Source organism: Oncorhynchus kisutch, linkage group LG23, assembly GCF_002021735.2.
Source record: "Oncorhynchus kisutch isolate 150728-3 linkage group LG23, Okis_V2, whole genome shotgun sequence".
Classification (NCBI taxonomy): Eukaryota; Metazoa; Chordata; class Actinopteri; order Salmoniformes; family Salmonidae; genus Oncorhynchus; species Oncorhynchus kisutch.
This window is the reverse complement of record NC_034196.2, coordinates 47,814,848-47,959,026: the sequence shown is the minus strand read 5'-3', so window position 1 is coordinate 47,959,026 and position 144,179 is coordinate 47,814,848. Positions and strand designations below refer to the sequence as shown.

General features: G+C 46.0%; 1 protein-coding gene across 1 annotated transcript; it reads left to right on the top strand.

Annotated features, from left to right (window-relative positions):
- Positions 1 to 41,708: 41,708 nt before the first annotated feature.
- On the top strand, positions 41,709 to 116,447 carry LOC109882309 (paralemmin-2-like). Its single transcript, XM_031802299.1, has 7 exons — positions 41,709 to 41,919; positions 59,902 to 59,982; positions 66,217 to 66,347; positions 94,824 to 94,938; positions 96,955 to 96,973; positions 99,790 to 99,930; positions 114,450 to 116,447. The coding sequence occupies exons 1-7, from the start codon at positions 41,875 to 41,877 to the stop codon at positions 115,292 to 115,294; spliced, it is 1,377 nt and encodes a 458-aa protein (XP_031658159.1). The 5' UTR covers positions 41,709 to 41,874; the 3' UTR covers positions 115,295 to 116,447.
- Positions 116,448 to 144,179: the final 27,732 nt, after the last annotated feature.

Genomic DNA, 144,179 nt, shown 5'->3' with positions numbered 1-144,179 from the left:
AATCCAGGGACATGGAGAGAAAAATTGGTCCGGTATGTTCCGTTCCGAGCCGCGCTGCGCCGTACAGAACTGGCGATAGATTTTCGAGCTAAAGGATAGCTGATGACCACAAACCGTGGTTAGCTGAATACTAACGATTTGCCAGTAAAGGAGCTAACTAGCTTCTGAACTAGCTTCTGGATTAGCTTCTGGCTAGTTTCAGGCTAGCTTCTTGGAGTTTCTGGCTAGCTTCTTGGAGGATTACAGATCTGAGGTAAATAATACTTTTTTATAAATATACATTGGTGAGGCGGGTTGCAGGAGAGTGTTTTGAAGATGAGTTGATGGAAAATAAAAATAAAATGTATGTGAAAAAGTTGTAAATATATATATATACAGGACACGACAAGACGAGGACAAAAGACGTCTGAACTGCTATGCCACCTTGGTTTTTTAGTGTATAAGAGGTCAGGCTGGGCCTAATATAGTGTATAAGAGGTCAGGCTGGGCCTAATATAGTGTATAAGAGGTCAGGCTGGGCCTAATATAGTGTATAAGAGGTCAGACTGGGCCTAATATAGTGTATAAGAGGTCAGACTGGGCCTAATATAGTGTATACGAGGTCAGACTGGGCCTAATACAGTGTATACGAGGTCAGACCGGGCCTAATACAGTGTATACGAGGTCAGACCGGGCCTAATACAGTGTATACGAGGTCAGACTGGGCCTAATACAGTGTATACGAGGTCAGACCGGGCCTAATACAGTGTATACGAGGTGAGGCTGGGCCTAATACAGTGTATACGAGGTGAGGCTGGGCCTAATACAGTGTATACGAGGTGAGGCTGGGCCTAATACAGTGTATACGAGGTCAGACCGGGCCTAATACAGTGTATACGAGGTCAGACCGGCCTAATACAGTGTATACGAGGTCAGACTGGGCCTAATACAGTGTATACGAGGTCAGACTGGGCCTAATACAGTGTATACGAGGTCAGACTGGGCCTAATACAGTGTATACGAGGTCAGACTGGGCCTAATACAGTGTATACGAGGTCAGACTGGGCCTAATACAGTGTATACGAGGTCAGACTGGGCCTAATACAGTGTATACGAGGTCAGACTGGGCCTAATACAGTGTATACGAGGTCAGACTGGGCCTAATACAGTGTATACGAGGTCAGACTGGGCCTAATACAGTGTATACGAGGTCAGACTGGGCCTAATACAGTGTATACGAGGTCAGACTGGGCCTAATACAGTGTATACGAGGTCAGACTGGGCCTAATACAGTGTATACGAGGTCAGACTGGGCCTAATACAGTGTATACGAGGTCAGACTGGGCCTAATACAGTGTATACGAGGTCAGACTGGGCCTAATACAGTGATTTTTTTATATATTTTTTTACCTTTATTTAACTAGGCAAGTCAGTTAAGAACAAATTCTTATTTTCAATGACAGCCTAGGAACAATGGGTTAACTGCCTGTTCAGGGGCAGAACGACAGATTTTGTACCTTGTTACCAAGGTAACTAACTAACCAAAAATACAGTGGGTGGTCCGCCCCGCCCAGTTCTAACTAGTGTATTTAACAAAGTTTACCTATGGGTAGTGTATGCCCATGGGCAACTTGTTTGCTGGTGGGAAAAGGGGGAACCAAGACAAACAAACACCATAACCAAAAACAATACTCACAGGTGAGGACAAAGTGATATGGAGGTGCTCAAACAAAAGAGAAGTCAATACACAAAGAGAGAGTGAAACAGAGAGACCTACAGACATGGCATTTACAGAGAGATTGAACTCTAGAGCAAACAACTGACAGGGTTTTTAAACCAAGGGAAGGGAACTGTGTGGGTAGGAAACAGGAGGAGGTGTGTCTTCTGATTGATGATTGATTGGTGACTGATTGGGGAGTGATGATTTTCACCTGTGAGGGGAGAAGGAGAGAAAAGAACACAGGATACACACACACACAGGATACCTGTATCCGTAACAGTGAGTATAACAGAAATGATGTTGCAGGCGAAAGCCTGAGAAAAATCCAATCCGGAAGTGCCTCATCTTTTGAAAGCGCTGCGTTCCAATGCGTCCCTATTGAGCAGTGAATGGGCTATCAACCAGATTACTTTTTCTCCGTATTCTCCAAGGTGTCTACGCATTTCTGTTGAAGAATAGCAGTAGGCGGCTACATTGCGCAAGTGGTCACCTGATGCTGCCAGAGAGATTCTCGCGCAAAATACAGAGATAGCCATTACTCCAATCGGACCTACTGAAAAACTAATTGTCCCGATGGATATATTATCAAATAGATATTTGAAAAACACCTTGAGGTTTGATTATAAACAACGTTTGCCAAGTTTCTGTCGATATTATGGAGCTAATTTGGAATATTTTTCGCCGTTTTCGTGACTGCAATTTCCGGGCGATTTCTCAGCCAAACGTGAAGAACAAACAGAGCTATTTCGCCTACAAAAATTACATTTTTGGAAAAAAGGAACATTTGCTAGCTAACTGGGAGTCTCGTGAGTGAAAACATCCGAAGCTCATCAAAGGTAAAATATTTAATTTGATTTCTTTTCTGATTACCGTGACCAGGTTACCTGTTGCTAGCTGGACAAAATGCCATGCTAGGCTATCGATAAACGTACACAAATGCTTGTCTAGCTTTGGCTGTAAATCATATTTTGAAAACCTGAGATGACAGGGTGATTAACAAAAGGCTAAGCTGTGTCTCAATATATTTCATTTGTGATTTTCATGAATAGGAATATTTTCTAGGGATATTTATGTCTGTTGCGTTATGCTAATTAGTGTCAGGCGATGATTACGCTCCCGCATGCGGGATGGGGTGTCACTAGAGGTTAAGCAATTCAGTATTGCACAGCCATGTTAACGTCCTGCTGACGTGAGATGGGGAGAGGTGTTACAGGTTGTCGGTCAACCTACCAGGGTATTTTGAAGAACAAATATTTACTGGTCTGTTATGTGTAATGAGAAGCTTAATGATGGTAAAAAGTGAGTGTGGAAGAGGTGAAGAATGTATTGTTGTCTATCAACAATGACAAGCCACCGGGGTCTGACAACTTGAATAGAAAGATACTGAGGAGAGCCAAGATGGAGGCTCGGTGGCTTCAATACAGTGGTGGGGAGAGCCAAGATGGATGCTCGATGGCTTCAACATAATGGTGGGGGAGAGCCAAGATGGAGGCTCGGTGGCTTCAACACAATGGTGGGGGAGAGCCAAGATTGAGGCTCAGTGGCTTCAACACAATGGTGGGGGAGAGCCAAGATGGAGGCTCGGTGGCTTCAATACAGTGGTGGGGGAGAGTCAAGATGGAGGCTCGGTGGCTTCAACACAATGGTGGGGGAGAGCCAAGATGGAGGCTCGGTGGCTTCAACACAATGGTGGGGGAGAGCCAAGATGGAGGCTCGGTGGTTTCAACACAATGGTGGGGGAGAGCCAAGATGGAGGCTCGGTGGCTTCAATACAGTGGCAGGGGAGAGTCAAGATGGAGGCTAGGTGGCTTCAATACATTGGTGGGGGAGAGCCAAGATGGAGGCTCGGCGGCTTCAATACAGTGGCAGGGGAGAGTCAAGATGGAGGCTAGGTGGCTTCAATACATTGGTGGGGGAGAGCCAAGATGGAGGCTCGGTGGTTTCAACACAATGGTGGGGGAGAGCCAAGATGGAGGCTCGGTGGCTTCAATACAGTGGCAGGGGAGAGTCAAGATGGAGGCTAGGTGGCTTCAATACATTGGTGGGGGAGAGCCAAGATGGAGGCTCAGTGGCTTCAACACAATGGTGGGGGAGAGCCAAGATGGAGGCTCGGTGGTTTCAACACAATGGTGGGGGAGAGCCAAGATCGAGGCTCGGTGGTTTCAACACAATGGTGGGGGAGAGTCAAGATGGAGGCTAGGTGGCTTCAATATATTGGTGGGGGAGAGCCAAGATGAAGGCTCGGCGGCTTCAATACATTGGTGGGGGAGAGCCTAAATTGAGGCTCGGTGGCTTCAATACAGTGGCAGGGGAGAGCCAAGATGGAGGCTCGGCGGCTTCAATACATTGGTGGGGGAGAGCCAACATTGAGGCTCGGTGGCTTCAATACAGTGGCAGGGGAGAGTCAAGATGGAGGCTAGGTGGCTTCAATACATTGGTGGGGGAGAGCCAAGATGGAGGCTCGGCGGCTTCTACACCTGCATTGCTTGCTGTTTGGGGTTTTAGGCTGGGTTTCTGTACAGCACTTTGAGATATCAGCTGATGTACGAAGGGCTATATAAATAAATTTGATTTGATTTGATTCAATACATTGGTGGGGGAGAGCCAAAATTGAGGCTGGGCGGCTTCAATACATTGGTGGGGGAGAGCCAAGATGGAGGCTCGGTGGCTTCAACACAATGGTGGGGGAGAGCCAAGATGGAGGCTCGGTGGCTTCAATACATTGGTGGGGGAGAGCCAAGATGGAGGCTCAGTGGCTTCAATACATTGGTGGGGGAGAGCCAAGATGGAGGCTCGGTGGCTTCAATACATTGGTGGGGGAGAGCCAAGATGGAGGCTCGGTGGCTTCACCGTCGTCTAGTGGAAATATAAATTGGTGGCAAAAAATAAAAATCTACATTCTTGTGTCTAAATCAACACCTAATATATATTAACCATGTTTCAAAATGGCAGGTAGACTACACCTCAATAGCTGCAGAATGTATTCTCAACTACAACTAAATGATCCAACTTTTACATGAAAAACGCCACATTAGCATTGATATGAAATCATTCAAAATACCTCAAAACAATACATGGTATTAAAAACAAGATGAAATGAGCTGAAACTAGACATTTACAATTCCCACCATTACAGTTTCTTATCATTCTTGCCATCTAGAATCATAACAACAACATGCTGAAACCTGCCTGGTGGAAACCTACACATCATTTTCATGACGTTGTCAGCTAACACATTTATTTAAACCCTCGTCATTCTGCCCTGTCCATTTCGCCAAACATGTGAGCAGCTGTGCTGCGTTCACGTGCTAGTCAGAATTTGGAAACTCAGAAATGTTTGACTTGCTAACTGCTTCAACTATAACCAGTTAGCAAGTTGGAAATGTCAGTGTTTCCTAGTTCCGACTTGTACATGAACTTGGCATTGGGCCACAGACCTGGGTGCTGGCCCATGTCAGGAATGATTGAGCCGAGCCGGATCCTGGGTAAAGTCTTAAACGATAGATGTTGTAATTCATTGTTCTGTTTTGTTTACATATTGGTCATTTATTTACAACTGCGACCTGGCCAAGATAAAGCACAGCAGTTCGACACTCAAATAAATCTAATGTATTCATAAAGCCCTTCTTACATCAGCTGATATCTCAAAGTGCTGTACAGAAACCCAGCCCCAAACCCCAAACAGCAAGCAATGCAGGTGTAGAAGCACGGTGGCTAGGAAAAACTCCCTAGAAAGGCAAAAACCTAGGAAGAGACCTAGAGAGGAACCAGGCTGTGAGGGGTGGCTAGTCCTCCTCTGGCTGTGCCGGGTGGAGATTATAAACCTAGAGAGGAACCAGGCTCTGAGGGGTGGCCAGTCCTCTTCTGGCTGTGCCGGGTGGAGATTAAAAACCTAGAGAGGAACCAGGCTATGAGGGGTGGCCAGTCCTCTTCTGGCTGTACTGGGTGGAGAGGAACCAGGCTATGAGGGGTGGCCAGTCCTCTTCTGGCTGTACCAGGTGGAGATTATAAACCTAGAGAGGAACCAGGCTATGAGGGGTGGCCAGTCCTTTTCTGGCTGTACCAGGTGGAGATTATAAACCTAGAGAGGCACCAGGCTCTGAGGGGTGGCCAGTCCTCTTCTGGCTGTACCAGGTAGAGAGGAACCAGGCTATGAGGGGTGGCCAGTCCTCTTCTGGCAGTACCAGGTAGAGAGGAACCAGGCTCTGAGGGGGGGCCAGTCCTCTTCTGTACCAGGTGGAGATTATAACAGAACATGGCCAAGATGTTAAATACATTTGATTTGATTTTGATTTGATTAGAGTGTCTAGTTTGAGAAACAGACGCCTCACAAATATTTAACTGGCTGTACCCGTTAAACTCCAGTCTCTTAGTCAACAGTGAAGAGGCTCCGGGATGCTGGCCTTCTAGGCAGAACCTCAGACTTCCTTATTATTTGAGATTGTGCACCATCTGTTGATAACAAAGAGACACACCTCCACCCTTGAGATGGCCCTGCTGATGCATGAAAAAACCCTGATAGAAATATTATCCTTGTTCATCCATGACTCCTAGAAACACACAGTGCATTCGGAAAGTATTCAGACCCCTTGACATTTTCCACATTTTGTTTCGTTAATGGATTAAATAATTTTTTCCCCTCATCAATCTACACACAAAACCCCATAATGACAAAGCATAACAGGTTTGTAGATTTGCAAATCACACATTTTTACATCTGAAATATCACATTTATATCAGCATTCAGACCCTTTACTCCGTACTTTGTTGAAGCCCCTTTGGCAGCGATTACAGCCTCAAATCTTCTTGGGAATGACGCTGAAAGCTTGGCACACCTGTAATTTGGGGAGTTTCTCCCATTCTTCTCTGCAGATCCTCTCAAGCTCTGTCAGGTTGGATGGGGAGCGTTGCTGCACAGATATTGTCAGGTCTCTCCAGAGATGTTAGATCGGGTTCAAGTTTGGGCTCTGGCTGGGCCACTCAAGGACTTGTCCTGAAGCCAATTCTGCGTTGTCTTGGCTGTGTGCTTAGAGTCGTTGTCCTGTTGGAAGGTAAAACCTTTACCCCAGGCTGTGGTCCTGAACGCAGCATCACTTCTGTGTCATCGCCTGTCTCCGGAGCAGGTTTTAATCAAGGATCTCTTTGTACATTGCTCAATTCATATTTCCCTCGATCCTGACTAGTCTCCAAGTAGCTGCCTCTGAAAAACATCCCCCACAGCACAATGCTGCCACCACCATGCTTCAGCGTAGGGATGGTGCCAGGTTTCCTCCAGACATGATGATTGGCTTTCATGCCAAAAATATAAATATTTTCATCAGTCCAGAGAATCTTGTTTCTTATGGTCTGAGAGTGCTTTAGGTGACGTTTGGCAAATTTGTGCATTTTACTGAGAAGTGGCTTCCATCTAGCCACTCTATCATAAAGGCCTAATTGGTGGAGAGCTGCAGAGATGGTTGCCCTTCTGGAAGGTTCTCCCATATCCACAGAAGACCTCTCTGGAGCTCTGTCAGAGTGACCATCTGGTTCTTGGTCACCTCCCTGACCAAGGCCCTTCTCCCCAAATTGCTCAGTTTGTCTGGGCAGCCAGCCCTTGAAAGAGTCTTGGTGGTTCCAAACCTCTTCCATTTAAGAATGATGGAGGCCACTGTGTTCTTGGGGACCTTCAAGGCTGCAGAAACGTTTTGGTACCCTTCCCCAGATCTGTGCCCCGACACAATCCCGTCTCGGTGCTCTGTGGACAATTCCTTCTACCTCATGGCTTGGTTTTTACTCTGACATGAACTGTCAACTGTGGGACCTTATATAGACAGATGTGTGCCTTTCCAAATCATGTCCAATCAATTGAATTTTCCACAGGTAGACTCCAATCAAGATGTAGAATCATCTGAAGGATGATCAGTGGAAACAGGATGCACCTGAGCTCAATTTCGAGTCTCACAGCAAAGAGTCTGAATACTTATGTAAATAAGGTATTTCTGTATTTATTTCATACATTTGTAAAAATTCTAAAAACCTGTTTTTCTTTGTCATTATTGTGTATTGTGTGTAGATTGACGTAACAAAAGATGTAAAAAGGGAAGGGGTCTGAATACTTTCCAAAGGAACTGTAGGATATTACAGTTCTTCAGGTCCCATTGATAGGATAGACTTGAACGGAGTTTGTCCAGTTTATTCTCCAGCGATTACATGTTCGCCCATAGAACAGAGTAGAGCAGATTTATTTACGACGTAGATTCATGAGGGTGCCCATATCTCTTAAGGCGTCTCTTCCTTTTCGGAGTCTTGAGGATTAGTGCTTCATCCGGGGTGAGCAGTATGTCCTGCTCCGCCCACTCGTTGAAGTAGAAATCCAACACATAGGAGTGATCGCTGTTCTGATGTTCAGAAGCTCTTTTTCGATCATAGGAAACAACGACGTAAACATAATGTACAAGAACAGTTAAATTCAGTACAGAAAAAAACCTGAGAAAATAACAGACTTGGTCAGAATCCCGTAAAACGGCAGCTAGTTGCAAAGGCCAACGGTTCTAGTGTTAAATCCTTGACGGACCTAAAAGAAAGCTCACATAGTTGGCAGATCATTTAATTTAGATATTGTATAATAATATATCTTTAATGTATAATCATGTCCATATTTGGTTATCACATGACCTGGCCATCTGCTAAGATAAAGAGAAGATAGGGTAAGGACCCAGATAGCAGTAGACATTCCATGGCCCCGCCCAGAGGCCCCAGAAGCCCCACCCAGAGGCCCCAGAGTCCCCAGAGGACCCAGTAGCCCCAGGAAACAGAAGTGTTCAACATATCTCACTGACACACATTTCTACAGTGCTGCTGAAGGCAGGTGATGAGACAGAGACATGATGCTGCTGGCTGAAGACACGTGATGAGTGAGAAGTGATGCTGCTGGCTGCAGACAGGTGTGATGAGACAGAGACATGATGCTGCCAGCTGAAGACAGGTGATGAGACAGAAGTGATCCTGCCGGCTGCAGACAGGTGATGAGACAGAAGTGATGCTGCTGGCTGAAGACAGCTGATGAGACAGAAGTGATGCTGCTGGCTGAAGACAGCTGATGAGACAGAAGTGATGCTGCTGGCTGAAGACAGGCGATGACACAGAAGTGATGCTGCTGGCTGAAGACAGGCGATGACACAGAAGTGATGCTGCTGGCTGAAGACAGGTGATGAGACAGAAGTGATGCTGCTGGCTGAAGACAGGTGATGAGACAGAAATGATGCTGCTGGCTGAAGACAGGCGATGACACAGAAGTGATGCTGCTGGCTGAAGACAGGCGATGACACAGAAGTGATGCTGCTGGCTGAAGACAGGTGATGAGACAGAAATGATGCTGCTGACTGAAGACCGGTGATGAGACAGAAGTGATGCTGCTGGCTGAAGACAGGTGATGAGACAGAAGGGATGCTGCTGGCTGAAGACAGGTGATGAGACAGAAGTGATGCTGCTGGCTGAAGACAGGTGATGAGACAGAAATGATGCTGCTGGCTGAAGACAGGCGATGACACAGAAGTGATGTTGCTGGCTGACGACAGGCGATGACACAGAAGTGATGCTGCTGGCTGAAGACAGGCGATGACACAGAAGTGATGCTGCTAGCTGAAGACAGGTGATGAGACAGAAGTGATGCTGCTGGCTGAAGACAGGTGATGAGACAGAAGTGATTCTGGCTGAGGTCCGGTGCTGTGTGTTTCTGTGGAGACGTGATGCTGCTGACACACAGCCATGCTGCTGACACACAGCCATGCTGCTGACACACAGCCATGCTGCTGGTGGAGTGACTCACAGGGTGGAGGACAGAGGGAGGACCGCAAGTCATTTCAGAGTTGAAGAAGCTCCTCGGAAGAGAGGAGCGAAAGTGTTGGAGGAGAGAAAGAGCCGAGCCGAGGCTGCCGGCTACATCCAAGCTGCCATGATAGTCACACCTCTGTGCAGGATAGCATCATCACAGTGAGTAGCTATATCATTTCTATATTCCTCCCTCCTCCCTCCGTCGCTCCATCCTCATCCTCCTCAGACGGACGGACATCACCCCGGGGTTGCTGTGGCAACGGCACATCTGGAAGTGTAGGACACTAACTCATACTGTCAGATATACAGGGAAACGCTGCTCCTGAATGTGTCATAATTTTCTCTCTTTCTCGTGCTCTCCTCTTCTCTCTTATCTCTCTTCTCCATCGCTCTCTATCTATCTCTCTCCTCTCCCTCTCTTCTCTCTCTCTCCTCTCCCTCTCATCTCTCTCTTCTCCATCGTTCTCTATCTCTCTCTCTCCTCTCCCTCTCTTCTCCATCGCTCTCTATCTCTCTCTCTCCTCTCCCTCTCTTCTCTCTCTCTCCTCTCCCTCTCATCTCTCTCTTCTCCATCGTTCTCTATCTCTCTCTCTCCTCTCCCTCCCTTCTCCATCGCTCTCTCATCTCTCTCTTCTCCATTGCTCTCTCTCTCTCCTCTCCCTGTCATCTCTCTCTTCTCCATCGCTCTCTATCTCTCTATCCTCTCCCTCTCTTCGCTCTCTCTCCTCTCCCTCTCATCTCTTTCTCCATCGCTCTCTATCTCTCTCTCTCTCCTCTCCCTCCCTTCTCCATCGCTCTCTCATCTCTCTCTTCTCCATCGCTCTCTCTCTCTCCTCTCCCTGTCATCTCTCTCTTCTCCATCGCTCTCTATCTCTCTCTCCTCTCCCTCTCTTCTCTCTCTCTCCTCTCCCTCTCTTCTCTCTCTCTCCATCCCTTCTGTATTTCCCTTTCTCTGTGTGTGTGGACGGTTCATCAGGAGAATTAATCATAGGGTTGGGTCAGTAATATTGTCATAGAGATCCTACTCCATTCCTTCCCAAGCTCCCTCTCTTTCCCTCCTTCCCTGTCAATTACATTACATTACATTACAGTACATTACATTACATTTTAGGGATTTATTGGAATTGGTATTAGAGACATATGTTAACATTGCTCTTTATTGGCATGGGAAACATATGTTAACATTGATCTTTACTGGCATGGGAAACATATGTTAACATTGATCTTTACTGGTATGGGAGACATATGTTAACATTGATCTTTACTGGTATGGGAGACATATGTTAACATTGATCTTTATTGGTATGGGAGACATACAGGCAGGGGTCAGTAAACCAGAGGTGGGGCAACGGTACCGGACGACAGGCAGGGGTCAGTAAACCAGAGGTGAGGCAACGGTACCGGACGACAGGCAGGCGGACTCAGAACCTGGAGGGGGTGGAGACAATCACAAAGACAGATGAATCAGAACAGGCTGTGACAGTACCGCCCCATCCCCTGGCGTCCTATCTGGGTGCATACCTGGTTGACCGGGGTGCCGGCGGTGGAAGTTTGCGATGAGGGCTGGGTCCAGGTTGTCTCTAGCGGGGACCCAGCACCTCTCCTTCAGGCCGTAACCCTCCCAGTCAACCAGGTACTGGTACCTGCCCCGTGGTCCAACACTCAGGAGGCGTCTCACCGTGTACGCCTGATGGCCATCGATGACACAGGGGAGGAGGGATGGACCTGGAAACAAAAGACAAAGGAGCCGTGAGACAACGGCTTAATCCTAGACACATGGAAAGTAGGGTGAATACGGAGGGTACGGGGTAACAGAAGACAAAGGGCTGTGGAAGTAGGGTGAAAACGGAGGGTACGGGGTAACAGAAGACAAAGGGCTGTGGAAGTAGGGTGAATACGGAGGGTACGGGGTAACAGAAGATAAAGGGCTGTGGAGTAGGGTGAATACGGAGGGTACGCGGTAACAGAAGACAGCAGTGGTGCTAATGACTCTAGAGATGGGGGACGGGTCGATGAAATGGGGGGAAAGGTTACGGGACTCTACCCGGAGGGGCAGGTCCTGGGTGGAGAGCCATACTCTCTGCCCGAGCCGATAGCGTGGCGCAGGGGTCCAGTGGCGACCCACTTGACGCCTATACCTGGAAGTGGTCTTCAACAGAGCGGCCCGGGCTCTCTTCCAGGTACGGCGACAGAGGCGGATGAACATCTTGGCAGACGTATTGCTGACTTCCTCCTCTTGCTCAGGGAAGAGCGGAGGCTGATAGCCCAAGGAACACTAGAAGTGCGAGAAACCCGTGGCAGAGCAAGGAAAGGTGTTGTGAGCGTTCTCAACCCATACCAGTTGCTGACTCCAGGTGGTAGGGTTGGCGGAGACCAGGCTGTGAAGAGTCATCTCTAAGTCCTGATTGGCTCGCTCCGACTGGCTGTTGGACTAACAGGCTAACAGTATGTGACTACTGCAGTGTCTCAGGGCTGGCCAGGCTAACAGTATGTGACTACTGCAGAATGTATCAGGGCTGGCCAGGCTAACAGTATGTGACTACTGCAGAATGTATCAGGGCTGGCCAGGCTACCAGTATGTGACTACTGCAGTGTATCAGGGCTGGCCAGGCTAACAGTATGTGACTACTGCAGAATGTATCAGGGCTGGCCAGGCTAACAGTATGTGACTACTGCAGAATGTATCAGGGCTGGTCAGGCTAACATTATGTGACTACTGCAGTGTATCAGGGCTGGCCAGGCTAACAGTATGTGACTACTGCAGAATGTCTCAGGGCTGGCCAGGCTAACAGTATGTGACTACTGCAGTGTATCAGGGCTGGCCAGGCTAACAGTATGTGACTACTGCAGAATGTATCAGGGCTGGCCAGGCTAACAGTATGTGACTACTGCAGTGTCTCAGGTCTGGCCTGGCTAACAGTATGTGACTACTGCAGAATGTATCAGGGCTGGCCAGGCTAACAGTATGTGACTACTTCAGTGTCTCAGGTCTGGCCTGGCTAACAGTATGTGACTACTGCAGAATGTATCAGGGCTGGCCAGGCTAACAGTATGTGACTACTGCAGTGTATCTCTTTCTTTCTCTCTCTCTCTCTCTCTCTCTCTCTCTCTCTCTCTCTCTCTCTCTCTCTCTCTCTCTCTCTCTCTCTCTCTCTCTCTCTCTCTCTCTCTCTTTCTCCTCCCCTCTCTGTCTCTCTCTCTTTCTCCTCCCCTCTCTGTCTCTCGGTCTCTCCCTTTCTCCTCTCTCCTTCTCTCTCTCTAGGTAGTACTCTACTGATTCAGCAGATTCATTGACGTTTGTGGTCAGGCTGCTGTGTAATGTGTGGAAACATTACACTTGAGACATTATGCACACACACAGACATGTACACACAGAGACACACAGACAGACACACACAGACACGCACACACAGAGACACACAGACAGACACACACAGACACGCACACACAGAGACACAGACACGCACACACAGAGACACACACACACAGACACGCACACACAGAGACACGCACACACAGAGACACACACACAGGCACACACAGACACGCACACACAGAGACACACACAGAGACACACACACACAGACACACACAGACACACACACAGACACACACAGACACAAACACACACACACACACACACAAAACACAGACACACACACAGACAAACACATATACACAGACACACACACACACTCAGACACACACACACACTCAGACACATACACACAGACACACACACACAGACACACACACACACACAGACACAAACACAGACACACACACACACTCAGACACACACACACAGACACACACACACAGACACACACACACACACACACACACACACAAAGACACACACACACAAAGACACACACACACATAACAAGACACACACACATAAAACTCACACACACACACACACACACACACACATACAGACACAGACACACACAACCAGACACACACACACACACACAGACGGACACACACACACACACACACACACACACACAGACACACACACTCAGACATACACACAGACACACACACACACTCAGACACACCGACAGACAGACAGACAGACACACACACACATACAGACACAGACACAAAGACACACACACACACACACAAACACAGACAGACTCTCGGCTCTAAAAGATTGTAGGCCGTGCTAGTTCAATATGTGTTCTGTCTGCTGCTGTCCAGACAGAGAGATTGATGGTCTGACGTGTTCTCTCTCCCTCTCCCTCTCCCTCTCTCTCTCCCTCTCTCCCTCTCTTTCTCTTCTCCTCTCCCCATCTCACGTCAGCAGGACGTTAACATGGCTATGCAATACTGAATTGCTTAACCTCTAGTGACACCCCATCCCGTGAACGGGACCGTTGTCATCATCTGACACTAATTAGCATAACGCAACGGACATAAATATTCCTAGAAAATATTCCTATTCATGAAAATCACAAATGAAATATCTTGAAACACAGCTTAGCCTTTTGTTAATCACCCTGTCATCTCAGATTTTCAAAATATGCTTTACAGCCAAAGCTAGACAAGCATTTGTGTAAGTTTATCGATAGCCTAGCATAGCATTTTGTCCATCTAGCAGCAGGTAACTTGGTCACGGAAATCAGAAAAGCAATCAAATTAAATAGTTTACCTTTGATGAACTTCGGATGTATTCACTCACGAGACTCCCAGTTATCTTGTTCACGCTAGCACGTTCCCCTAGGGCACCCCCCCCACGCTCAACTCAAAAGATGGCGCACAGAATGCAAAAATATTCTTTGAAATATTTAACCTCCACACATTAACAAGTCCAATAGCTTAAATGAAAGATAAACACCTTGTTCATCTACCCAGCAAGTCAGATTTCTAAAATGTTTTACGCCGAAAACATAGCACATATTTATGTCAAACCACCACCAAAGACACAGCTAATTTAAATAGCCATTTTGTCGAACAAAAGATGCAATCACAAACGCAGGATTAAAATAAAAATAATTCACTAACCTTTTGAAAATCTTCATCAGATGACAGTAATAGGACATGTTACACAGTACATTTATGTTTTTTTCAATAATATGCAATTTATATACATAAATCTCTGTTTACATTGACGCCATGTTCAAAAAATGCTACAAAAATGTCCTGAGAAATTATGATAACTCCGCCAGATAACGCCAGATAACAGCAATACACATCATAAACTTTGACTAAATATACATGTTCTGCATATAGTTAGAAAGATACACTGCTTCTTAATGCAATCGCTTTGTCACAATTCTTTTTAACGTTACAGAAATCGTTCATTTTTCAATAATCTGAGACGGCGCTCAGACATAAGCAATACTTCTCCGCTATGTTGGAGTCAACAGAAACACAAAATTACAACATAAATATTCCCTTACCTTTGATGGTCTTCGATCAGAATGTAGTGGAAGAAGTCATACTTACCCAAAACATTGTTTGATTTCAATTCGTGTGTCTTTATGTTATCAAACGCGACAAATTCCGGCTGAAATGCAGCCAAAATTCGAGGGGTTGCGCATCAAAACTTCAAAATTACATATTATATGTCGACTAAACTGATCAAACTAAGTGCAGAATCAAGCTTTAGGATGTTCTAAACGTGCAAAACAACAACAACAAACAATCTCAACTTGAACAGACAAACTGACATCGTCTCGTGATTCCTGGAACAAAGGGCACTCGAGGCGCAGAGCGCGCAGGAGAGTGCATGTATTTTCTCGTGACACCAAGGTTTTTCCCCGCCAAAGGGTGAAAGATCGCGGGATTTTCACAATGAAACGCCCTATTGAAAGAAGACATCTCGTCGAAGACAGAAACTGATCTCAGATCCATAGCTGGTTGGGAAGGGTGGGGGCGATGACGTCAAAGTTGGCCCAACTTTCCTGATGAGAGAAATAGTTTGGGAGATTGGCTGCCCTGTGAGTTCTGCTATACTTACAGACATAATTCAAACGGTTTTAGAAGCTTTAGAGTGTTTTCTATCCAATAATAATTATTATATGCATATATTAGCAATTTTGGACAGATTTTTTTTCAGTTTACTATGGGCACGCAATTCCTCCAAAGGGGGCAGTATTCTGCCTATCCTTAACTTATATAGCAAATGTTCCTTTTTTCCAAAAATATTATTTTTGTAGGCGAAATAGCTCTGTTTGTTCTTCACGTTTAGCTGAGAAATCACCCGGAAATTGCAGTCACGAAAACAGCGAAAAATATTCCAAATTAGCTCCATAATATTGACAGAAACATGGCAAACGTTGTTTATAATCAATCGTCAAGGTGTTTTTCAAATATCTATTCGATAATATATCCATCGGGACAATTCGTTTTTCAGTAGGACCGATTGGAGTAATGGCTACCTCTGTATTTTACGCGAGAGTCAACATAAATGCGTAAAACTACGTCACAATGCTGTAGACACCTTGGGGAATACGGAGAAAGAGTAATCTGGTTGATAGCCCATTCACTGCTCAATAGCAACGCATTGGAATGCAGCGCTTTCAAAACATGAGGCACTTCCGGATTGGATTTTTCTCAGGCTTTTGCCTGCAACATCAGTTCTGTTATACTCACAGACCAAATTTTTACAGTTTTTGGAAACTTTAGAGTGTTTTATATCCTAAGCTGTCAATTATATGCATATTCTTGCATCTTGTTCTGACAAAATATCCCATTTACTACGGGAACGTTTTTTTCTCCAAAAATGAAAATACTGCCCCCTAGTCACAACAGGTTTTAAAGAAACTTGAGTTCTGTAATCATTTTTGTCAAACAGTAATTATCCATTAACGAGAATTTTGAATAGATGTGTGACATGTAGTAGCTCATGCTGTGGAGGAGGGGTGAGTTCTCCCTCTCTCGCCCTCTCTCCCTCTCCCTCTCCCTCGCCGTCTCCCTCTCCCTCTGTACCGAGAGACAAAGAAAAAAATCAAATCCATTCCTAAAGTTATAAAAATAATAAAAATGGGATTTGAAGTAAACCCCAGAATAAGTGGTGTAGTGTGGGTCCAGCTCCTTCCTATCTCACTGACTTTACTCTCCTTAGCGAAACATATGGACTGAGGGAGAAAACATACAGGAGAAGTTTGGCCAAGCATCATCAACATTTGACCTTTATTTAACTAGGCAAGTCAGTTAAGAGCAGTTAAGAGCAATGACAGTGACAGCCTACCGAGGAACAAAAGGCTAACAAAAGGCTAACTGACTGATTTTTACCTTGTCAGCTCGGGATTCGATCCATTAACCTTTCGGGTTATTGGTCAAACGCTCTTACCACGAGGCTACCTGTCGTCCCAACATACATGACAAGTTAGGCCAAGCATCAGTAACATACAGGAGAAGCCAGGGAACATGAGCATACAGGAGGGGCCAGGGAACATGAATACAGGAGAAGCCAGGGAACACAAATACAGGAGAGGCCAGAGAACATTAATACAGGAGAGGCCAGGGAACATGAATACAGGAGAAGCCAGGGAACATTAACATACAGGAGAAGCCAGGGAACATTAATACAGGAGAAGCCAGGGAACATGAATACAGGAGAAGCCAGGGAACATGAACATACAGGAGAAGCCAGGGATCATTAAAACAGGAGAAGCCAGGGAACATGAATACAGGAGAAGTCAGGGAACATTAATACAGGAGAAGCCAGGGAACATGAATACAGGAGAAGCCAGGGAACATTAATACAGGAGAAGCCAGGGATCATTAATACAGGAGAAGCCAGGGAACATGAATACAGGAGAAGCCAGGGAACATGAATACAGGAGAAGCCAGGGATCATTAATACAGGAGAAGCCAGGGAACATGAATACAGGAGAAGCCAGGGAACATTAACATGCAGGAGAAGCCAGGGATCATTAATACAGGATAAGCCAGGGAACATTAATACAGGAGAAGCCAGGGAACATTAACACAGGAGAAGACAGGGAACATTAACATACAGGAGAAGCCAGGGAACATGAACACAGGAGAAGCCAGGGAACATTAATACAGAAGAGGCCAGGGAACATGAATATACAGGAGAAGTCAGGGAACATTAATACAGGAGAAGCCAGGGAACATGAATACAGGACAAGCCAGGGAACATTAATACAGGAGAAGCCAGGGAACATTAATACAGGAGAGGCCAGGGAACATTAATACAGGAGAAGCCAGGGGTCATTAATTCAGGCGAGGCCAGGGAACATGAATACAGGAGAGCCAGGGAACATGAATTCAGGAGAAGCCAGGGAACATGAACATACAGGAGAAGCCAGGTAACATTTACATACAGGAGAAGCCAGGTAACATTTAATACAGGAGAGGCCAGGGAACATTAATACAGGAGAAGCCAGGGAACATTAATACAGGAGAAGCCAGGGAACATTAATACAGGAGAAGCCAGGGATCATTAACATACAGGACAAGCCAGGGAACATTAATACAGGAGAAGCCAGGGAACATTAATACAGGAGAAGCCAGGGATCATTAACATACAGGACAAGCCAGAGAACATTAATACAGGAGAGGCCAGGGAACATTAACATACAGGAGAAGCCAGGGAACATGAATACAGGAGAGACAGGGAACATGAATGCAGGAGAAGCCAGGGAACATTAACATACAGGATAAGCCAGGGAACATTAATACAGGAGAAGCCAGGGATCATTAATACAGGAGAGCCAGGGAACATGAATACAGGAGAAGCCAGGGATCATTAATACAGGAGAAGCCAGGGATCATTAATACAGGAGAAGCCAGGGAACATGAATACAGGAGAAGCCAGGGAACATGAATACAGGAGAAGTCAGGGAACATGAATACAGGACAAGCCAGGGAACATGAATACAGGACAAGCCAGGGAACATTAATACAGGAGAAGCCAGGGATCATTAATACAGGAGAGGCCAGGGAACATTAACATACAGGAGAAGCCAGGGAACATGAATACAGGAGAAGCCAGGGAACATTAACATACAGGAGATGCCAGGGAACATTAATACATTAATACATTAACACTACCACTGTGTTATCATATCTACCACTGTGTTATCATATCTACCACTGTGTTATCACACCTACCACTGTGTTATCACACCTACCACTGTGTTATCGTATCTACCACTATGTTATAATATCTACCACTGTGTTATAATATCTACCACTGTGTTATCAAATCTACCACGGTGTTATTGTATCTGCCACTGTGTTATCACACCTACCACTGTGTTATCATATATACCACTGTGTTATTGTATCTACCACTGTGTTATCATATCTACCACTGTGTTGTCATATCTACCACTGTGTTATTGTATCTGCCACTGTGTTATTGTATCTACCACTGTGTTATTGTATCTACCACTGTGTTATTGTATCTACCACTGTGTTATTGTATCTACCACTGTGTTATCGTATATACCACTGTGTTATCGTATATACCACTGTGGTATCGTATCTACCACTGTGTTATCATATCTACCACCTTGTTATCAAATCTTAGTCAGTCTACAGCCAATCAGAGAAAGCATGCAGACTCTAGTATTAGAGCCTTCATCGGTCTATAGCTCTCTAGTCTATTGCTCTGCTCTGTATTACGCCACAGAGAGAGAGAGAGAGAGAGAGAGAGAGAGAGAGAGAGAGAGAGAGAGAGAGAGAGAGAGAGAGAGAGAGAGAGAGAGAGAGAGAGAGAGAGAGAGAGAGAGAGAGAGAGAGAGGAGAGAGAGAGAGAGAGAGAGAGAGAGAGAGAGAGAGAGAGAGAGAGAGAGAGAGAGAGAGAGAGAGAGAGAGAGAGAGAGAGAGAGAGAGAGAGAGAGAGATCTCAACCAGGTGTCTCTCTCTCCTCTCAATTCAATTCAAGGGCTTTATTGACATGGAAAACATGTGTTAACATTGCCAAAGCAAGTGAGGTAGATAATATATAAAGTGAAAAACAATAAAACTACCTCTCTGCCTCTCTCTCACTCAAACTAAGCCCTACGTCACCAGACAGTTAATCTGTCTCAGCACAGTAATGCCTTCCAGATGTGCTGCTGTCGATATCACACACACACACACACACAATAAACAGAGGGAGTGAAAGAAAGCTTATTCCTCATGTGAAGAAAAACAAGTTATTATGAAAACATGTCATTGTGAGGCTTAGGGTTGTTGAATCTACCAGTAGAGATTCCTCCCATCCTCCTCACGTCGACTGTTACCATTCATGTCATTGTGAGGCTTAGGGTTGTTGAATCTACCAGTAGAGATTCCTCCCATCCCCCTCACGTCGACTGTTACCATTCATGTCATTGTGAGGCTTAGGGTTGTTGAATCTACCAGTAGAGATTCCTCCCATCCTCCTCACGTCGACTGTTACCATTCATGTCATTGTGAGGCTTAGGGTTGTTGAATCTACCAGTAGAGATTCCTCCCATCCTCCTCACGTCGACTGTTACCATTCATGTCATTGTGAGGCTTAGGGTTGTTGAATCTACCAGTAGAGATTCCTCCCATCCTCCTCACGTCGACTGTTACCATTCATGTCATTGTGAGGCTTAGGGTTGTTGAATCTACCAGTAGAGATTCCTCCCATCCCCCTCACGTCGACTGTTACCATTCATGTCATTGTGAGGCTTAGGGTTGTTGAATCTACCAGTAGAGATTCCTCCCATCCTCCTCACGTCGACTGTTACCATTCATGTCATTGTGAGGCTTAGGGTTGTTGAATCTACCAGTAGAGATTCCTCCCATCCTCCTCACGTCGACTGTTACCATTCATGTCATTGTGAGGCTTAGGGTTGTTGAATCTACCAGTAGAGATTCCTCCCATCCTCCTCACGTCGACTGTTACCATTCATGTCATTGTGAGGCTTAGGGTTGTTGAATCTACCAGTAGAGATTCCTCCCATCCTCCTCACGTCGACTGTTACCATTCATGTCATTGTGAGGCTTAGGGTTGTTGAATCTACCAGTAGAGATTCCTCCCATCCCCCTCACGTCGACTGTTACCATTCATGTCATTGTGAGGCTTAGGGTTGTTGAATCTACCAGTAGAGATTCCTCCCATCCTCCTCACGTCGACTGTTACCATTCATGTCATTGTGAGGCTTAGGGTTGTTGAATCTACCAGTAGAGATTCCTCCCATCCTCCTCACGTCGACTGTTACCATTCATGTCATTGTGAGGCTTAGGGTTGTTGAATCTACCAGTAGAGATTCCTCCCATCCTCCTCACGTCGACTGTTACCATTCATGTCATTGTGAGGCTTAGGGTTGTTGAATCTACCAGTAGAGATTCCTCCCATCCTCCTCACGTCGACTGTTACCATTCATGTCATTGTGAGGCTTAGGGTTGTTGAATCTACCAGTAGAGATTCCTCCCATCCTCCTCACGTCGACTGTTACCATTCATGTCATTGTGAGGCTTAGGGTTGTTGAATCTACCAGTAGAGATTCCTCCCATCCCCCTCACGTCGACTGTTACCATTCATGTCATTGTGAGGCTTAGGGTTGTTGAATCTACCAGTAGAGATTCCTCCCATCCTCCTCACGTCGACTGTTACCATTCATGTCATTGTGAGGCTTAGGGTTGTTGAATCTACCAGTAGAGATTCCTCCCATCCTCCTCACGTCGACTGTTACCATTCATGTCATTGTGAGGCTTAGGGTTGTTGAATCTACCAGTAGAGATTCCTCCCATCCCCCTCACGTCGACTGTTACCATTCATGTCATTGTGAGGCTTAGGGTTGTTGAATCTACCAGTAGAGATTCCTCCCATCCCCCTCACGTCGACTGTTACCATTCATGTCATTGTGAGGCTTAGGGTTGTTGAATCTACCAGTAGAGATTCCTCCCATCCCCCTCACGTCGACTGTTACCATTCATGTCATTGTGAGGCTTAGGGTTGTTGAATCTACCAGTAGAGATTCCTCCCATCCTCCTCACGTCGACTGTTACCATTCATGTCATTGTGAGGCTTAGGGTTGTTGAATCTACCAGTAGAGATTCCTCCCATCCCCCTCACGTCGACTGTTACCATTCATGCAGCCAAAGGAGAGTTTCCCCTCCAACACAGAGTAAACAACATCACTGTGTAAACAATAAGTCATATTCTGGCTAGCTATTGGTTGAGGCCTACTTCAATATGTTAAACATTATTATCAATATGTTATACATTTGTGTGTGTGTGTGTGTGTGTGTGACAGCGGTTGGTGCTCTGTCTGTAGAATGAACATCCTACTACATGAATTATAATACTGAACAATCACAGTAAAGTCAGGTTGAGAGCTTCGAGTTCCTTGGTGTCACCAACAAACTATCACTGTCCAAGCACACCAAGACAGTGGGGAAGAGGGCATAGCAAAGCCTATTCCCCCTCAGGAGACTAAAAACATTTGGCATGGGTTCTCAGATCCTCATAAAGTACATCACTGGGTCCAAGGCACTACAGAGGGTAGTGAGTGCGGTCCAGTACATCACTGGGTCCAAGCTTCCTGCCATCCAGGACCTCTACACCAGGCGGTGTCAGAGGAAATTAGTCCAAGACTTCAGTCACCACAATCAAAGACTGTTCTCTCTGCTAGCGCAAGGAAAGCGGTGCCGGAGCGCCAAGTCTAGGTCCAAAAGGCTCCTTAACAGCTTCTACCCCCCAGCCTTATGACTGATGAACAGTTCATCAATAGGCTATAAACTTTTGCAACTCTCTGTTTATAATCTATACATAGTCACTTAACTCCTTCCTACATGTACATATTACCTCAATTACCTCAACTAACCTGTACCCCCGTACATTGACTCTGTACCGGTACCCCCTGTATATAGCCTCCACATTGACTCTGTACCGGTACCCCCTGTATATATCCTCCACATTGACTCTGTACCGGTACCCCCTGTATATAGCCTCCACATTGACTCTGTACCAGTACCCCCTGTATATAGCCTCCACATTGACTCTGTACCGGTACCCCCTGTATAAAGCCTCCACATTGACTCTGTACTGGTACCCCCTGTATATAGCCTCCACATTGACTCTGTACAGGTACCCCCTGTATATAGCCTCCACATTGACTCTGTACCGTAACACCCTGTATATAGTCTCCACATTGACTCTGTACCGTAACACCCTGTATATAGCCTCCACATTGACTCTGTACCGTAACACCCTGTATATAGCCTCCACATTGACTCTGTACCGTAACACCCTGTATATAGCCTCCACATTGACTCTGTACCGGTACCCCCTGTATATAGCCTCAGACTGCTCTGCTGTGTTCAAACTGCCCTGCTGTGTTCTAACTGTGGTCTGCTGTGTTCTAACTGTGGTCTGCTGTGTTCTATCTGCTCTACTGTGTTCTGCTGTGTTCTAACTGCCCTCCTGTGTTCTAACTGTGGTCTGCTGTGTTGTAACTGCCCTGCTGTGTTCTATCTGCTCTACTGTGTTCTGCTGTGTTCTAACTTTGTTCTGCTGTGTTCTAACTGTGGTCTGCTGTGTTCTAACGGCTCTGCTGTGTTCTATCTGCTCTGCTGTGTTCTAATTGTGTTCTGCTGTGTTCTAACTGTGTTCTGCTGTGTTCTAACTGTGGTCTGCTGTGTTCTATCTGCTCTGCTGTGTTCTAACTGTGTTCTGCTGTGTTCTAACTGCTCTGCTGTGTTCTAATTGTGTTCTGCTGTGTTCTAACTGTGTTCTGCTGTGTTCTATCTGTGTTCTGCTGTGTTCTAACTGTGTTCTGCTGTGTTCTAACTGCTCTGCTGTGTTCTAACTGCTCTGCGGTGTTCTAACTGTGTTCTGCTGTGTTCTAACTGCTCTGCTGTGATCTAACTGTGTTCTGCTGTGTTCTAACTTTGTTCTGCTGTGTTCTAACTGTGGTCTGCTGTGTTCTAACTGTGGTCTGCTGTGTTCTAACTGTGTTCTGCTGTGTTCTAACTGTGTTCTGCTGTGTTCTAACTGTGGTCTGCTGTGTTCTATCTGCTCTGCTGTGTTCTAACTGTGTTCTGCTGTGTTCTAACTGCTCTGCTGTGTTCTAATTGTGTTCTGCTGTGTTCTAACTGTGTTCTGCTGTGTTCTAACTGCTCTGCTGTGTTCTAACTGTGTTCTGCTGTGTTCTAACTGCTCTGCTGTGTTCTAACTGTGTTCTGCTGTGTTCTAACTGCTCTGCTGTGTTCTAACTGTTCTGCTGTGTTTTAACTGCTCTGCTGTGTTCTGCTGTGTTCTAACTGCCCTGCTGTGTTCTAACTGTGTTCTGCTGTGTTCTAACTGTTCAGCTGTGTTCTATCTGCTCTGCTGTGTTCTAACTGCTCTGCTGTGTTCTAACTGCTCTGCTGTGTTCTAACTGTTCAGCTGTGTTCTATCGGCTCTGCTGTGTTCTATCTGCTCTGCCGTGTTATAACTGTGGTCTGCTGTGTTCTAACTGTGCTCAGCTGTGTTCTAACTGTGGTCTGCTGTTGTCTAACTGTTTTCTGCTGTGTTCTAACTGTGGTCTGCTGTGTTCTAACTGTGGTCTGCTGTGTTCTAACTGTGGTCTGCTGTGTTCTATCTGCTCTACTGTGTTCTGCTGTGTTCTAACTGCCCTGCTGTGGTCTAACTGCTCTGCTGTGTTCTAACTGTGTTCTGCTGTGTTCTAACTGCTCTGCTGTGTTCTAACTACCCTGCGGTGTTCTAACTGTGGTCTGCTGTGTTCTAACTGTGTTCTGCTGTGTTTTAACTGCTCTGCTGTGTTCTAACTGTGTTCTGCTGTGTTCTAACTGCTCTGCTGTGTTCTAACTACCCTGCGGTGTTCTAACTGTGGTCTGCTGTGTTCTAACTGTGTTCTGCTGTGTTTTAACTGCTCTGCTGTGTTCTAACTGTGTTCTGCTGTGTTCTAACTGCTCTGCTGTGTTCTAACTACCCTGCGGTGTTCTAACTGTGGTCTGCTGTGTTCTAACTGTGTTCTGCTGTGTTTTAACTGCTCTGCTGTGTTCTAACTGTGTTCTGCTGTGTTCTAACTGTTCTGCTGTGTTCTATCTGCTCTGCTGTGTTCTAACTGCCCTGCTGTGTTCTAACTGTTCTGCTGTGTTCTATCTGCTCTGCCGTGTTATAACTGTGTTCTGCTGTGTTCTAACTGTGTTCTGCTGTGTTCTAACTGTGTTCTGCTGTGTTCTAACTGTGTTTTGCTGTGTTCTATCTGCTCTGCTGTGTTCTAACTGTTCTGCTGTGTTATACCTGTGGTCTGCTGTGTTCTAACTGCTCTGTGTTCTAACTGTGGTCTGCTGTGTTCTAACTGTGGCCTGCTGTGTTCTAACTGTGGTCTGCTGTGTTCTAACTGTGGTCTGCTGTGTTCTAACTGTGGTCTGCTGTGTTCTATCTGCTCTACTGTGGTCTGCTGTGTTCTAACTGCCCTGCTGTGTTCTAACTGTGGTCTACTGTGTTCTAACTGCCCTGCTGTGTTCTAACTGCCCTGCTGTGTTCTAACTGCTCTGCTGTGTTCTAACTCCTCTGATGTGTTCTAACTGCCCTGCTGTGTTCTAACTGTGGTCTGCTGTGTTCTAACTGTGTTCTGCTGTGTTCTATCTGCTCTACTGTGTTCTGCTGTGTTCTAACTGCCCTGCTTTGTTCAAATTGTGTTATGCTGTGTTTTAACTGCTCTGCTGTGTTCTAACTGTTCAGCTGTGTTCTATCTGCTCTGCTGTGTTCTATCTGCTCTGCCATGTTATAACTGTGGTCTGCTGTGTTCTAACTGCTCTGTGTTCTAACTGTGCTCAGCTGTGTTCTAACTGTGGTCTGCTGTGTTCTAACTGTGTTCTGCTGTGTTCTAACTGTGGTCTGCTGTGTTCTAACTGTGTTCTGCTGTGTTCTAACTGTGGTCTGCTGTGTTCTATCTGCTCTGCTGTGTTCTATCTGCTCTGCCATGTTATAACTGTGGTCTGCTGTGTTCTAACTGTGCTCAGCTGTGTTCTAACTGTGGTCTGCTGTGTTCTAACTGTGGTCTGCTGTGTTCTAACTGTGGTCTGCTGTGTTCTAACTGTGGTCTGCTGTGTTCTATCTGCTCTACTGTGTTCTGCTGTGTTCTAACTGCCCTGCTGTGTTCTAACTGTGGTCTGCTGTGTTCTAACTGTGGTCTGCTGTGTTCTATCTGCTCTACTGTGTTCTGCTGTGTTCTAACTGCCCTGCTGTGTTCTATCTGCTCTGTGTACTACCTTTGGTCTGAAGGACACACAGCAGTGGGTTTGTAGTATACACACTAATGTTTGTACCACACACACACACACACACACACACACACACAAACACACACACACACACACACACACACACAGACAGACACAAGGCAGTCACATTACAGTCATACCCACATTGGCATTCACAGGCACTCACATTGGTCACAGGGCAGCAGGACACTCACAGAACTCATTGCCTCTGACAAAGAATAAATATTCACACACAGAATTTGTTGGTGGAATTCTGCATGCAGTCTCAATTTGGTGTTGGTCCAATTGAGTGAATTCTTGGTTGGTGAGCGGACCTCAGACCTCACAACCATGAAGGGCAATGGGTTCTATAACTTATTCAAGTATTTTTTTGCCAGATCCTAATTGGTATGTTCATTTTGATGTTCCTTTTGATGGCATAGAAGGCCCTTCTTGCCTCGTCTCTCATATCGTTCACAGACTCTTTTTTTTAACACCATTATTTTTGTCCTACTGAGATTTACTGTCAGGACCCTGGTCTGACAGGTTCCAGGTCTGACAGAATCTGTGCAGAAGATCTAGGTGCTGCTGTAGGCCCTCCTTGGTAGGGGACAGAAGCACCAGATCATCAGCAAACTGTAGACATTTGACTTCAGATTCTAGTAGGATGAGGCCGGGTGCTGCAGACTGTTCTAGTGCCCTCGCCAATTCATTAATAATATATATGTTGAAGAGGGTGGGGCTTAAGCTGCATCCCTGTCTCACCCCACGGCCCTGTGGGAAGAAATGTGTTTTTTGCCTATTTTAACCTCACACTTGTTGTTTGTGTACATGGAGTTTATAATGTTGTATGTTTTACCCCCAACACCACTTTCCATCAATTTGTATAGCAGACCCTCATGCCAAATTGAGTCAAGCTTTTTTTGAAATCAACAAAGAATTTTTTATTTATTTTATTTCACCTTTATTTAACCAGGTAGGCAAGTTGAGAACAAGTTCTCATTTACAATTGCGACCTGGCCAAGATAAAGCAAAGCAGTTCGACACATACAACGACACAGAGTTACACATGGAGTAAAACAAACATACAGTCAATAATACAGTATAAACAAGTCTAAATACGATGTGAGCAAATGAGGTGAGATAAGGGAGGTAAAGGCAAAAAAAGGCCATGGTGGCAAAGTAAATAGAATATAGCAAGTAAAACACTGGAATGGTAGATTTGCAATGGAAGAATGTGAAAAGTAGAAATAAAAAATAATGGGGTGCAAAGGAGCAAAATAAATTAATTAATTAAATACAGTAGGGAAAGAGGTAGTTGTTTGGGCTAAATTATAGGTGGGCTATGTACAGGTGCAGTAATCTGTGAGCTGCTCTGACAGTTAGTACTTAAAGCTAGTGAGGGAGATAAGTGTTTCCAGTTTCAGAGATTTTTGTAGTTCGTTCCAGTCAGTGGCAGCAGAGAACTGGAAGGAGAGGGGGCCAAAGAAATAATTGGTTTTGGGGGTGACTAGAGAGATATACCTGCTGGGGCGTGTGCTACAGGTGGGAGATGCTATGGTGACCAGCGAGATGAGATAAGGGGGGACTTTACCTAGCAGGGTCTTGTAGATGACATGGAGCCAGTGGGTTTGGCGACGAGTATGAAGCGAGGGCCAGCCAACGAGAGCGTACAGGTCGCAATGGTGGGTAGTATATCAAATCAAATCAAATTTATTTATATAGCCCTTCGTACATCAGCTGATATCTCAAAGTGCTGTACAGAAACCCAGCCTAAAACCCCAAACAGCAAGCAATGCAGGTGTAGAAGCACGGTGGCTAGGAAAAACTCCCTAGAAAGGCCAATACCTAGGAAGAAACCTAGAGAGGAACCAGGCTATGTGGGGTGGCCAGTCCTCTTCTGGCTGTGCCGGGTGGAGATTATAACAGAACATGGCCAAGATGTTCAAATGTTCATAAATGACCAGCATGGTCGAATAATAATAAGGCAGAACAGTTGAAACTGGAGCAGCAGCACAGTCAGGTGGAAGTTGAAACTGGAGCAGCAGCATGGCCAGGTGGACTGGGGACAGCAAGGAGTCATCATGTCAGGTAGTCCTGGGGCATGGTCCTAGTGCTCAGGTCAGTTGAAACTGGAACAGCAGCATGGCCAGGTGGACTGGGGACAGCAAGGAGTCATCATGTCAGGTAGTCCTGGGGCATGGTCCTAGGGCTCAGGTCCTCCGAGAGAGAGAAAGAAAGAGAGAAGGAGAGAATTAGAGAACGCACACTTAGATTCACACAGGACACCGAATAGGACAGGAGAAGTACTCCAGATATAACAAACTGACCCCAGCCCCCCGACACATAAACTACTGCAGCATAAATACTGGAGGCTGAGACAGGAGGGGTCAGGAGACACTGTGGCCCCATCCGAGGACACCCCCGGACAGGGCCAAACAGGAAGGATATAACCCCACCCACTTTGCCAAAGCACAGCCCCCACACCACTAGAGGGATATCTTCAACCACCAACTTACCATCCTGAGACAAGGCTGAGTATAGCCCACAAAGATCTCCGCCACGGCACAACCCAAGGGGGGTGCGCCAACCCAGACAGGATGACCACAACAGTGAATCAACCCACTCAGGTGACGCACCCCCCCCAGGGACGGCATGAGAGAGCCCCAGCAAGCCAGTGACTCAGCCCCTGTAATAGGGTTAGAGGCAGAGAATCCCGGTGGAAAGAGGGGAACAGGCCAGGCAGAGACAGCAAGGGCGGTTCGTTGCTCCAGAGCCTTTCCGTTCACCTTCCCACTCCTGGGCCAGACTACACTCAATCATATGACCCACCCCATATGACCCACAGTCTTCAGTAAAGACTTAAAGGTTGAGACCGAGTTTGCGTCTCTGACATGGGTAGGCAGACCGTTCCATAAAAATGGAGCTCTATAGGAGAAAGCCCTGCCTCCAGCTGTTTGCTTAGAAATTCTAGGGACAATTAGGAGGCCTGCGTCTTGTGACCGTAGCGTACGTGTAGGTATGTACGGCAGGACCAAATCAGAGAGATAGGTAGGAGCAAGCCCATGTAATGCTTTGTAGGTTAGCAGTAAAACCTTGAAATCAGCCCTTGCTTTGACAGGAAGCCAGTGTAGAGAGGCTAGCACTGGAGTAATATGATCACATTTTTTGGTTCTAGTCAGGATTCTAGCAGCCGTATTTAGCACTAACTGAAGTTTATTTAGTGCTTTATCCGGGTAGCCGGAAAATAGAGCATTGCAGTAGTCTAACCTAGAAGTGACAAAAGCATGGATTAATTTTTCTGCATCATTTTTGGACAGAAAGTTTCTGATTTTTGCAATGTTACGTAGATGGAAAAAAGCTGTCCTCGAAATGGTCTTGATATGTTCTTCAAAAGAGAGATCAGGGTCCAGAGTAACGCCGAGGTCCTTCACAGTTTTATTTGAGACGACTGTACAACCATTAAGATTAATTGTCAGATTCAACAGAAGATCTCTTTGTTTCTTGGGACCTAGAACAAGCATCTCTGTTTTGTCCGAGTTTAATAGTAGAAAGTTTGCAGCCATCCACTTCCTTATGTCTGAAACACATGCTTCTAGCGAGGGCAATTTTGGGGCTTCACCATGTTTCATTGAAATGTACAGCTGTGTGTCATCCGCATAGCAGTGAAAGTTTACATTATGTTTTCGAATAACATCCCCAAGAGGTAAAATATATAGTGAAAACAATAGTGGTCCTAAAACGGAACCTTGAGGAACACCGAAATTTACAGTTGATTTGTCAGAGGACAAACCATTCACAGAGACAAACTGATATCTTTCCGACAGATAAGATCTAAACCAGGCCAGAACATGTCCGTGTAGACCAATTTGGGTTTCCAATCTCTCCAAAAGAATGTGGTGATCGATGGTATCAAAAGCAGCACTAAGGTCTAGGAGCACGAGGACAGATGCAGAGCCTCGGTCCGATGCCATTAAAATGTCATTTACCACCTTCACAAGTGCCGTCTCAGTGCTATGATGGGGTCTAAAACCAGACTGAAGCATTTCGTATACATTGTTTGTCTTCAGGAAGGCAGTGAGTTGCTGCGCAACAGCCTTCTCTAAAATTTTTGAGAGGAATGGAAGATTCGATATAGGCCGATAGTTTTTTTATATTTTCTGGGTCAAGGTTTGGCTTTTTCAAGAGAGGCTTTATTACTGCCACTTTTAGTGAGTTTGGTACACATCCAGTGGATAGAGAGCCGTTTATTATGTTCAACATAGGAGGGCCAAGCACAGGAAGCAGCTCTTTCAGTAGTTTAGTTGGAATAGGGTCCAGTATGCAGCTTGAAGGTTTAGAGGCCATGATTATTTTCATCATTGTGTCAAGAGATATAGTACTAAAACACTTGAGCGTCTCTCTTGATCCTAGGTCCTGGCAGAGTTGTGCAGACTCAGGACAACTGAGGTTTGGAGGAATACGCAGGTTTAAAGAGGAGTCCGTAATTTGCTTTCTAATAATCATAATCTTTTCCTCAAAGAAGTTCATGAATTTATCACTGCTAAAGTGAAAGTCATCCTCTCTTGGGGAATGCTGCTTTTTAGTTAGCTTTGCGACAGTATTAAAAAGGAATTTCGGATTGTTCTTATTTTTCTCAATTAAGTTAGAAAAATAGGATGATCGAGCAGCAGTAAGGGCTCTACGGTACTGCACGGTATCGTCCTTCCAAGCTAGTCGGAAGACTTCCAGTTTGGTGTGGCGCCATTTCCGTTCCAATTTTCTGGAAGCTTGCTTCAGAGCTCGGGTATTTTCTGTGTACCAGGGAGCTAGTTTCTTATGAGACATTTTTTTAGTTTTTAGGGGTGCAACTGCATCTAGGGTATTGTGCAAGGTTAAATTGAGATCCCCAGTTAGGTGGTTAACTGATTTTTGTCCTCTGGCGTCCTTGGGTAGGCAGAGGGAGTCTGGAAGGGCATCAAGGAATCTTTGTGTTGTCTGTGAATTTATAGCACGACTTTTGATGTTCCTTGGTTGGGGTCTAAGCAGATTATTTGTTGCAATTGCAAACGTAATAAAATGGTGGTCCGATAGTCCAGGATTATGAGGAAAAACATTAAGATCCACCACATTTATTCCATGGGACAAAACTAGGTCCAGCGTATGACTGTGACAGTGAGTGGGTCCAGAGACATGTTGGACAAAACCCACTGAGTCGATGATGGCTCCGAAAGCCTTTTGGAGTGGGTCTGTGGACTTTTCCATGTGAATATTAAAGTCACCAAAGATTAGAATATTATCTGCTATGACTACAAGGTCCGATAGGAATTCAGGGAACTCAGTGAGAAACGCTGTATATGGCCCAGGAGGCCTGTAAACAGTAGCTATAAAAAGTGATTGAGTAGGCTGCATAGATTTCATGACTAGAAGCTCAAAAGACGAAAATGTCATTTTTTTTTTTGTAAATTGAAATTTGCTATCGTAAATGTTAGCAACACCTCCGCCTTTGCGGGATGCACGGGGGATATGGTCACTAGTGTAGCCAGGAGGTGAGGCCTCATTTAAAACAGTAAATTCATCAGGCTTAAGCCATGTTTCAGTCAGGCCAATCACATCAAGATTATGATCAGTGATTAGTTCATTGACTATAATTGCCTTTGAAGTAAGGGATCTAACATTAAGTAGCCCTATTTTGAGATGTGAGGTATCATGATCTCTTTCAGTAATGACAGGAATGGAGGTGGTCTTTATCCTAGTGAGATTGCTAAGGCGAACACCGCCATGTTTAGTTTTGCCCAACCTAGGTCGAGGCACAGACACGGTCTCAATGGTGATAGCTGAGCTGACTACACTGACTGTGCTAATGGCAGACTCCACTATGCTGGCAGGCTGGCTAACAGCCTGCTGCCTGGCCTGCACCCTATTTCATTGTGGAGCTAGAGGAGTTAGAGCCCTGTCTATGTTGGTAGATAAGATGAGAGCACCCCTCCAGCTAGGATGGAGTCCGTCACTCCTCAGCAGGTCAGGCTTGGTCCTGTTTGTGGGTGAGTCCCAGAAAGAGGGCCAATTATCTACAAATTCTAACTTTTGGGAGGGGCAGAAAACAGTTTTCAACCAGCGATTGAGTTGTGAGACTCTGCTGTAGAGCTCATCACTCCCCCTAACTGGGAGGGGGCCAGAGACAATTACTCGATGCCGACACATCTTTCTAGCTGATATGCACGCAGAAGCTATGTTGCGCTTGGTGATTTCTGACTGTTTCATCCTAACATCGTTGGTGCCGACGTGGATAACAATATCTCTATACTCTCTACACTCGCCAGTTTTAGCTTTAGCCAGCACCATCTTCAGATTAGCCTTAACGTCAGTAGCCCTGCCCCCGGGTAAACAGTGTATGATCGCTGGATGATTCGCTTTAAGTCTAATACTGCGGGTAATGGAGTCGCCAATGACTAGAGTTTTCAATTTGTCAGAGCTAATGGTGGGAAGCTTCGTGAGAAAGTTGTCCGGCTGCGGGGACTGTGCCAGGGGATTTACACTACTATCTGTACTTACTGGTGCCACAGACGCTGTTTCATCCTTTCCTACACTGAAATTACCCTTGCCTAACGATTGCGTCTGAAGCTGGGCTTGCAGCACAGCTACCCTCGCCGTAAGGCGAGTACAGCGGCTGCAATTAGAAGGCATCATGTTAATGTTACTACTTAGCTTCGGCTGTTGGAGGTCCTGACGAATCGTGTCCAGATAAAGCGTCCGGATGACAACGTAGTGCTAAACAGACAACTGAAAAAAAGGATTGCACTATGATAGACTGCATCCAATTAGTTGAGTAGGGTATTGGAGGCTATTTTGTAAATGACATCGCCAAAGTCGAGGATTGGTAGGATGGTCAGTTTTACAAGGGTATGTTTGGCAGCATGAGTGAAGGATGCTTTGTTGCGAAATAGGAAGCCAATTCTAGATTTAACTTTGGATTTAATTAACTTCTTTGAATGAGAAGACTTTGTCTTTGTTTTGTTTTGTTTGTCAATTAGGGTGTGCAGGGTGAATATAGGGTGAATACGTGGTCTATCGTACGGTCATTTGGTAAACAATCAATTTCACATTTGCTCAGTACATTGTTTTCACTGAGGAAATGAACTAGTCTGCTGTTAATGACAATGCAGAGGACTGTTGATGCATATCCCAGTTACTGGGGTCACATTTGTCTCCACTTTTGTGGATTGGGGTGATCAGTCCTTGGTTCCAAATATTGGGGAAGATGCCAGAGCTAAGGATGATGTTAAAGAGTTTTAGTATAGCCAATTTGGAGTTTGTGGTCTGTATATTTTATCATTTCATTAAGTATACCATCAACACCTCAGGCCTTTTGGGGTTGAGGGTTTTTATTTTGTCCTGTAGTTCATCCAATGTAATTGGAGAAGCCAGTGGGTTCTGGTCTTTAATAGTTGATTCTAAGATTTGTATTTGATCATATTTTTGCTGTTTGTTCTTTGTTATAGAGCCCCCCCAAAAATTATAATTGTTTGATCAATACATCTCCGCTTTGGATAGATAACTCTTCGTGTTGTTGTTTGTTTAGTGTTTTCCAATTTTCCCAGAAGTGGTTAGTCTATGGATTCTTCAATTACATTGAGCTGATTTCTGACGTGCTGTTCCTTCTTTTCCGTAGTGTGTTTCTGTATTGTTTGAGTGATTCACCATAGTGAAGGAGTAGACTCAGGTTCTCTGGGTCTTAGGTGGATGGGTTTCTCAATTTCTGTCTTAGGTTTTTACATTCTTCATCAAACCATTTGTCATTGTTTAGAATTTTCTCAGGCTGTCTGCTTGACATTTTTAGATTTGATAGGGCAGCTGAGTGTCAGGACTCCCACCGAAGGTGGCTCCTCTTCCTGTTCGGGCGGCGCTCGGCGGTCATCGTCACTGGTCTACTAGCTGCCACCGATCCCTTTTCACTTTTCTGTTGGTTTTTGTCTTATTGGTTACACCTGTTTCTTGTTTAGGTTTTTAGTTGGGCTATTTAAGCCGGTAAGGCTCGCCTGCTCTTTGTGCGGGCTTATTTTTGCTCTGTGTATGTTTGTGGTATTGCGTTTCCCTTTGTTTTGCCTCCGGACTGGTTGGGTCCTGGTTTTGGGCCGGTCTTGTACAGTATGTGCGCTCGGTATTGGCATGACCATCTTTCTCTATGCCGGAATAAAACATTGTTCTGTACCTTCTGCTTCCTGCGCCTGACTCCGCACCCACTACGCCTCAAGTGCGTTACACGGAGAGGTCAAATGTACTGTTTCTACTGCCAGGTTTATACCTTCACTATTACAGTGACACATGGTTGATCTCCCCCCTAGGATGGAGAAGCTGTCATCGTTAAAGTATGGGGATTATCTTGGGGGGATATAGGTAGCACACAGGTGGACATTTTTCTCTGTTGAGATCATTTCCTTATTAATATCTAGCCAGATGTAAAATGTTCCTGTTTTGACTCATTTAATAGAGTGGGTTAGGTCTGTTCTATACCAAATTAGCATTCCCCCTGAGTCTCTTCCCTGTTTCACACCTGGTAGTTTGGTGGATGGGTGTCACGTCCTGACCTTAGTTCCTTTTTATGGTCAGGGCGTGAGTTGGGGTGGTCAGGGCGTGAGTTGGGGTGGTCAGGGCGTGAGTTGGGGTGGTCAGGGCGTGAGTTGGGGTGGTCAGGGCGTGAGTTGGGGTGGTCAGGGCGTGAGTTGGGGTGGTCAGGGCGTGAGTTGGGGTGGTCAGGGCGTGAGTTGGGGTGGTCAGGGCGTGAGTTGGGGTGGTCAGGGCGTGAGTTGGGGTGGTCAGGGCGTGAGTTGGGGTGGTCAGGGCGTGAGTTGGGGTGGTCAGGGCGTGAGTTGGGGTGGTCAGGGTGTGAGTTGGGGTGGTCAGGGCGTGAGTTGGGGTGGTCAGGGTGTGAGTTGGGGTGGGCATGTTTTTGTTCTATGTTTTGTATTTCTATGTGTTTGGCCTGGTATGGTTCCCAATCAGAGGCAGCTGTCAATCATTGTCTCTGATTGAGAACCATACTTAGGTAGCCTGTGTTCCCACTATGATTTGTGGGTGGTTGTTTTCTGTCTGACAGAACTGTTTCGTTTCTTCCATTCATTTTGATATGTTGTTTTTGTGTGTTCAGTCGGGGGAGCTGACAGGGGAGCTGACAGGGGAGCTGACAGCGGAGCTATCGGGGGAGCTATCAGGGGAGCTGACGGGGGAACTGATAGGGGAGCTGACAGGTGAGCTATCAGGGGAGCTGACCGGGGAGCTGGCAGGGGAGCTATCAGGGGAGCTGACAGGGGAGCTATCAGGGGAGCTATCAGGGGAGCTGACAGGAGAGCTATCAGGGGAGCTGAAAGGGGAGCTGACAGGGGAGCTATCAGGGGAGCTGACAGGAGAGCTATCAGGGTAGCTGACAGGGAAGCTATCAGGGGAGGTGACCGGGGAGCTGAAAGGGGAGCTATCAGGGGAGCTGACAGGAGAGCTATCAGGGGAGCTGACAGGGGAGCTATCAGGGGAGCTATCAGGGGAGTTGACAGGAGAGCTATCTGGGGGGATGACAGGGAGCTATCAGGGGAGCTATCGGGGAAGCTGACAGGGGAGCTGACAAGGGAGCTATCAGGGGAGCTGACCGGGGAGCTGAAAGGGGAGCTATCAGGGGAGCTATCAGGGGAGCTGACAGGAGAGCTATCAGGGGAGCTGACAGGGGAGCTATCAGGGGAGCTATCAGGGGAGTTGACAGGAGAGCTATCTGGGGAGCCGACAGGGAGCTATCAGGGGAGCTATCGGGGGAGCTGACAGGGGAGCTGACAAGGGAGCTATCAGGGGAGCTGACCGGGGAGCTGACAGGGGAGTTATCAGGGGAGCTGACAGGGGAGCTGACAGGGGAGCAATCGGGGGAGCTGACATGGGAGCTATCAGGGGAGCTGACCGGGGAGCTGACAGGGGAGCTATCAGGGGAGCTGACAGGGGAGCTATCAGAGGAGCTGACAGGGGAGCTGACAGGAGAGCTATCAGGAGAGCTGACAGGGGAGCTGACAGGGGAGCTATCAGGAGAGCTGACAGGGGAGCTGACAGGGGAGCTGACATGGGAGCTGACAGGGGATCTCACAGGGGATCTCACAGGGGATCTATCAGGGGAGCTATCAGGGGAGCTGACAGGGAAGCTATCGGAGGAGCTGACATGGGAGCTGACAGGGGATCTCACAGGGGATCTATCAGGGGAGCTGACAGGGGAGCTGACAGGGAAGCTATCGGAGGAGCTATCGGGGGAGCTGACAGGGGTGCCGACAAGGGAGCTATCAGGGGAGCTGACCGGGGAGCTGACAGGGGAGCTATCAGGAGAGCTGACAGGGGAGCTGACAGGGGAGCTCACAGGGGATCTATCATGGGAGCTGACAGGGGAGCTGACAGGGAAGCTATCGGAGGAGCTATCGGGGGAGCTGACAGGGGTGCCGACAAGGGAGCTATCAGGGGAGCTGACCGGGGAGCTGTCAGGAGAGCTATCAGGAGAGCTGACAGGGGAGCTGACAGGGGAGCTGACAGGGGAGCTGACAGGGGAGCTGACAGGAGGGCTGACAGGAGAGCTATCAGGAGAGCTGACAGGGGAGCTGACAGGGGAGCTGACATGGGAGCTGACAGGAGATCTCACAGGGGATCTATCAGGGGAGCTATCAGGGGAGCTGACAGGGGTGCCGACAAGGGAGCTATCAGGGGAGCTGACCGGGGAGCTGACAGGGGAGCTATCAGGAGAGCTGACAGGGGAGCTGACAGGGGAGCTCACAAGGGGATCTATCAGGGGAGCTGACAGGGGAGCTGACAGGGAAGCTATCAAAGGAGCTATCGGGGGAGCTGACAGGGGTGCTGACAAGGGAGCTATCAGGGGAGCTGACCGGGGAGCTATCAGGAGAGCTGACAGGGGAGCTGACATGGGAGCTGACAGGGGATCTATCAGGGGAGCTGACAGGGGAGCTGACATGGGAGCTGACACGGGATCTGACAGGGGATCTATCAGGGGAGCTATCAGGGGAGCTGGCAGGGGAGCTGACATGGGAGCTGACAGGGGATCTGACAGGGGAGCTATCAGGGGAGCTGACAGGGGAGCTATCAGGGGAGCTATCAGGGGAGCTGGCAGGGGAGCTGACATGGGAGCTGACATGGGAGCTGACAGGGGATCTGACAGGGGAGCTATCAGGGGAGCTATCAGGGGAGCTGGCAGGGGAGCTGACATGGGAGCTGACATGGGAGCTGACAGGGGATCTGACAGGGGATCTATCAGGGGAGCTATCAGGGGAGCTGACAGGGGAGCTGACAGGGGAGCTGACAGGGGAGCTGACATGGGAGCTGACAGGGGATCTGACAGGGGATCTATCAGGGGAGCTATCAGGGGAGCTGACAGGGGAGCTGACAGGGGAGCTGACAGGGGAGCTGACAGGGGATCTATCAGGGGAGCTATCAGGGGAGCTGGCAGGGGAGCTGACATGGGAGCTGACAGGGGATCTGACAGGGGATCTATCAGGGGAGCTATCAGGGGAGCTGACAGGGGAGCTGAAGGGGAGCTATCAGGGAAGCTGACAAGGGAGCTGACAGGGGAGCAGTTGCCATACCAGCAGTGATGCAACCAGTCACCATTCCCCCGTCATGCTCTCCATGTTGCAGCTGTAGAACCTTTTAAGGATCTCAGGACCCATACAAATCTTTTTAGTTTCCGGAGGGGCTTTGTTGTGCCCTCTTCACGACTGTCTTGGTGTGTTTGGACCATTCTTGTTTGTTGTTGATGTGGACACCAAGGAACTTGGAGCTCTCTACCTGCTCCACTACAGCCCTGTCGATGAGAGGGCGTGACAGCGTGATCGGTCCTCCTTTTCCTCTAGTCCACAATCAGCTCCTTAGTCTTTGTTACGTTGAGGGATAGGTTGTTATTCTGGCACCACACGGCCAGGTCTCTGACATCCTCCCTATAGGCTGTCTCATCGTTGTCTGCGATCAGGCCTACCACTTTTGTGTCGTCTGCAAACTTAATTATGGTGTTGGAGTCGTGCCTGGCCATGCAGTCGTGGGTGAACAGGGAGTACAGCAGGGGACTGAGCATGCACCCCTGTGGAGCTCCAGTGTTGAGGATCAGCGTGGTAGATGTGTTGCTACCTACCCTCACCACCTGGGGGCGGCCCGTCAGGAAGTCCACGATCCAGTTGCAGAGGGAGGTGTTTAGTCCCAGGATCCTTAGCTTAGTGGTGTTGAACGCTGAGCTGTAGTCAATGAATATCATTCTCACATAGGTGTTCCTTTTGTCCAGGTGGGAGCGGGCAGTGTGGAGTGCAATAGAGATTGCATCATCTGTGGATCTGTTTGGGCGGTATGCAAATTGGTGCGGGTCTAGGGTTTCTGGGATAATGGTGTTGATGTGAGCCATTACCAGCCTTTCAAAGCACTTCATGGCTACAGACGTGAGTGCTATGGGTCAGTAGTCAGTTAGTCAGGTTAACTTAGTGTCCTTGGGCACAGTGACTATGCTGTTCTGCTTGAAACATGTTGGTATTACAGACTCAATCAGGGACATGTTGAAAATGTCTGTGAAGACACCTGCCAGTTGGTCAGCACATGCCCGGAGCACACGTCCTGGTAATCCGTCTGGCCCCGCAGCCTTGTGAATGTTGACCTGTTTAAAGGTCTTACTCACATCGGCTGTGGCGAGCGTGATCACACAGTCGTCCGAAACAGCTGATGCTCTCATGCATGCCTCAGTGTTGCTTGCCTCGAGCATAGAAGTGATTTAGCTCGTCTGTTAGGCTCGTGCCACTGGGCTGCTCTCAGCTGTGCTTCCCTTTGTAGTCTGTAATAGTTTGCAAGCCCTGCCACATCTGACGAGCGTCGGAGCCGGTGTAGTATGATTCAATCTTAGCCCTGTATTGACGCTTTGCCTCTTTGATGGTCCGTTGCAGGGCATAGCAGGATTTATTTTAAGCTTCTTGTAAGCTTCCGGATTAGAGTCCCGCACCTTGAAAGCAGCAGCTCTACCATTTAGCTCAGTGCGAATGTTGCCTGTAATCCATGGCTTTGGTTGGGGTATGTATTTAAAATCATTGGGGGACGACGTCCTCGATGCACTTATTGATCAAGCCAGTGACTGATGTGGTTTATTCCTCAATGCCATGTTGGGTTGGTGGGTTCTGTGTGCTCTGTCCCAATGTTGTGTTGGGGTTCGGGTCTGGGGTGGGCTGTTCTACTAGCTTCTCTGTAACAGCTCAGCTTTCTCACCCCCTCCTTCAGTGCCATGTGTGCCTCTTTAAGTTCTCTCCTCTCAGTAGAGAAACCAGTTATCTTCTCTCAGTAGAGCAGCCAGTTCTCTTCTCTCAGTAGAGCTGCCAGTTCTCTCCTCTCAGAAGTGTAACCAGTTCTCTTCTCTCAGTAGAGCTGCCAGTTCTCTCCTCTCAGTCTGTAGAGCCGCCAGTTCTCTCCTCTCAGTCTGTGGAGCAGCCAGTTCTCTCCTCTCAGTCTGTAGAGCAACCAGTTCTCTCCTCTCAGTCTGTAGAGCAACCAGTTCTCTCCTCTCAGTCTGTAGAGCAGCCAGTTCGCTCCTCTCAGTCTGTAGAGCAGCCAGTTCTCTCCTCTCAGTAGAGCAGACAGTTCTCTCCTCTCAGGCTGTAGAGCAGCCAGTTCTCTCCTCTCAGTAGAGCAGCAAGCTCTCTCCTCGCAGTCTGTAAATATAAAATAGCACTGTGCCAGGGGATGGTCTGGTTAATATAGCACTGTGCCAGGGGATGGTCTGGTTAATATAGCACTGTGCCAGGGGATGGTCTGGTTAATATAGCACTGTGCCAGGGGATGGTCTGGTTAATATAGCACTGTACCAGGGGATGGTCTGGTTAATATAGCACTGTGTCAGGGGATGGTCTGGTTAATATAGCACTGTGCCATGCCAGGGGATGGTCTGGTTAATATAGCACTGTGCCATGCCAGGGGATGGTCTGTGTTAATATACCACTGTGCCAGGGGATGGTCTGTGTTAATATAGCACTGTGCCAGGGGATGGTCTGGTTAATATAGCACTGTGCCAGGGGATGGTCTGGTTAATATAGCACTGTGCCATGCCAGGGGTTGGTCTGTGTTAATATAGCACTGTGCCAGGGGATGGTCTGGTTAATATAGCACTGTGCCAGGGGATGGTCTGGTTAATATAGCACTGTGTCATGCCAGGGGATGGTCTGGTTAATATAGCACTGTGTCAGGGGATGGTCTGTGTTAATATAGCACTGTGCCAGGGGATGGTCTGGTTAATATAGCACTGTGCCAGGGGATGGTCTGGTTAATATAGCACTGTGTCATGCCAGGGGATGGTCTGGTTAATATAGCACTGTGTCAGGGGATGGTCTGGTTAATATAGCACTGTGCCAGGGGATGGTCTGGTTAATATAGCACTGTGCCAGGGGATGGTCTGGTTAATATAGCACTGTACCAGGGGATGGTCTGGTTAATATAGCACTGTGTCAGGGGATGGTCTGGTTAATATAGCACTGTGCCATGCCAGGGGATGGTCTGGTTAATATAGCACTGTGCCATGCCAGGGGATGGTCTGTGTTAATATAGCACTGTGCCAGGGGATGGTCTGTGTTAATATAGCACTGTGCCAGGGGATGGTCTGGTTAATATAGCACTGTGCCAGGGGATGGTCTGGTTAATATAGCACTGTGCCATGCCAGGGGATGGTCTGTGTTAATATAGCACTGTGCCAGGGGATGGTCTGGTTAATATAGCACTGTGCCAGGGGATGGTCTGGTTAATATAGCACTGTGTCATGCCAGGGGATGGTCTGGTTAATATAGCACTGTGTCAGGGGATGGTCTGTGTTAATATAGCACTGTGCCAGGGGATGGTCTGGTTAATATAGCACTGTGCCAGGGGATGGTCTGGTTAATATAGCACTGTGTCATGCCAGGGGATGGTCTGGTTAATATAGCACTGTGTCAGGGGATGGTCTGGTAAATATAGCACTGTACCAGGGGATGGTCTGGTTAATATAGCACTGTACCAGGGGATGGTCTGGTTAATATAGCACTGTGTCAGGGGATGGTCTGGTTAATATAGCACTGTGTCAGGGGATGGTCTGGTTAATATAGCACTGTACCAGGGGATGGTCTGGTTAATATAACACTGTACCAGGGGATGGTCTGGTTAATATAGCACTGTGTCAGGGGATGGTCTGGTTAATATAGCACTGTGTCAGGGGATGGTCTGGTTAATATAGCACTGTACCAGGGGATGGTCTGGTTAATATAACACTGTACCAGGGGATGGTCTGGTTAATATAGCACTGTGTCAGGGGATGGTCTGGTTAATATAGCACTGTGCCAGGGGATGGTCTGGTTAATATAGCACTGTGCCAGGGGATGGTCTGGTTAATATAGCACTCTGCCATTCCAGGTTTCCCCTGTGTTTCTTCTGCAGGGTTTGGTTTGATAGAAGTTGTGTCTTGGTAGTAATAGTCCATTCAGGTCACTTTGTCCAAAATCAGGGTTTTAGGTCTGAATTGTGATTTGGACGTTTTGATGTTGAGGTTATTATCTTGTATAAGTCCTTGCGAAAATATTCTAGTTTTTCTACATTTATCCAACTCTAATTCTACTTTATTTCAGGAGACCTCAGGAGCCCAAGCTCTTGGTGTCTCTCTCTCTCTGCCCTTTCTCTCTCTTTCTCCTCCCCCCTCTCTCTCCGTCTTGGTTCTCAGGTGTAGGCTGTCACTCTGAACTGATAAATGGTCCTCCGGTATCCCCACTTCCTGCATGTCTGTCTCCCTGCTGTGGATCCCAGGTATCCTCTCTCCTGTCCCTGCACAGAGCCAGAGACTATAGCAGCCAAGCTGAACCTTCAGACGTCAGGCTGAAAAATGTCCATCTCTCCATTACTCAGCTGGTTCTGCTGCTGCACTACATACATGACCAGGGAGGGAGGGAGGGAGGGAGGGAGGGAGGGAGGGAGGGAGGGGGAGGGAGGGAGGGAAGGAGAATGCGAGCGCCAGGCAGCAGGATCAGTACAGGCACATGGCCAGTGAATGAGAAAGCTCTCACTTTGACTGGATAACATCAACTACAGGACCCATACAGGACCAGCTTGGCACTCTGTCCCTCAACCTGGACACAGACCCAGACGCAGGCAGGCAGCCAACCTCTCTCCCCCTGCTAGGCTGTCACTGACCTCTCTCTCCTGTGCCTTACAGGATGGCTGAGGCTGAACTTCACAAGGAGAGGCTCCAAGCCCTTGCAGTAAGTCCCAAAACCAATTCCTCTAAATCTCTCTCTCTCTGTCTAACTCTGTTTCTCTCTCTCTCTCCCTCTCTGTCTCCCTCTGTCTCTCTCTCTCTCTCTCTCTCTGTCTACCTCTGTTTCTCTCTCTCTGTCTCTCTCTCTCTCTCCCTCTCTCTCAATTCAATAGGCTTTATTGGCATGAGAAACATATTATCATTGCTAAAGCAAGTGAAATAGACAAGACATAAACAATGTAAAATCTTTATCTTTCTCTCTGCTGATGTGGTTCGTATTGTTCATTGTTAATCTCATGTATCGTTGTGTTGTTGAGGGAGGAAAATGTGTGGTGGAAAGTTGGTGTTAAAGGAAAATGTCAACAACAACAAAAAAGTCTGATTTTGGTGGATAGTGATTGGCTGTTGGTTTTTATAGCTTCCTCTACAGCGACGTTCTGTTTGTTGACCGGTTCACAGTTTAGCGGGAGGGATGAAAAGCTCTCTGCTCTGAGCTGTTGTTGGAGTGCAGAGAAACAGTACGAGAGACTCTGAGATGGACAAAACACACACACACACACACACACACACACACACAGAAACACACACACACACACACACACACACACACACACACACAGAAACACACACACACACACAGAAACACACACACACAGAAACACACACACACACACAGAAACACACACAGAAACACACACACAGAAACACACAGAAACACACACAGAAACACACACAGAAACACACACAGAAACTCACACACACACAGAAACACACAGAAACACACAGAAACACACACACACACACACACACACACACACACACACACAGAAACACACACAGAAACACACACAGAAACACACACACACACAGAAACACACAGAAACACACACACACAGAAACACACACAGAAACACACACAGAAACACACACAGAAACACACACAGAAACACACACACACACACACACACAGAAACAGGGAGGAGCAGCAAGCGACAGATGGAAATACTATTTTGGCCGTGTTGTTACGTCCCTGTCATTCCGATATATATACTTGACTCCGACAAACACTGTACAGCCCAAGATACGTTGACATGGAGCGCAGTGCTAAGAGGGTTGTTTATTATAAAGGAAACTCCCATTCAACATTTTACATGTAATGCTGTTAGCACATCTCCGAGCCTGTTGTAATAGTGTAACACCTGAAGTACTATTTTAAATACTTTGAGATTTTGTCCAACCTGCCTGCAGTGGGTTGGCAGTTTATTCTATGGGTCCAACAAGCTCAATCAAGCAGAGATGAAATATTAGAATTGATTTCAAATCGTATTTGAACCCAGGTTTGAAGTGAATGTCAAATGACTGAGAGAGGAGGGTTTCTGTAAAAGGGTAAGTATAGAGTCTTTAATGGTAATCATGCTACAGGGATGATGTTGCAAATGGCACACTATTACCTATAAAGAGTCAAGCCGTTTCTCATCTGGCTCTATGGGTTAGCTCCCCTGGCATAGATAGAGAGATAGTTAACTTCCAGCGCCACAGGTCCACAAAGCTGTGAACCATCTGAGAGACAAGGCAAAAAGGGTATTCTATGCCACCTGGGGCGGCAGGGTAGCCTAGTGGTTACAGTGTTGGACTAGTAACCGAAAGGTTGCAAGTTCAAACCCCCGAGCTGACAAGGTACAAATCTGTCGTTCTGCCCCTGAACAAGGCAGTTAACCCACTGTTCCTAGGCCGTCATTGTAAATAAGAATTTGTTCTTAACTGACTTGCCTAGTTAAATAAAGGTAAAATAAAATTTAAAAAAGGAACATAAAATTTGACAAATAGGTTTTGGTGAAAAAATACTTGAATCAGTCATAGAGCCCATTGAATCCATTGCCCTTTATGGTTGTGAGGTCTGGGGTCCGCTCACCAACCAAGACTTCACAAAATGGGACCAACACCAAATTGAGACTCTGCATGCAGAATTCTGCTAAAATATTCTCCGTGTACAACGTAGAACACCAAATAATGCATGCAGAGCAGAATTAGGCCGAAACCCACTAATGATCAAAATCCAGAAAATAACCGTTCAATTCTACAACCACCTAAAAGGAAGCGATTCCGAAACCTTCCATAACAAAGCCATCACCTACAGAGAGATGAACCTGGAGAAGAGTCCCCTAAGCAAGCTGGTCCTGGGGCTCTGTTCACAAACACAAACATACCCCACAGAGCCCCAGGACCCAGCTGGTCCTGGAGCTCACAAACAAAAAAACAGAGCAAACTAGAATGCTATTTGTCCCTAAACAGAGAGTACACAGCGGCAGAATACCTGACCACTCTGACTGACCCAAACTTAAGGAAAGCTTAAACTTAAGGAAAGTGTAAACTCCCATATCTACTGGGTGAAATTCCACAGTGTGCCATCACAGCAGCAAGATTTGTGACCTGTTGCCACAAGAAAAGGGCAACCAGTGGAGAACAAACACCATTGTAAATACAACCCATATTTATGCTTATTTATTTTCCCTTGTGTACTTTAAACATTTGTACATTGTTACAACACTATAAATATATATAATATGACATTTATAACGTCTTTATTGTTTTGAAACTTCTGTATGTGTAATGTTTACTGTTAATTTTTATTGTTAATTTCACTTTTGTATATTATCTACCTCACTTGCTTTGGCAATGTTAACACGTTTCCCATGCCAATAAAGCCCCTTGAATTGAAGTAGATAGATAGATAGATAGATAGATAGATAGATAGATAGATAGATAGATAGATAGATAGATAGATAGATAGATAGATAGATAGATAGATAGATAGATAGATAGATAGATAGATAGATAGATAGATAGATAGATAGATAGATAGATAGATAGATAGATAGATAGATAGATAGATATGGCATAGACAGAGAGTATGTGTGCCAAATGGCACCCTATTCCCTATATAGTGCACTACTTTTCACCCCACACCTCCTCCTACATGCTTCACCGTGGGAACCACACATGCGGAGATCATCCATTCACCTATTCTACGTCTCACAAAGACACTGCGGTTGGAACCAAAAATGTCACATTTGGACTCATCAGACCAAATGACAGATGTCCATCGGTCTAATGTCCATTGCGCATGTTTGTTGGCCCAAACAAGTCTCTGCTTCTTATTGGTGTCCTTTAGTAGTGGTTTCTTTTCAACAATTCGACCATGAAGGCCTGATTCACGCAGTCTCCTCTGAACAGTTCATGTTGAGATGTGTCTGTTACTTGAACTCTGTGAAGCATTTATTTGGGCTGCAATCTGAGGTGCAGTTAAACTCTAATGAACTTATCCTCTGCAGCAGAGGTAACTCTGGTTCATCCTTTCCTGTGATGGTTCTCACGAGAGCCAGTTTCATCATAGTGCTTGATGGTTTTTGTGACTGCTCTTGAAGAAACTTTTCAACTTTCTTTTGAAGAATGAAAGTTCTTGAAATGTTCCTGATTGATTGACCTTCATTTCTGTCATTTCTCTTTGCTTATTTGAGTTGTTCTTGCCATACAATGGCAATACCACTTTACCAAATAGGGCTATATATATTTAACTAGTAAGTTAAGAACAAATTCTTACTTTCAATGATGGCCTAGGAACAATGGGTTAGCTGCCTTTTTCAGGGGCAGAATGACAGATTTTGACATTGTCAGCTCAGGGATTCGATCTTGCAACCTTCCGGTTACTAGTCCAATGCTCTAACTGCTAGGATACCTGCCGGCTATCTTCTGTATACCACCCTTACTGTACCTTGTCACAACACAATTGATTTGCTCAAAAGCATTAAACAGGTAAGAAATGCCACAAATGAACTTTTAAGGCACACCTGTTACTTGAAATGCATTCCAGGTGACTACCTCATGAAGCTGATTTGAGAGTTTGCCAAGAGTGTGCAAAGCTTTCATCAACGCAAAGGGTGGCTTATTTGAAGAATCTCAACTATAAAATATGTTTTGATTTAACACATTCTTTTTGGTTACTACATGATTCCATATGTGTTATTTCATAGTTTTCATGTCTTCACTATTATTCTACAATGTAGAAAATAGTACAAATAAAGAAAAGCCCTGGAATAGGTAGATGTGTCCAAACTTTTGACTGGTACTGTAGATAAAGATATCCCCTGATATTGACCCTTTACGCCTAACAGGCGAGCCATAAATATAAAAATGATCTTAATCCAAATTGTGGATTTCAAAGAAAACATGAATCGTCAGCATACAATCAGCAGCATACAATGACACCTTTGTTTTAAAATTTAATTTCTAACCGCTTGATATTATTGTTGTATCTGATTGTAATAGTGATCATTTCGATGACCACAATAAATAGATATGCCGATAGTGGACAACCTTGTTCTATTCCTCTTGACAGTTGAATACTTTTTGAGATGTAGGCATTCTTTATTATTTTATACCTAGGGTTACTCTACACATTTTTACCCATTGTATAAGAGATTCTCCAAAAATGTAATATTTCAGGCACTGAAGTGTAAGGGGTCTACAGTACTTAGATAGATTGGATCTTTAAACTTACCACCTTGGTCCTGTTTCAGTGATAGTGAAATCAGACCTTCTTGCTGATTACCTGATAGTCTACCATTTTTATAGGATGAAACATGCTAATAACGCTGGGTAAACCCAGGGAGTTATTTGAGAACTTGAGAGAATTTTTAATAATAATAATAATAATGTTATATAATAATAATAATAATTAAGCATAATGCTTCAGGAAACAGATAGTGGAAGAGTAAGTCAGCTAGCAAGGAATCGTTGTCATTTTATAACAGGTGACGATAAGCAGAAATAAGGGAGCACCATCTCTCATAGTAATCGATGTCGATGCGAGTTTCTCTTCCAAGCAATCCCCTTGTTCACAGCCAAAGCAAGCTAGCTAGCTACTAATAGTGCAACCGCCAAGTAACAGCACAGATGAAAAATTATTATTTCTACTTACTGTAGAAATTATTGTTGAAAACATGTCTAGGTTGGAACGGTTGCTGTTGAAATACGAATCAATTTTTATTCTGAACTGGAATAAATTGATTGAAGCAAGATGCTTTTTGAGGCAAACACTCTGGGTTGTTCATCTGCAGCAGGAAGCAGACTCCTGCCTGACTGAGAAAGCAGTAGATGTTCTGATCCAGTTTGGCACCACATACCCATGTGAGTCAGGGTTCTCAACTCTGGCATACGTAAAAAAAAACAAGTACAGAAACAGACTCCATGCTGAGCATGACCTCAGGGTTGCACTGGTTAAAACGGAGCCCAGAATAGACCTGCTCATTCCAGTTCAGAATGAAAATAATTTATTGTCTTTTAACAGCAACAGTTCCAACCTAGACAGATATGTAAGAGTGATTTTAATGGAGGAAGATGAACACGAATAGCAATTTATATGAATCAAATCAAATCAAATCAAATTTATTTATATAGCCCTTCGTACATCAGCTGATATCTCAAAGTGATGTACAGAAACCCAGCCTAAAACCCCAAACAGCAAGCAATGCAGGTGTAGAAGCACGAAATGATATGAGTATTTCATTTAATTGTAAATGTATTGTTATTTGTTTCTGTCTATATTGCATTTGTTTTAGGCATAAGGGTAATAAAATGTACCAATATTTACATATAGTTGCATGTTTTCATAAGCTTGGGTCCCAGGAAAACACAGAATTTCTCATTTGGGTCCCAGGCTGAAAAAGTTTAAGAAACACTGTTCTAGACGATTCTGTGCATCCAACTTTGTGGCAACAGTTTGGCCATTTCCTGTTTCAGCATGACAAAGCCCCTATGCACAAAGTGAGGTCCATACAGAAATGGTTTATCCATACAGAAATGGCCTTCACAGAGCCCTGACTTCAACTCCATCGAACACCTTTAGGATGAATTGGAACACCACCTGAGAGCCAGGCCTAATCGCCCAACATCAGTGGCCGACGTCACTACTGCTCTTGTGGCTGAATGGAAGCAAATCCCAGCAACAATGTTTTAGCACATCTAGTGGAAAGAATTCCCAGAGGAATGGAGTCTGTTATAGCAGCAAAGGAGGGACCAACTCGAGATGAATGCCCATGATTTTAGAATTAGGTGTTTGACAAGCAGATGTCCACATACTTTGGATAATGTTGTGTATGAACTCGTGCACAGATGCCTCAGGCCAAAAGGTTGCTGGATCAAATCCCCTAGCTGACAAGGTAAAAATGTATCGTTCTGCCCCTTGAGCAAGGCAGTTAACCCACTGTTCACCGGGGCCCAAAGACGTGGATCTCGATTAAGGCTGTCCCCCTGCACGTCTCTGATTCAGATGGGATGGTTTGAATGCAGAAGGCACATTTCAGTTGAAGGCATTCAGTTGTACAACTGACCTTTCCCCTTTTCCCCTTTCCCCCTTTCCCCCTTTTCCCCCTTTCCCCTTTCCCCTTTCCCTCATTCTAGATTCAACCTCTTCTATTACGTTATCCTGCATACTGCGTGTCTGTTTATCTCTTTAGGTGCTCTGTTGTCATGGATACATAGTCTACTTTGTTTTCCGGTTTGCCAACAGTGCCCTCTAGCCTGCCTTGTATTCTCTTTGCCCATATCCTAAAGTTGTTTGTTATTGAAGTGCGAGGGTGATAATTCAGATCATCTTGGTTCTTTCTCATTTCATCTAAAATAACCAGCTTTTGATTTATGGAGATCAGATCACTTACTTTGGAAGCATTGTTGAAGTCATTGTCGGTGGAGTTATTTAAATTAATGTCACTGGATGAGTTCCTAAATCTTTTGGCAGAGACCAAGTGTCTTGCCGGGTTTTTATGGCCAGCCTGAGTTAAGGCATCCCCGCAATCCATGTTGCTGTTGGAATAGTAGTGTTGGTCAATAGAAGATTCCAGATCCCTGTCATGGGATGGATCCACCATCTCCAGTTCGGGTAACCTCACAGTTGTTTACATTTCTGGAATGTTTTGCTCACCTCACTACAAAGGTATTGGTAAACGTTCATTAGCAGGGCGTTGTGGGGACGAGGTGTCCCAGTAGGCTACACGTAGCTATGTGTGTGGAAAACATTTAATCACAGGTAAGACATTTAATTTATTTAGTACAGTCCATTTGTAACTACACTAACTACTTGTAGCTGTTTGTTTGTGTTGTGGTCTTGCCTAGCTTAGGCGGTAGCTGGCTATCTCTCACTTACTCAAGTGGCTGCTGGTATCGTCATGAAAAGGGGCAGAGTGAATTTACGTATCCTTGGCTTGTTGTTTTCTTCTAAAGGCTAGCGCCCCATCTTGACAACTTCCGGTGAAATTATAGAGCGCGAAATTCAAAATACAAAAATAGTAATATTAACCATTCATGAAAATACAAGTGTCATGCATAATTTAAAAGCTTAACTTCTTGTTAATCCAACCGCTTTGTCAGTTTCAAAAAGGCTTTACGGCGAATGCAATAATCTGAGGACAGCATACAAAAGCATAAAAAACATTTTCCAAACCAGCAGAGGCGTCACAAAAGTCAGAATTAGCTATAAAATAATTCACTTACCTTTGAAGATCTTCCTCTGTTTGCAATCCCAACGGTCCCAGCAACACAACAAATGGTTGGTTTGTTCGATAAAGTCCTTCTTTAGATCCCCAAAAAAGTTTAGTTGGCGCATTTGATTCAGTAATCCACCCGTTCCAGTCGTTCAACATGCAGATAAAGCAAGTCAAACAACGTTTCTAATCAATCCTCAGGTACCCTAATATGTAAATAAATAATACAATTTAAGGCGGAGAAGAGTATGTTCATTACCGTAAAGATAAATAACGAAGTGCCCACCCTCATCCACGCGCACCACAAGACTACAGTCAAAATGAGCGCCAACTTGAAAAAATACATATTCTAGTTCATTTTTCTTAAAACAAGCCTGAAACCCTTTTTAAAGACTGTTGTCATCTAGAAGAAGCCATAGGAACTGCAATCTGGGAGGAGTTATTTTGAAAATCCCATAGACAAGTGTTAACCTCAACAACAACAAAAATCCAGGTGGATTCTCCTCGGGTTTTCACCATATCAGTTCTGTTAGACTCACAGACATTATTGTAACAGTTTTAGAAACTTCAGAGGGATTTTTTTTATCCAATACTACCAATTATATGCATATCCTGGCTTCTGTGCCTGAATAACAGGCCGTTTACTTTGGGCACGTCAGTCATCCGAACTTCCGAATACTGCCCCCTAGCCTTGAGGTTCTTGATATTTCAGAGATCTTACCTTCTGTTTTTTGCGATGCTCTGGATCGACATGTACAAAAATGTTCCAGTTCCCGCTAATATCCAGCAATTTCGCACAGCAATTGAAGAGGAGTAGAACAACAGGCCACAATCAACAGCCTGATCATGTAAAGGAGATGTGTCACGCTGCATGAGGCAAATGGTGGTCACACTAACTACTGACTGGTTTTCTGATCCACACCCCTACCCTTTTTTAATGTATCTGTGATCAACAGATGCATATCTGTATTCCCAGTCATGTGAAATCCATAGATTAGGGCCTAATGAATTTATTTACATTTTCAGAGTTTTACATGTAACTAAGTAAAATCTTTGAAATTGTTGCTTGTTGAGTTTATATTTTTGTTCAGTATAAGTCAGAGAAGGCTGGTGGGAGGAGCTATAATAGGACAGGTTCATTGTAATGGATGGAATGGAATAAATGGATCGGTATCAAACATATGGAAACCACATGTTTGACTAGCTAGCTGGCTAACGTTTCCTACCTATGGAACCTTATCGTAAAGAGTTACCAAAATGTAATTTTCTGACTCATAGAATTTCCTCAAGATTGTCCTGATATCCAAAATACTTCAAATCAAAATGTTGTGATATTGAACAATGAAGTTACGTATTTGAAAATATCTACATGAGTCAATCCACAAATATATGTATTTCCTGTTAACAAGTCATTTACGGTTTCTATGCCTTTAATATTCCATGTGGGTCAACGTATTAGTGAATTGTGAAAATCAATCCAAGGATCGTTCCATAGGGTTGTGTTTGTAGGGAGCGATATTGGTTCATTTTCCTCCATATTGTAGTTAACTATATAGTTGTTAATGTTCTCAGCTTTATCCTTTCAAAATAGACAACATATTCTGGGTATGAGTATGTGTGTCTTCAATATGTTCCCATTGTTCCTCTTTAGTGGTTTTAACTATGTTGCAAGTAAAAGCCCTGGGTGGTGAGCTGATACAATTCCAGATCTGGAAGGGAAGTCAAAATGTATCCCCCCCCCTCACGCACGCACACACGCACGCACGCACACACACACACACACACACACACACACACACACACACACACACACACACACACACACACACACACACACACACACACACACACACCGCTCCCCCTTATCCCCCTAACAGAGAGATGTCCCGCTGTACCCCACTCCAGCTGATATAACAGACTGGGATCAGCTGGAAGGTCTTAGCGTTAGGATCCAACCAGCTGATGTAACAGACTGGGATCAGCTGGAAGGTCTTAGCGTTAGGATCCAACCAGCTGATATAACAGACTGGGACCAGTTGGAAGGTCTTAGCGTTAGGATCCAACCAGCTGATATAACAGACTGGGACCAGCTGGAAGGTCGTAGGGTTAGGATCCAACCAGCGTATATAACAGACTGGGACCAGCTGGAAGGTCTTAGCGTTAGGAACCAGCCAGCTGATATAACAGACTGGGACCAGCTGGAAGGTCTTAGCGTTAGGATCCAACCAGCTGATATAACAGCAGACTGGGACCAGCTGGAAGGTCTTAGCGTTAGGAACCAGCCAGCTGATATAACAGACTGGGACCAGTTGGAAGGTCTTAGCGTTAGGATCCAACCAGCTGATATAACAGACTGGGACCAGCTGGAAAGTCGTAGGGTTAGGATCCAACCAGCGTATATAACAGACTGGGACCAGCTGGAAGGTCTTAGCGTTAGGAACCAGCCAGCTTATATAACAGACTGGGACCAGCTGGAAGGTCTTAGCGTTAGGATCCAACCAGCTGATATAACAGCAGACTGGGACCAGCTGGAAGGTCTTAGCGTTAGGAACCAACCAGCTGATATAACAGACTGGGACCAGCTGGAAGGTCTTAGCGTTAGGATCCAACCAGCTGATATAACAGCAGACTGGGACCAGCTGGAAGGTCTTAGCGTTAGGATCCAACCAGCTGATATAACAGCAGACTGGGACCAGCTGGAAGGTCTTAGCGTTAGGAACCAACCAGCTGATATAACAGCAGACTGGGACCAGCTGGAGGGACTGCTTTTAGCATTTACAGACCTCTCCGAGTCCGTGTGGGAGTTGCAGCGATGGGACAAGACTGTAACTACCAATTGGTCGGGAAAAAAAAGATGCATTAACGTTTACATCAACAGAGAGTGGGTTGGCTTGAACCATTTAACTAATTAAATAAATCAGTTACAGACACATTTTAAGGCCCCTTTGAAATAGTCATGTGGACTATTAACTGCTAATGCTAACGTTCTCCACATAGGTGAATGTTTGAGATGCCGACAATAGTCATATGACTAGGGCAGGTATCGATTTCTCACGCAGAATGTGTGTGTGTGTGTGTGGGGGGGGGGGGGGCTCTCAGGTCCACACCAACTATCAGTGGCATTTAACCACATGCTTGAGTGGGTCAGGATGTCAGTCCTAGTCTATTCTAGTCTCCTAATCCTAATCTATCCTAGTCCTAGTCTATTCTAGTCCTAGTCTATCCTTGTCCCCTAGTCCTAGTCTATCCTAGTCTCCTAGTCCTGGTCCACTACTGTGTGATTCTAGTTACTCCTAGTCCATTAGGGTTAGGGTTACTAGATACTAGATACTCTGGGATGGCTCAACTTCCTCCAGCTAAATCTTGACAAGGCCAAGGTAATTATTGTTGGAGCAAAAGCACAGAGAGAGAATCTGGCCGCACATTTGAATCCACAGGCAATAAAGACCAAACACCAGGTCAAAAAACCTAGTTGTGATTTTAGATTCTGAACACCATTTCGAGACAAACATTTGTACTCAGACTGATATGGAGAGACTCATCCATGATTTTATTACAAGCAGGCTTGACTACTGTAATGCTCTCCTGTCTGGTCTACCCAAGAAAGCCATGTGTCAACAGCAAAACATACAGAATGCCCTAATACAGACATGCTGTTAAGTTATGTACCCAGTATGTTCCTCAGGTCCTCTGGCACTGGCCTTATAACTATCCCAAAGCCTCAGACCAAGAGGCATGGAGAGACAGCCTTTAGTTACTATGCCCTCAGTCTCTGGAATAGCTGCCAGAGAACCTGAGGGGGACCAAGAGGCATGGAGAGACAGCCTTTAATTACTATGCCCCTAGCCTCTGGAATAGCCTGCCAAAGAACCTAAGTGTGACCAAGAGACAAGGAGAGACGGCTTTTAGTTATTATGCCCCCAGCCTTTAGTTATTTTCAATGTTTTCATTTGTTTTTTTCCTGTGAAGCACATTGTGTTGCATTCCATGTCTGAAATGTGCTGTATGAATACAGTTTGATTAGATTTGACTACTGGAGACCAGTCACTCTGTAATGCCTTGAGAGGTGAATAGGGCCAGGAGTGTTTCCGGATCATATCACCAGAAGAAATTCCCAGCAAGTACATCAAGTAAACAGATGAGGTTGTTTCAAAACCATACATCTACCAACAAGCTTTCCTTGTTGTTGTCACGATCGTCTGAATGAATGGGCCAAGGAGCAGCGTACTTAGAGTTCCACATGTTTAATAAATATGAAACTCACCAAAAACAAAACGAAGAGAACAAACCGTGATGTTCTGCGCTGCTCACAGGCAGCTACACAAAAACAAGATCCCACAAACAACAGGTGGGAAAAGGCTGCCTAAATATGATCTCCAATCAGAGACAACGATAGACCCAGGTTTGCCTCTGATTGGGAACCATACCAGGCCAACAAAGAAATAGAAAACATAGATTGCCCACCCTAGTCACACCCTGACCTAACCAAATAGAGAATTAAAATGATTCCTAAGGTCAGGGCGTGACAGTTGTGACATTATATATTTCTCATCTTTGCTCTAAGATCTTTGAGGTAGTGAAAATTCAAAAGTTTTCAAAGGCGCAAGTTAGAAAGTTTACAGGAGGGTAGGGTTAGGGTAGGGTTAGGGTTAGGGTTAGGTTAGGGTAGGGTTAGGGTTAGGGTAGGGTAGGGTTAGCCAACCTGACCAGAGTTCCAACATGCTCTACAGCCACACCCCTCAAACTAAACTATGTGTGAGTAGAGAAGGCCAAGAGTGACAGCTGCTGCTAAAATTAGCCCCTGTCCCATAACGCTTGTCCCATAGCCATACCGCGTGTATCTCCTACCCCAGTCCACAACACTAACAGGGGCTCTGTTGAAGAAGGAATGGGGATGGGGGGTAGGAGGGGGTGAAGAGGGGGTGAAGAGGGGGTAGGAGGGGTCCGAAGAGGGGGCCTGAAGGGGTCTGGAGAGGAGGTTCTGAAGGGGGGTAGGAGGAGGTCTGAAGAAGGGGTCTGAATGTGGTAGTGGTAGGTCTGAAGAGGTCCGAAGAAAGGTTTGGAGAGGATTCTGAAGAGGGTGTTCTGAGGAGGGGATAGGAAGGGATCAGAAGAGGGGGGAGGAGGGGGTTTTGAAGTCATTAGTGTCAACATGACCGTGTCAGCGTGCATTGCGCCCAGCCCGCCACAGGAGTCGCTAGAGCGCGACGGGACAAGAACAACCCTTCCCTATGCCAGACGACGATGGGCCAAATGTGCGCCGCCCCATAGGTCTCCCGGTCGTGGACGGCTGCGACTGAGCCTGGACTCGAACCAGGTTCTCTAGTGGCACAGCTGGCACTGCATCCACTGAGCCACATATTCTAAATTCCATTCCTTTACTTTAGATTTTTGCGTATTGTGTCTAGATGTTAGTTGTTAGATACTGCACTGTTGGTACCAGAAACACAAGCATTTCACTACACCAGCAATAACATCTGCTGAACACGTGTATGTGACCAATAAGATTTGAGAGGAGAGGAGAGGAGCGAGGCCTGACTGCATGGCTGCCCTGGTCTCAACACACACGCATATGCACACACACACATCCACCCTCCTCCCCCTCAGGCCAGTTAATTAGAGGTATAGAGGGAAAGGAGCTCTCTGCTGATTGGACCATGTGATAAAGCCGCAGAGTGCAGCTGGCCGATCATCCAGCCTGTAACAGCTCTAGAGACTTCCATAGCACTGCAATGCAAACCTGGGTTCACATACTATTGGACATCATTGGTAATACTTTACATTAGCTTCATTGAGGTTGTATGTTGCAATGAAACAAATAGGAATCTTCCAAAACGTGTGAGCCCCGTCCACCTGGCACTTCAGGCAGGCTAAAGTACATGCTGAAACTCTTTGAAATATTTGAAGTAGTGTTTGAACCCAGGTTTGCTTCTGACTGAGGTTTAGAGCTGAGCACTAAAACACAGGGTACTGAAGCGCCAAGCTCCAACCGACTTAACCCAAACCAATTCAATAGCGACTCTAGGAAAATACCTCTTCCCTTCTCATGACTCAGATAGCAGCAGTACAGTCATACAGGAAACCATTAACTTCTTATAGCTGGGGTATTGAGTAGCTTGGATGAAATAGGTGCCCAGAGTAAACTGCCTGCTCCTCAGTCCCAGTTGCTAATAGACATAAGAATTCTCCGGTTGGAACGTTATTGAAGATTTATGATAAAAACATCCTAAAGATTGATTCTATACTCCTTTTCTACGAACTGTAATATAACTTTTTGAACTTTTTCGTCCGACGTTCGGCTGGACCTGCACGCGCGTTTGGATTTGTGTACTAAACGCCCTAACAAAAGAAGCTATTTGGACATAAAATTATGAACTTTATCGAACAAATCAAACATTTATTGTGGAACTTGGATTCCTGGGAGTGCATTCTGATGAAGATCATCAAAGGTAAGGGAATATTTATAATGTTATTTCTGATTTATGTTGACTCCAACATGGCGGATATATTTATTTGTTTTTTGAGTGCCGTTCTCAGATTATTGCACTTGTATTTGCATCAACATTTATTATGAGTATTTCTGTAAATTGATGTGTACTTGTATGTTTGAGGAATTTTAATTATGAGATTTCTGTTGTTTTAACTAATGCATCCAATTAGTGACTAGCCAATATGAAAAAAATACAAAAGTATACAATGGAATAAATACTGTGCTATTACTTTTATTTACAGCATTGTGCTGTTTGTTTAATTCAATATCTATAGTACCTAACATCCGACTTGGACAACATTTAGTCTAACAATGAGTTATACATGAGGAAGGAATCCAGAGAAATGGTCAACAGTCACCCAAGGACACCCCACACCCCAAGGACCCCTCACACTCCACAACCCCCCTCCCCCCCACACCCCAAGGACCCCCCACACCCCCCACACTCCACACACCCCCCCACACCCCAAGGACCCCCACACCCCCCACACTCCACATACCCCCCCACACTCCACACACCCCCCCACACCCCAAGGACCCCCACACCCCCCACACTCCACACTCCGCATACCCCCCCACACCCCCCACACACTCCACAGACCCCCCAGACCCCAAAGACCCCCACACGACCCACACCCCCCAGACCCCCCATTCTTAGTGAAGTTGGTGATGTTTTCCCCCCCCCCCCATAGTTCAGAGAAATTAGTCGTTGAAGTTGTCCCATTCTACATCCTCGTACTAGTAGGTTCTGACATGTTTTACTGTTGCCTTTTGTAGGACCGCAGATTTAACAAATGATTTTTAAAATGATGGGGGGGGGGGGGGGGGGGGGGGGGCGGACGCAGTCGGGGTCTCTACTTACGGTTCAGAGTTAGAATAGTAGAACAAATAAGGTGCAATTTAGAAATGTGGTTCTGCATCAGCAGTTTTCCTCTTGTTGTGTCAGACGCTGATAGACGCTCAATTAGCCATGTCAGCTAAGATGTTTTAGATTGGTGAGATGGCCAGCTATCTAAACCTGTAGTAATCACGGTCCAATTACTAGGGGCCCCCCATTGGTTTTATTTATCACTCTCACTCAGATATTATATTTAAAAAACTGCATTTTTCTCCACCCTGTGGCAACATGTGTAGAATTGCATGAGTTCCTCATGAGTTCAGATATTTTGTAGCCCCCACCCCCATCAGAGTGGCCCTCCCTGGGCTAGATCATGTGATCATGTGTCCCAGGGCAGCAGGGCAGAGTGGTGTGGTTAGCAGACATTGATGAGAAGTAGTGTAGTGGACCCACTGGGGCAGCACTGGGGAAGCAGTTAAATGCAATGAGTTAATTAGAGTGAGAGATCAGGGCTGTGATCTGTGTTGAGACCAAGAAACAGAGACCCAAACAATGAAGCCCTGTTGTAAAGAGGTCCTTTTGTAAAGAGGTCCTGTTGTAAAGAGGTTCTGTTGTAAAGATGTCTGTTGTAAAGAGGTTCTGTTGTAAAGAGGTCTGTTGTAAAGAGGGTCTGTTGTAAAGAGTCCTGTTGTAAAGAGGGTCTGTTGTAAAGAGGTCCTGTTGTAAAGATGTCCTGTTGTAAAGAGGTTCTGTTGTAAAGAGGGTCTGTTGTAAAGAGGGTCTGTTGTAAAAGAGGTCCTGTTGTAAAGAGGTCCTGTTGTAAAGAGGTCTGTTGTAAAAGAGGTCCTGTTGTAAAGAGGTTCTGTTGTAAAGAGGTTCTGTTGTAAAGAGGTTCTGTTGTAAAGAGGGTCTGTTGTAAAGAGTTCTGTTGTAAAGAGGTCCTGTTGTAAAGAGGTCCTGTTGTAAAGAGGTCCTGTTGTAAAGAGGTTCTGTTGTAAAGAGTTCTGTTGTAAAGAGGTCCTGTTGTAAAGAGGTCCTGTTGTAAAGAGGTTCTGTTGTAAAGAGGTCCTGTTGTAAAGAGGTCCTGTTGTAAAGAGGTCCTGTTGTAAAGAGGTCCTGTTGTAAAGAGGTCCTGTTGTAAAGAGTTCTGTTGTAAAGAGTTCTGTTGTAAATAGGTCCTGTTGTAAAGAGGTCTGTTGTAAAGAGGTCCTGTTGTAAAGAGTTCTGTTGTAAAGAGGTCCTGTTGTAAAGAGGGTCTGTTGTAAAGACATCCTTGTTGCAAAGAGGTCCGTAAAGAGGTCCGTGTGGTTAATACCGTGTGGTTAACACCGTGTGGTTAGTACCGTGTGGTTAATACTGTTGGGAGGGGTTAGTCAGGACATTGAACTGTGGGGAGGGGATAGTCAGGACATTGAACTGTGGGGAGGGGATAGTCAGGACATTGAGCTGTGGGGAGGGGTTAGTCAGGACATTGAACTGTGGGGAGGGGTTAGTCAGGGCATTGAACTGTGGGGGGGGGGTTAGTCAGGACATTGAACTGTGGGGAGGGGTTAGTCAGGGCATTGAACTGTGGGGGCGGGGGGGGGGGGGGGGGTAGTCAGGGCATTGAACTGTGGGGGAGGGGTTAGTCAGGACAGGAAGTATAATTCAACACGTTGAATCACTAGCCAGAGAGCAAGGGGAGTTTGGAAGGTCCACAGGGCCACACACCCTCTACAACACACACACACACACCCTCTACAACACACACACCCTCTACAACACACACACACACCCTCTACAACACACACACCCTCTACAACACACACACACACACCCTCTACAACACACACACGCCCACCCTCTACAACACACACACCCTCTACAACACACACACCCACCCTCTACAACACACACACGCCCACCCTCTACAACACACACGCCCACCCTCTACAACACACACACCCACCCTCTACAACACACCCACCCTCTACAACACACACACCCTCTACAACACACACACACACCCTCTACAACACACACACCCTCTACAACACACACACACACCCTCTACAACACACACACACACCCTCTACAACACACACACACACACACCCTCTACAACACACACACACACCCTCTACAACACACACACACCCTCTACAACACACACACACACACCCTCTACAACACACACACCCTCTACAACACACACACACACACACCCTCTACAACACACACACACCCTCTACAACACACACACCCTCTACAACACACACACACACACCCTCTACAACACACACACACACACCCTCTACAACACACACACCCACCCTCTACAACACACACACACCCACCCTCTACAACACACCCACCCTCTACAACACACACACACCCTCTACAACACACACACACCCTCTACAACACACACACCCTCTACAACACACACACACACACACACACACACACCCTCTACAACACACACACACACACACACACCCTCTACAACACACACACCCTCTACAACACACACACACACACCCTCTACAACACACACACACACCCTCTACAACACACACAGACACCCTCTACAACACACACACCCACCCTCTACAACACACACACACCCACCCTCTACAACACACCCACCCTCTACAACACACACACACCCTCTACAACACACACACACACCCTCTACAACTCACACACCCTCTACAACACACACACACACACCCTCTACAACACACACACACACCCTCTACAACACACACACCCTCTACAACACACACACACACCCTCTACAACACACACACACACCCTCTACAACACACACACACACCCTCTACAACACACACACACACCCTCTACAACACACACACACACACCCTCTACAACACACACACACCCTCTACAACACACACACCCTCTACAACACACACACACACCCTCTACAACACACACACCCTCTACAACACACACACCCTTCGTTGAACGCTGTATACCATGTGCATCCTGTACATACGACTAGTAAAAGTTGAAACTTTAACTTTTGACCACAACCCTGTGGTGCCTGGAAGTCAGAACACTACATAGGGATTTAACCAGGATCTTTTCGTCATCAAGTGTTGTGTTGTTTTACAGGAGAAAAGGAAAAGACAGTCAGAAATAGAGGACAAAAGGAGACAGCTGGACGATCTGGTGCTGCAGCTTCAACATCTCAAGGTAAACTCAGTGACTACGTTTTTGTTGTTTTGACTCCAGCACTTTGGATTTCAAATGATACAATGACTATGAGGTCAATGTGCAGACTGACAGATTTAATTTGAGTATTGTCTGTGTGTGTGTGTGTGTGTGTGTGTGTGTGTGTGTGTGTGTGTGTGTGTGTGTGTGTGTGTGTGTGTGTGTGTGTGTGTGTGTGTGTGTGTGTGTGTGTGTGTGTGTGTGTGTGTGTGTGCGTGTGTGTGTGCGTGTGTGCGTCTGTGCGTCTGTGCGTGCGTGTGTGTGTGCGCATATGTGTGACACATATATGTCACCTACTGTATGTTCTGCTATTATGAGAGAAATCTAACAATGGACCAGGATTAGCCAATAGAACTGTACTGCTTGTTCTCAGCAAACTACAACCAGGACTTCAAGCTGACATTTACTGAGCCTTCTGAATGTTTTCTTACTTATTTCACATTCTGAATTCAATATTGATTTAATAGTTTTTTCTCAACTACAAACGCCATGATGATAAAGTGAGAACAAATTTATTGAAAACATAAACATTAAATGTACATAATTATTCACACCCCTTAGTCAATACATGTTAGAATCACAGCGATTACAGCTGTGAGTCTTTGTGGGTAAGAGGACCTCTAAGCTCTAAGAGCTTTACACACCTGGATTGTAAAATATTTGCACATTACACTTTTTAAAATGCTTCAAGCTCTGTGAAGTTGGTTGTTTATCAGTGCTGGACATCTGTTTTCAAGTCTTGTCATTGATTTTTGAGCCCAAACTGTAACTAGACCAAGAACATTCATTGCAACTCCGGTGTTTAAGATTATTTTCCTGCTGAAAGGTGAATTTGTCTCCCAGTGTCTGTTGGAAATGTTGTTTATTTTATCCTAAGAAACTCCCTAATCCTTGCCGATGACAAGCATACCCATAACATGATGTAGCCACCACCATGCTTGTTACGGATACAGTTATCCTGTGTGTGTGTGTGTACCCTGTGTGTGTGTTTCTTTTCTCTCCTTGCTGGTGGGAAAAGGGGGAAACCAAGGCAAGTCGCCCATGGGCATACACTACCCGTAGGTGAACTTTGTTAAATACACTAGTTAGAACTGGGCGGACCACCCACTGTATTTTTGCTTAGTTAGTTAGCTGTTGTTAAAGTAGGCTAGTCTAGCTTAGGGGTGTTTTTGTATATTTATTGTTTCTTTCCTTGGGTCCAGCTCAGCCCCTTTTCCTGCTCCCCCCATTACCGTGTGTTTATAAATAAACCTGGAGTTTGACGGTAGATTTCTTTTGTTGTGGTTATTTCGTTCACACTTTTACTTTGTCACAATAATTTGCATGAGTTATGTTACGGGTCTCATTTACCATCCCCACTAAACTGTCGGGCCAAAAGGGATTCGTAACAATGCTTGAAAATATGGAGAGTGGTACTCAGTGATGTGTTGTGTTGGATTTGCCCCAAACATGTGTTCAGGACATGAAGTTAATTTATTTGCTGCATTTTTTGTATTTTTACTTCCCTTTACCTGTTGCAAACAGGATGCATGTTTTGGAAAATATTTATTCTGTTCCTTCTTTCATTTTATCATGAAAGCTTGCTATAACTAAAGGATTGAATACTTATTGACTACAGATATTTTTTATTAATTTGTAAAAATTTCTAAAAACATAATTCCACTTTGACATTATGGGGTATTATTTTATTTAACCAGGCAAGTCAGTTAAGAACACATTCGTATTTACAATGACGGCCTAGAAACAGTGGGATAACTGCCTTGTTCAGGGGCAGAACAACAGATTTTCACCTGGTCAGCTTGGGGATTCTATCTTGCAACCTTTCGGTTACTAGTCCACTGCTCTAACCACTAGGCTACCTGCTGCCCCACTAGGATACCTGTCCCATTATGGGGTATTGTGTGTAGGCCAGTGACAAAACATCTCAATTTATTCAATTTAAACAACAAAATGTGGAAAAAGGCAAGAGGTGTGAATAGCTTCTGAAGGCTCTGTATGGCATTTGACCAGAACACAGATTTCCCACAGAGAGGCAGTCAGAATACAGATTTCCCACAGATAGAGAGGCAGTCAGAATACAGATTTCCCACAGATAGAGAGGCAGTCAGAACACAGATTTCCCACAGATAGAGGCAGTCAGAACACAGATTTCCCACAGATAGAGAGGCAGTCAGAACACCGATTTCCCACAGATAGAGAGGCAGTCAGAACACCGATTTCCCACAGATAGAGAGGCAGTCAGAACACAGATTTCCCACAGATAGAGGCAGTCAGAACACAGATTTCCCACAGATAGAGGCAGTCAGAACACAGATTTCCCACAAATAGAGGCAGTCAGAACACAGATTTCCCACAGAGGCAGTCAGAACACAGATTTCCCACAGATAGAGGGCCAGTCAGAATCCAGAGGAGTTTCTCTCATTCCAGTCCTTTTAACACTACACACATTTAGAGCTGACTGTGTATGAGTCCCAAATGGTTCCCTATTTACTAGTGTCTATAGTTCGTTACTTTCAGCCAGAGCCCTGAGGGCCCTGGTCAACGATAGTGCACTATAGAGAATAGGTTGCCATTCGGGACTGAGCTTGTTTTATCAGATGCCCAGCGGTTGGTTGCCGTGCAGGAGATCGTAAATTACCCTTTTGCAAAAGTGCCCAACATTTAATGGCAATTACTTCTCACATAATCAAATTCAGCTGCACTTGAAGAGAGTCTATGTTCCCTCTGTTCTCCAGAGAAAATGTTTGTCTGTTGACAAACCCTCTAAGATGTAGACAGTGTGATAAACCCTCAACTATAACAACATCAGCTCTGTGGGCGAGACAGAATAAACACAGAGAGATTTACACGACGAAGAGTTTCTCCGGGGATGAACCAGCTCCTCTCAACCTCGCTCTTATTTGGACTTCAATGAGTTTACGTAAATAATTAAATTAAGTGAGTTGGTGATTTGATCCATTTGTCTCCATCTGTAGACCAGAAATCAGGGTGATGCCAAACAGTCAACAAGCAAACACATTAATATGTGATGGGGGCAATCAGTCAATCTGGGCTCATAATGTCCCCCCTCCCCCCACTCTCACTGATGGTCACAGAGGTTGTTGTTGTTCTCCCCACCTTTATTTAACCAGGTAGGCCAGTTGAGTTCTCATTTACAACTGCGACCTGGCCAAGATAAAGCAAAGCAGTTCGACACAAACAACAACTCAGAGTTACACATGGAGTAACACAATAAACAAGTCAGTGAAAACAGTAGAAAAAAGAAAGTCTATATACAGTGTGTGCAAAAGGCACGAGGAGGTAGGCAATAAATAGGCCATAGGAGGGAATAATGACAATTTAGCAGATTAACACTGGAGTGATAAATGAGCAGATGATGTTCAAGTAGAGCTACTGGTGTGCAAAAGAGCAGAAAAGTAAATGAAATAAAAATGGGTATGGAGATGAGGTAGGTAGATTGGGAGGGCTATTTACAGATGGACTATGTACAGCTGCAGCGATCAGTTAGCTGCTCAAATAGTTGATGTTTAAAGTTGGTGAGGGGGAAAAAAGTCTCCAACTTCAGCGATTTTTGCAATTCGTTCCAGTCACAGGCAGCAGAGAACTGGAAGGAAAGGCGACCAAATGAGGTGTTGGCTTTGGGGATGACCAGTGAGATGTACCTGCTGGAACGTGTGCTACGGGTGGGTGTTGCTATGGTGACCAGTGAGCTGAGATAAGGCAGAGCTTTACCTAGCATAGGCTTATAGATGACCTGGAGCCAGTGGGTCTGGTGACGAATATGTAGCGAGGGCCAGCCAACTAGAGCATTCAGGTCGCAGTGGTGGGTGGTATAAGGGGCTTTGAGGACAAAACGGATGGCACTGTGATAAGACTGCATCCAGTTTGCTGAGTAGAGTGTTGGAAGCTATTTTGTAGATGACATCGCTGAGGTCGAGGGTCGGTAGGATAGTCAGTTTTACTAGGGTGAGTTTTGCGGTGTGAGTGAAGGAGGCTTTGTTGCGAAATAGAAAGCCGACTAGATTTTATTTTGGATTGGAGATGTTTGATATGAGTCTGGAAGGAGAGTTTACAGTCTAGCCAGACACCTCGGTACACATATTCTAGGTCGGAACCATCCAGGGTGGTTATGCTAGACGGGCGTGCGGGTGCAGGCAGCGAACGGTTGAAAAGCATGCATTTGGTTTTACTAGCGTTTAAGAGCAGTTTGAGGCCATGGAAGGATGGATATAGGTCTGTAACAGTTTGTGTCTAGGGTGTCACCCCCTTTGAAGAGACTGCGACTGCGGCAGCTTTCCAATCTTTAGGGATCTCGGAGGATACGAAAGAGAGGTTGAACAGGCTGGTAATAGGGGTTGCAACAATGGAGGCGGATATTGTTTGAAAAAGAGGATCCAGATTGTCTAGCCCAGCTGATTTGTATGGGTCCAGGTTTTGCAGCTCTTTCAGAACATCTGCTGTCTGGATTTGGGTGAAGGAGAAGCTGGGGAGGCTTGGGCAAGTAGCTGTGGGGGGTGCAGAGTTGTTGGCCGGGGTTGGGGTAGCCAGGAGGAAAGCATGGCCAGCCGTTGAGAAATGCTTATTGAAATTCTTGATTATCGTGGATTTATCGGTGGTGACAGTGTTTCCTAGCCTCAGTGCAGTGGGCAACTGGGAGGAGGTGCTCTTATTCTCCACAGACTTTAGTGTCCCAGACCTTTTTGGAGTTAGAGATGATGATTTCTGTTAGGAAAGCAAAGGCTTTTAGAAACTGACTGTGTATTGGTTCCTTACTTCCCCGAAAAGTTGCATATCGCGGGGGGGCTATTCGATGCTAATGCAGTCTGCCACAGGATGTTTTTGTGCTGGTCGAGGGCAGTCAGGTCTGGAGTGAACCAAGGGCTATATCTGTTCTTGGTTCTGCATTTTTTGAATGGAGCATGCTTATCTAGGATGGTGACAAAATTACTTTTAAAGAATGACCAGGCATCCTCTACTGACGGGATGAGATCAATGTCCTTCCAGGATACTCGGTCCAGGTCGATTAGAAATGCCTGCTCGCAGAAGTGTTTTAGGGAGCGTTTGACAGTGATGAAGTGTGGTCGTTTGACCGCGGGCCCATAGCGGATACAGGCAATGAGGCAGTGATCGCTGAGATCCTGATTGAAAACAGTGGAGGTGTATTTGGAGGGCAAGTTGGTCAGGATAATGTCTATGAGGGTGCCGATGTTTATGGATTTAGGGTTGTACTCTGTGTGTCTCTGTGTGTCTCTCTGTGTGTCTCTCTGTGTGTCTCTGTGTGTCTCTGTGTGTCTCTGTGTGTCTCTGTGCGTCTCTGTGCGTCTTCGGGTGTCTCCGCATGTCTCTGCGTGTCTCTGTGTGTCCATGGTGAATACACTGGTAACCCTTTCCTCTCAATCTGTAGAGCCCCAGAATGTCTGTCTGTCTGTCTGTCTGTCTGTCTGTCTGTCTGTCTGTCTGTCTGTCTGTCTGTCTGTCTGTCTGTCTGTCTGTCTGTCTGTCTGTCTGTCTGTCTGTCTGTCACAGACTCACACCAGCTTGTGAAATAGTTTCCAGCTTTACTGTCGTGCTCTGTGGGAGCTTTGTGGGAAAGGAAGCAATGGTCAAACAAGTGCTTTTGGAGGTCTTAAACAGTCTCTCAACTCCCTCCCCATTCTCCCCTCCTCTCCTCTCTCCCAAGTCTCTCAACTCCCCTCCCCATTCTCCCCTTCTCTCCTCTCTCCCAAGTCTCTCAACTCCCCTCCCCATTCTCCCCTTCTCTCCTCTCTCCCAAGTCTCTCAACCCCCCTCCCCATTCTCCCCTTCTCTCCTCTCCCAAGTCTCTCAACTCCATTCTCCCCTTCTCTCCTCTCTCCCAAGTCTCTCAACCCCCCTCCCCATTCTCCCCTTCTCTCCTCTCTCCCAAGTCTCTCAACTCCCCTCCACATTCTCCCTTCCTCTCCTCGCTCCCAAGTCTCTCAACCCCAGACCCTGGAGGCCAACTCTAATTGGTTAGATCTTTAGTGGACCTAGTAGATGGGATATTTGAGCCTTTTAGTGTTTTGACTTCTCTAATGGAGACTGCTTTATAACACAGTTTGGTTGGATGGATCCTCTGAATGATTCTCCTCACCTGTCTCTTGTGTCCAGTCTTAAACCATGACAAATCTTTGTTATTATTATTATTATTATGTTATATGCTTTTAATATATTCTCCTTCTTGTCTCTCACCTTTAGTCTAAAGCCATGAGAGAGCGCTGGCTCCTACAAGGCACGACCCCTGGAACTAACGACGAAGACGATGGACGAAGACAACAGCTGGAGAAAGAAGAAGAGCAGGGGAAGAGACTGGAGGACACTATTCACAGGTACACACATACACAGGAACTGACAGGGGGACACTATTCACAGGTACACACATACACAGGAACTGACAGGGGGACACTATTCAAAGGTGCACACATACACAGGAACTGACAGGGGGACACTATTCACAGGTACACACATACACAGGAACTGACAGGGGGACACTATTCACAGGTATACACAGGAACTGACAGGGGGACACTATTCACAGGTACACACATACACAGGAACTGACAGGGGGACACTATTCACAGGTACACACATACACAGGAACTGACAGGGGGACACTTCACAGGTACACACATACACAGGAACTGACAGGGGGACACTATTCACAGGTACACACATACACAGGAACTGACAGGGGGACACTATTCACAGGTACACACATACACAGGAACTGACAGGGGACACTATTCACAGGTACACACATACAAAGGAACTGACAGGGGGACACTATTCACAGGTACACACATACACCGGAACTGACAGGGGGACACTATTCACAGGTACACACATACACAGGAACTGACAGGGGGACACTATTCACAGGTACACACATACACAGGAACTGACAGGGGGACACTATTCACAGGTACACACATACACAGGAACTGACAGGGGGACACTATTCACAGGTACACACATACACAGGAACTGACTGTTGCTGGACACTATTGACAGTTGCACTCATACATGCAGTGTTGATTTTGTTCTGTTTTTGGAGAAGTTTAGGACAAATGTAATATCCTGTAGTCCTCTATTCTAGCTGTCATGTAGATGTATCTGAACACAGAAACATCCGTTCTGATCCTGAGAACTGAGCAGTGTTTCCAGCACAGCCAGAAGAGGACTGGCCACCCCTCAGAGCCTGGTTCCTCTCTAGGTTTCTTCCTAGGTTCCTGCCTTGCTAGGGAGATTTTACTAGCCACCATGCTTCTACACCTGCATTGCTTACTGTTTGGGGCTGGGTTTCTGTACAGCACTTTCAGATATCAGCTGATGTAAGAAGGGCTTTATAAATACATTTGATTTGATTTGAGTTTAGCTTCTAATTTACACATCTTCAAGGACCTGATGGTCTCTCTCTCTCTCTTCCTCTCTCGTGCTCTCTCATTGTGTGTGTGTGTGTGTGTGTGTGTGTGTGTGTGTGTTGTGTGTGTGTGTGTTGTGTGTGTGGTCTCTGTTGGTCTGTTCAGCTCATCAGGCAGTTTCTTCTTTCAACTTCAAAACAAATGGATATCTGAGGTCAGTTTCTTTCTTACCAGCGATCAGAGCCCTTTCATAAACCCACGTCAGGGTCGTGTTCACTGGGAATGAAACGGAAGCAAACAGGCTTGTTTTCTTATTCCGTTGCATTAAAATGTCCTACTGTGATCCAGCAGTATGAGAGGAGATAGCCTCTAGCCATACGGACAATGGGAAGACAGATCTGGGACCAGGACAATAGGAAGACAGATCTGGGACCAGGACACTGGGCGACAGATCTAGGACCAGGACACTGGGCGACAGATCTGGGACCTGGACAATAGGAAGACAGATCTGGGACCAGGACACTGGGCGACAGATCTAGGACCAGGACACTGGGCGACAGATCTGGGACCTGGACAATAGGAAGACAGATCTAGGACCAGGACACTGGGAAGACAGATCTAGGACCAGGACACTGGGCGACAGATCTAGGACCAGGACACTGGGCGACAGATCTGGGACCTGGACAATAGGGCGACAGATCTGGGACCAGGACACTGGGCGACAGATCTAGGACCAGGACACTGGGCGACAGATCTGGGACCTGGACAATAGGAAGACAGATCTGGAACCAGGACACTGGGAAGACAGATCTGGGACCTGGACAATGTGTGGAAGGTAGAGATGTGTGGAAAGTAGAGATGTGTGGAGGGTAGAGATGTGTGGAAGCGAGAGATGTGAGGAAGGTACAGACGTCTGGAAGGTACAGACGTCTGGAAGGTAGAGATGTGTGGAAGGTAGAGACGTGTGGAAGGGAGAGATGTGTGGAAGGGAGAGATGTGTGGAAGGTACAGATGTGTGGAAGGTAGAGATGTGTGGAAGGTAGAGATGTGTGGAAGGTAGAGATGTGTGGAAGGTAGAGATGTATGGAAGAAAGAGATGTGAGGAAGGTACAGATGTGTGGAAGATAGAGATGTGTGGAAGGGAGAGATGTGTGGAAGGTAGAGATGTGTGGAAGAAAGAGATGTGTGGAAGAGAGAGATGTGTGGAAGCGAGATATGTGAGGAAGGTAGAGATGTGAGGAAGGTACAGATGTCTGGAAGGTAGAGATGTCTGGAAGGTAGAGATGTCTGGAAGGTAGAGATGTGTGGAAGGTAGAGATGTGTGGAAGAGAGAGATGTGTGGAAGGTAGAGATGTGTGGAAGAGAGAGATGTGAGGATGGTAGAGATGTGTGGAAGGTAGAGATGTGTGGAAGATAGAGATGTGTGGAAAGGAGAGATTAGAGGAAGGTAGAGAGGGGTGGAAGGTAGAGATGTCTGGAAAGTAGAGATGTGTGGAAGAAAGAGATGTGTGGAAGAAAGAGATGTGAGGAAGGTAGAGATGTGTGGAAGGTAGAGATGTGTTGAAGGTAGAGATGTGTGGAAGAAAGAGATGGGTGGAAGGTAGAGATCTGTGGAAGGGAGAGATGTGAGGAAGGTAGAGATGTGAGGAAGTAGAGATGTGTGGAAGGTAGAGATGTGTGGAAGAGAGATGTGTGGAAGCGAGAGATGTGAGGAAGGTAGAGATGTGAGGAAGGTACAGATGTCTGGAAGGTAGAGATGCGTGGAAGGTACAGATGTCTGGAAGGTAGAGATGTGTGGAAGGTAGAGATGTGTGGAAGGTAGAGATGTGTGGAAAGGAGAGATGTGAGGAAGGTAGAGATGTGAGGAAGGTAGAGATGTGTGGAAGGTAGAGATGTGCGGAAGGGAGAGATTAGAGGAAGGTAGCGATGTGAGGAAGGTAGAGATGTGTGGAAAGGAGAGATTAGAGGAAGGTAGAGATGTGTGGAAGGTAGAGATGTGTGGAAGGTAGAGATGTGTGGAAGATAGGGATGTGTGGAAGGTAGGGATGTGTGGAAGGTAGAGATGTGTGGAAGGGAGAGATATGTGGACCACAACATAAGCATACAATATACAGGATCAGTTCCAGCACCATATTAACAATGTACAGGGATACTGGAGTGATGGACGTAGATATGTATAGGGGGAAGGAGACATGGAGGTAGATATGTATAGGGGTAAGGGGACAGGGATACTGGAGTGATGGAGGTATATATGTATAGAGGGAAGGTGACTAGGCATCAGGATACAGTATATGATAAACAGAGTAATAGCAGCGTATGATAATTGTGTTTGTAGAGTCAATTTAAATGTTATGTCTGTGTGAGCAAATTGTGTGTGTGTGTGTGTGTGTGTGTGTGTGTGTGTCTGTGTGTGTGTACACACTTTCCCGAAAGAAAGATAGGATCTCACTACAATACATTTTAATAGAAAGTTACCAAAAATAGACAAGATATTGCTACCATGGAAAGGTAAATACCTGACTATTTGTGAAAATACCTAACTATTTGTGAAAATACCTGACTATTATATTATTATTATATATATTCTCTAGCAGATCAGTAAGAATGTCTCACCCCATGTTCAAGAATGGCCTTTTTATTCAGATTACAACCTCTCCCTGTATTCAGATTACAACCTCTCCCTTTATTCAGATTACAACCTCTCACTGTATTCAGATTACAACCTCTCCCTTTATTCAGATTACAACCTCTCACTGTATTCAGATTACAACCTCTCACTGTATTCAGATTACAACCTCTCACTGTATTCAGATTACAACCTCTCACTGTATTCAGATTACAACCTCTCCCTTTATTCAGATTACAACCTCTCCCTGTATTCAGATTACAACCTCTCCCTTTATTCAGATTACAACCTCTCCCTTTATTCAGATTACAACCTCTCACTGTATTCAGATTACAACCTCTCCCTTTATTCAGATTACAACCTCTCCCTGTATTCAGATTACAACCTCTCCCTGTATTCAGATTACAACCTCTCCCTTTATTCAGATTACAACCTCTCCCTTTATTCAGATTACAACCTGTCCCTTTATTCAGATTACAACCTCTCCCTTTGTTCAGATTACAACCTCTCACTGTATTCAGATTACAACCTCTCACTGTATTCAGATTACAACCTCTCCCTTTATTCAGATTACAACCTCTCCCTTTATTCAGATTACAACCTGTCCCTTTATTCAGATTACAACCTCTCCCTGTATTCAGATTACAACCTCTCAATGTATTCAGATTACAACCTCTCCCTTTATTCAGATTACAACCTCTCACTGTATTCAGATTACAACCTCTCCCTTTATTCAGATTACAACCTCTCACTGTATTCAGATTACAACCTCTCCCTTTATACAGATTACAACCTCTCCCTTTATTCAGATTACAACCTCTCCCTTTATTCAGATTACAACCTCTCCCTTTATTCAGATTACAACCTCTCCCTTTATTCAGATTACAACCTCTCCCTTTATTCAGATTACAACCTCTCACTGTATTCAGATTACAACCTCTCCCTTTATACAGATTACAACCTCTCACTGTATTCAGATTACAACCTCTCCCTTTATTCAGATTACAACCTCTCCCTTTATTCAGATTACAACCTCTCCCTTTATTCAGATTACAACCTCTCACTGTATTCAGATTACAACCTCTCCCTTTATACAGATTACAACCTCTCACTGTATACAGATTACAACCTCTCACTGTATTCAGATTACAACCTCTCCCTTTATACAGATTACAACCTCTCACTGTATTCAGATTACAACCTCTCCCTTTATTCAGATTACAACCTCTCCCTTTATTCAGATTACAACCTGTCCCTTTATTCAGATTACAACCTCTCCCTGTATTCAGATTACAACCTCTCAATGTATTCAGATTACAACCTCTCCCTTTATTCAGATTACAACCTCTCACTGTATTCAGATTACAACCTCTCCCTTTATTCAGATTACAACCTCTCACTGTATTCAGATTACAACCTCTCCCTTTATACAGATTACAACCTCTCCCTTTATTCAGATTACAACCTCTCCCTTTATTCAGATTACAACCTCTCCCTTTATTCAGATTACAACCTCTCCCTTTATTCAGATTACAACCTCTCACTTTCGGTTATTTGAAAATGAAATAATCTCCAACATATCGCTATATTTAAAAGAACCCATAGAAAGCTGGTTGTAATTTCAATTTAATCCACCCGAAAAGACACAACAAATAATACAACACATTTTATGATAAAACTCAAATATACTAATTGCAACAAAAAAAACATTATTTTAGAAGAAGACAAAACGGTAATGGCTTTGTAAATGATATCATAAACAGGACTGGTGGAGTTATTTATATGGGAGCTACAATACAGTGCATTCAGAAAGTATTCAGACCCCTTGTCTTTAATCGCTGTTTTGTTACATTACAGCCTTATTCTAAAATGGATTAATGGTTTTCCTCATTAATCTACACAATACCCCATAATGACATCACAATACCCCATAATGACATCACAATACCCCATAATGACATCACAATACCCCATAATGACATCACAAAGTCCCATAGTGTCAAAGCGAAAACAGGCTTTTAGACATTTTAGTAAATGTATTAAAAGTTAAAAACTGAAATACCTTATTTACGTATTCAGACACTTTGCTATGAGAATCGAAATTGAGCTCAGGTGCATCATGTTTCCATTGATCGTCCTTGAGATGTTTCTAGAACTTGATTGGAGTCCACCTGTGGTAAATCAAATTGATTGGACATGATTTGGAAAGGCACACACCTGTCTATATAAGGTTCCACAGTTGACAGTGCATGTTAGAGCAAAAACCAAGCCATGAGGTTGAAGGAATTGTCAGTAGCGCTCCGAGACAGGATTGTGTTGAGGCACAGATCTGGGGAAGGGTACCAACACATTTCTGCAGCATTGAAGGTCCCCAAGAGCACATTGGCCTCTGTCATTCTTAAATGGAAGGTTGGAACCACCAAGACTCTTCCTGTAGCTGGCAACCTGGCCAAAATGAGCAATTGGGGGAGAAGGGACTAAATAAGGAAAGTGACCAAGAACCTAATGGTCACTTTGAAAGAGCTCCAGAGTTCATCTGTGGAGATGGGAGAACCTTCCAGAAGGACAACCATCTCTACAGCACTCTACCAATCAGGTCTTTATGGTAGAGTGGAAAGACGGAAGCCACTCCTCAGTAAAAGGCACATGACAGCACACTTGGAGTTTGCCTCAAGGCACACAAAGGACTCTCGAACCTTGATGAACAAGAATCTCTGGTTTGATGAAACCAATTTTGTTACAGCTGTATCCTCAGTGTTACAGCTGTATCCTCAGTGTTCTAGATGTATCCTCAGTGTTCTAGCTGTATCCTCAGTGTTCTAGATGTATCCTCAGTGTTCTAGCTGTATCCTCAATGTTCTAGCTATATCCTCAGTGTTGTAGATGTATCCTCAGTGTTCTAGCTGTATCCTCAGTGTTCTAGATGTATCCTCAGTGTTCTAGCTGTATCCTCAATGTTCTAGCTATATCCTCAGTGTTCTAGATGTATCCTCAGTGTTCTAGCTGTATCCTCAGTGTTCTAGATGTATCCTCAGTGTTCTAGCTGTATCCTCAGTGTTCTAGATGTATCCTCAGTGTTCTAGCTATATCCTCAGTGTTCTAGATGTATCCTCAGTGTTCTAGATGTATCCTCAGTGTTCTAGCTATATCCTCAGTGTTCTAGATGTATCCTCAGTGTTCTAGCTGTATCCTCAATGTTCTAGCTGTATCCTCAGTGTTCTAGCTGTATCCTCAGTGTTCTAGATGTATCCTCAGTGTTCTAGATGTATCCTCAGTGTTCTAGCTATATCCTCAGTGTTCTAGATGTATCCTCAGTGTTCTAGCTGTATCCTCAATGTTCTAGCTGTATCCTCAGTGTTCTAGATGTATCCTCAGTGTTCTAGATGTATCCTCAGTGTTCTAGCTGTATCCTCAGAGTTCTAGATGTATCCTCAGTGTTCTAGCTGTATCCTCAATGTTCTAGCTATATCCTCAGTGTTCTAGATGTATCCTCAGTGTTCTAGCTGTATCCTCAGTGTTCTAGCTGTATCCTCTGTTCTAGCTGTATCCTCAATGTTCTAGCTATATCCTCAGTGTTCTAGATGTATCCTCAGTGTTCCAGCTGTATCCTCAGTGTTCTACATGTATCCTCAGTGTTATAGCTATATCCTCAGTGTTCTAGCTATATCCTCAGTGTTCTAGCTATATCCTCAGTGTTCTAGATGTATCATCAGTGTTCTAGTAGTATCCTCAGTGTTCTAGCTATATCCTCAGTGTTCTAGATGTATCCTCAGTGTTCTAGATGTATCCTCAGTGTTCTAGATGTATCCTCAGTGTTCTAGATGTATCCTCAGTGTTCTAGCTATATTCTCAGTGTTCTAGCTATATCCTCAGAGTTCTAGATGTATCTTCAGTGTTCTAGATGTATCCTCAGTGATCTAGCTATATCCTCAGTGTTCTAGCTATATACTTGGTGTTCTAGATGTATCCTCAGTGTTCTAGAATTATCCTCAGTGTTCTAGCTATATCCTCAGTGTTCTAGCTATATCCTCAGTGTTCTAGCTATATCCTCAGTGTTCTAGCTATATCCTCTGTTCTAGATGTATCCCCAGTGTTCTAGATGTATCCTCAGTGTTCTAGCTATATCCTCAGTGTTCTAGATGTATCCTCAGTGTTCTAGATGTATCCTCAGTGTTCTAGCTGTATCCTCAGTGTTCTAGCTGTATCCTCAGTGTTCTAGATGTATCCTCAGTGTATTAGCTATATCCTCAGTGTTCTAGCTGTATCCTCAGTGTTATAGCTATATCCTCATTGTTCTACCTATATCCTCAGTGTTCTAGCTATATCCTCAGTGTTCTAGATGTATCCTCAGTGTTCTAGCTATATCCTCAGTGTTCTAGATGTATCCTCAGTGTTCTAGATGTATCCTCAGTGTTCTAGATGTATCCTCTCTGTGTTGTAGCTCTATCTTCTCTGTGTTCTAGCTGTATCCTCTCTGTGTTGTAGCTCTATCTTCTCTGTGTTCTAGCTGTGTCCTCACACTGTTCCAGTTAAAAACACACTGAATACACAAAGTGACACTGCTGATTGAGGTGGTTTCCCTCCCTCCTTTCTAATCAGGCTTATCACGGGAGGATTTGTGGCCCTCTCTCCATCTGACTGGTTTGTGGCCTGACTAGTCATTGGTGTGCTTCTGAATAGCAGTAGTTACCAGTTGCATCACTAGAGAGCAGCATATCCTGTTAGTCTCTGATGGCTGGTGAATATGAGACAGGGAAAATGTTATACAGTGGTTTTACATACATTTTCTGATTCTGTCTCTCTTTCTGTCTCTGTCACTGTCACTGTCACCGATTCTGTCTCTGTTGCTGTCTCTGTTTCTGTCTCTGTCAGTGTTGCTGTCTCTGTTGCTGTCTCTGTTTCTGTCTCTGTCTCTGTCTCTGTTGCTGTCTCTGTCTCTGTTTCTGTCTCTGTTGCTGTCTCTGTTGCTGTCTCTGTTTCTGTTTCTGTTGCTGTCTCTGTCCCTGTCACTGTCTCTGTTTCTGTCTCTGTCTCTGTCTCTGTCACTGTCTCTGTCTCTGTCACTGTCTCTGTTGCTGTCTCTGTCTCTGTCTCTGTCACTGTCTCTGTTTCTGTCTCTGTCTCTGTCACTGTCTCTGTTTCTGTCTCTGTTGCTGTCTCTGTTGCTGTCTCTGTTGCTGTCTCTGTTGCTGTCTCTGTCACTGTCTCTGTTTCTGTCTCTGTCTCTGTTTCTGTCTCTGTTGCTGTCTCTGCTGTCTCTGTCTCTGTCTCTGTCACTGTCTCTGTTTCTGTCTCTGTCTCTGTCACTGTCTCTGTTTCTGTCTCTGTTGCTGTCTCTGTCTCTGTTTCTGTCTCTGTTGCTGTCTCTGTCTCTGTCAGTGTTCTGTCTCTGTCTCTGTTTCTGTCTCTGTCAGTGTTTCTGTCTCTGTTGCTGTCTCTGTTTCTGTCACTGTCTCTGTCTCTGTTGCTGTCTCTGTCTCTGTTTCTGTCTCTGTTGCTGTCTCTGTCTCTGTTGCTGTCTCTGTCAGTGTTTCTGTCTCTGTTGCTGTCTCTGTCTCTGTTTCTGTCTCTGTTGCTGTCTCTGTCTCTGTTGCTGTCTCTGTCTCTGTTGTTGTCTCTGTTGCTGTCTCTGTTTCTGTCTCTGTCACTGTCTCTGTTTCTGTCTCTGTTTCTGTCTCTGTTGCTGTCTCTGTCTCTGTCTCTGTCTCTGTTGCTGTCTCTGTTGCTGTCTCTGTCTCTGTTGCTGTCTCTGTCTCTGTCACTGTTGCTGTCTCTGTCTCTATCAGTGTTTCTGTCTACTCTGTCTCTGTCTTTGTGTCTGTCTCTGTCTCTATCAGTGTTTCTGTCTCCTCTGTCTCTGTCTTTGTGTCTGTCTCTGTCTCTGTCTTTGTGTCTGTCTCTGTCTCTATCCGTGTTTCTGTCTACTCTGTCTCTGTCTTTGTGTCTGTCTCTGTCTCTATCAGTGTTTCTGTCTCCTCTGTCTCTGTCTTTGTGTCTGTCTCTGTCTCCTCTGTCTCTGTCTTTGTGTCTGTCTCTATCAGTGTTTCTGTCTCCTCTGTCTCTGTCTTTGTTTCTGTTTCTGTCTCTATCAGTGTTTCTGTCTCCTCTGTCTCTGTCTTTGTGTCTGTCTCTGTCTATATTTCTGTTATTGTCACTGTCTTTCTGTTTTAGTTTCTCTTTCTGTCTCTGTCTCTGTCTCCTCTGTCTCTGTCTTTGTTTCTGTCTCTGTCTCTGTCTCTGTCTCTGTCTCTTTCACTTTTTACCATCATTCACACATGAGCTAAGAAGCATCTCTGGTAAAGCATTTCCTCTTGGACTGGATGTGAATAGGGACAGGGCTGAAGCAGATGAGGCTGGGTGACACCCTGGACCAGAGGTAATGACAAGCATCCATGGTGGAGCTAAACTAACACCCTGGACCAGAGATAATGACATCCATGGTGGAGCTGAACTAACGCCCTGGACCAGCGATAATGACATCCATGGTGGAGCTGAACTAACGCCCTGGACCAGAGATAATGACAAGCATCCATGGTGGAGCTGAACTAACGCCCTGGACCAGAGATAATGACATCCATGGTGGAGCTGAACTAATGCCCTGGACCAGAGATAATGAGATCCATGGTGGAGCTGAACTAACGCCCTGGACCAGAGATAATCCATGGTGGAGCTGAACTAACACCCTGGACCAGAGATAATGACATCCATGGTGGAGCTGAACTAACACCCTGGACCAGAGATAATGACATCCATGGTGGAGCTGAACTAACACCCTGGACCAGAGATAATGACATCCATGGTGGAGCTGAACTAACACCCTGGACCAGAGATAATGACATCCATGGTGGAGCTGAACTATCACCCTGGACCAGAGATAATGACATCCATGGTGGATCTAAACTAACACCCTGGACCAGAGATAATGACAAGCATCCATGGTGGAGCTGAACTTAACACCCTGGACTAGAGATAATGACATCCATGGTGGAGCTAAACTAACGCCCTGGACCAGAGATAATGACAAGCATCCATGGTGGAGCTAAACTAACACCCTGGACCAGAGATAATGACATCCATGGTGGAGCTGAACTAACACCCTGGACCAGAGATAATGACAAGCATCCATGGTGGAGCTGAACTAACGCCCTGGACCAGAGATAATGACATCCATGGTGGAGCTGAACTAACACCCTGGACCAGAGATAATGACATCCATGGTGGAGCTGAACTAACGCCCTGGACCAGAGATAATGACATCCATGGTGGAGCTGAACTAACACCCTGGACCAGAGATAATGACATCCATGGTGGAGCTGAACTATCACCCTGGACCAGAGATAATGACATCCATGGTGGAGCTGAACTAACACCCTGGACCAGAGATAATGACATCCATGGTGGAGCTGAACTAACGCCCTGGACCAGAGATAATGACATCCATGGTAGAGGAGCACTAACACCCTGGACCAGAGATAATGACATCCATGCTGGACCCTTCAAGCTGAAGAGACTAAACTGCTGGGTGAAAGCCTAGATAGAGAGCTACCATTGTTAAAACATATAGTCTCAATGGTTACTGACATGGGAAGAGGGCTGTCCATGATAACAAAGTGGGACAGAAACAGTGACAGAAACATATCTCAGTCAACCACAAATGTCCTACAGGCCCTAGTTTTGTTACACCTGGAATATCTAGTCAGTTGGAAAGGGGGATATCTAGTCAGTTGTACAGGGAAAGGGGGATACCTAGTCAGTTGTAAATGGTAAGGGGGATATCTAGTCAGTTGTAAAGGGAAAGGGGGATATCTAGTCCGTTGTAAAGGGGGATATCTAGTCAGTTGGAAAGGGAAAGGGGGATGCCTAGTCCGTTGTAAAGGGGGATATCTAGTCAGTTGGAAAGGGAAAGGGGGATACCTAGTCAGTTGTAAAGGGAAAGGGGGATATCTAGTCAGTTGGAAAGGTGGATATCTAGTCAGTTGGAAAGGGGGATATCTAGAGAGTTGGAAAGGGAAAGGGGGATACCTAGTCAGTTGGAAAGGGGGATATCTAGTCAGTTGGAAAGGGAAAGGGGGATATCTAGTCAGTTGGAAAGGGGGATACCTAGTCAGTTGGAAAGGGAAAGGGGGATATCTAGTCAGTTGGAAAGGGGGATATCTAGTCAGTTGGAAAGGGAAAGGGGGATACCTAGTCAGTTGGAAAGGGGGATATCTAGTCAGTTGGAAAGGGAAAGGGGGATACCTAGTCAGTTGGAAAGGGGGATATCTAGTCAGTTGGAAAGGAAAAGGGGGATATCTAGTCAGTTGTAAAGGGAAAGGGGGATATCTAGTCAGTTGTAAAGGGAAAGGGGGATACCTAGTCAGTTGGAAAGGGAAAGGGGATATCTAGTCAGTTGGAAAGGGGGATATCTAGTCAGTTGGAAAGGGAAAGGGGGATATCTAGTCAGTTGTAAAGGGAAAGGGGGATACCTAGTCAGTTGGAAAGGGGGATATCTAGTCAGTTGGAAAGGGAAAGGGGGATACCTAGTCAGTTGTAAAGGGAAAGGGGGATACCTAGTCAGTTGTAAAGGGAAAGGGGGATACCTAGTCAGTTGTAAAGGGAAAGGGGGATACCTAGTCAGTTGTAAAGGGAAAGGGGGATATCTAGTCAGTTGGAAAGGGAAAGGGGGATACCTAGTCAGTTGGAAAGGGAAAGGGGATATCTAGTCAGTTGGAAAGGGGGATATCTAGTCAGTTGGAAAGGGAAAGGGGGATATCTAGTCAGTTGTAAAGGGAAAGGGGGATACCTAGTCAGTTGGAAAGGGGGGATACCTAGTCAGTTGGAAAGGGGGGATACCTAGTCAGTTGGAAAGGGGGATACCTAGTCAGTTGGAAAGGGGGGATACCTAGACAGTTGGAAAGGGAAAGGGGGATATCTAGTCAGTTGGAAAGGGAAAGGGGGATATCTAGTCAGTTGGAAAGGGAAAGGGGGATACCTAGTCATTTGGAAAGGGAAAGGGGGATACCTAGTCAGTTGTAAAGGGAAAGGGGGATATCTAGTCAGTTGTAAAGGGAAAGGGGGATATCTAGTCAGTTGGAAAGGGAAAGGGGGATACCTAGTCAGTTGTAAAGGGAAAGGGGGATACCTAGTCAGTTGTAAAGGGAAAGGGGGATACCTAGTCAGTTGTAAAGGGAAAGGGGGATACCTAGTCAGTTGTAAAGGGAAAGGGGGATATCTAGTCAGTTGGAAAGGGAAAGGGGGATACCTAGTCAGTTGGAAAGGGAAAGGGGATATCTAGTCAGTTGGAAAGGGGGATATCTAGTCAGTTGGAAAGGGAAAGGGGGATATCTAGTCAGTTGTAAAGGGAAAGGGGGATACCTAGTCAGTTGGAAAGGGGGGATACCTAGTCAGTTGGAAAGGGGGGATACCTAGTCAGTTGGAAAGGGGGATACCTAGTCAGTTGGAAAGGGAGGATACCTAGACAGTTGGAAAGGGAAAGGGGGATATCTAGTCAGTTGGAAAGGGAAAGGGGGATATCTAGTCAGTTGGAAAGGGAAAGGGGGATACCTAGTCATTTGGAAAGGGAAAGGGGGATATCTAGTCAGTTGTAAAGGGAAAGGGGGATACCTAGTCAGTTGTACAGGGGGATACCTAGTCAGTTGTACAGGGGGATACCTAGTCAGTTGTACAGGGGGACACCTAGTCAGTTGTACAGGGGGATACCTAGTCAGTTGTACAGGGGGATACCTAGTCAGTTGTAAAGGGAAAGGGGGATACCTACAGTGCCTTGCGAAAGTATTCGGCCCCCTTGAACTTTGCGACCTTTTGCCACATTTCAGGCTTCAAACATAAAGATATAAAACTGCATTTTTTTGTGAAGAATCAACAACAAGTGGGACACAATCATGAAGTAGAACGACATCTATTGGATATTTCAAAATTTTAACAAATCAAAAACTGAAAAATTGGGCGTGCTATCTTGAGATGAACGCACTAGCTGTGGGTTGCTCTGGATGGGAGCGCCTCCTCAGAAGTAGGTCCACTCTCATAAAGGAACTAAGTAGTCCCGAGTTGGGGTGGACACTTTGAAGCTCTCTTAAACCAGCTCAGTTGACTACTCAGTCCTGGAGAAGCACCTTACAGTCGGATGCCAAGCAGTTGCCATACCAAGTGACAACGCAGCCTGTCAAGATGCTCTCAAAGGTGCAGCTGTAAAACTTTTTGAGGATCTGAGGGACCATGCCAAATCTTTGGTGAGCGCTTACTCCAATTACGGCAAGGGACCAGATGGCTGCTGAGTACACGCTCACCTTCCGGAACGTAGCAGCATCCAGGGGATGGAACGAACCGGTACTTCGTACGCTATTCCGAAGAGGTGGGCATAATGATGGATCCCAGGACCGGTGATGAGTATACAGGCAACGTCGAACGCCGGAGGAGAACGGGAGTAGATGTGACACTGCCGTTGTGAGGTCAGAACGCCGGAGGAGAAGCGAGAGTAGATGTGACACTGCCGTTGTGAGGTCAGAACGCCGGAGGAGAAGCGAGAGTAGATGTGACACTGCCGTTGTGAGGTCAGAACGCCGGAGAGGAGAAGTGGGAGAAGATGTGACACTGCCGTTGTGAGGTCAGAACGCCGGAGAGGAGAAGCGGGAGTAGATGTGACACTGCCACTGTGAGGTCAGAACGCTCGGATCAACTCGACTCCTCGGCCAGAGTGTCCAGTGTGGCTCTGAATGCTCCGAGAGCAAAACGCTCTGGATTCACTAACTGACAATCCAAGAAAACTGAATTTATGAACTGCCAGAGCGCACTCTGACAATCTAGAGTGAATTTACGAACTGCCAGAGCGCACTCTGACAATCTAGAGTGAATTTACGAACTGCCAGAGCGCACTCTGACAATCTAGAGTGAATTTATGAACTGCCAGAGCGCACTCTGACAATCTAGAGTGCATTTATGAACTGCCAGAGCGCACTCTGACAATCTAGAGTGAATTTATGAACTGCCAGAGCGCACTCTGACAATCTAGAGTGAATTTATGAACTGCCAGAGCGCACTCTGACAATCTAGAGTGAATTTATGAACTGCCAGTGCGCACTCTGACAATCTAGAGTGAATTTATGAACTGCCAGAGCGCACTCTGTCAATCTAGAGTGAATTTATGAACTGCCAGAGCGCACTCTGTCAATCTAGAGTGAATTTATGAACTGCCAGAGCGCACTCTGACAATCTAGAGTGAATTTATGAACTGCCAGAGCGCACTCTGACAATCTAGAGTGAATTTATGAACTGCCAGAGCGCACTCTGACAATCTAGAGTGCATTTATGAACTGCCAGAGCGCACTCTGACAATCTAGAGTGAATTTATGAACTGCCAGAGCGCACTCTGTCAATCTAGAGTGAATTTATGAACTGCCAGAGCGCACTCTGACAATCTAGCGTGAATTTATGAACTGCCAGAGCACACTCTGACAATCTAGAGTGAATTTATGAACTGCCAGAGCGCACTCTGTCAATCTAGAGTGAATTTATGAACTGCCAGTGCGCACTCTGACAATCTAGAGTGAATTTATGAACTGCCAGAGCGCACACTGTCAATCTAGAGTGAATTTATGAACTGCCAGAGCGCACTCTGACAATCTAGAGTGAATTTATGAACTGCCAGAGCGCACTCTGACAATCTAGAGTGAATTTATGAACTGCCAGAGCGCACTCTGACAATCTAGAGTGAATTTACAAACTGCCAGAGCGCACTCTGACAATCTAGAGTGAATTTATGAACTGCCAGAGCGCACTCTGACAATCTAGAGTGAATTTACGAACTGCCAGAGCGCACTCTGACAATCTAGAGTGAATTTAAGAACTGCCAGAGCGCACTCTGACAATCTAGAGTGAATTTATGAACTGCCAGAGCGCACTCTGACAATCTAGAGTGAATTTACGAACTGCCAGAGCGCACTCTGACAATCTAGAGTGAATTTATGAACTGCCAGAGCGCACTCTGACAATCTAGAGTGAATTTATGAACTGCCAGAGCGCACTCTGACAATCTAGAGTGAATTTATGAACTGCCAGAGCGCACTCTGACAATCTAGAGTGAATTTATGAACTGCCAGAGCGCACTCTGACAATCTAGAGTGAATTTATGAACTGCCAGAGCGCACTCTGACAATCTAGAGTGAATTTATGAACTGCCAGAGCAATCTAGAGTGCATTTATGAACTGCCAGAGCGCACTCTGACAATCTAGAGTGAATTTATGAACTGCCAGAGCGCACTCTGACAATCTAGAGTGAATTTACGAACTGCCAGAGCGCACTCTGACAATCTAGAGTGAATTTAAGAACTGCCAGAGCGCACTCTGACAATCTAGAGTGCATTTATGAACTGCCAGAGCGCACTCTGACAATCTAGAGTGAATTTATGAACTGCCAGAGCGCACTCTGACAATCTAGAGTGAATTTATGAACTGCCAGAGCGCACTCTGACAATCTAGAGTGAATTTATGAACTGCCAGTGCGCACTCTGACAATCTAGAGTGAATTTATGAACTGCCAGAGCGCACTCTGTCAATCTAGAGTGAATTTATGAACTGCCAGAGCGCACTCTGTCAATCTAGAGTGAATTTATGAACTGCCAGAGCGCACTCTGACAATCTAGAGTGAATTTATGAACTGCCAGAGCGCACTCTGACAATCTAGAGTGAATTTATGAACTGCCAGAGCGCACTCTGACAATCTAGAGTGCATTTATGAACTGCCAGAGCGCACTCTGACAATCTAGAGTGCATTTATGAACTGCCAGAGCGCACTCTGACAATCTAGAGTGAATTTATGAACTGCCAGAGCGCACTCTGACAATCTAGCGTGAATTTATGAACTGCCAGAGCACACTCTGACAATCTAGAGTGAATTTATGAACTGCCAGAGCGCACTCTGTCAATCTAGAGTGAATTTATGAACTGCCAGTGCGCACTCTGACAATCTAGAGTGAATTTATGAACTGCCAGAGCGCACACTGTCAATCTAGAGTGAATTTATGAACTGCCAGAGCGCACTCTGACAATCTAGAGTGAATTTATGAACTGCCAGAGCGCACTCTGACAATCTAGAGTGAATTTATGAACTGCCAGAGCGCACTCTGACAATCTAGAGTGAATTTACAAACTGCCAGAGCGCACTCTGACAATCTAGAGTGAATTTATGAACTGCCAGAGCGCACTCTGACAATCTAGAGTGAATTTACGAACTGCCAGAGCGCACTCTGACAATCTAGAGTGAATTTAAGAACTGCCAGAGCGCACTCTGACAATCTAGAGTGAATTTATGAACTGCCAGAGCGCACTCTGACAATCTAGAGTGAATTTACGAACTGCCAGAGCGCACTCTGACAATCTAGAGTGAATTTATGAACTGCCAGAGCGCACTCTGACAATCTAGAGTGAATTTATGAACTGCCAGAGCGCACTCTGACAATCTAGAGTGAATTTATGAACTGCCAGAGCGCACTCTGACAATCTAGAGTGAATTTATGAACTGCCAGAGCGCACTCTGACAATCTAGAGTGAATTTATGAACTGCCAGAGCGCACTCTGACAATCTAGAGTGAATTTATGAACTGCCAGAGCAATCTAGAGTGCATTTATGAACTGCCAGAGCGCACTCTGACAATCTAGAGTGAATTTATGAACTGCCAGAGCGCACTCTGACAATCTAGAGTGAATTTACGAACTGCCAGAGCGCACTCTGACAATCTAGAGTGAATTTAAGAACTGCCAGAGCGCACTCTGACAATCTAGAGTGAATTTATGAACTGCCAGAGCGCACTCTGACAATCTAGAGTGAATTTATGAACTGCCAGAGCGCACTCTGACAATCTAGAGTGAATTTATGAACTGCCAGAGCGCACTCTGACAATCTAGAGTTAATTTATGAACTGCCAGAGCGCACTCTGACAATCTAGAGTGAATTTACGAACTGCCAGAGCGCACTCTGACAATCTAGAGTGAATTTAAGAACTGCCAGAGCGCACTCTGACAATCTAGAGTGAATTTATGAACTGCCAGAGCGCACTCTGACAATCTAGAGTGAATTTACGAACTGCCAGAGCGCACTCTGACAATCTAGAGTGAATTTACGAACTGCCAGAGCGCACTCTGACAATCTAGAGTGAATTTATGAACTGCCAGAGTGCACTCTGACAATCTAGAGTGAATTTATGAACTGCCAGAGCAATCTAGAGTGCATTTATGAACTGCCAGAGTGCACTCTGACAATCTAGAGTGAATTTACGAACTGCCAGAGTGCACTCTGACAATCTAGAGTGAATTTACGAACTCACCCTTTATTTCAAGGAGCATTATGACATCATAATATAATATCATATATCATAATGATATAAGCCAGATAGGGCTATCACGTAAAGTAAATGCCCTTATGTCAGCCATCAGTCAACGGGAGGGTGTCCTGCTCCTGCATTCACCCCAGCCATCAGTCAACGGGAGGGTGTCCTGCTCCTGCATTCACCCCAGCCATCAGTCAACGGGAGGGTGTCCTGCTCCTGCATTCACCCCAGCCATCAGTCAACGGGAGGGTGTCCTGCTCCTGCATTCACCCCAGCCATCAGTCAACGGGAGGGTGTCCTGCTCCTGCATTCACCCCAGCCATCAGTCAACGGGAGGGTGTCCTGCTCCTGCATTCACCCCAGCCATCAGTCAACGGGAGGGTGTCCTGCTCCTGCATTCACCCCAGCCATCAGTCAACGGGAGGGTGTCCTGCTCCTGCATTCACCCCAGCCATCAGTCAACGGGAGGGTGTCCTGCTCCTGCATTCACCCCAGCCATCAGTCAACGGGAGGGTGTCCTGCTCCTGCATTCACCCCAGCCATCAGTCAACGGGAGGGTGTCCTGCTCCTGCATTCACCCCAGTCATCAGTCAACGGGAGGGTGTCCTGCTCCTGCATTCACCCCAGCCATCAGTCAACGGGAGGGTGTCCTGCTCCTGCATTCACCCCAGCCATCAGTCAACGGGAGGGTGTCCTGCTCCTGCATTCACCCCAGCCATCAGTCAACGGGAGGGTGTCCTGCTCCTGCATTCACCCCAGCCATCAGTCAACGGGAGGGTGTCCTGCTCCTGCATTCACCCCAGCCATCAGTCAACGGGAGGGTGTCCTGCTCCTGCATTCACCCCAGCCATCAGTCAACGGGAGGGTGTCCTGCTCCTGAAATCTGCTCCTGCATTCACCCCAGTCAACAGTCAACGGGAGGGTGTCCTGCTCCTGAAATCTGCTCCTGCATTCACCCCAGTCAACAGTCAACGGGAGGGTGTCCTGCTCCTGAAATCTGCTCCTGCATTCACCCCAGCCATCAGTCAACGGGAGGGTGTCCTGCTCCTGAAATCTGCTCCTGCATTCACCCCAGTCAACAGTCAACGGGAGGGTGTCCTGCTCCTGAAATCTGCTCCTGCATTCACCCCAGTCAACAGTCAACGGGAGGGTGTCCTGCTCCTGAAATCTGCTCCTGCATTCACCCCAGTCAACAGTCAACGGGAGGGTGTCCTGCTCCTGAAATCTGCTCCTGCATTCACCCCAGTCAACAGTCAACGGGAGGGTGTCCTGCTCCTGAAATCTGCTCCTGCATTCACCCCAGCCATCAGTCAACGGGAGGGTGTCCTGCTCCTGAAATCTGCTCCTGCATTCACCCCAGTCAACAGTCAACGGGAGGGTGTCCTGCTCCTGAAATCTGCTCCTGCATTCACCCCAGTCAACAGGAGGGTGTCCTGCTCCTGAAATCTGCTCCTGCATTCACCCCAGTCAACAGTCAACGGGAGGGTGTCCTGCTCCTGAAATCTGCTCCCGCATTCACCCCAGTCAACAGTCAACGGGAGGGTGTCCTGCTCCTGAAATCTGCTCCCGCATTCACCCCAGTCAACAGTCAACGGGAGGGTGTCCTGCTCCTGAAATCTGCTCCTGCATTCACCCCAGTCAACAGGAGGGTGTCCTGCTCCTGAAATCTGCTCCTGCATTCACCCCAGTCAACAGTCAACGGGAGGGTGTCCTGCTCCTGAAATCTGCTCCCGCATTCACCCCAGTCAACAGTCAATGGGAGGGTGTCCTGCTCCTGAAATCTGCTCCCGCATTCACCCCAGTCAACAGTCAACGGGAGGGTGTCCTGCTCCTGAAATCTGCTCCCGCATTCACCCCAGTCAACAGTCAACGGGAGGGTGTCCTGCTCCTGAAATCTGCTCCCGCATTCACCCCAGTCAACAGTCAACAGGAGGGTGTCCTGCTCCTGAAATCTGCTCCTGTATTCACCCCAGTCATCAGAAACAGAGCATTGGGGATAGGTGCACGTCTGTCATCAACAGGTGTAATGACCGACAGAGAGACAGGTGTAATGACAGACAGAGAGACAGGTGTAATGACAGACAGAGAGACAGGTGTAATGACCGACAGAGAGACAGGTGTAATGACAGACAGAGAGACAGGTGTAATGACAGACAAGACAGAGAGACAGGTGTAATGACAGACAAGACAGAGAGACAGGTATAATGACAGACAGAGAGACAGGTTTAATGACAGACAGAGAGACCGGTTTAATGACAGACAAGACAGAGAGACAGGTGTAATGACAGACAAGACAGAGAGACAGGTGTAATGACAGACAAGACAGAGAGACAGGTTTAATGACAGACAGAGAGACAGGGGTAATGACAGACAGAGAGACAGGGGTAATGACAGACAGAGAGACCGGTGTAATGACAGACAAGAAAGAGAGACAGGGGTAATGACAGACAGAGAGACAGGGGTAATGACAGACAGAGAGACTGGGGTAATGACAGACAGAGAGACAGGGGTAATGACAGACAAGACATCTGATATGGGTTATGTCCTATATCGCTATTCCCTATATAGTGCATTACTTTTCACCTTGTCCCACAGGGCAGATACTGTATTAACCCTGGCCACTACCTCACAATACAGCACTGTGGAGAAAGTTCACGGCCTACAACCCACAACAACCTCCCATTCAGACTAGATATCAACAAGCCAATCGATGTCAAGTAGTTGAGACAATAGTTTATTCTCCAGTATTCACGGCTTAGTGTGGAATAAGTTTTGATGTCGTGGGAAGCATCCTTGTCTTTTGTTATGGCTGACCATGGAACCTCCGAGGTGTTCTAGAACCTCCAGGACTAAACAATGGCAGGAAATGGCCAGGGAGGAGGCAGAGCGGATTCCTCCGAATGCTGCTTCCTGATTGGCTGTCAGCATTAAGAATTACCCAGATCCAGGCCCTCTGGGAAATCTGGAATGTGTGTGTGTGTGTGTGTGTGTGTGTGTGTGTGTGTGTGTGTGTGTGTGTGTGTGTGTGTGTGTGTGTGTGTGTGTGTGTGTGTGTGTGTGTGTGTGTGTGTGTGTGTGTGTGTGTGTGTGTGTGTGTGTTGTGCTACAAGGATGTGTGTGTGTGTTATGCTACAAGGATGTTCCTGCTCAGTTCAGATGAATTACATTCAAGGTTCTGTACGGTTACAAGAGCACCTAAAATTAAGACCATGAACTTGATCAAGAGTTTTGAACATGACAGATAAAATCTATCACCTGCATAGTATATACACCCTGCATGATTACACATTATATACACATTATGTACACATTATATATACATTATATACCCATTATATACACCCTGCATGTATACACATTATATACACATTATGTACACATTATATACCCATTATATATACATTATATATACATTATATATACATTATATATACATTATATACACATTATATACACATTATATACACATTATATATACATTATATACACATTATATATACATTATATACACATTATATATACATTATATACACATTATATATACATTATATATATATATATTATATACACATTATATACACCCTGCATGTATACACATTATATATACATTATATATGCATTATATATACATTATATACACCCTGCATGTATAAATATTATATATACATTATATATATATATTATATACACATTATATACACCCTGCATGTATAAATATTATATATACATTATATATATATATTATATACACATTATATACACCCTGCATGTATACACATTATATATGCATTATATATACATTATATACACCCTGCATGTATAAATATTATATATACATTATATATACATTATATATACATTATATACACATTATATACACATTATATACCCATTATATACACATTATATATACATTATATACACATTATATACACATTATATATACATTATATACACATTATATATACATTATATACACATTATATATACATTATATACACATTATATACACCCTGCATGTATACACATTATATACACATTATATACACCCTGCATGATTACACATTATATACACATTATGTACACATTATATATACATTATATACCCATTATATACACCCTGCATGTATACACATTATATACACATTATGTACACATTATATACCCATTATATATACATTATATACACATTATATATACATTATATATACATTATATACACATTATATACACCCTGCATGTATAAATATTATATATACATTATATATATATATATTATATACACATTATATACACCCTGCATGTATACACATTATATATACATTATATATGCATTATATATACATTATATACACCCTGCATGTATAAATATTATATATACATTATATATATATATTATATACACATTATATACACCCTGCATGTATAAATATTATATATACATTATATATATATATATTATATACACATTATATACACCCTGCATGTATACACATTATATATGCATTATATATACATTATATACACCCTGCATGTATAAATATTATATATACATTATATATACATTATATACACATTATATACACATTATATACCCATTATATACACATTATATATACATTATATACACATTATATACACATTATATACACATTATATATACATTATATACACATTATATATACATTATATACACATTATATATACATTATATACACATTATATATACATTATATACACATTATATATACATTATATATATATATATTATATACACATTATATACACCCTGCATGTATACACATTATATATACATTATATATGCATTATATATACATTATATACACCCTGCATGTATAAATATTATATATACATTATATATATATTATATACACATTATATACACCCTGCATGTATAAATATTATATATACATTATATATATATATTATATACACATTATATACACCCTGCATGTATACACATTATATATGCATTATATATACATTATATACACCCTGCATGTATAAATATTATATATACATTATATATACATTATATATACATTATATACACATTATATACACATTATATACCCATTATATACACATTATATATACATTATATACACATTATATACACATTATATATACATTATATACACATTATATATACATTATATACACATTATATATACATTATATACACATTATATACACCCTGCATGTATACACATTATATACACATTATATACACCCTGCATGATTACACATTATATACACATTATGTACACATTATATATACATTATATACCCATTATATACACCCTGCATGTATACACATTATATACACATTATGTACACATTATATACCCATTATATATACATTATATACACATTATATATACATTATATATACATTATATACACATTATATACACCCTGCATGTATAAATATTATATATACATTATATATATATATATTATATACACATTATATACACCCTGCATGTATACACATTATATATACATTATATATGCATTATATATACATTATATACACCCTGCATGTATAAATATTATATATACATTATATATATATATTATATACACATTATATACACCCTGCATGTATAAATATTATATATACATTATATATATATATATTATATACACATTATATACACCCTGCATGTATACACATTATATATGCATTATATATACATTATATACACCCTGCATGTATAAATATTATATATACATTATATATACATTATATACACATTATATACACATTATATACCCATTATATACACATTATATATACATTATATACACATTATATACACATTATATACACATTATATATACATTATATACACATTATATATACATTATATACACATTATATATACATTATATACACATTATATATACATTATATACACATTATATACACCCTGCATGTATACACATTATATACACATTATATACACCCTGCATGATTACACATTATATACACATTATGTACACATTATATATACATTATATACCCATTATATACACCCTGCATGTATACACATTATATACACATTATGTACACATTATATACCCATTATATATACATTATATACACATTATATATACATTATATATACATTATATACACATTATATACACCCTGCATGTATAAATATTATATATACATTATATATATATATTATATACACATTATATACACCCTGCATGTATACACATTATATATACATTATATATGCATTATATATACATTATATACACATTATATACACATTATATACACATTATATATACATTATATACACATTATATACACATTATATACACATTATATACACATTATATACACATTATATATACATTATATATACATTATATACACATTATATATACATTATATACACATTATATACACCCTGCATGTATACACATTATATACACAATATATATACCCTGCATGTATACACATTATATATACATTATATACACATTATATACACCCTGCATGTATACACATTATATACACCCTGCATGTATACACATTATATACACCCTGCATGTATACACATTATATACACCCTGCATGTATACACATTATATACACATTATATATACATTATATACACATTATATACACCCTGCATGTATACACATTATATACACCCTGCATGTATACACATTATATACACCCTGCATGTATACACATTATGTACACATTATATACACATTATATACACATTATGTACACATTATATACACATTATATACGCATTATATACAACCTGCATATATACACCCTGCATGTATACACATTATATACACATTATATACACATTATATACACCCTGCATGTATACACATTATATACACATTATATACACATTATATACACACTGCAAATATACACAGTATATAATGAACTACAAAAATCTCTGAAACTGGAAACACTTATCTCCCTCACCAGCTGTTAGAGCAGCTCACAGATTCCTCCACCTGTACATAGCCCATCTATAATTTAGCCCAAACAACTACCTCTTTCGCTACTGTATTTATTTATTTATTTATTTTGCTCCTTTGCACCCCATTATTTCTATCTCTACTTTGCACATTCTTCCACTGCAAATCTACCATTCCAGTGTTTTACTTGCTATATTGTATTTACTTCGCCACCATGGTCTTTTTTGCCTTTACCTCCCTTATCTCACCTCATTTGCTCACATTGTATATAGACTTATTTTTCTACTGTATTATTGACTGTATGTTTGTTATATTCCATGTGTAACTCTGTGTTGTTGTATGTGTCGAACTGCATTGCTTTATCTTGGCCAGGTCACAATTGTAAATGAGAAGTTGTGTTCTGAGATGTGTTCTACAGGACTCAGGGCAGTGAGATGTGTTCTACAGGACTCGGGGCAGATAGATGTGTTCTACAGAACTCAGGGCAGGTAGATGTGTTCTACAGGACTCAGGGCAGTGAGATTTGTTCTACAGGACTCAGGGCAGTGAGATGTGTTCTACAGGACTCAGGGCAGGTAGATGTGTTCTACAGGACTCAGGGCAGGTAGATGTGTTCTACAGGACTCAGGGCAGTGAGGCTATCACTGGCTATCAAACAAGCTAAGCGCCAGTACAGAGACAAAGTAGAATCTCAATTCAACGGCTCAGACACAAGAGGTATGTGGCAGGGTCTACAGTCAATCACGGACTACAGGAAGAAATCCAGCCCAGTCACGGACCAGGATGTCTTGCTCCCAGGCAGACTAAATAACTTTTTTGCCCGCTTTGAGGACAATACAGTGCCACTGACACGGCCTGCAACGAAAACATGCGGTCTCTCCTTCACTGCAGCCGAGGTGAGTAAGACATTTAAACGTGTTAACCCTCGCAAGGCTGCAGGCCCAGACGGCATCCCCAGCCGCACCCTCAGAGCATGCGCAGACCAGCTGGCCGGTGTGTTTACGGACATATTCAATCAATCCCTATACCAGTCTGCTGTTCCCACATGCTTCAAGAGGGCCACCATTGTTCCTGTTCCCAAGAAAGCTAAGGTAACTGAGCTAAACGACTACCGCCCCATAGCACTCACATCCGTCATCATGAAGTGCTTTGAGAGACTAGTCAAGGACCATATCACCTCCACCCTACCTGACACCCTAGACCCACTCCAATTTGCTTACCGCCCAAATAGGTCCACAGACGATGCAATCTCAACCACACTGCACACTGCCCTAACCCATCTGGACAAGAGGAATACCTATGTGAGAATGCTGTTCATTGACTACAGCTCGGCATTCAACACCATAGTACCCTCCAAGCTCGTCATCAAGCTCGAGACCCTGGGTCTCGACCCCGCCCTGTGCAACTGGGTACTGGACTTCCTGACGGGCCGCCCCCAGGTGGTGAGGGTAGGCAACAACATCTCCTCCCCGCTGATCCTCAACACTGGGGCCCCACAAGGGTGCGTTCTGAGCCCTCTCCTGTACTCCCTGTTCACCCACGACTGCGTGGCCACGCACGCCTCCAACTCAATCATCAAGTTTGCGGACGACACAACAGTGGTAGGCTTGATTACCAGCAACGACGAGACGGCCTACAGGGAGGAGGTGAGGGCCCTCGGAGTGTGGTGTCAGGAAAATAACCTCACACTCAACGTCAACAAAACTAAGGAGATGATTGTGGACTTCAGGAAACAGCAGAGGGAACACCCCCCTATCCACATCGATGGAACAGTAGTGGAGAGGGTAGCAAGTTTTAAGTTCCTCGGCATACACATCACAGACAAACTGAATTGGTCCGCTCACACAGACAGCATCGTGAAGAAGGCGCAGCAGCGCCTCTTCAACCTCAGGAGGCTGAAGAAATTCGGCTTGTCACCAAAAGCACTCACAAACTTCTACAGATGCACAATCGAGAGCATCCTGGCGGGCTGTATCACCGCCTGGTATGGCAACTGCACCGCCCTCAACCGCAAGGCTCTCCAGAGGGTAGTGAGGTCTGCACAACGCATCACCGGGGGCAAACTACCTGCCCTCCAGGACACCTACACCACCCGATGCTACAGGAAGGCCATAAAGATCATCAAGGACATCAACCACCCGAGCCACTGCCTGTTCACCCCGCTGTCATCCAGAAGGCGAGGTCAGTACAGGTGCATCAAAGCTGGGACCGAGAGACTGAAAAACAGCTTCTATCTCAAGGCCATCAGACTGTTAAACAGCCACCACTAACATTGAGTGGCTGCTGCCAACACACTGTCAATGACACTGACTCAACTCCAGCCACTTTAATAATGGGAATTGATGGGAAATGATGTAAATATATCACTAGCCACTTTAAACAATGCTACCTTATATAATGTTACTTACCCTACATTATTCATCTCATATGCATACGTATATACTGTACTCTATATCATCGACTGCATCCTTATGTAATACATGTATCACTAGCCACTTTAACTATGCCACTTTGTTTACATACTCATCTCATATGTTATACTGTACTCGATATCATCTACTGTATCTTGCCTATGCTGCTCTGTACCATCACTCATTCATATATCCTTATGTACATATTCTTTATCCCCTTACACTGTGTATAAGACAGTAGTTTTTTGGAATTGTTAGTTAGATTACTTGTTCGTTATTACTGCATTGTCGGAACTAGAAGCACAAGCATTTCGCTACACTCGCATTAACATCTGCTAACCATGTGTATGTGACAAATAACATTTGATTTGATTTGATTTTATTGGTTCTACAGGACTCAGGGCAGTGAGATTTGTTCTACAGGACTCAGGGCAGTGAGATTTGTTCTACAGGACTCAGGGCAGGTATATGTGTTCTACAGGACTCAGGGCAGGTATATGTGTTCTACAGGACTCAGGGCAGGTATATGTGTTCTACAGGACTCAGGGCAGGTATATGTGTTCTACAGGACTCAGGGCAGGTAGATGTGTTCTACAGGACTCAGGGTAGGTAGATGTGTTCTACAGGACTCAGGGCAGGTAGATCTGTTCTACAGGACTCAGGGCAGGGAGATGTTTTCTACAAGAATCTAATTGATCGGTATTTTTATGAATTGTGTCCAGTGTTACTGATAGTGACAAGGCAACTGAGAATGTGTTCTGTTGCTGTTCTGTCATTCTATATTGTAGATCTGTATTAACGAAGGTGATGTTCTTCCTGTTCTATCATTCTATATTATAGATCTGTATTAACAGAGGTGATGTTCTTCCTGTTCTGTCATTCTATATTATGGATCTGTATTAACAGAGGTGATGTTCTTCCTGTTCTGTCGTTCTATATTATAGATCTGTATTAACAGAGGTGATGTTCTTCCTGTTCTGTCATTCTATATTATAGATCTGTATTAACAGAGGTGATGTTCTTCCTGTTCTGTCATTCTATATTATAGATCTGTATTAACAGAGGTGATGTTCTTCCTGTTCTGTCGTTCTAGGTTGGAGTCAGAGATTGGTCTTTTGGAGCGCGAGGAGTGTCAGATCTCAGCTAAAGAGCAGACCCTCAGGGAGAGACTGAGGGAGACTGAGAGGTCCATAAAAGACCTACAGAAAGTAAGAGAGCGTTCATCTATTTACCGACACAACATATCACTTTAAGGCTAAGTCCAAAATGGCACCTTATTCCTATATAGTGCACTTTTTGGACCAGAAGCCTAGGGATTAGGGTACCGTTTAGGACACACATTTAATAGTTTCAGCCAACTGTGACTGCATGAACACTCCACAGACTGCTCTATCATATAACTGCAGTCCTGTGACTAAATGATCGCTCCACAGACTGCTCTATCCTCAAACTGCAGTCCTGTGACTAAATGATCGCTCCACAGACTGCTCTATCCTCAAACTGCAGTCCTGTGACTAAATGATCGCTCCACAGACTGCTCTATCCTCAAACTGCAGTCCTGTGACTAAATGATCGCTCCACAGACTGCTCTATCCTCAAACTGCAGTCCTGTGACTAAATGATCGCTCCACAGCCTACTCTATCCTCAAACTGCAGTCCTGTGACTAAATGATCGCTCCACAGACTGCTCTATCCTCGAACTGCAGTCTGTGACTAAATGATCGCTCCACAGCCTACTCTATCCTCAAACTGCAGTCCTGTGACTAAATGATCGCTCCACAGACTGCTCTATCCTCGAACTGCAGTCCTGTGACTAAATGATCGCTCCACAGACTGCTCTATCCTCAAACTGCAGTCCTGTGACTAAATGATCGCTCCACAGACTGCTCTATCCTCAAACTGCAGTCCTGTGACTAAATGATCGCTCCACAGACTGCTCTATCCTCAAACTGCAGTCCTGTGACTAAATGATCGCTCCACAGACTGCTCTATCCTCAAACTGCAGTCCTGTGACTAAATGATCGCTCCACAGACTGCTCTATCCTCAAACTGCAGTCCTGTGACTAAATGATCGCTCCACAGACTGCTCTATCCTCGAACTGCAGTCCTGTGACTAAATGATCGCTCCACAGACTGCTCTATCATATAACTGCAGACCTGTAGAACCCTAGCTCATATTCTAGTTTTGTATTAGTTGATAAAATTGTATATGAAAATACATCTCATATCAAACCAATATAATTGTAATGGTAAGTTCAATGACCAGTTGCCAATAGATGAGCTCAATAAAGTCATACTTGACATGTGGGAGTTTTTCTTTAAAGATTTCAGCTTCAATGCACTGTCAATACAATCAGTCAAGCACTTTATTGGTGCTTTACCAATTGATTGAGTGATTGTAAAGTGCTTTTCCAATTGATTGACTGATTGTAAAGTGCTTTTCCAATTGATTGACTGATTGTAAAGTGCTTTTCCAATTGATTGACTGATTGTAAAGTGCTTTTCCAATTGATTGACTGATTGTAAAGTGCTTTTCCAATTGATTGACTGATTGTAAAGTGCTTTTCCAATTGATTGACTGATTGTAAAGTGCTTTTCCAATTGATTGACTGATTGTAAAGTGCTTTTCCAATTGATTGACTGATTGTAAAGTGCTTTTCCAATTGATTGACTGATTGTAAAGTGCTTTTCCAATTGATTGACTGATTGTAAAGTGCTTTTCCAATTGATTGACTGATTGTAAAGTGCTTTTCCAATTGATTGACTGATTGTAAAGTGCTTTTCCAATTGATTGACTGATTGTTGAAATGATTACAGTCATTGGTAAAGCACTTTACAATCAGTAACGCAATTGTCATGTCTATGTCTCATCATGTCTCATCATGTCTCATCATGTCTCTTCATGTCTCATCATGTCTCATCATGTCTTTATGTCTCATCATGTCTCATCATGTCTCATCATGTCTTCATGTCTCATCATGTCTCATCATGTCTCATCATGTCTCATCATGTCTCATCATGTCTTCATGTCTCATCATGTCTCATCATGTCTTCATGTCTCATCATGTCTCATCATGTCTTCATGTCTCTTCCTGTCTCTTTATGTCTCTTTATGTCTCATCATGTCTCATCATGTCTTCATGTCTCATCATGTCTTCATGTCTCATCATGTCTCATGTCTCATCATGTCTCTTCATGTCTCATCATGTCTCTTTTCTCTCCAGAGTCTCCAGAATGAGCATGGTGAGTGATATATGATTTACATACTGTTGATCATTATTGGTCAGGTTGATTTATTGATGTTAGTTGTGTTGAAATGATTCAAGAGGAAAGCACAATGAAGCATTAACACATTAACACTCATTTAACACTCAAAACAGTGTGGTGTTGGATGGTTACCATGGCTATTCAAATACATTCATGATCAACAGCTCCATGCCACTGATATACCTTCTACACACACACACTACACACTACACACCACACCACACACACTACACACCACACCACACACACTACACACCACACACACCACACACACACACAGTCCCTCTACACACACTACACACACAGTCCCTCTACACTACACACACAGTCCCTCTACACACTACACACACAGTCCCTCTACACATTACACACACAGTCCCTCTACACACTACACACACAGTCCCTCTACACACTACACACACAGTCCCTCTACACACTACACACACACACACACACATACACAGTCCTACTGGCTGTTAACGTTACTTGCCTAGTTAAATAAAGGTTAAATAAAATAAAATAAAAATTGGGTCTTTAAACACTCCCCCCTTGCTGTTACAGGGCTTTGTAAAACAGTGGCCTGCATATTGCTCTCTCTCTCTCTCTCTGCTCTCTCCCCCTCTCTCTGCTCTCCCCTCTCTTTACTCTCTCTCTCTACTATCTCTCTACTCTCTCTGCCCTCTCTCTACTCTCTCTCTACTCTCTCTCTCTACTCTCTACTCTCAATCCCTACTCTCTCTCTACTCTCTACTCTCTACGTGTCTCTCTTTGCTCTCTCCCTACGATCTCTACTCTCTGTCTGTCTGTCTGTCTGTCTGTCTGTCTGTCTGTCTGTCTGTCTGTCTGTCTGTCTGTCTGTCTGTCTGTCTGTCTGTCTCTCTCTCTCTCTACTCTCTCTCTCTCTCTGCTCTCTCCCTACTATCTCTACTCTCTGTCTCTCTCTCTGTCTCTTTCTCTCTACTCTCTGTCTCTCTATCTCTCTCTCTCTCTCTCTCTCTCTCCCTCTCTCTCTCTGCCACATTTGCCCCTTGGATCGTTTCCCACCTGCCTCAGCGGTACTATTGAGTGCTCCAACATAAGACAGTAGCCCTGTACTTTGTTCACCCTGATCCACCTATTCACAGGGAATCCCCCCAACCAAGGGCCGCTTTGATCCCCGATAATACACCTCTCTACATATTCTGCTGAACGTAGCACTGGGCTGGGGGAATGAAGAGAAAGAGTTACAGAGAGAGAGAGGGGTGGGGGAGGGAGATACATGGGAGGGGGAGGGAGAGAGGAATACAGAGAGAGAGATACAGAGGGGGGAGGGGGGAAGAGAAATATAGAGAAAGAGAGATACAGAGAGAGAGAGAGATAGAGAGAGAGACACAGAGAGAGAGAGATACAGAGAGAGAGAGAGATACAGAGATAGAGAGAGAGATACAGAGAGAGAGATACAGAGAGAGAGATACAGAGGGGGGAGGGGGGAAGAGAGAGAGAGAGAGAGATACAGAGAGAGATACAGAGGGGGGAGGGGAGAAGAGAGATAGAGAGAGAGATACAGAGGGGGGGAGGGGGGAAGAGAGATAGAGAGAGAGAATACAGAGAGAGATACAGAGGGGGGAGGGGGGAAGAGAGAGAGAGAGAGATAGAGAGAGAGATACAGAGGGGGGAGGGGGGAAGAGAGAGAGAGAGAGAATACAGAGAGAGATACAGAGGGGGGAGGGGGGAAGAGAGAGAGAGAGAGATAGAGAGAGATACAGAGGGGGAAGGGGGGAAGAGAGATAGAGAGAGAGATACAGAGGGGGGGAGGGGGGAAGAGAGATAGAGAGAGATATAGAGGGGGAGGGGGGAAGAGAGATAGAGAGAGATACAGAGAGAGAAAGAGAGAGAGAGAGAGAGAGATACAGAGGGGGGGGAGGGGGGAAGAGAGATAGAGAGATACAGATAGAGAGAGAGATACAGAGGGGGGAGGGGGGAAGAGAGATAGAGAGAGAGAATACAGAGAGAGATACAGAGTGGGGAGGGGGGAAGAGAGATAGAGAGATACAGAGAGAGAGAGAGATACAGAGGGGGGAGGGGGGAAGAGAGAGAGAGATACAGAGGGGGGAGGGGGGAAGAGAGAGAGAGATACAGAGAGAGAGAGAGAGAGAGATACAGAGGGGGGGAGGGGGGAAGAGAGAGAGAGAGATACAGAGAGAGAGAGAGATACAGAGGGGGGAGGGGGGAAGAGAGATAGAAAGAGAGAGAGATACAGAGGGGGGAGGGGGAAGAGAGAGAGAGAGATACAGAGGGGGGGAGAGAGATAGAGAGAGAAAGAGAGAGGGAGAGAGAGATACAGAGAGAGAGAGAGGGAGAGAGAGATACAGAGAGAGAGAGAGAGAGAGAGAGAGAGAGGGATACAGAGAGAGAAAGAGAGAGGGAGAGAGAGATACAGAGAGAGAGAGAGAGATACAGAGAGAGAAAGAGAGAGGGAGAGAGAGATACAGAGAGAGAGAGAGAGATACAGAGAGAGAGAGAGAGAGAGAGAGATACAGAGAGAGAGATAGAGAAAGAGAGAGAGAGAGAGAGAGCGAGAGATACAGAGGGGGGAGAGGGGGAAGAGAGGGGAAGAGAGATAGAGGGGGAGGGAGAGGGAGAGGGAGAGAGGGGGAAGAGAGATAGAGGGGGAGGGAGAGAGGAATACAGAGAGAGAGGGAGAGAGAGGGGGGAGAGCAAGAAAGGGACAGATACAAAGAGAGAGAGATTGAGTGTGTGCTAGGGTGGGAGGGTCCAGTCTGACTTCCTCTCCTGCTCTCCGCCCCAACCAGATGCTGTGAGTAACGCCTCACCCCAGCTCCCCGACCAGCTCTCTGAGCAGCAGCCAGACATCAGAGACTCCTCCACCACTTCTCTTCATCAGGCCACAGCCTCAACAGCATCTGCCTCTGGGGAGCAGCCAAAGAAACCTGGTAGGTGCTGGGTGGGGGAGGAAGGAGTTGTGAGGTTTGGACCGGAGCCAAGGGAGAACAGTACTAGGACCAGGGAGGGGTAGCGGGTAGTAGCTAGCTAACGGAGAGTGAGGGAGGTACAATGTGGCAGCCCACAGACTCACCAATAGGAAGGTACAAAGTGGCTCAGTGATTCATGTTTGAATCTCAATGTGAAAAAACTGTCTGCATGTTCTTCACAAAGTTGACAACTGATGTTACTGAACCAGATGTCTGTGTGTCAGGGGAGAAGCTGCAGGTGGTATCTGATGCTACTGAGCCAGATGTCTGTGTGTCCATGTGTCAGGGGAGAAGCTCCAGGTGGTATCTGATGCTACTGAGCCAGATGTCTGTGTGTCAGGGGAGAAGCTCCAGGTGGTATCTGATGCTACTGAGCCAGATGTCTGTGTGTCAGGGGAGAAGCTGCAGGTGGTATCTGATGCTACTGAGCCAGATGTCTGTGTGTCAGGGGAGAAGCTCCAGGTGGTATCTGATGCTACTGAGCCAGATGTCTGTGTGTCAGGGGAGAAGCTCCAGGTGGTATCTGATGCTACTGAGCCAGATGTCTGTGTGTCAGGGGAGAAGCTCCAGGTGGTATCTGATGCTACTGAACCAGATGTCTGTGTGTCAGGGGAGAAGCTCCAGGTGGTATCTGATGCTCCTGAGCCAGATGTCTGTGTGTCAGGGGAGAAGCTGCAGGTGGTATCTGATGCTACTGAGCCAGATGTCTGTGTGTCCATGTGTCAGGGGAGAAGCTCCAGGTGGTATCTGATGCTACTGAGCCAGATGTCTGTGTGTCAGGGGAGAAGCTCCAGGTGGTATCTGATGCTACTGAGCCAGATGTCTGTGTGTCAGGGGAGAAGCTGCAGGTGGTATCTGATGCTACTGAGCCAGATGTCTGTGTGTCAGGGGAGAAGCTCCAGGTGGTATCTGATGCTACTGAGCCAGATGTCTGTGTGTCAGGGGAGAAGCTCCAGGTGGTATCTGATGCTACTGAGCCAGATGTCTGTGTGTCAGGGGAGAAGCTCCAGGTGGTATCTGATGCTACTGAACCAGATGTCTGTGTGTCAGGGGAGAAGCTCCAGGTGGTATCTGATGCTACTGAGCCAGATGTCTGTGTGTCTATGTGTCTGTGTGTCTATGTGTCAGGGGAGAAGCTCCAGGTGGTATCTGATGCTACTGAGCCAGATGTCTGTGTGTCTATGTGTCTTTGTGTCTATGTGTCTGTGTGTCAGGGGAGAAGCTCCAGGTGGTATCTGATGCTACTGAGCCAGATGTCTGTGTGTCTATGTGTCTGTGTGTCTATGTGTCAGGGGAGAAGCTCCAGGTGGTATCTGATGCTACTGAGCCAGATGTCTAAGTGTCAGGGGAGAAGCTGCAGGTGGTATCTGATTTTAACCTCTCTTTTAAAAAGCAGGTGAAAAAGGCAACTCAAATGACCAAATTCAACCTCGCTAATTTTCCGATTTATACGAAATTGTTTGACTACAGAGGTAGCAAAACTGTACTTCAAATCTATGATACTCCCCCACTTAAACATACTGCTTGACTAGTTGGGCCCAAGCTTGCTGTACAACATTAAAACCCATTCAGTCTGTCAACAAGCAGGCTCTCAAAATGCTTGATAGGAAGCCCAATAGCCATCATCACTGTTACATCCCCAGAAATCATGTACAATAAACCGACGCATGTCTTGTATTCAAGATCCTAAATGGCCAGGCTCCTCCCCCTCCACTCAGTATTTTTGTTAAACAGAAAACCCAGACATATGGCAGCAGATCTACAAGGTCTACAATGAGAGGTGACTGTTTAGTTCCCTTAAGGAAAAGCACCTTTAGTAAATCTGTTTTCTCTGTGAGAGCTTCCCATGTCTGGAATACACTTCCATTAGACACACAGACCTGCACGACCGATCACACTTTCACAAAAAACATGAAGACATGGCTATAGGTCAATCAGACTAATGAACATCATCCCTAGCTGTGTGTTGTCGCTTTCCATGTTGCCTGTTGTCTGTAGCTGGTGAGGTGTGGAAACAATGTTGCTTCTTGTGCTATTTCTCTGTCTGTGTGCTATGTGTCTCTTGTTCTATGTGTCTCTTGTTCTATGTGTCTCTGTCTGCGTGCTACGTGTCTCTTGTTCTATGTGTCTGTCTGCGTGCTATGTGTCTCTTGTTCTACGTGTCTCTTGTTCTATGTGTCTCTCTGCGTGCTACGTGTCTCTTGTTCTATGTGTCTGTCTGCGTGCTACGTGTCTCTTGTTCTATGTGTCTGTCTGCGTGCTACGTGTCTCTTGTGCTACGTGTCTCTTGTTCTATGTGTCTGTCTGCGTGCTACGTGTCTCTTGTTCTATGTGTCTGTCTGCGTGCTACGTGTCTCTTGTGCTACGTGTCTCTTGTTCTATGTTTCTCCGTCTGCGTGCTACGTGTCTCTTGTTCTATGTGTCTCTCTCTGCGTGCTACGTGTCTCTTGTTCTATGTGTCTCTGTCTGCGTTCTATGTGTCTCTTGTTCTATGTGTCTCTCTCTGCGTGCTACGTGTCTCTTGTTCTATGTGTCTCTCTCTGCGTGCTACGTGTCTCTTGTTCTATGTGTCTCTCTCTGCGTGCTACGTGTCTCTTGTTCTATGTTTCTCCGTCTGCGTGCTATGTGTCTCTTGTTCTATGTGGCTCTGTCTGCGTGCTACGTGTCTCTTGTTCTATGTGTCTCTCTCTGCGTGCTACGTGTCTCTTGTTCTATGTTTCTCCGTCTGCGTGCTATGTGTCTCTTGTTCTATGTGTCTCTGTCTGCGTGCTACGTGTCTCTTGTTCTATGTATCTCTGTCTGCGTGCTACGTGTCTCTTGTTCTATGTGTCTCTCTCTGCGTGCTACGTGTCTCTTGTTCTATGTATCTCTGTCTGCGTGCTACGTGTCTCTTGTTCTATGTATCTCTGTCTGCGTGCTACGTGTCTCTTGTTCTATGTGTCTCTCTCTGCGTGCTACGTGTCTCTTGTTCTATGTGTCTCTCTCTGCGTGCTACGTGTCTCTTGTTCTATGTTTCTCCGTCTGCGTGCTATGTGTCTCTTGTTCTATGTGTCTCTGTCTGCGTGCTACGTGTCTCTTGTTCTATGTATCTCTGTCTGCGTGCTACGTGTCTCTTGTTCTATGTGTCTCTCTCTGCGTGCTACGTGTCTCTTGTTCTATGTATCTCTGTCTGCGTGCTACGTGTCTCTTGTTCTATGTATCTCTGTCTGCGTGCTACGTGTCTCTTGTTCTATGTGTCTCTCTCTGCGTGCTACGTGTCTCTTGTTCTATGTTTCTCTGCATGTTCTCACTACTGTATTGTTATTGTAATTGTTTTTAAAAACTTGCCCAGGGACTCCAGGTCAAAATTAGCCGACTGGCTAAAACCAGCACTTTTACTGAAACGTTGATTCATGTGCACTGTAAAAATATAAATAAACTCAAACTCAGATCACTGATCAGTTCAACATATTAACATTAACTGCCCTGGGACTGGGTCCTGGGACTGGGTCCTGGGACTGGGTCCTGGGACTGGGCCCTGGGACTGGGTCCTGGGACTGGGCCCTGGGACTGGGTCCTGGGACTGGGCCCTGGGACTGGGTCCTGGGACTGGGTCCTGGGACTGGGTCCTGGGACTGGGTCCTGGGACTGGGTCCTGGGACTGGGCCCTGGGACTGGGTCCTGGGACTGGGTCCTAGGACTGGGTCCTGGGACTGGGTCCTGGGACTGGGCCCTGGGACTGGGTCCTGGGACTGGGCCCTGGGACTGGGTCCTGGGACTGGGTCCTGGGACTGGGTCCTGGGACTGGGTCCTGGGACTGGGCCCTGGGACTGGGTCCTGGGACTGGGCCCTGGGACTGGGCCCTGGGACTGGGTCCTGGGACTGGGTCCTGGGACTGGGCCCTGGGACTGGGTCCTGGGACTGGGTCCTGGGACTGGGTCCTGGGACTGGGCCCTGGGACTGGGTCCTGGGACTGGGTCCTGGGACTGGGTCCTGGGACTGGGTCCTGGGACTGGGTCCTGGGACTGGGCCCTGGGACTGGGTCCTGGGACTGGGTCCTGGGACTGGGTCCTGGACTGGGTCCTGGGACTGGGTCTGGACTGGCCGGGACTGGGTCCTGGGACTGGGTCCTGGGACTGGGTCCTGGGACTGGGTCCTGGGACTGGGTCCTGGGACTGGGTCCTGGGACTGGGCCCTGGGACTGGGTCCTGGGACTGGGTCCTGGGACTGGGTCCTGGGACTGGGCCCTGGGACTGGGTCCTGGACTGGGTCCTGGGACTGGGCCCTGGGACTGGGTCCTGGGACTGGGTCCTGGGACTGGGCCCTGGGACTGGGTCCTGGGACTGGGTCCTGGGACTGGGTCCTGGACTGGGTCCTGGGACTGGGTCCTGGGACTGGGTCCTGGGACTGGGTCCTGGGACTGGGCCCTGGGACTGGGTCCTGGGACTGGGTCCTGGGACTGGGTCCTGGGACTGGGTCCTGGGACTGGGCCCTGGGACTGGGCCCTGGGACTGGGTCCTGGGACTGGGTCCTGGGACTGGGTCCTGGGACTGGGTCCTGGGACTGGGTCCTGGGACTGGGTCCTGGGACTGGGTCCTGGGACTGGGCCCTGGGACTGGGTCCTGGGACTGGGTCCTGGGACTGGGTCCTGGGACTGGGTCCTGGGACTGGGTCCTGGGACTGGGCCCTGGGACTGGGTCCTGGGACTGGGTCCTGGGACTGGGTCCTGGGACTGGGTCCTGGGACTGGGTCCTGGGACTGGGCCCTGGGACTGGGTCCTGGGACTGGGTCCTGGGACTGGGTCCTAGGACTGGGTCCTGGGACTGGGTCCTGGGACTGGGTCCTGGGACTGGGTCCTAGGACTGGGTCCTGGGACTGGGTCCTGGGACTGGGTCCTGGGACTGGGCTCTGGGACTGGGTCCTGGGACTGGGCTCTGGGACTGGGTCCTGGGACTGGGCTCTGATCACAGGACTAACAGGTTCTAGAGCTAGAGGACTCCTGTTATCTCCGGGCGTGAGAGGTTGAACTAGGGCCATCTACTTTAAATGCTGTCTGTCTCCCAGTGACCTACTTGGTGTGTGAACTGCTGACTGCTCACAACTTGAAGACATTTGTTGACACATCAACCAGGAGTGTCAGGGCAACTTATGACTTGTTTAGGTAATCAGGGGGGTTTTTCATCTTCAAGCCAATCAGCAATAGTATTAGTACATCAGTCTCTCCTGTTTTTCCCAGCGGTGGTCTGGTTGTTAAACTAATACTGTTCAGCTGAGTTATTCTGGAAGGAAATAGAGTAGCTTCCCATCACTCTCTCACTTGAGTATCTTACCTAGTTATTTACAGATCTCACTATGTGTGTGTTTTCTGTACCTGTTCGCTCCTCTCCCTGTAGGCAGACGCTCCCCAACCCCTGGCTATTTCTGTTTTAGCGCACCCTGCCCGCACAACCCCATGTGGAATTCCTTTGTCTCTGGCAGCGTTTGGAACTGCCCATCTGAGGTCAAGAACTCCAAGTTCATCCTATCCTACGCTGCCCTTCAGTTCCTTGACTTTTTGGCCCTGACGGAGGCTTGGATCAACTCAGAAAATACTGCTACTCAAGCTGCTCTCTCTTCATCTGACTACTTTTTCTCTCCTAATCCGAGAGCATCTGGTCATCGCTCTGGTGGCATATTGATACACATTTTTCCTGAGTGGAGATTTTCTGTTTTTTTCCTCTTGCCTGTCCATCTCCTCATTTCAATTCCATTCTATCACTGTCACTTGTCCACTCAAGCTTAACATTATTGTCATATATCGCCCACCAGAAGCCCTTGGAGAGATCATCCAATGAGCTCCACACCTTGGAGAGTTCATCCAATGAGCTCCACACCTTGGAGAGTTCATCCAATGAGCTCCACACCTTGGAGAGTTCATCCAATGAGCTCCACACCTTGGAGAGTTCATCCAATGAGCTCGACACCTTGGAGAGTTCACCCAATGAGCTCCACACCTTGGAGAGTTCATCCAATGAGCTCCACACCTTGGAGAGTTCATCCAATGAGCTTGACACTTTGATAAACTCACTTCCTGACGATGGCTAACCGCTATTCGTACTTGATGACTTCAACCTCCCGACATCGCCTTCGATTGATTTATTTTTCCAATCCCCTCCAACTCACAAGGCAGACAATACTCTTAACCTCATCTTTATTGGAGGCTGTTCTCCTACTAATCTCACTGTAACCCCCTCCAGGTCTCTGCTCTCCTACTAATCTCAATGTAACCCCCCTCCAGGTCTCCGTTCTCCTACTAATCTCAATGTAACCCCCCTCCAGGTCTCCGTTCTCCTACTAATCTCACTGTAACCCCCTCCAGGTCTCTGTTCTCCTACTAATCTCACTGTAACCCCCCTCCAGGTCTCCATTCTCCTACTAATCTCACTGTAACCCCCTCCAGGTCTCTGTTCTCCTACTAATCTCACTGTAACCCCCTCCAGGTCTCCGTTCTCCTACTAATCTCACTGTAACCCCCTCCAGGTCTCCGTTCTCCTACTAATCTCAATGTAACCCCCCTCCAGGTCTCTGTTATCCTACTAATCTCACTGTAACCCCCTCCAGGTCTCTGTTCTCCTACTAATCTCACTGTAACCCCCTCCAGGTCTCTGTTCTCCTACTAATCTCAATGTAACCCCCCTCCAGGTCTCTGTTCTCCTACTAATCTCACTGTAACCCCCTCCTTGTCTCTGTTCTCCTACTAATCTCACTGTAACCCCCTCCAGGTCTCTGCTCTCCTACTAATCTCAATGTAACCCCCTTCCAGGTCTCTGTTATCCTACTAATCTCACTGTAACCCCCTCCAGGTCTCTGTTCTCCTACTAATCTCACTGTAACCCCCTCCAGGTCTCTGCTCTCCTACTAATCTCAATGTAACCCCCCTCCAGATCTCTGTTCTCCTACTAATCTCACTGTAACCCCCTCCAGGTCTCTGTTCTCCTACTAATCTCACTGTAACCCCCTCCAGGTCTCTGTTCTCCTACTAATCTCACTGTAACCCCCTCCAGGTCTCTGCTCTCCTACTAATCTCAATGTAACCCCCCTCCAGGTCTCTGTTCTCCTACTAATCTCACTGTGACCCCCTCCAGGTCTCTGTTCTCCTACTAATCTCACTGTGACCCTTGAGAGTGTATCAATGATCTTGACACCTTGATAAGCTAATGTCCTGACGATGGCTCACCGCTGTTCGTACTTGGCGACTTCAACCTCCCGACGACTGCCTTCTATTAATTTCTTTCCAACTCTCTCTTTTCCCTCCTTTTGACCATTTCCCAGTCCCCTCCCACTCACAAGGCAGACAATACAGTTGACCTCATCTTTACTAGAGGCTGTTTGCCTACTCCCCTGCTCCGTGGCTGAGTGACTGCGGGCAGCTGAGTGTAAATGGAGGAAAACTAAACATCCGGAGGACATATCACACTTCCTCTCCCTCCTCTCTACTTTCTCTTCCTCTGGGTCCGCTGCTAAAGCCACTTTTATCACTCTAAATTTCAAGCTTCTGCCTCTAACCCTAGGAAACTCTTTTCTGCCTTCTCCTCCTTCCTTAATCCTTCTCCCCCTCCCTCCTCCCCCCTCCCCCCTCCTCCTCCCTCTCTGTGGATGACTTTGTCAACCACTTTGACAAGAAGGTCGACGACATCTGTTCCTCATTCACTCAGCCTATTGAGTCCACTGGTCTCATTCACTCAGCCTATTGAGTCCACTGGTCTCATTCACTCAGCCTATTGAGTCCCCTGGTCTCATTCACTCAGCCTATTGAGTCCCCTGGTCCCACTCATTCACTCAGCCTATTGAGTCCACTGGTCCCACTCATTCACTCAGCCTATTGAGTCCACTGGTCTCATCCACTCAGCCTATTGAGTCCACTGGTCTCATTCACTCAGCCTATTGAGTCCACTGGTCCCACTCATTCACTCAGCCTATTGAGTCCACTGGTCCCACTCATTAACTCAGCCTATTGAGTCCACTGGTCTCATTCACTCAGCCTATTGAGTCCACTGGTCCCATTCACTCAGCCTATTGAGTCCACTGGTCCCATTCACTCAGCCTATTGAGTCCACTGGTTTCATTCACTCAGCCTATTGAGTCCACTGGTTTCATTCACTCAGCCTATTAAGTCCACTGGTCACATTCACTCAGCCTCTTGAGTCCACTGGTCTCATTTACTCAGCCTATTGAGTCCACTGGTCTCATTCACTCAACCTATTGAGTCCACTGGTCTCATTCACTCAGCCTATTGAGTCCACTGGTCTCACCCACTCAGCCTATTGAGTCCACTGGTCTCATTCACTCAGCCTATTGAGTCCACTGGTCTCATTCACTCAGCCTATTGAGTCCCCTGGTCTCATTCACTCAGCCTATTGAGTCCACTGGTCTCATTCACTCAGCCTATTGAGTCCACTGGTCTCATCCACTCAGCCTATTGAGTCCACTGGTCTCATTCATTTAGCCTGTTGAGTCCACTAGTCTCATTCACTCAGCCTATTGAGTCCACTGGTTTCATTCACTCAGCCTATTGAGTCCACTGGTCTCATTCACTCAACCTATTGAGTCCACTGGTCTCATTCACTCAGCCTATTGAGTCCACTGGTCTCACCCACTCAGCCTATTGAGTCCACTGGTCTCATTCACTCAGCCTATTGAGTCCACTGGTCTCATTCACTCAGCCTATTGAGTCCCCTGGTCTCATTCACTCAGCCTATTGAGTCCACTGGTCTCATTCACTCAGCCTATTGAGTCCACTGGTCTCATCCACTCAGCCTATTGAGTCCACTGGTCTCATTCATTTAGCCTGTTGAGTCCACTAGTCTCATTCACTCAGCCTATTGAGTCCACAGGTTTCATTCACTCAGCCTATTGAGTCCACTGGTCTCATTCACTCAGCCTATTGAGTCCACTGGTCTCATTCACTCAGCCTATTGAGTCCACTGGTCTCATTCACTCAGCCTATTGAGTCCACTGGTTTCATTCACTCAGCCTATTGAGTCCACTGGTCCCACTCATTCACTCATGCTATTGAGTCCACTGGTCCCACTCATTCACTCAGCCTATTGAGTCCACTGGTCTCATTCACTCAGCCTATTGAGTCCACTGGTCTCATTCACTCATGCTATTGAGTCCACTGGTCTCATCCACTCAGCCTATTGAGTCCACTGGTCTCATCCACTCAGCCTATTGAGTCCACTGGTCTCATTCACTCAGCCTATTGAGTCCACTGGTCTCATTCACTCATGCTATTGAGTCCACTGGTCCCACTCATTCACTCAGCCTATTGAGTCCACTGGTCTCATTCACTCAGCCTATTGAGTCCACTGGTCCCACTCATTCACTCAGCCTATTGAGTCCACTGGTCTCATTCACTCAGCCTATTGAGTCCACTGGTCTCATTCATTTAGCCTATTGAGTCCACTGGTCTCATTCACTCATGCTATTGAGTCCACTGGTCTCATTCATTTAGCCTGTTGAGTCCACTGGTCTCATTCACTCAGCCTATTGAGTCCACTGGTCTCATTCACTCATGCTATTGAGTCCACTGGTCCCACTCATTCACTCAGCCTATTGAGTCCACTGGTCTCATTCACTCAGCCTATTGAGTCCACTGGTCCCACTCATTCACTCAGCCTATTGAGTCCACTGGTCTCATTCACTCAGCCTATTGAGTCCACTGGTCTCATTCATTTAGCCTATTGAGTCCACTGGTCTCATTCACTCATGCTATTGAGTCCACTGGTCTCATTCATTTAGCCTGTTGAGTCCACTGGTCTCATTCACTCAGCCTATTGAGTCCACTGGTTTCATTCACTCAGCCTATTGAGTCCACTGGTCTCATTCACTCATGCTATTGAGTCCACTGGTCTCATTCACTCAGCCTATTGAGTCCACTGGTCTCATTCATTTAGCCTGTTGAGTCCACTGGTCTCATTCACTCAGCCTATTGAGTCCACTGGTTTCATTCACTCAGCCTATTGAGTCCACTGGTCTCATTCACTCATGCTATTGAGTCCACTGGTCTCATTCACTCAGCCTATTGAGTCCACTGGTCCCACTCATTCACTCAGCCTATTGAGTCCACTGGTCTCATTCACTCAGCCTATTGAGTCCACTGGTCTCATTCCCTCAGCCTATTGAGTCCACTGGTCTCATTCACTCAGCCTATTGAGTCCACTGGTCTCATTAATTTAGCCTGTTGAGTCCACTGGTCTCATTCATTTAGCCTGTTGAGTCCACTGGTCTCATTCACTCAGCCTATTGAGTCCACTGGTCTCATTCACTCAGCCTATTGAGTCCACTGGTCTCATTCACTCAGCCTATTGAATCCACTGGTCCCACTCATTCACTCAGCCTATTGAGTCCACTGGTCCCACTCACAACGAATTATCTAACGCCTTGACCTCTTTCTCCCCATCTTTCTCCAGATGAAATCCTTTGACTAGTGAGGTCCAGCCGCCCAACAACCCACTCGAATCCAACACCTCTTCCTTTCTCCAGATCAACTCTGGAGACCTTCTGCCATTCCTCACTTCCCTTATCAACTCATCCCTAACTCTGACTTCAAAATGGCCGAGTCGCTCCCCTCCTCAAGAAACCAGCACTCTACTCATCTACAGTGCCTTGCGAAAGTATCCGGCCCCCTTGAACTTTGCGACCTTTTGCCACATTTCAGGCTTCAAACATAAAGATATAAAACTGTATTTTTTTGTGAAGAATCAACAACAAGTGGGACACAATCATGAAATGGAACGACATTTATTGGATAGCAAACTCTCTCCAGAAGTTCAGTGAGGATCTCTGAATGATCCAATGTTGACCTAAATGAGTAATGATGTTAAATACAATCCACCTGTGTGTAATCAAGTCTCCGTATAAATGCACCTGCACTGTGATAGTCTCAGAGGTCCGTTAAAAGCGCAGAGAGCATCATGAAGAACAAGGAACACACCAGGCAGGTCCGAGATACTGTTGTGAAGAAGTTTAAAGCCGGATTTGGATACAAAAAGATTTCCCAAGCTTTAAACATCCCAAGGAGCACTGTGCAAGCGATAATATTGAAATGGAAGGAGTATCAGACCACTGCAAATCTACCAAGACCTGGTCGTCCCTCTAAACTTTCAGCTCATACAAGGAGAAGACTGATCAGAGATGCAGCCAAGAGGCCCATGATCACTCTGGATGAACTGCAGAGATCTACAGCTGAGGTGGGAGACTCTGTCCATAGGACAACAATCAGTCGTATATTGCACAAATCTGGCATTTATGGAAGAGTGGCAAGAAGAAAGCCATTTCTTAAAGATATCCATAAAAAGTGTCGTTTAAAGTTTGCCACAAGCCACACCAAACATTTGGAAGAAGGTGCTCTGGTCAGATGAAACCAAAATTGAACTTTTTGGCAACAATGCAAAATGTTATGTTTGGCGTAAAAGCAACACAGCTCATCACCCTGAACACACCATCCCCACTGTCAAACATGGTGGTGGCAGCATCATGGTTTGGGCCTGCTTTTCTTCAGCAGGGACAGGGAAGATGGTTAAAATTGATGGGAAGATGGATGGAGCCAAATACAGGACCATTCTGGAAGAAAACCTGATGGAGTCTGCAAAAGACCTGAGACTGGGACGGAGATTTGTCTTCCAACAAGACAATGATCCAAAACATAAAGCAAAATCTACAATGGAATGGTTCAAAAATAAACATATCCAGGTGTTAGAATGGCCAAGTCAAAGTCCAGACCTGAATCCAATCGAGAATCTGTGGAAAGAACTGAAAACTGCTGTTCACAAATGCTCTCCATCCAACCTCACTGAGCTCGAGCTGTTTTGCAAGGAGGAATGGGAAAAAATGTCAGTCTCTCGATGTGCAAGACTGATAGAGACATACCCCAAGCGACTTACAGCTGTAATCGCAGGAAAAGGTGGCGCTACAAAGTATTAACTTAAGGGGGCTGAATAATTTTGCACGCCCAATTTTTCAGTTTTTGATTTGTTAAAAAAGTTTGAAATATCCAATAAATGTCGTTCCACTTCATGATTGTGTCCCACTTGTTGTTGATTCTTCACAAAAAAAATACAGTTTTATATCTTTATGTTTGAAGCCTGAAATGTGGCAAAAGGTCGCAAAGTTCAAGGGGGCCGAAAACTTTCGCAAGGCACTGTAACGTCAAAAACTATAGTCCTGTATCCCTTCATTCTTTTCTTTCCAATACACTTGAATGTGCTGGGTCTGATCAACTCTCTCGCTATCTCTCTCAGAATGATCTTCTTGATCCTAACCAGTCAGACTTCAAGACGGGTCACTCAACAGAGACTGCTCTTCTCTTTGTCACAGAGGCTCTCTGCACTGCCAAAGCTGACTCTCTCTCCTCTGTTCTCATCCTCCTAGATCTATATGCTGCTTTCGACACCGTGATCCATCAGATCCTCCTGTCCACCCTCTCAGGGCTGAGCGTCTCAGGCTCCATCAGATCCTCCTCTCCACCCTCTCAGGGCTGGGCGTCTCGGGCTCCATCAGATCCTCCTGTCCACCCTCTCAGGGCTGGGCGTCTCAGGCTCCATCAGATCCTCCTCTCCACCCTCTCAGGGCTGGGCGTCTCAGGCTCCATCAGATCCTCCTCTCCACCCTCTCAGGGCTGGGCGTCTCGGGCTCCGTCAGATCCTCCTGTCCACCCTCTCAGGGCTGGGCGTCTCAGGCTCCATCAGATCCTCCTCTCCACCCGCTCAGGGCTGGGTGTCTCAGGCTCCATCAGATCCTCCTCTCCACCCTCTCAGGGCTGGCCGTCTCAGGCTCCATCAGATCCTCCTGTCCACTCTCTCAGGGCTGGGTGTCTCAGGCTCCATCAGATCCTCCTGTCCACTCTCTCAGGGCTGGGTGTCTCAGGCTCCATCAGATCCTCCTCTCCACCCACTCAGGGCTGGGCGTCTCAGGCTCCATCAGATCCTCCTCTCCACTCTCTCAGGGCTGGGTGTCTCAGGCTCCATCAGATCCTCCTGTCCACTCTCTCAGGGCTGGCCGTCTCAGGCTCCATCAGATCCTCCTGTCCACTCTCTCAGGGCTGGGTTTCTCAGGCTCCATCAGATCCTCCTGTCCACTCTCTCAGGGCTGGGTGTCTAAGGCTCCATCAGATCCTCCTGTCCACTCTCTCAGGGCTGGGTGTTTCAGGCTCCATCAGATCCTCCTCTCCACCCACTCAGGGCTGGGCATCTCAGGCTCTGCACGCTCTTGGATTGCATCCTACCTGGCAGGCCGATCCTACCAGGTGGCGTGGAGAGGATCAGTGTCTGCACCACTCACGACTGGTGTCCCCCAGGGCTCGGTTCTAGGCCCTCTCCTCTTCTCTCTATACACCAAGTCACTTGGCTCCATCATTTCCTCTCAATGTCTCTCCTATCATTGGTATGCGAATGACACTCAACTACTTTCCTCCTTCCCCCCTTCTGACACCCAGGTAGTGACATGCATCTCTGCGTGCCTGCCAGATACCTCAGCTTGGATGTCGGTTCACCACCTGCAGCTCAACCTCAACAAGACGGAGCTGCTCTTTCTCCCGGGGAAGGCATACCTGCTCAAAGACCTCTTTATCACGGTGAACAACTCCATGGTGTCCCCATCTCAGACATCAAAGAACATTGGCGTGGCCCTGTCGTTCTCTGCAAAACATCCTGCAGGTTCATGCTCTACGAAATCCATAGAACCACCCTTCCTCATACAGGAAGCAGAGCAGGTCCTAATCCAGGTACTTGTCATCTCCCGTCTGGACTACCGCAACTCACTCTTGGCAGGGCTCCCTCGCTTGTGCCATCAAATGCTACAGCCCGCCTGGTGTTCAACCTTACCAAGTCCTCCCACGTCACCCCACTCATCCGTACACTCCACTGGCTTCCAGTCGAAGCTCGCATCCACTCCAAGACCATGGTGCTTGCCTACAGAGCAGCAAGAGGAGCTACCCCTCCCTACTTTCAGGATCAAACCCTACACCCCAAATGAGAGCACTCCGTTCCGCCACCTCAGGTCCTTGTGGGAAAGCTTCCTGCCCATCTTCCAAAAATATCTCAAATAGTATCTTAAATAATCACCCAGAGTTGTACTATAGTTGAAACCACATGATATCCTGTCTGTCTGTCTGTCTGTCTGTCTGTCTGTCTGTCTGTCTGTCTGTCTGTCTGTCTGTCTGTCTGTCTGTCTGTCTGTCTGTCTGTCTGTCTGTCTGTCTGTCTGTCTGTCTGTCTGTCTGTCTGTCTGTCTGTCTGTCTGTCACCCAGAGATGTACTATATTGGTAACATGATATCTTCTTTCCCTCCCTCCGTCCCTCCCTCCGTCCCTCCGTCCCTCCCTCCCTCCCTCCCTCCCTCCCTCCCTCCCTCCCTCCCTCCCTCCCTCCCTCCCTCCCTCCCTCCCTCCCTCCCTCCCTCCCTCCCTCCCTCCCTCCCTCCGTCCGTCCGTCCGTCCACCTGTCTGTCTGTCTTTTACCCAGCGATGTACGCCATGGAGATCAATGTGGAGAAGGACAGAAAGACAGGGGACACCAGGATCCTGTCAGCGTCTTCCGTCAGCCCTGACGAAGTGCCTGATTGCGGGGTCAAGGTTTTCGACGACGGCCGGAATGTTGTCTACGAGGTCCGCTCGGGGGGGTCCTCTACCCTGGACAATGGGGTTCACCACTGGAGCTCCCAACAGGTGGATGAGCTGATGAAGCGGGTCGGGGCGACCACCGGCTGTGCTCAGGGAGGCAAGGCTAAGGTCCGTGTCAAACCCGCCGACGCTGATGACCCCAAAACCTCCCCCAGGTCCATTGACCACTCCGCTGACCTCCCTACCAACTACACCCCCTACACTACCCCCCCAGCTGTCCCTAGCTCTGCCACCACGGCCAACAAGATGCCCCAGCCCCACGCTCCAAGCGCCCCCATCACCACCCAGCCTCCACCCTGCCGGGAGGTGATATACGGGGGTGAGGTGACGGATGCTCCCCAGGCTACGGCAGAGAAGCCGATCACGATGATCTTCATGGGCAATCATAATGTAGACGACCAGGATGAGACCAAGAGGCTGCTGGGATTCGACGGCACCATCAAGGCTGAGATCGTCCTGATCGATGAGGACGATGAGAAGTCACTACGGGAGAAAACGGTGACAGACGGTTACTCCACCATGGACGGCAACGCCGCCGACCTGGTGTCCGGCTCCCGGCCGCTCAGTGACACCACCGAACTGTCGTCGGAGGGGAAGGACGAGAGCTCTGCCACGGCCACCAAGGAACTCCCCTCCCCAGCAGGTATAGAGAAGAAAGAGCGCTGCCACTGCTGTACTATCATGTGACCTCATTACTTTAACTACACTACCCACAACTCTCTGTTACTCTTGGGAGGGAGGAGCTCATTGGTTAATCAAGGCTCTGATCTCCCTCCTCCCTAAACCCTCCTCCTCCTATTCCTCCTCACGGCTACTAACAGAACCTACCCTCTGACGCCTGGAACTTGGCTGCATTGACATCATTCTTTTTAACTTTGACCTTTGACCCACCTTTGTGAGCCCCCCCCCCAAGAAAGTAAAGGCACTCTGTCACTCCCTTCAGTAGGACAACGGTGGAAGTTGAAGTTGCCCCGAATAAAGGGTCAGTTTTAGATTTTTACGACTACAGATGAAGGTCAGGATTGGATGAGGGGAAGCTGATCCTAGATCTGTACCTAGAGGAAACTTTACCCCAGAGCAAGCACAACACACCACCATTCCAACCAGAGCAGCACAGTGTTGGGCTTGCCACTAGTTTCATTGTATTCACAATACATTTGGTCTGTAAGAAAAAGGTTATAACACAATCCTTTAAAACCTGACCAAGGAATGTTTGGTGTTGAAGACCTGGATCAGATGACTCTCTATCTGGCACTCCTAAAAACAACAGAAAGTAGACCTGCACATACAGAGATATAGTATGGTACAGTATAGGTTGATATCCCATCTGTCTAGTTGCCTCATTCAAGCAAAGACATCTGACTGACTGGATGGATATCCCACAGACTAGGGGCCCATCCCAAACTGCACCTTATTCCCCATGTAACACAGTGCTTTTGACCAGAGCCTTGAGGGTAGAGAGGCCCTGACCTTGATACAACACCAAATATGTTTTATGTGAGGATTTGTGTAAAACGTAGTGCACTATATAGGCAATGGGGCTCTGGTCTAAAGTAGTGCACTATATAAGGAATATAGGGCTCTGGTCTAAAGTAGTGCACTATATAGGGAATAGGGTGCCATTTGGGATATATCCTGAGAAGGGCATTACTTATGATCTTCCATCTGTACTGTAAGAAACATGAACAGTTATCATAATTAACGATAAGCACTGTACATAAGCTCCTCATCCGAACCATGACAGAGTACAGGAGGGAACAATCAGAGTATAGGAGGGAACTACCAGAGTATAGGAGGGAACTACCAGGGTATCAGAGTATAGGAGGGAACTACCAGAGTATAGGAGGGAACTACCAGAGTATAGGAGGGAACTACCAGGGTATCAGAGTACAGGAGGGAACAATCAGAGTATAGGAGGGAACTACCAGGGTATCAGAGTATAGGAGGGAACTACCAGGGTACCAGAGTATAGGAGGGAACTACCAGGGTACCAGAGTATAGGAGGGAACAATCAGAGTATAGGAGGGAACTACCTGGGTATCAGAGTATAGGAGGGAACTACCAGGGTACCAGAGTATAGGAGGGAACTACCAGGGTATCAGAGTATAGGAGGATAACAATCAGAGTATAGGAGGGAACTACCAGGGTATCAGAGTATAGGAGGGAACTACCAGGGTACCAGAGTATAGGAGGGAACTACCAGGGTATCAGAGTATAGGAGGGAACAATCAGCGTATAGGAGGGAACTACCAGGGTATCAGAGTACAGGAGGGAACAATCAGAGTATAGGAGGGAACTACCAGGGTATCAGAGTATAGGAGGGAACTACCAGGGTACCAGAGTATAGGAGGGAACTACCAGGGTACCAGAGTAAAGGAGGGAACTACCAGGGTACCAGAGTATAGGAGGGAACTACCAGGGTACCAGAGTATAGGAGGGAACAACCAGGGTATCAGAGTATAGGAGGGAACAATCAGAGTATATGAGGGAACTACCAGGGTATCAGAGTATAGGAGGGAACTACCAGGGTACCAGAGTATAGGAGGGAACTACGAGGGTATCAGAGTATAGGAGGGAACAATCAGCGTATAGGAGGGAACTACCAGGGTATCAGAGTACAGGAGGGAACAATCAGAGTATAGGAGGGAACTACCAGGGTATCAGAGTATAGGAGGGAACTACCAGGGTATAGGAGGGAACTACCAGGGTATCAGAGTATAGGAGGGAACTACCAGAGTATAGGAGGGAACTACCAGAGTATAGGAGGGAACTACCAGAGTATAGGAGGGAACTACCACAGTATCAGAGTATAGGAGGAAACTACCAGGGTATCAGAGTATAGGAGGGAACCACCAGAGTATCAGAGTATAGGAGGGAACTACCAGGGTATCAGAGTATAGGAGGGAACTACCAGAGTATAGGAGGGAACGACCAGAGTATAGGAGGGAACTACCAGAGTATAGGAGGGAACTACCAGGGTATCAGAGAATAGGAGGGAACTACCAGAGTATAGGAGGGAACTACCGGAGTATAGGAGGGAACTACCAGGGTATCAGAGTATAGGAGAGAACTCTACCAGGGTATCAGAGTATAGGAGGGAACTACCAGGGTATCAGAGTATAGGAGGGAACAATCAGAGTATAGGAGGGAACGACCAGAGTATAGGAGGGAACTACCAGAGTATAGGAGGGAACTACCAGGGTATCAGAGTATAGGAGGGAACTACCAGAGTATAGGAGGGAACTACCAGGGTATCAGAGTATAGGAGGGAACAATCAGAGTATAGGAGGGAACAATCAGAGTATAGGAGGGAACTACCATGGTATCAGAGTATAGGAGGGAACTACCAGGGTATCAGAGTATAGGAGGGAACTACCAGAGTATAGGAGGGAACTACCAGGGTATCAGAGTACAGGAGGGAACTACCAGGGTACCAGAGTATAGGAGGGAACTACCAGAGTATAGGAGGGAACTACCAGGGTATCAGAGTACAGGAGGGAACTACCAGGGTATAGGAGGGAACTACCAGGGTATCAGAGTATAGGAGGGAACCACCAGAGTATCAGAGTATAGGAGGGAACTACCAGGGTACCAGGGTATAGGAGGGAACTACCAGGGTATCAGAGTATAGGAGGGAACTACCAGAGTATAGGAGGGAACTACCAGGGTATCAGAATACAGGAAGGAACTACCAGGGTATAGGAGGGAACTACCAGGGTATCAGAGTATAGGAGGGAACTACCAGAGTATCAGAGTATAGGAGGGAACTACCAGGGTATCAGAGTATAGGAGGGAACTACCAGAGTATCAGAGTATAGGAGGGAACTACCAGGGTATCAGAGTATAGGAGGGAACTACCAGAGTATAGGAGGGAACGACCAGAGTATAGGAGGGAACTACCAGAGTATAGGAGGGAACTACCAGGGTATCAGAGAATAGGAGGGAACTACCAGAGTATAGGAGGGAACTACCGGAGTATAGGAGGGAACTACCAGGGTATCAGAGTATAGGAGAGAACTCTACCAGGGTATCAGAGTATAGGAGGGAACTACCAGGGTATCAGAGTATAGGAGGGAACAATCAGAGTATAGGAGGGAACTACCAGGGTATCAGAGTATAGGAGGGAACTACCAGGGTATCAGAGTATAGGAGGGAAAAACTTGGGTATCAGGGTATAGGAGGGAACTACCAGGGTATAGGAGTATAGGAGGGAACTACGAGGGTATCAGAGTATAGGAGGGAACTACCAGGGTATCAGAGTATAGGAGGGAACTACCAGGGTATCAGAGTATAGGAGGGAACTCTACTAGAGTATCAGAGTATAGGAGGGAACTCTACCATGGTATCAGAGTATAGGAGGGCACTACCAGAGTATAGGAGGGAACTACCGGGGTATCAGAGTATAGGAGGGAACTACCAGGGTGTCAGAGTATAGGAGGGAACTACCAGGGTATCAGAGTATAGGAGGGAACTACCAGGGTATCAGAGTATAGGAGGGAGCTACCAGGGTATCAAAGTATAGGAGGGAACTACCAGGGTACCAGAGTATAGGAGGGAACTACCATGGTATCAGAGTATAGGAGGCAACTCCCAGGGTATCAGAGTATAGGAGGGAACTACCAGGGTATCAGAGTATAGGAGGGAACTACCAGGGTATCAGAGTATAGGAGGGAACTACCAGAGTATAGGAGGGAACTACCAGGGTATCAGAGTATAGGAGGGAACTACCAGGGTATCAGAGTATAGGAGGAACTACCAGGGTACCAGAGTATAGGAGGGAACTACCAGGGTACCAGAGTATAGGAGGGAACTACCAGGGTACCAGGGTATAGGAGGGAACTACCAGGGTATCAGAGTATAGGAGGGAACTACCAGAGTATAGGAGGGAACTACCAGGGTATCAGAGTACAGGAGGGAACTACCAGGGTATAGGAGGGAACTACCAGGGTATCAGAGTATAGGAGGGAACCACCAGAGTATCAGAGTATAGGAGGGAACTACCAGGGTACCAGGGTATAGGAGGGAACTACCAGGGTATCAGAGTATAGGAGGGAACTACCAGAGTATAGGAGGGAACTACCAGGGTATCAGAATACAGGAAGGAACTACCAGGGTATAGGAGGGAACTACCAGGGTATCAGAGTATAGGAGGGAACTACCAGAGTATCAGAGTATAGGAGGGAACTACCAGGGTATCAGAGTATAGGAGGGAACTACCAGAGTATAGGAGGGAACTACCAGAGTATAGGAGGGAACTACCACGGTATCAGAGTATAGGAGGAAACTACCAGGGTATCAGAGTATAGGAGGGAACCACCAGGGTATCAGAGTATAGGAGGGAACTACCAGAGTATAGGAGGGAACGACCAGAGTATAGGAGGGAACTACCAGAGTATAGGAGGGAACTACCAGGGTATCAGAGAATAGGAGGGAACTACCAGAGTATAGGAGGGAACTACCGGAGTATAGGAGGGAACTACCAGGGTATCAGAGAATAGGAGGGAACTACCAGAGTATAGGAGGGAACTACCGGAGTATAGGAGGGAACTACCAGGGTATCAGAGTATAGGAGGGAACTACCAGGGTGTCAGAGTATAGGAGGGAACTACCAGGGTATCAGAGTATAGGAGGGAACTACCAGAGTATAGGAGGGAACTACCAGGGTATCAGAGTATAGGAGGGAACTACCAGGGTACCAGGGTATAGGAGGGAACTACCAGGGTATCAGAGTATAGGAGGGAACTACCAGAGTATAGGAGGGAACTACCAGGGTATCAGAGTACAGGAAGGAACTACCAGGGTATAGGAGGGAACTACCAGGGTATCAGAGTATAGGAGGGAACTACGAGAGTATCAGAGTATAGGAGGGAACTACCAGGGTATCAGAGTATAGGAGGGAACTACCAGAGTATAGGAGGGAACTACCAGAGTATAGGAGGGAACTACCAGAGTATAGGAGGGAACTACCACGGTATCAGAGTATAGGAGGAAACTACCAGGGTATCAGAGTATAGGAGGGAACCACCAGGGTATCAGAGTATAGGAGGGAACTACCAGAGTATAGGAGGGAACGACAAGAGTATAGGAGGGAACTACCAGAGTATAGGAGGGAACTACCAGGGTATCAGAGAATAGGAGGGAACTACCAGAGTATAGGAGGGAACTACCGGAGTATAGGAGGGAACTACCAGGGTATCAGAGTATAGGATTGAACTACCAGGGTATCAGAGTATAGGAGGGAACTACCAGGGTATAGGAGGGAACTACCAGAGTATAGGAGGGAACGACCAGAGTATAGGAGGGAACTACCAGAGTATAGGAGGGAACTACCAGGGTATCAGAGAATAGGAGGGAACTACCAGAGTATAGGAGGGAACTACCGGAGTATAGGAGGGAACTACCAGGGTATCAGAGTATAGGAGAGAACTCTACCAGGGTATCAGAGTATAGGAGGGAACTACCAGGGTATCAGAGTATAGGAGGGAACAATCAGAGTATAGGAGGGAACTACCAGGGTATCAGAGTATAGGAGGGAACTACCAGGGTATCAGAGTATAGGAGGGAAAAACTTGGGTATCAGGGTATAGGAGGGAACTACCAGGGTATAGGAGTATAGGAGGGAACTACGAGGGTATCAGAGTATAGGAGGGAACTACCAGGGTATCAGAGTATAGGAGGGAACTACCAGGGTATCAGAGTATAGGAGGGAACTCTACTAGGGTATCAGAGTATAGGAGGGAACTCTACCATGGTATCAGAGTATAGGAGGGCACTACCAGAGTATAGGAGGGAACTACCGGGGTATCAGAGTATAGGAGGGAACTACCAGGGTGTCAGAGTATAGGAGGGAACTACCAGGGTATCAGAGTATAGGAGGGAACTACCAGGGTATCAGAGTATAGGAGGGAGCTACCAGGGTATCAAAGTATAGGAGGGAACTACCAGGGTACCAGAGTATAGGAGGGAACTACCATGGTATCAGAGTATAGGAGGCAACTCCCAGGGTATCAGAGTATAGGAGGGAACTACCAGGGTATCAGAGTATAGGAGGGAACTACCAGGGTATCAGAGTATAGGAGGGAACTACCAGAGTATAGGAGGGAACTACCAGGGTATCAGAGTATAGGAGGGAACTACCAGGGTATCAGAGTATAGGAGGAACTACCAGGGTACCAGAGTATAGGAGGGAACTACCAGGGTACCAGAGTATAGGAGGGAACTACCAGGGTACCAGGGTATAGGAGGGAACTACCAGGGTATCAGAGTATAGGAGGGAACTACCAGAGTATAGGAGGGAACTACCAGGGTATCAGAGTACAGGAGGGAACTACCAGGGTATAGGAGGGAACTACCAGGGTATCAGAGTATAGGAGGGAACCACCAGAGTATCAGAGTATAGGAGGGAACTACCAGGGTACCAGGGTATAGGAGGGAACTACCAGGGTATCAGAGTATAGGAGGGAACTACCAGAGTATAGGAGGGAACTACCAGGGTATCAGAATACAGGAAGGAACTACCAGGGTATAGGAGGGAACTACCAGGGTATCAGAGTATAGGAGGGAACTACCAGAGTATCAGAGTATAGGAGGGAACTACCAGGGTATCAGAGTATAGGAGGGAACTACCAGAGTATAGGAGGGAACTACCAGAGTATAGGAGGGAACTACCACGGTATCAGAGTATAGGAGGAAACTACCAGGGTATCAGAGTATAGGAGGGAACCACCAGGGTATCAGAGTATAGGAGGGAACTACCAGAGTATAGGAGGGAACGACCAGAGTATAGGAGGGAACTACCAGAGTATAGGAGGGAACTACCAGGGTATCAGAGAATAGGAGGGAACTACCAGAGTATAGGAGGGAACTACCGGAGTATAGGAGGGAACTACCAGGGTATCAGAGAATAGGAGGGAACTACCAGAGTATAGGAGGGAACTACCGGAGTATAGGAGGGAACTACCAGGGTATCAGAGTATAGGAGGGAACTACCAGGGTGTCAGAGTATAGGAGGGAACTACCAGGGTATCAGAGTATAGGAGGGAACTACCAGAGTATAGGAGGGAACTACCAGGGTATCAGAGTATAGGAGGGAACTACCAGGGTACCAGGGTATAGGAGGGAACTACCAGGGTATCAGAGTATAGGAGGGAACTACCAGAGTATAGGAGGGAACTACCAGGGTATCAGAGTACAGGAAGGAACTACCAGGGTATAGGAGGGAACTACCAGGGTATCAGAGTATAGGAGGGAACTACGAGAGTATCAGAGTATAGGAGGGAACTACCAGGGTATCAGAGTATAGGAGGGAACTACCAGAGTATAGGAGGGAACTACCAGAGTATAGGAGGGAACTACCAGAGTATAGGAGGGAACTACCACGGTATCAGAGTATAGGAGGAAACTACCAGGGTATCAGAGTATAGGAGGGAACCACCAGGGTATCAGAGTATAGGAGGGAACTACCAGAGTATAGGAGGGAACGACAAGAGTATAGGAGGGAACTACCAGAGTATAGGAGGGAACTACCAGGGTATCAGAGAATAGGAGGGAACTACCAGAGTATAGGAGGGAACTACCGGAGTATAGGAGGGAACTACCAGGGTATCAGAGTATAGGATTGAACTACCAGGGTATCAGAGTATAGGAGGGAACTACCAGGGTATAGGAGGGAACTACCAGAGTATAGGAGGGAACGACCAGAGTATAGGAGGGAACTACCAGAGTATAGGAGGGAACTACCAGGGTATCAGAGAATAGGAGGGAACTACCAGAGTATAGGAGGTAACTACCGGAGTATAGGAGGGAACTACCAGGGTATCAGAGTATAGGAGAGAACTCTACCAGGGTATCAGAGTATAGGAGGGAACTACCAGGGTATCAGAGTATAGGAGGGAACAATCAGAGTATAGGAGGGAACTACCAGGGTATCAAAGTATAGGAGGGAACTACCAGGGTATCAGAGTATAGGAGGGAAAAACTTGGGTATCAGGGTATAGGAGGGAACTACCAGGGTATAGGAGTATAGGAGGGAACTACGAGGGTATCAGAGTATAGGAGGGAACTACCAGGGTATCAGAGTATAGGAGGGAACTACCAGGGTATCAGAGTATAGGAGGGAACTCTACTAGGGTATCAGAGTATAGGAGGGAACTCTACCATGGTATCAGAGTATAGGAGGGCACTACCAGAGTATAGGAGGGAACTACCGGGGTATCAGAGTATAGGAGGGAACTACCAGGGTATCAGAGTACAGGAGGGAACTACCAGGGTATAGGAGGGAACTACCAGGGTATCAGAGTATAGGAGGGAACCACCAGAGTATCAGAGTATAGGAGGGAACTACCAGGGTACCAGGGTATAGGAGGGAACTACCAGGGTATCAGAGTATAGGAGGGAACTACCAGAGTATAGGAGGGAACTACCAGGGTATCAGAATACAGGAAGGAACTACCAGGGTATAGGAGGGAACTACCAGGGTATCAGAGTATAGGAGGGAACTACCAGAGTATCAGAGTATAGGAGGGAACTACCAGGGTATCAGAGTATAGGAGGGAACTACCAGAGTATAGGAGGGAACTACCAGAGTATAGGAGGGAACTACCACGGTATCAGAGTATAGGAGGAAACTACCAGGGTATCAGAGTATAGGAGGGAACCACCAGGGTATCAGAGTATAGGAGGGAACTACCAGAGTATAGGAGGGAACGACCAGAGTATAGGAGGGAACTACCAGAGTATAGGAGGGAACTACCAGGGTATCAGAGAATAGGAGGGAACTACCAGAGTATAGGAGGGAACTACCGGAGTATAGGAGGGAACTACCAGGGTATCAGAGTATAGGAGGGAACTACCAGGGTGTCAGAGTATAGGAGGGAACTACCAGGGTATCAGAGTATAGGAGGGAACTACCAGAGTATAGGAGGGAACTACCAGGGTATCAGAGTATAGGAGGGAACTACCAGGGTACCAGGGTATAGGAGGGAACTACCAGGGTATCAGAGTATAGGAGGGAACTACCAGAGTATAGGAGGGAACTACCAGGGTATCAGAGTACAGGAAGGAACTACCAGGGTATAGGAGGGAACTACCAGGGTATCAGAGTATAGGAGGGAACTACGAGAGTATCAGAGTATAGGAGGGAACTACCAGGGTATCAGAGTATAGGAGGGAACTACCAGAGTATAGGAGGGAACTACCAGAGTATAGGAGGGAACTACCAGAGTATAGGAGGGAACTACCACGGTATCAGAGTATAGGAGGAAACTACCAGGGTATCAGAGTATAGGAGGGAACCACCAGGGTATCAGAGTATAGGAGGGAACTACCAGAGTATAGGAGGGAACGACAAGAGTATAGGAGGGAACTACCAGAGTATAGGAGGGAACTACCAGGGTATCAGAGAATAGGAGGGAACTACCAGAGTATAGGAGGGAACTACCGGAGTATAGGAGGGAACTACCAGGGTATCAGAGTATAGGATTGAACTACCAGGGTATCAGAGTATAGGAGGGAACTACCAGGGTATAGGAGGGAACTACCAGAGTATAGGAGGGAACTACCAGGGTATCAGAGAATAGGAGGGAACTACCAGAGTATAGGAGGGAACTACCGGAGTATAGGAGGGAACTACCAGGGTATCAGAGTATAGGATTGAACTACCAGGGTATCAGAGTATAGGAGGGAACTACCAGGGTATAGGAGGGAACTACCAGAGTATAGGAGGGAACTACCAGGGTATCAGAGAATAGGAGGGAACTACCAGAGTATAGGAGGTAACTACCGGAGTATAGGAGGGAACTACCAGGGTATCAGAGTATAGGAGAGAACTCTACCAGGGTATCAGAGTATAGGAGGGAACTACCAGGGTATCAGAGTATAGGAGGGAACAATCAGAGTATAGGAGGGAACTACCAGGGTATCAAAGTATAGGAGGGAACTACCAGGGTATCAGAGTATAGGAGGGAAAAACTTGGGTATCAGGGTATAGGAGGGAACTACCAGGGTATAGGAGTATAGGAGGGAACTACGAGGGTATCAGAGTATAGGAGGGAACTACCAGGGTATCAGAGTATAGGAGGGAACTACCAGGGTATCAGAGTATAGGAGGGAACTCTACTAGGGTATCAGAGTATAGGAGGGAACTCTACCATGGTATCAGAGTATAGGAGGGCACTACCAGAGTATAGGAGGGAACTACCGGGGTATCAGAGTATAGGAGGGAACTACCAGGGTGTCAGAGTATAGGAGGGAACTACCAGGGTATCAGAGTATAGGAGGGAACTACCAGGGTATCAGAGTATAGGAGGGAGCTACCAGGGTATCAGAGTATAGGAGGGAACTACCAGGGTACCAGAGTATAGGAGGGAACTACCATGGTATCAGAGTATAGGAGGGAACTCCCAGGGTATCAGAGTATAGGAGGGAACTACCAGGGTATCAGAGTATAGGAGGGAACTACCAGGGTATCAGAGTATAGGAGGGAACTACCAGAGTATAGGAGGGAACTACCAGGGTATCAGAGGATAGGAGGGAACTACCAGGGTATCAGAGTATAGGAGGGAACTACCAGGGTACCAGAGTATAGGAGGGAACTACCAGGGTACCAGAGTATAGGAGGGAACTACCAGGGTACCAGAGTATAGGAGGGAACTACCAGGGTATCAGAGTATAGGAGGGAACTACCAGGGTATAGGAGGGAACTACCAGGGTACCAGAGTATAGGAGGGAACTACCAGGGTATAGGAGGGAACTACCAGGGTACCAGAGTATAGGAGGGAACTACCAGGGTATAGGAGGGAACTATCAGGGTACCAGAGTATAGGAGGGAACTACCAGGGTATAGGAGGGAACTACCAGGGTACCAGAGTATAGGAGGGAACTACCAGGGTATAGGAGGGAACTACCAGGATACCAGAGTATAGGAGGGAACTACCAGGGTATAGGAGGGAACTACCAGGGTACCAGAGTATAGGAGGGAACTACCAGGGTACTAGAGTATAGGAGGGAACTACCAGGGTATAGGAGGGAACTACCAGGGTACCAGAGTATAGGAGGGAACTACCAGGGTATAGGAGGGAACTACCAGGGTACGAGGATATAGGAGGGAACTACCAGGGTATAGGGGGGAACTACCAGGGTACCTGGGTATAGGAGGGAACTACCAGGGTATAGGAGGGAACTACCAGGGTACCAGAGTATAGGAGGGAACTACCAGGGTATAGGAGGGAACTACCAGGGTATCAGAGTATAGGAGGGAACTACCAGGGTATCAGAGTATAGGAGGGAACTACCAGGGTATCAGAGTATAGGAGGGAACTACCATGGTACCAGAGTATAGGAGGGAACTCTACCAGGGTATCAGAGTATAGGAGGGAACTCTACCAGGGTATCAGAGTATTGGAGGGAACTCTACCAGGGTATCAGAGTATAGGAGAGAACTACCAGGGTATCAGAGTATAGGAGGGAACTACCAGGGTACCAGAGTATAGGAGGGAACTACCAGGGTATCAGAGTATAGGAGGGAACTACCAGAGTATAGGAGGGAACTACCAGGGTATCAGTGTATTGGAGGGAATAATCAGAGTATAGGACGAAACAATCAGAGTATAGGAGGGAACTACCAGGGTATCAGAGTATAGGAGGGAACTACCAGGGTATCAGAGTATAGGAGGGAACTACCAGAGTATCAGAGTATAGGAGGGAACTACCAGGGTATCAGAGTATAGGAGGGAACTACCAGAGTATAGGAGGGAACGACCAGAGTATAGGAGGGAACTACCAGAGTATAGGAGGGAACTACCAGGGTATCAGAGAATAGGAGGGAACTACCAGAGTATAGGAGGGAACTACCGGAGTATAGGAGGGAACTACAGGGTATCAGAGTATAGGAGAGAACTCTACCAGGGTATCAGAGTATAGGAGGGAACTACCAGGGTATCAGAGTATAGGAGGGAACAATCAGAGTATAGGAGGGAACGACCAGAGTATAGGAGGGAACTACCAGAGTATAGGAGGGAACTACCAGGGTATCAGAGTATAGGAGGGAACTACCAGAGTATAGGAGGGAACTACCAGGGTATCAGAGTATAGGAGGGAACAATCAGAGTATAGGAGGGAACAATCAGAGTATAGGAGGGAACTACCATGGTATCAGAGTATAGGAGGGAACTACCAGGGTATCAGAGTATAGGAGGGAACTACCAGAGTATAGGAGGGAACTACCAGGGTATCAGAGTACAGGAGGGAACTACCAGGGTACCAGAGTATAGGAGGGAACTACCAGAGTATAGGAGGGAACTACCAGGGTATCAGAGTACAGGAGGGAACTACCAGGGTATAGGAGGGAACTACCAGGGTATCAGAGTATAGGAGGGAACCACCAGAGTATCAGAGTATAGGAGGGAACTACCAGGGTACCAGGGTATAGGAGGGAACTACCAGGGTATCAGAGTATAGGAGGGAACTACCAGAGTATAGGAGGGAACTACCAGGGTATCAGAATACAGGAAGGAACTACCAGGGTATAGGAGGGAACTACCAGGGTATCAGAGTATAGGAGGGAACTACCAGAGTATCAGAGTATAGGAGGGAACTACCAGGGTATCAGAGTATAGGAGGGAACTACCAGAGTATAGGAGGGAACTACCAGAGTATAGGAGGGAACTACCACGGTATCAGAGTATAGGAGGAAACTACCAGGGTATCAGAGTATAGGGGGGAACCACCAGGGTATCAGAGTATAGGAGGGAACTACCAGAGTATAGGAGGGAACGACCAGAGTATAGGAGGGAACTACCAGAGTATAGGAGGGAACTACCAGGGTATCAGAGAATAGGAGGGAACTACCAGAGTATAGGAGGGAACTACCGGAGTATAGGAGGGAACTACCAGGGTATCAGAGAATAGGAGGGAACTACCAGAGTATAGGAGGTAACTACCGGAGTATAGGAGGGAACTACCAGGGTATCAGAGTATAGGAGGGAACTACCAGGGTGTCAGAGTATAGGAGGGAACTACCAGGGTATCAGAGTATAGGAGGGAACTACCAGAGTATAGGAGGGAACTACCAGGGTATCAGAGTATAGGAGGGAACTACCAGGGTACCAGGGTATAGGAGGGAACTACCAGGGTATCAGAGTATAGGAGGGAACTACCAGAGTATAGGAGGGAACTACCAGGGTATCAGAGTACAGGAAGGAACTACCAGGGTATAGGAGGGAACTACCAGGGTATCAGAGTATAGGAGGGAACTACCAGAGTATCAGAGTATAGGAGGGAACTACCAGGGTATCAGAGTATAGGAGGGAACTACCAGAGTATAGGAGGGAACTACCAGAGTATAGGAGGGAACTACCAGAGTATAGGAGGGAACTACCACGGTATCAGAGTATAGGAGGAAACTACCAGGGTATCAGAGTATAGGAGGGAACCACCAGGGTATCAGAGTATAGGAGGGAACTACCAGAGTATAGGAGGGAACGACAAGAGTATAGGAGGGAACTACCAGAGTATAGGAGGGAACTACCAGGGTATCAGAGAATAGGAGGGAACTACCAGAGTATAGGAGGGAACTACCGGAGTATAGGAGGGAACTACCAGGGTATCAGAGTATAGGATTGAACTACCAGGGTATCAGAGTATAGGAGGGAACTACCAGGGTATAGGAGGGAACTACCAGAGTATAGGAGGGAACGACCAGAGTATAGGAGGGAACTACCAGAGTATAGGAGGGAACTACCAGGGTATCAGAGAATAGGAGGGAACTACCAGAGTATAGGAGGTAACTACCGGAGTATAGGAGGGAACTACCAGGGTATCAGAGTATAGGAGAGAACTCTACCAGGGTATCAGAGTATAGGAGGGAACTCTACCAGGGTATCAGAGTATTGGAGGGAACTCTACCAGGGTATCAGAGTATAGGAGAGAACTACTAGGGTATCAGAGTATAGGAGGGAACTACCAGGGTACCAGAGTATAGGAGGGAACTACCAGGGTATCAGAGTATAGGAGGGAACTACCAGAGTATAGGAGGGAACTACCAGAGTATAGGAGGGAACTACCAGAGTATAGGAGGGAACTACCACGGTATCAGAGTATAGGAGGAAACTACCAGGGTATCAGAGTATAGGAGGGAACCACCAGGGTATCAGAGTATAGGAGGGAACTACCAGAGTATAGGAGGGAACGACAAGAGTATAGGAGGGAACTACCAGAGTATAGGAGGGAACTACCAGGGTATCAGAGAATAGGAGGGAACTACCAGAGTATAGGAGGGAACTACCGGAGTATAGGAGGGAACTACCAGGGTATCAGAGTATAGGATTGAACTACCAGGGTATCAGAGTATAGGAGGGAACTACCAGGGTATAGGAGGGAACTACCAGAGTATAGGAGGGAACGACCAGAGTATAGGAGGGAACTACCAGAGTATAGGAGGGAACTACCAGGGTATCAGAGAATAGGAGGGAACTACCAGAGTATAGGAGGTAACTACCGGAGTATAGGAGGGAACTACCAGGGTATCAGAGTATAGGAGAGAACTCTACCAGGGTATCAGAGTATAGGAGGGAACTACCAGGGTATCAGAGTATAGGAGGGAACAATCAGAGTATAGGAGGGAACTACCAGGGTATCAAAGTATAGGAGGGAACTACCAGGGTATCAGAGTATAGGAGGGAAAAACTTGGGTATCAGGGTATAGGAGGGAACTACCAGGGTATAGGAGTATAGGAGGGAACTACGAGGGTATCAGAGTATAGGAGGGAACTACCAGGGTATCAGAGTATAGGAGGGAACTACCAGGGTATCAGAGTATAGGAGGGAACTCTACTAGGGTATCAGAGTATAGGAGGGAACTCTACCATGGTATCAGAGTATAGGAGGGCACTACCAGAGTGTAGGAGGGAACTACCGGGGGATCAGAGTATAGGAGGGAACTACCAGGGTGTCAGAGTATAGGAGGGAACTACCAGGGTATCAGAGTATAGGAGGGAACTACCAGGGTATCAGAGTATAGGAGGGAGCTACCAGGGTATCAGAGTATAGGAGGGAACTACCAGGGTACCAGAGTATAGGAGGGAACTACCATGGTATCAGAGTATAGGAGGGAACTCCCAGGGTATCAGAGTATAGGAGGGAACTACCAGGGTATCAGAGTATAGGAGGGAACTACCAGGGTATCAGAGTATAGGAGGGAACTACCAGAGTATAGGAGGGAACTACCAGGGTATCAGAGGATAGGAGGGAACTACCAGGGTATCAGAGTATAGGAGGGAACTACCAGGGTACCAGAGTATAGGAGGGAACTACCAGGGTACCAGAGTATAGGAGGGAACTACCAGGGTACCAGAGTATAGGAGGGAACTACCAGGGTATCAGAGTATAGGAGGGAACTACCAGGGTATAGGAGGGAACTACCAGGGTACCAGAGTATAGGAGGGAACTACCAGGGTATAGGAGGGAACTACCAGGGTACCAGAGTATAGGAGGGAACTACCAGGGTATAGGAGGGAACTATCAGGGTACCAGAGTATAGGAGGGAACTACCAGGGTATAGGAGGGAACTACCAGGGTACCAGAGTAAAGGAGGGAACTACCAGGGTATAGGAGGGAACTACCAGGGTACCAGAGTATAGGAGGGAACTACCAGGGTATAGCAGGGAACTACCAGGGTACCAGGATATAGGAGGGAACTACCAGGGTATAGGAGGGAACTACCAGGGTACCTGGGTATAGGAGGGAACTACCAGGGTATAGGAGGGAACTACCAGGGTACCAGAGTATAGGAGGGAACTACCAGGGTATAGGAGGGAACTACCAGGGTATCAGAGTATAGGAGGGAACTACCAGGGTATCAGAGTATAGGAGGGAACTACAAGGGTATCAGAGTATAGGAGGGAACTACCAGGGTACCAGAGTATAGGAGGGAACTCTACCAGGGTATCAGAGTATAGGAGGGAACTCTACCAGGGTATCAGAGTATTGGAGGGAACTCTACCAGGGTATCAGAGTATAGGAGAGAACTACTAGGGTATCAGAGTATAGGAGGGAACTACCAGGGTACCAGAGTATAGGAGGGAACTACCAGGGTATCAGAGTATAGGAGGGAACTACCAGAGTATAGGAGGGAACTACCAGGGTATCAGAGTATAGGAGGGAACAATCAGAGTATAGGAGGAAACAATCAGAGTATAGGAGGGAACTACCAGGGTATCAGAGTATAGGAGGGAACTACCAGGGTATCAGAGTATAGGAGGGAACTACCAGAGTATAGGAGGGAACTACCAGGGTATCAGAGTACAGGAGGGAACTACCAGGGTACCAGAGTATAGGAGGGAACTACCAGAGTATAGGAGGGAACTACCAGGGTATCAGAGTACAGGAGGGAACTACCAGGGTATCAGAGTATAGGAGGGAACTACCAGAGTATAGGAGGGAACTACCAGGGTATCAGAGTATAGGAGGGAACTACCAGGGTATCAGAGTATAGGAGGGAACTACCAGGGTACCAGAGTATAGGAGGGAACTACCAGGGTACCAGAGTATAGGAGGGAACTACCAGGATACCAGAGTATAGGAGGGAACTACCAGGGTATCAGAGTATAGGAGGGAACTACCAGGGTATCAGAGTATAGGAGGGAACTACCAGGGTATAGGAGGGAACTACCAGGGTACCAGAGTATAGGAGGGAACTACCAGGGTATAGGAGGGAACTACCAGGGTACCAGAGTATAGGAGGGAACTACCAGGGTATAGGAGGGAACTATCAGGGTACCAGAGTATGGGAGGGAACGACCAGGGTATAGGAGGGAACTACCAGGGTACCAGAGTATAGGAGGGAACTACCAGGGTATAGGAGGGAACTACCAGGATACCAGAGTATAGGAGGGAACTACCAGGGTATAGGAGGGAACTACCAGGGTACCAGAGTATAGGAGGGAACTACCAGGGTACTAGAGTATAGGAGGGAACTACCAGGGTATAGGAGGGAACTACCAGGGTACCAGAGTATAGGAGGGAACTACCAGGGTATAGGAGGGAACTACCAGGGTACCAGGATATAGGAGGGAACTACCAGGGTATAGGAGGGAACTACCAGGGTACCTGGGTATAGGAGGGAACTACCAGGGTATAGGAGGGAACTACCAGGGTACCAGAGTATAGGAGGGAACTACCAGGGTATAGGAGGGAACTACCAGGGTACCAGAGTACAGGAGGGAACTACCAGGGTACCAGAGTACAGGAGGGAACTACCAGGGTACCAGAGTACAGGAGGGAACTACCAGGGTACCAGAGTACAGGAGGGAACAATCAGAGTATAGGAGGAAACAATCAGAGTATAGGAGGGAACTACCAGGGTATCAGAGTATAGGAGGGAACTACCAGGGTATCAGAGTATAGGAGGGAACTACCAGAGTATAGGAGGGAACTACCAGGGTATCAGAGTACAGGAGGGAACTACCAGGGTACCAGAGTATAGGAGGGAACTACCAGAGTATAGGAGGGAACTACCAGGGTATCAGAGTACAGGAGGGAACTACCAGGGTATCAGAGTATAGGAGGGAACTACCAGAGTATAGGAGGGAACTACCAGGGTATCAGAGTATAGGAGGGAACTACCAGGGTATCAGAGTATAGGAGGGAACTACCAGGGTACCAGAGTATAGGAGGGAACTACCAGGGTACCAGAGTATAGGAGGGAACTACCAGGATACCAGAGTATAGGAGGGAACTACCAGGGTATCAGAGTATAGGAGGGAACTACCAGGGTATCAGAGTATAGGAGGGAACTACCAGGGTATCAGAGTATAGGAGGGAACTACCAGAGTATAGGAGGGAACTACCAGGGTATAGGAGGGAACTACCAGGGTACCAGAGTATAGGAGGGAACTACCAGGGTATAGGAGGGAACTATCAGGGTACCAGAGTATGGGAGGGAACTACCAGGGTATAGGAGGGAACTACCAGGGTACCAGAGTATAGGAGGGAACTACCAGGGTATAGGAGGGAACTACCAGGATACCAGAGTATAGTAGGGAACTACCAGGGTATAGGAGGGAACTACCAGGGTACCAGAGTATAGGAGGGAACTACCAGGGTATAGGAGGGAACTACCAGGGTACCAGAGTATAGGAGGGAACTACCAGGGTACCAGGATATAGGAGGGAACTACCAGGGTATAGGAGGGAACTACCAGGGTGCCTGGGTATAGGAGGGAACTACCAGGGTATAGGAGGGAACTACCAGGGTACCAGAGTATAGGAGGGAACTACCAGGGTATAGGAGGGAACTACCAGGGTACCAGAGTACAGGAGGGAACTACCAGGGTACCAGAGTACAGGAGGGAACTACCAGGGTACCAGAGTACAGGAGGGAACTACCAGGGTACCAGAGTACAGGAGGGAACTACCAGGGTACCAGAGTACAGGAGGGAACTACCAGGGTACCAGAGTACAGGAGGGAACTACCAGGGTACCAGAGTATAGGAGGGAACTCTATTATGATATTAGATTGACTGTATTTGAATGTTTTTGCTTTTTAACTAAATGTATTGAAAGGACTTATGAAACCACATGAAACCTCACTGCAGAACTTCTCAGTGTTACGACTCAACTCAGATCAGCAGCTGGTTTTGAAGTTTCTGACATGCTCAATATTTTTATATCACTCTTTGTCTCTGTGTCGTCTCTCTCTCTCTCTGTCTCTCTCTCTGTGTTGTCTCTCTCTCTCTCTGTCTCTATTCTCAATATTTCTGTCTCTCTTCTCTCTATGTATCTGTGTTCTCCCTAACTCTCACTCTCTCTCTCTATCTCTCTCTGTGTTGTCTCTGTCTTTCTCTGTCTCTGTCTCTGTGTTGTCTCTCTCTCTGTCTGTCTCTCTTCTCGATATTTCTGTCTCTCTTCTCAATCTTTCTCTCTCTGTATATGTGTCCTCCCTAATTCTCACTGTCTCTCTCTGTCTCTGTGTTCTCTCTCTCTCTCTCTCTCTCTCTCTCTCTCTCTCTCTCTCTCTCTCTCTCTCTCTCTCTCTCTCTCTCTCTGTTTCTGTGTCCTCCCTATCTCTCACTCTCTCTCTCTGTTTCTGTGTCCTCCCTATCTCTCACTCTCTCTCTCTGTCTCTGTGTTGTCTCTCTCTCTCTCTCTCTGTCTCTCTCTCTGTATCTGTGTCCTCCCTATCTCTCTCTCTTTCTCTCTGTCTCTGTGTTGTCTCTCTCTCTCTCTCTCTCTCGCTCTGGATCTGTGTCCTCCCTATCTCTCACTCTCACTATGTGTTCTCTCTCTCTCTCTGTCTCTGTGTTCTCTCTCTCTCTCTCTGTCTCTCTCTCTGTCTCTCTCTGTTTCTGTCTCTGTGTTGTCTCTCTCTCTCTCTGTCTCTCTCTGTCTCTGTCTCTGTGTTGTCTCTTTCTCTCTGTCTGTCTCTCTTCTCAATCTTTTTCTCTCTGTATCTGTGTCCTCCCTATCTCTTAATTTCAATTCAATTCAATTCAAGGGCTTTATTGGCATGGGAAACATGTGTTAACATTGCCAAAGCAAGTGAGGTAGATCATATATAAAGTGAATATATAAAGTGAAATAAACAATAAAAATTAACAGTAAACATTACACATACAGAAGTTTCAAAACAGTAAAGACATTACAAATGTCATATTATATATATATACAGTGTTCTAACAATGTACAAATGGCTAAAGGACACAAGATAAATAAATAAGCATAAATATGGGTTGTATTTACAATGGTGTTTGTTCTTCACTGGTTGCCCTTTTCTCGTGGCAACAGGTCACAAATCTTGCTGCTGTGATGGCACACTGTGGAATTTCACCCAGTAGATATGGGAGTTTTTCAAAATTTGATTTGTTTTCGAATTCTTTGTGGATCTGTGTAATCTGAGGGAAATATGTCTCTCTAATATGGTCATACATTGGGCAGGAGGTTAGGAAGTGCAGCTCAGTTTCCACCTCATTTTGTGGGCAGTGAGCACATAGCCTGTCTTCTCTTGAGAGCCAAGTCTGCCTACGGCGGCCTTTCTCAATAGCAAGGCTATGCTCACTGAGTCTGTACATAGTCAAAGCTTTCCTTAATTTTGGGTCAGTCACAGTGGTCAGGTATTCTGCCGCTGTGTACTCTCTGTGTAGGGCCAAATAGCATTCTAGTTTGCTCTGTTTTTTTGTTAATTCTTTCCAATGTGTCAAGTAATTATCTTTTGTTTTCTCATGATTTGGTTGGGTCTAATTGTGCTGCTGTCCTGGGGCTCTGTAGTGTGTGTTTGTGTTTGTGAACAGAGCCCCAGGACCAGCTTGCTTAGGGGACTCTTCTCCAGGTTCATCTCTCTGTAGGTGATGGCTTTGTTATGGAAGGTTTGTGAATCGCTTCCTTTTAGGTGGTTGTAGAATTTAACAGTTCTTTTCTGGATTTTGATAATTAGTGGGTATCGGTCTAATTCTGCTCTGCATGCATTATTTGGTGTTCTACGTTGTACACGGAGGATATTTTTGCAGAATTCTGCGTGCAGAGTCTCAATTTGGTGTTTGTCCCATTTTGTGAAGTCTTGGTTGGTGAGCGGACCCCAGACCTCACAACCATAAAGGGCAATGGGCTCTATGACTGATTCAAGTATTTTTAGCCAGATCCTAATTGGTATGTTGAAATTTATGTTTCTTTTGATGGCATAGAATGCCCTTCTTGCCTTGTCTCTCAGATCGTTCACAGCTTTGTGGAAGTTACCTGTGGTGCTGATGTTTAGGCCAAGGTATGTATAGTTTTTTGTGTGCTCTAGGGCAACAGTGTCTAGATGGAATTTGTATTTGTGGTCCTGGTGACTGGACCTTTTTTGGAACACCATTATTTTGGTCTTACTGAGATTTACTGTCAGGGCCCAGGTCTGACAGAATCTGTGCATAAGATCTAGGTGCTGCTGTAGGCCCTCCTTGGTTGGTGACAGAAGCACCAGATCATCAGCAAACAGCAGACATTTGACTTCGGATTCTAGCAGGGGGAGGCCGGGTGCTGCAGACTTTTCTAGTGCCCTCGCCAATTCGTTGATATATATGTTGAAGAGGGTGGGGCTTAAGCTGCATCCCTGTCTAACCCCACGACCCTGTGTGAAGAAATGTGTGTGTTTTTTGCCAATTTTAACCGCACACTTGTTGTTTGTGTACAACTCTCTCTGTATCTGTCCTCTCGCGCTCTCTCTCTCTGTATCTGTCCTCTCTCTCTCTCTCTCTCTCTCTCTCTCTCTGTCCTCTCTCTCTCTCTCTCTCTCTCTCTCTCTCTCTCTCTCTGTATCTGTCCTCTCTCTCTCTCTCTCTCTCTCTCTCTCTCTGTATCTGTCCTCTCTCTCTCTCTCTCTTTGTATCTGTGTCCTCTCTCTCTCTCTCTCTCTCTCTCTGTATCTTCTCTCTCTCTCTCTCTCTCTCTCTCTCTCTCTCTCTCTCTCTCTCTGTCCTCTCAATTCAATTCAATTCAATTCAAGGGCTTTATTGGCATGGGAAACATGTGTTAACATTGCCAAAGCAAGTGAGGTAGACAACATACAAAGTGAATATATAAAGTGAAAAACAACAAAAATTAATAAACATCTCTCCCTCTCTCTCTCTCTCTCTCTCTGTATCTGTCCTCTCGCGCTCTCTCTCTCTGTATCTGTCCTCTCTCTCTCTCTCTCTCTCTCTCTCTCTCTCTCTCTCTGTCCTCTCTCTCTCTCTCTCTCTGTATCTGTCCTCTCTCTCTCTGTGTGTATCTGTCCTCTCTCTCTCTCTCTCTCTCTCTCTCTGTCCTCTCTCTCTCTCTCTCTCTCTCTCTCTCGCTCTCTCTGTATCTGTCCTCTCTCTCTCTCTCTCTCTCTCTCTCTGTATCTGTCCTCTCTCTCTCTCTCTCTGTATCTGTCCTCTCTCTCTCTCTCTCTCTCTCTGTATCTGTGTCATCCCTATCTCTCACTCTCACTCTCTCTTCTCTATTTAAATGCCTTGGATCATAGGTGGTATTTTTTAAAGGAACTAGGGGGCCAAACTCTCTCACAGGTCTAACATTCCAGAGGGTGGAGAACACTTACTGCCAACTAAAGCTCTATTTGAACTACTGTCTCAGACACAGTGAGAACATGTCATGTCTGACATAGTGAGAACATGTCATGTCTGACACAGTGAGAACATGTCTAACGCAGTGAGAACATGTCTAACACAGTGAGAACATGTCTGACACAGTGACACAGTGAGAACATGTCTGACACAGTGAGAACATGTCTGACACAGTGAGAACATGTCTAACGCAGTGAGAACATGTCTAACACAGTGAGAACATGTCTGACACAGTGACACAGTGAGAACATGTCTAACACAGTGAGAACATGTATAACACAGTGACACAGTGAGAACATGTCTGACACAGTGAGAACATGTCTGACACAGTGACACAGTGAGAACATGTCTGACACAGTGAGAACATGTCTAACTAACACAGTGAGAACATGTCTAACACAGTGACACAGTGAGAACATGTCTGACACAGTGAGAACATGTCTAACACAGTGAGAACATGTCTAACACAGTGAGAACATGTCTGACACAGTGACACAGTGAGAACATGTCTAACACAGTGAGAACATGTCTGACACAGTGACACAGTGAGAACATGTTTGACACAGTGACACAGTGAGAACATGTCTAACACAGTGAGAACATGTCTAACACATTGAGAACATGTCTAACTAACCCAGTGAGAACATGTTTAACACAGTGACACAGTGAGAACATGTCTGACACAGTGACACAGTGAGAACATGTCTGACACAGTGACACAGTGAGAACATGTCTGACACAGTGACACAGTGAGAACATGTCTGACACAGTGACACAGTGAGAACATGTCTGACACAGTGAGAACATGTCTGACACAGTGAGAACATGTCTAACACAGTGAGAACATGTATAACACAGTGACACAGTGAGAACATGTCTGACACAGTGAGAACATGTCTAACACAGTGAGAACATATCTGACACAGTGAGAACATGTCTAACACAGTGAGAACATGTCTAACTAACACAGTGAGAACATGTCTGACACAGTGAGAACATGTCTGACACAGTGACACAGTGAGAACATGTCTGACACAGTGACACAGTGAGAACATGTCTGACACAGTGAGAACATGTCTAACACAGTGACACAGTGAGAACATGTCTGACACAGTGACACAGTGAGAACATGTCTAACACAGTGACACAGTGAGAACATGTCTGACACAGTGAAAACATGTCTGACACAGTGAGAACATGTCTAACACAGTGACACAGTGAGAACATGTCTAACACAGTGACACAGTGAGAACATGTCTGACACAGTGACACAGTGAGAACATGTGTGACACAGTGAGAACATGTCTAACTAACACAGTGAGAACATGTCTGACACAGTGAGAACATGTCTGACACAGTGACACAGTGAGAATATGTCTAACAAACACAGTGAGAACATATCTGACACAGTGAGAACATGTCTGACACAGTGAGTACATGTCTGACACAGTGAGTACATGTCTGACACAGTGACACGGTGAGAACATGTCTAACAAACACAGTGAGAACATGTCTGACACAGTGAGAACATGTCTGACACTGTGATAACATGTCTAACTAACACAGTGAGAACATGTCTAACACAGTGACACAGTGAGAACATGTCTGACACAGTGACACAGTGAGAACATGTCTAACAAACACAGTGAGAACATGTCTAACTAACACAGTGAGAACATGTCTAACACAGTGACACAGTGAGAACATGTCTAACACAGTGACACAGTGAGAACATGTCTGACACAGTGACACAGTGAGAACATGTTTGACACAGTGACACAGTGAGAACATGTCTGACACAGTGAAAACATGTCTGACACAGTGAGAACATGTCTAACACAGTGACACAGTGAGAACATGTCTAACACAGTGACACAGTGAGAACATGTCTGACACAGTGACACAGTGAGAACATGTGTGACACAGTGAGAACATGTCTAACTAACACAGTGAGAACATGTCTGACACAGTGAGAACATGTCTGACACAGTGACACAGTGAGAATATGTCTAACAAACACAGTGAGAACATATCTGACACAGTGAGAACATGTCTGACACAGTGAGTACATGTCTGACACAGTGAGTACATGTCTGACACAGTGACACGGTGAGAACATGTCTAACAAACACAGTGAGAACATGTCTGACACAGTGAGAACATGTCTGACACTGTGATAACATGTCTAACTAACACAGTGAGAACATGTCTAACACAGTGACACAGTGAGAACATGTCTGACACAGTGACACAGTGAGAACATGTCTAACAAACACAGTGAGAACATGTCTAACTAACACAGTGAGAACATGTCTAACACAGTGACACAGTGAGAACATGTCTAACACAGTGACACAGTGAGAACATGTCTGACACAGTGACACAGTGAGAACATGTTTGACACAGTGACACAGTGAGAACATGTCTAACACAGTGAGAACATGTCTAACACATTGAGAACATGTCTAACTAACCCATTGAGAACATGTCTAACACAGTGACACAGTGAGAACATGTCTGACACAGTGACACAGTGAGAACATGTCTGACACAGTGACACAGTGAGAACATGTCTGACACAGTGACACAGTGAGAACATGTCTGACACAGTGAGAACATGTCTGACACAGTGAGAACATGTATAACACAGTGACACAGTGAGAACATGTCTGACACAGTGAGAACATGTCTAACACAGTGAGAACATGTATAACACAGTGACACAGTGAGAACATGTCTGACACCGTGAGAACATGTCTGACACAGTGAGAACATGTATAACACAGTGACACAGTGAGAACATGTCTAACACAGTGAGAACATGTATAACACAGTGACACAGTGAGAACATGTCTGACACCGTGAGAACATGTCTAACTAACACAGTGAGAACATGTCTGACACAGTGAGAACATGTCTGACACAGTGACACAGTGAGAACATGTCTGACACAGTGAGAACATGTCTAACACAGTGACACAGTGAGAACATGTCTGACACAGTGACACAGTGAGAACATGTCTAACACAGTGACACAGTGAGAACATGTCTGACACAGTGAGAACATATCTGACACAGTGAGAACATGTCTAACACAGTGACACAGTGAGAACATGTCTAACACAGTGACACAGTGAGAACATGTCTGACACAGTGACACAGTGAGAACATGTCTAACTAACACAGTGAGAACATGTCTGACACAGTGAGAACATGTCTGACACAGTGACACAGTGAGAACATGTCTAACAAACACAGTGAGAACATATCTGACACAGTGAGAACATGTCTGACACAGTGACACAGTGAGAACATGTCTAACAAACACAGTGAGAACATATCTGACACAGTGAGAACATGTCTGACACAGTGAGTACATGTCTGACACAGTGAGTACATGTCTGACACAGTGACACGGTGAGAACTAACACAGTGAGAACATGTCTAACACAGTGACACAGTGAGAACATGTCTGACACAGTGACACAGTGAGAACATGTCTAACAAACACAGTGAGAACATGTCTAACTAACACAGTGAGAACATGTCTAACACAGTGACACAGTGAGAACATGTCTGACACAGTGACACAGTGAGAACATGTCTGACATAGTGACACAGTGAGAACATGTCTAACAAACACAGTGAGAACATGTCTGACACCGTGAGAACATGTCTGACAAAGTGCGTACATGTCTGACACAGTGAGAACATGTCTGACACCGTGAGAACATGTCTGACACAGTGAGGACATGTCTAACACAGTGAGAACATGTCTGACACAGTGAGAGCATGTCTGACACAGTGAGAACATATCTAACACAGTGAGAACATGTCTGACACAGTGAGAACATGTCTGACACACTGAGAACATGTCTAACTAACTAACACATTGAGAACATGTCTAACACATTGAGAACATGCCTAACACAGTGAGAACATGTCATGTCTGACACAGTGAGAACATGTCATGTCTGACACAGTGAGAACATGTCATGTCTGACACAGTGAGAACATGTCATGTCTGACACAGTGAGAACATGTCATGTCTGACACAGTGAGAACATGTCATGTCTGACACAGTGAGAACATGTCTGACACAGTGAGAACATGTCATGTCTGACACAGTGAGAACATGTCATGTCTGACACAGTGAGAACATGTCTGACACAGTGAGAACATGTCATGTCTGACACAGTGAGAACATGTCTAACACAGTGAGAACATGTCATGTCTGACACAGTGAGAACATGTCATGTCTGACACAGTGAGAACATGTCATGTCTGACACAGTGAGAACATGTCTAACACAGTGAGAACATGTCATGTCTGACACAGTGAGAACATGTCATGTCTGACACAGTGAGAACCTGTCATGTCTGACACAGTGAGAACATGTCTAACACAGTGACACAGTGAGAACATGTCTGACACAGTGAGAACATATCTGACACAGTAATAACATGTCTAACACAGTGAGAACATGTCTGACACAGTGAGAACATGTCTGACACAGTGAGGACATGTCTAACACAGTAATAACATGTCTAACACAGTGAGAACATGTCTGACACAGTGAGAACATGTCTGACACAGTGAGGACATGTCTAACACACTGAGAACATGTCTGACACAGTGAGAACCTGTCTAACACAGTGAGAACATGTCATGTCTGACACAGTGAGAACATGTCTAACACAGTGAGAACATGTCATGTCTGACACAGTGAGAACATGTCATGTCTGACACAGTGAGAACCTGTCATGTCTGACACAGTGAGAACATGTCTAACACAGTGACACAGTGAGAACATGTCTGACACAGTGAGAACATATCTGACACAGTAATAACATGTCTAACACAGTGAGAACATGTCTGACACAGTGAGAACATGTCTGACACAGTGAGGACATGTCTAACACAGTAATAACATGTCTAACACAGTGAGAACATGTCTGACACAGTGAGAACATGTCTGACACAGTGAGGACATGTCTAACACACTGAGAACATGTCTGACACAGTGAGAACCTGTCTAACACAGTGAGAACATGTCTGACACAGTGACACAGTGAGAACATGTCTGACACAGTGAGAACATGTCTGACACAGTGAGAACATGTCTGACACAGTGAGAACATGTCTAACTAACACAGTGAGAACATGTCTGACACAGTGACACAGTGAGAACATGTCTAACACAGTGGGAACATGTCTGACACAGTGAGAACATGTCTGACACAGTGACACAGTGAGAACATGTCTAACTAACACAGTGAGAACATGTCTGACACAGTGAGAACATGTCTGACACAGTGAGAACATGTCTGACACAGTGAGAACATGTCTAACTAACACAGTGAGAACATGTCTGACACAGTGACACAGTGAGAACATGTCTAACACAGTGAGAACATGTCTGACACAGTGAGAACATGTCTAACACAGTGAGAACATGTCTAACACAGTGAGAACATGTCTGACACAGTGAGAACATGTCTGACACAGTGAGAACATGTCTAACACAGTGAGAACATGTCTGTCACAGTGAGAACATGTCTAACTAACACAGTGAGAACATGTCTGACACAGTGAGAACATGTCTAACACAGTGACACAGTGAGAACATGTCTAACACAGTGACACAGTGAGAACATGTCTGACACAGTGACACAGTGAGAACATGTCTAACTAACACAGTGAGAACATGTCTGACACAGTGAGAACATGTCTGACACAGTGACACAGTGAGAACATGTCTAACAAACACAGTGAGAACATATCTGACACAGTGAGAACATGTCTGACACAGTGACACAGTGAGAACATGTCTAACAAACACAGTGAGAACATATCTGACACAGTGAGAACATGTCTGACACAGTGAGTACATGTCTGACACAGTGAGTACATGTCTGACACAGTGACACGGTGAGAACTAACACAGTGAGAACATGTCTAACACAGTGACACAGTGAGAACATGTCTGACACAGTGACACAGTGAGAACATGTCTAACAAACACAGTGAGAACATGTCTAACTAACACAGTGAGAACATGTCTAACACAGTGACACAGTGAGAACATGTCTGACACAGTGACACAGTGAGAACATGTCTGACATAGTGACACAGTGAGAACATGTCTAACAAACACAGTGAGAACATGTCTGACACAGTGAGAACATGTCTGACAAAGTGCGTACATGTCTGACACAGTGAGAACATGTCTGACACCGTGAGAACATGTCTGACACAGTGAGGACATGTCTAACACAGTGAGAACATGTCTGACACAGTGAGAGCATGTCTGACACAGTGAGAACATATCTAACACAGTGAGAACATGTCTGACACAGTGAGAACATGTCTGACACACTGAGAACATGTCTAACTAACTAACACATTGAGAACATGTCTAACACATTGAGAACATGCCTAACACAGTGAGAACATGTCATGTCTGACACAGTGAGAACATGTCATGTCTGACACAGTGAG

Bases quoted from the DNA above. Each gene is read 5' to 3' on its own strand.
- LOC109882309 (XM_031802299.1), top strand. From the start codon at position 41,875: ATGGCTGAGGCTGAACTTCACAAGGAGAGGCTCCAAGCCCTTGCA. The intron at 41,920-59,901 runs GTAAGTCCCAAA...GTTGTTTTACAG, and splicing joins AGAGGCTCCAAGCCCTTGCA to GAGAAAAGGAAAAGACAGTC. The intron at 66,348-94,823 runs GTACACACATAC...CTGTCGTTCTAG, and splicing joins CTGGAGGACACTATTCACAG to GTTGGAGTCAGAGATTGGTC.